The sequence below is a fragment of the Bufo gargarizans genome, chromosome 4 (assembly GCF_014858855.1).
Source record: "Bufo gargarizans isolate SCDJY-AF-19 chromosome 4, ASM1485885v1, whole genome shotgun sequence".
In the NCBI taxonomy this organism is placed as follows: Eukaryota; Metazoa; Chordata; class Amphibia; order Anura; family Bufonidae; genus Bufo; species Bufo gargarizans.
In genome coordinates, this window is record NC_058083.1 from 518,851,347 (window position 1) to 518,995,525 (window position 144,179).

The 144,179-nt window shown below is 44.0% G+C and overlaps 1 protein-coding gene and 1 non-coding gene across 2 annotated transcripts; both read right to left on the reverse strand.

The window, feature by feature from the left end:
• Positions 1-11,286: 11,286 nt before the first annotated feature.
• LOC122934382 (calpain-8-like) lies at positions 11,287-77,923 on the reverse strand. The gene is made up of 21 exons (XM_044289800.1): positions 77,678-77,923; positions 71,881-71,950; positions 48,025-48,143; positions 47,264-47,397; positions 46,572-46,740; positions 44,616-44,699; positions 44,445-44,530; positions 39,222-39,296; positions 38,161-38,321; positions 36,455-36,630; positions 35,817-35,828; positions 31,900-32,111; positions 28,228-28,264; positions 26,453-26,518; positions 26,111-26,168; positions 25,908-25,972; positions 23,350-23,418; positions 21,799-21,877; positions 21,188-21,304; positions 17,972-18,030; positions 11,287-11,590 (listed from the first exon to the last, which is right to left on the reverse strand). The coding sequence occupies exons 1-21, from the start codon at positions 77,912-77,914 to the stop codon at positions 11,567-11,569; spliced, it is 2,109 nt and encodes a 702-aa protein (XP_044145735.1). The 5' UTR covers positions 77,915-77,923; the 3' UTR covers positions 11,287-11,566.
• A 49,095-nt stretch (positions 77,924-127,018) lies between these two features.
• TRNAS-GCU lies at positions 127,019-127,100 on the reverse strand. The gene has a single exon. It is a non-coding gene; the product is annotated as a tRNA-Ser (tRNA).
• Positions 127,101-144,179: the final 17,079 nt, after the last annotated feature.

Below are 144,179 nucleotides of genomic sequence, written 5' to 3' on the forward strand. Positions count from 1 at the left end.
CCATACTAACAGAATTCTACTTAATTAAAAAGTTTCTATAACATCTTATCTCAAAGTTAGTGTTCATTAGCAGCGCATCCCGAAACTCTGAAGGAACATAAATCTCTTCTTAATTGATTAACCACTTCACATCCGCCCATAGGATATAAACGTATTATGGGTGGATGTTTTTCTCTGAATGGACGTTCTGGAACGTCCATTCAGAGATGGCAGCTGCACGCTAATCGTGTAGCTGCCGAGCAGGGGGCCCGCTGTCAGTGACAGCAGGGCAACCCAGAGAGAAGGCAGGGACAGTTGCCAGGTGTCCCTGCCTTTTTAGATCGTTGTATACACAGCACTCAACGGCGCTATGCCGCTTCCTGTCCTGACCCGGTGGTCATGTGACCGCCGGGTCGGGAGAGTACAGGAGCTGTCTGGTCTTCTACAGACCTTGATCAGCCCTGCACTAAGTCTGTACAGCATTGTATTCTGCTGTACAGCCTCTCTGGGGGCTGTATTTCCCCTGTAACTAGGGCTACTATGTCAGCCTCAGCTAAAAAAAAAAGTGATGGTAAATGTCCCGCAGAGGTCTTGTATGAGCCATTTTTTGTTACCTTACATCACAAAAATTGCAACACCAAACGATCAAATAGGCGTATGCCCCCCAAAATAGTACCAATTAAACAGTCACCTCATCCTGCAAAAAATTTGATCCTAGCTAAGACAATCGATCAAAAAATAAAAAAAACTATCACTCTCAGACAATAGAGACACTAAAATATGTTTTTTTTTTCGTAAAAACAGCTATTATTGTGTTAAAGTGAAATAAATAAAAGAACGTAGGCATATTAGGTATCACTGCATTCGTAAAAACCATTTCTATAAAAATATCACATGACCTAACCCCTCAGGTGAACACCATAAAAAAAATAAAAACAGTGCCAAAAAAACTTTTTTGGGCACCTAACATCACATAAAGTGCAACACCAAGTGATCAAAAAGGCGTATGCCCCCCAAAAAAGTATCAATCAAACCATTACCTCATCCTGCAAAAATTGAGAACCTATCTAAGACAATTGGTCAAAAAATAAAAAAGCTATGGCTCTCAGACTATGGAGACACTAAAACATCATTTTTTTGGTATTTCCACGTCCGTAACGATCTTCTCTATAAAAATTTCACATTACCTAACCCATCATGCGAACGCTGTAAAAATAAATAAATAAAAACTGTGCTAAAATAACCAATTTTATGGTCATCTTGCCCCATAAAGTGAAATAATGAATGATCAAAAAATGATATGTACCCAAAAATGATACCAATAAAAACGTCAACTCTTCCTTCAAAAAACGAGCCCCTTCACCAGACGATCGGCAGAAAATTAAAAATAATATGGCGTTCAAAAAATGGAGACACAAAAACATTTTTTTTTTCAAAAATGCTTTATTATGTAAAACTGAAACAAACAAACAAAGTAGACATATTTGACATCACTGTGTCCGCAACTACTTGATCTATTAAAATAGCACATGATCTACCCTGTCAAAAATGCTGTAAAAAATAAAAAATAAAAACAGTGCCTCACAAAAAAATTTATATATAGCAATTAAAAATGGTATGTACCCCAAAATAGTACCAATAAAACTGGCACCTTATCCCCTATTTTCCAAAATGGGGTCACTTTTTGGGAGTTTCTGCTGTAAGGGTGCATCAGGGGGCTTCAAATGGGACATGGCATCAAAAAACCAGTTCAGGTAAATCTGCCTTCCAAAAACCATACGGCACTCCTTTTCTTCTGCGCCCTGCCGTGTGCCCGTACATCAGTTTACGACCACATGTGAGGTGTTTCTGTAAACCGCAGAATCAGGGTAATAAATATTGAGTTTTATTTGGCTGTTAACCCTCGATGTGTTAAAGAAAAAAATAGATTAAAATTGAAAATCTGCCCAAAAAGTTACATTTAGAAATGTCATCTCCATTTCCCTTTAATTCTTGTGGAACACCTAAAGGGTTAACAAAGTTTGTAAAATCAGTTTTGAGTAACTTGAGGGGTGTAGTTTCTACAATGCGGTCATTTATGGGGGGTTTCACACAAAGTGACTTCAGACCTTTAACTGGTCTTTAAAAAGTGGGTTTTTGGAAATTTTCTTAAAAATTTTAAGAATTGCTTCTAAAATTCTAAGCCTTCTAACATCCTAAAAAAATAAACTGAGATTTCCAAAATGATGCCAACATAAAGTAGACCTTTAAAACTTGTCGCGGTGAGTGGGCCTATGCTTTTTGATCAAATTGTATATTAATGTACAGTATGCAGCATAGGGATAGGTATACAATAAATTGCGCTGAGAAGAGATGTTAATTATGCTGAAAAGCAGTTAGATAAAAGCATAGTATTGAGGATGTGCGATACAGTTCTTTTTCTTTTATTTTACATGTATTGTAGAATCCATGTTCTTTTCCCTCCTGGTATCAGCACTCCTCCCCATTCGGCCCAGGTGCTTTTAAATTAGCAGGAGTCTGCATAAGGCCTCTTGCACACGAACGTTTTTTTTTACGCTTATGTTCCGATTTTTGAGTTCCATATACGGACCATATAAGGAACCATTCATTTCAATGGATCCGCAAAAAAATGGAAGGTACTCTGTATGCCTTCTGTTTCCGTTTTTTAGTTCCATTCAAAGATAGAACATGACCTATTATTGTCCGCATAACGGACAAGAATAGTACTGTTCTATCAGGGGCCAGCTGTTCCGTTCCGCAAAAAACGGAATGTCATCTGTATTTTTTGCGGATACGTTTTTTGCAGACCGCAAAATACTGAAAAAGCCATACGGTTGTGTGCAAGAGGCCTAAGGGTATAAATTCCTACCTTTCAGTTGGAGTTCCTGAGAGTATGTGATAAGGTGAGTTCCACACCTGTTCACATGGTGCAGTACTGCACGGCGGCCATTGTTGCTTTGGTGCTGGGCTGGTGGGGCCCAGTGCCAGGGTGGCTTTGCCAGACAGCAGGGGTGCTGTTTGCCTGCTGGGGCGGTGCTGCGGCGCCAGTGGTCGCCGTGCAGTGCTGCGCCAAATTTAGAATAGGGTCCCATTCAAAGAGACAACTTTGTTGCGGTGAGTGGGCTTATGCTTTTTTGTCAAATTGTATACTAATGCCTCATGTACAGTATTCAGCATAGTTGTAGGTATAAGATAAATTGCGCTGAGAAGCGATGTTAAATATGCTGAGAAGCAGTTAGATAAAAGCATAGTATTGAGGATGTGCGATACAGTTCTTTTTCTTTTATTTTAGACATATGGGGAATGTTAAGTAATAAATATTTTATGAGGTATCACTTTCGGAGAAATTGAGAAAATTGCGAATTTTTCAAAATTTTTGGTAAATTTTGGATTATTTTATAAATAAAGGTGAAATACATCGATTTAAATTTACTACTGTCATGAAGTAAAATGTGTCACGAGAAAACTATCTCAGAATGGCTTGGATAAGTAAAAGGGTTCCAAAGTTATTACCACATAGCGTGACACGTGTCAGATTTGCAAAATTAGGCTCTTTCTGCGAAACTAAGAAATCAAAACATAACATTCTTGGACATCAAACTCTGATAAGGAAGCGAGGGGGCTACTACCTTGGCCTTGTAGCTAGAACACATTTTAATAATATACACAAAGACTGCCATGTCTTCACAGCTGGCTCATTAATTCTTCCACATATACACAAGATGGAGGACATGTTCATACAAAATGGATTCTCGTCCCTCACAATTCCGCCATTTTGAGATATATTGGAACTGACATCCTAACCCAGAGGTACTTCAGTCGGGATAGGTCCAGCTGCCAGCCGGAGGCCAGATTCCCTCCCAGGTATTGATGTAGTTCCCTCTCAATCATTTTGGTAGTTTCTCCTTTTGGTAAAGAACCTGTTGGTGCACATAAACATAAGCTCAATCACAGCATGTACTACTATTAGAATAAACACTACTTGCATTATTGTTTGTCTTGCCACCAGGGAGCCTCCACCCACCCTGCTATGGGGAGAGGGGCTGCAGTGGAGTCACACTTTTGATCATCAGGTTTGGCCCCTTGTCTAGCATTCTTTGAAATGTACTTACAGAAATGTCCTCAGGTCTCAGGGCTCTCACCAGGTGGCGTCAGCATTTAGTGGCTGGAGTGCAGCTTGTTTGGCTGCCTTGTCTGCTCGATCATTGCCTTTTGCTTCCACCGTGGTACATCTTGTATGAGCCTTTACCTTAATAATAGCAACCTCCTTTGGTAACAACAGACTACTGTTGGGGGTACTGCTTTACTTGAGGTTGCTGACATCCTGGCTTAAGATGCACAGTGACCGGAGACATGGGGAGTTTCCCTATGTCTGTTTTAGATGTTGCCCATAAATCCTTCAGTACCACCTCAAGAACAGCCTGGTCTACAAGGGTTAATTCTGGAGAAAAAACCTCAGCATGGTGTGTTAAGCATCTATGAGTTGATGAAGGTTGTATAGGTAACAGGTGAAAATCACGATGGAGTGACCAATGGTGGAGGCTTTTCACTTCCCTTGATTTTCGAAAGGAGGGACTAGTGCACATTTAAATTCATGCTCTTCATCGTGATACTTTGTTACGACTAAGGACGAGTTGTCTGAAACGCGTTAACAATCACTGTATGCAAAGTGGATGTGTCTGCTAAACCATTTATTATGAAATAAAGGAGAAGTTTTAAAGGACGTTTATTGAATCTGAAGCCGTCTTTCTTCATATTTCTTCATATTCAGGCTAGCACTCACCTGCACATTTATTGGCTGCTTAGCAGCCAACAAACCTGCTGGGAGGAGACTCGAGCATTGTGCCGAGCATCGAGATGCTCAAGCCGAACTAGTGTTCGGCCGAGCATGCTCGATCAAAGCTAGTTACAGCCTATTGCAGCAATTGCTGCATCTTCCATCGGCAAGGTTGTTGTTCCTTCCCATCAACTTCAATTTCGTCTATTGCTCCTGATGCTCCTCCTCCTACTCCTCGTCACTTGTTTTGATAGCAATCGATCACTGAGGTGAAAAGACATGCATGCAGAAAAGTCAGAGAGAGGAGGAGCTAGATATTCTTGATGACATTTCTCATCAATAATAGATGATGTGGAAAAGGAGGAAAGGGAGATGGCAGTAGAAGGTTGTTCCGCCGGCAGGGCAGGAGAGCACTGGGGTTGGAGAAGTGGGTTTGCAACTAGGGGAGGGCATTCTTTTTCTGTCACACCGGGAATGTCTCATGACCGGTTTTCTCTCCTAGTTGGTGGAGTAAGAGTCCAGACTTACTATAGTTCAATAGCTTTACTTGAATAAACTTGCATCAAGACAAGAAGTGATCTTTCTCTTGGCTTCAGCAGATTTTGGGGTAGACTGGCAGGCAAAAGTGAATCCCTTGCTTTATCTTTCTTTGCTGTGTTAATATCTAGCTTCGGTCTGATTATTGGACTCTGTAGCAGTTCTGGTACCTATGGAGTGGGGTGCCTTTGACTGTTGACCCCCTCTTAATACTCGATCTGTAAGGAGTAAGGGTGATTCTCATCTCCTTCCAACTCTCAATTTCACTCTCAACTCTAAACTCTACTCTAGACTAGAACTGAACTAGAACTTTCTGACTACCCCATTTCTGCCCAAAAGGGGGAGAATGGAATGGTAAGTTCCATTCTATCTAAGGATCTGTCTCTGCCAAATACACTGCCACCTGCTGGTAAACCAGGCACAGTGCATGAACATAACAAATAACAGTTACACAGAAATACTATCAATGCACAGTATAGGAATAATTACCTGGAATAAATACACAGATGACATTATTGTTAGCCAGTAGAAGGGTATAGGAATTGTAGTACCCACTCTGGGGTACTACACAAGTATACTGGTTACATATAACGTACAGTGTACAATTTGATGATGTATATAGACATCGTTATTTTAGAATGCGTTATGTTTGTACCATTTATTGCGTCTAGGGCAACTAATTGTAAAGGTATTTTTAAGTACTGATTGCTTTTGTCCACTTTAATTCTGTCCGTTTTATATTATCTTCTATATTCTGTGTATTGATATTCCTTGTAATGTAGTTACTTAAGAATAGATTACATACATAAACGGCCCCAACCCAAAGCCCATTGTGCTGAGAGGTTATCTCAAAGACATTAATGCTGCACACTGGAGGAGGGTCTGAAAGGTACCCACAGGCACTTAACTGGTACTCCATTGAGGAACTTCATCCAGGTAGGATGGCTTTTTCCATCAAAAATATACTCTTCTTTAAACCTTATGGTTACTGTGGAAAATTACCAGCTTTTCATTATTAGCTAGAAAGTCCCAAAAGTCTCTCAGTATTCATTAATCATTAACCCTTTTCACAGTGCTGTGCAAATACAGTGCAAACTAACACAACAAACATATAAAATGCAGTTACACAGTATTAAACAGTATAAATCAGTGCAAGTTAACCCTTTAAAGTGAAATATAGTGAGGAGTTGATGACTTTGCATAGGGGAAATAGGGGCAAATGTCCAGACTTAAAGTATACCTGCTTCAGGGCACTACATCTCCTCATACATTTGCATTGTCTCCAAGGAACAGAGTGTCCCAGAAACATATCCTACATGTCCTTTGTAGCGGTGCCCGAGAGATGCCGCTCAAAGGCAGAGCAGGTGTCCATTCACAGTTCTATTCAAAGTAGTTGAATCATGAGAAGTTTCGCCAAGACTGCTATGGGACCTCAATGTACTAATTTTATATGAAAATCATTTTCTATCATGGCGTACTCCATACTATTCTGTGCTTTTAGGGGAGAATGTGGAAGAACATGGTGTGGAGTGCCTATGGTTCCATTGTACAGACCTGTAGAGCTGTACAAACTCATGGATAGGTTTTTCAGTTTTTTTCTGCTTTTCAATGAGGCTATTTTAGTATTTTTCATGATTATTTCATAAACAGCCTAATGAGAATATCCGTTGATGATCTTTAACCCCTTTAGGACACAGGCTTATTTCACCTTAAGGACCAGGCCATTTTTTGCAAATCTGACCAGTGTCAGAACGCTTTGACTTATCCAGGCCATTCTGAGATTGTTTTTTCGTCACATATTGTACTTCATGACACTGGTAAAATGAAGTAAAAAAAAATAATTTTTATTTATAAAAAAATACAAAATTTACCAAAAATGTGTAAAAAATTGCAAATTTCCAAGTTTTAATTTCTCTATTTCTATAATACATAGTAATACCTACAAAAATAGTTATTACTTTACATTCCCCATATGTCTACTTCATGTTTGGATCATTTTGGGAATGGCATTTTATTTTTTGGGGATGTTACAAGGCTTAGAAGTTTAGAAGCAAATCTTGACATTTTTCTGAAATTTTCAAAAAAACACTTTTCAAGGAACAGTTCAGGTCTAAAGTCACTTTGTGAGGCTTACACAATAGAAACCACCCAAAAATGACCACATTCTAGAAACTACATCCCTCAAGGTATTCAAAACATTGATTTTACAAACTTTGTTAACCCTTTAGGTGTCCCACAAGAGTTAATGGAAAATAGAGATAGAATTAAAAAATTTCACAGTTTTGGCAGATTTTCCATTTTAATAATTTTTTTCCAATTACAAAGCAAGGGTTAACAGCCAAACCAAACTCAATATTTATGGCTCTGATTCTGTAGTTTACAGAAACACCCCATATGTAGTCGTAAACCGCTGTACGGGCACACGGCAGGGTGCAGAAGGAAAGGAATGCCGTACGGTTTTTGGAAGGCAGATTTTGCTGGGCTGTTTTTTGACACCCTGTCCCATTTGAAGCCCCCCTGATGCACCCCAAGAGTAGAAAATCCAAAAATGTGACCCTATTTTAGAAACTACGGGATAGTGTGGCAGTTTTGTTGGTACTATTTTAGGGTACCTATGATTTTTGGTTGCTCTATATTACACTTTTTGTGAGGCAAGGTAACAAAAAATAGCTTTTGGCACCATTTTTATTTTTTGTTATTTACAACATTAATCTGACAGGTTAGATCATGTGGTATTTTTATAGACAAAGTTATTACGGATGCGGAGATACCTAATATGTATACTTTTTTTATTTATGTAAGTTTTACACAATTATTTCATTTTTTAAACAAAAAAAATCATGTTTTAGTGTTTCCATTGTCTGAGAGCCATAGTTTTTTCAATTTTTGGGTGATTATCTTGGGTAGGGTATGATTTTTGCAGGATGAGATGTCGGTTTGATTGGCACTATTTTGGGGTGCATATGACTTTTTGATTGCTTGCCATTACACTTTTTGTGATGTAAGGTGACAAAAAATTGTTTATTTAGCACAGTTTTTATTTTTTACGGTGTTCATCTGAGGGGTTAGGTCATGTGATATTTTTATAGAGCCGGTCGATACGAATGTAGCGATCCCTAATATGTATACTTTTTTATTTATTTATGTAAGTTTTACACAATAATATTATTTTTGAAACAAAAAAAATCATGTTTTAGTGTCTCCATATTCTGAGAGTCATAGTTTTTTCAGTTTTTGGGCGATTATCTTAGTTAGGGTCAAATTTTTTGCAGGATGAGATGACAGTTTGGTTGGCACTATTTTGGCGTGCAAATGACTTTTTGATCGCTTGCTATTACACTTTTTGTGATGTAAGGTGACAAAAAATGGTTTATTTAGCACAGTTTTATTTTTTATTTTTTACAGTGTTCATCTGAGGGGTTAGGTCATGTGATATTTTTATAGAGCCGGTCGATACGGACGCGGCTATACCTAATATGTATACTTTTTTTTATTTATGTAAGTTTTACACAATAACAGCTTTTTAAAACTAAAAAAATGATGTTTTAGTGTCTCCATATTCTGAGCCATAGTTTTTTTTATTTTTTGGGCGATTGTCTCAGGTAGGGGCTCATTTTTTGCGGGATGAGGTGACTGTTATTTTGATGGGCATACGCCTTTTTGATCGCTTGCTGTTTTACTTTTTGTGATGTAAGGTGACAATAAAATGGTTTATTTAGCACAGTTTTTATTTTTTATTTTTTACGGTGTTCATCTGAGGGGTTAGGTCATGTGATATGTTTATAGAGCCGTTTGTTTTTTTTCCTCCTATTTTTACCTTTTTTTTTTTACTTTATTTGGGGAAAATTACGTTTTTGTTTATTTTTACTTGAAAACTGTTTTTTTTCACTTTTTTTTCACTTTATTTTTTGTCCCACTTTGGGGGTCTAATCCTTTACAATGCATTCCAATACTTCTGTATTGAGTAATGAGTTGGCTGTATGAGTAATGAGTTATGACTCATACAGCTTCCGGCCTGTGATATCCAGGGGGCTGGATCTCACAGGCTCATCACCGGAAGGCCGTCCATGCCATCGGGTCCCCCCTACAGCCCCACGGGGGACCCGATTGCACCGCCGCCCGCAACATAAAAAGCCGCAAACCGCAGGACACCCCCACGCATTTAACCATGGTGCCTGCTCAACGATTTGAACAGGCACCTTGTTCCGATCACCGCCCGCCGGTGATCGGAAATACACATACCGGTACGTCATGTGTCCTTAAGTACCGGGACAACATGCCGTACCGGTACGTCATGTGTCCTGAAGAGGTTAAGCTATTTAGTCTTTTAGTTCTGTTTATATACAGATGAAACTCGAAAAACTAGAGTATCGCGCAAAAGTCCATTATTTCAGTAATGCAAATTAAAAGGAATTGCATTAATGCAGCTTAAAATTAGAATTTTGTGAAAAGGTTCAATATTCTCGGCTCAAAGTGTCACCCTCTAGTAAGCTAATTAATCTATACCCCCTGAGAAAAGGGTACCTAAGATTGTGACTTTGGGGTTTCATAAGCTGTAAGCCATAATTGTCCAAATTATAACAAATAAAGGCTTGAAATATCTCGCTTTGCAGGTAATGAGTCTCATATACTAGTTTCACCTTTTAAGTTGCATTACTGAAATAAATGAAATTTTTTGAGTTTCACCTGTAGATGACAGAATTACATAGAAATACTTTACTATACTGATATACTGCGAAACCCAAGAAGAAAACACTGTGAAAACTGACAGCAAGTCTTCAATTTCCTTACAGATCCTCCACAGGAGAAATGAAGCCTTACACTATGTCCATTCACATCAATTTGCCTGTCCTTGTTCTCCACTCTGGCTAATAACTGAAGCGCCTGAATGGTGGACCCCCATCTACTGCTGTACAGACTAAGGAAATTCCTTTATGTGTATTTTAATAATCCATGGTAGTCCTCAATGGTCATCATGTCCTTTCCCCTCTAAAACAATACCAGACAAATTGAAGAACATTTTCTATACCTATTGCTGCCCATCTTTCCATAAGTTATGAAAAAAGTAGATGTAAGTTATGTCTTCTTCCCAGAATGAAAGTGTTTTTTTTTCTATAAGGACAACCCCTGTCCAAATGCAATATGAAGAGAATAGATGAAGACTTCCTCTTCTACCTTCGCTCTCCACTCCACCCCATTCATCTTTATTGCCCAGAGCAGCTCCAGCTCTGGAGGATTTGAACAGATGACATGTAATACCACATTACTCCTGAGGGTGTCATCACTAGGGGTTTCAACTGATGGGCATGTAGTGATGAGCTGATTGCCAACAAGACCTCATTTAGAGATCGTGGTGATCAAACAGCGGAGACGAAGGAACATGAGGAAGAAACAATCCAAAAATACACACAAGATACAAAAGGTACACAAAAATGACTTTATTCATATCAACCATTGACATAATTTTTTTCCACAGAGAACGTGTATGACTTGAGCGGAGGTAGGATCGTGGTTATTCTTATATTTGAGTGATTCTTGCTCCATGGAGCTTACAATCAAATTATACAAAATCCTATAAAAATGTTGCACCAATGTATCTACCAGGGGTGTAGTTAAAGGCTCATGGGCCCTGGTGCAAGAGTTAGGGTCTATTCACACGTCCGTTGTTTATTTCCTGATCTGTTCCGTTTTTTGCTGAACAGATCTGGACCAGATCTGGACCCATTCATTTTCAATGGGTCCTGAAAAAAAATCAGACATTGTGCTGTCCGATTTTTTTCAGGACCCATTGAAAATGAATGGGTCCAGATCTGGTCCAGATCTGGTCAGCAAAAAACGGAACAGATCAGGAAAGAAACAACGGACGTGTGAATGGACCCTTAGGCTGTGGGCCTCCACAAAAGGTATGTTTGTCTTGCTCTTCCCAGTGCCTATCCAGTGCTGTCAGCAGCTTAGCATGGTCAAAACTGCTGACAGACCCTCTATAAGTTCTGCTTAGTGACAGATACACTGCCAGATTTTTTTTATCATTTACATCTATGGCTACTATTTTTTAAAATCTTTATAAAAGCTACCCTGAAGATTCATCATTGGGTTATGCAAAGATCATTAAATCATCTGAAACCTTCCTTAGGGCTTGGCACCTAATTAGTACTTAGCAAAAGCACCCATAGAATAACGTAAACTGTCCAGAATATCCCTAGGAAGATTTTGTCATTTGTACAATAATTAACTTAATGAGAGTGAGTCTTTTTGATTGGGGGGCCTCCTCTTCTAGACGAGCGTAGCACACATCCACTAAAAAGAGAAAAACAATCCAAATTAATATATAACATGCATATTATAGGTACACAACATTTCATATAGAGGACTTCTCCTTTCAAACAGCAGAGATCCTCAGCTAATGACCGCAACCTGTAATAATGCCGATCGCAGTCATTAAAGCCTTTAGATGCCATGATCAAGTGAGATCATCTAAAGGGTGAAAAACCTGAAAGCCTGTGCTTCTGGGCTTCTCACCAGCATCCTCTGCGGTCAATAAGAAGGCCTGTAATTAATTTAAATGTGCTGGGTCTCGCTGAAGAGACCCAGGGCATTTAAGCTGCAATTCTTATTTTGACCAACAGGTCAACATAAGAAATGAGCAATTCTGAGCATTAAATGGATGTAAAAAATCCATGATTGTTCAGAATAAAAAAAATTGTAGGCTTCAATATGAGCTTCAAAATCATAACAAAAAAGTAAAAAAAATTTAAAAAATATATAAAAAATAAAAATAAATATAAGTTTAACCACTTCCCGACCAGCACCGTAATAGTACGGCGGTGCAAGAAGTGACTTCCCGACCAGCGCCGTAGTACTACGGCATGTTGATCAGGTGGATTCAGGAGCTGCGCCTGCCCGATCAGTTGCAGGGGACCGGCTATCCCCATTAGCCGTCACCCTGCTGTATGCGCTGGCATCGGTGAAAACACTGATGCTGGCGCATTAACACTCACTATGCCGCGGTAAGCGCTGACAGCGGCATGTGCAGGGTGTGTGGAGGGAGGGAGCTCCTTCCCTGTCCCCATCAGGTTTCCGCGCTGCTGTGATGGGGACCCGATGGCTGGGACGGCAGCCCGATGCCTTCCTTAGGAATTTCACCCCCCTGGATCTCATAGGCAGGAAGGCTGTAAGTGTATTAAAGTGAGTTATAAACTTGCAGCCAATGCATTACAATACAGATGGGAATCAGACCCCAAAAAGTTATGGGGGGAAAAAAAGTTAAAATAAAGTTTTGCATAATAAAAAAAATAAAAGTTTCAAGTAAAAAAAAGTGTTCTTGTTCCATAATTAAGTAATATATTTTTTTTTTAATGTGTAGGCTCAAATATGAGTTTCAAAATCATAACAAAAAAGTAAAAAAATGTTAAATATAAAAGTTTAGCCCCTTCCCGACCAGCACCATAATAATACAGGCTGCGTGAAGTGACTTCCTGACCAGCACCATAGTTCTACGGCGCGTGATCGGGCAGGTACAGGAGCTGCGCTGTTCCCGTTAGCCAGACCCTTGCTGTAGGCGCATTAACCCTCACTATGCCGCGGTCAGTGATGACCGTGGCATGTGCGGGGTGTGCGGAGGGAGCTCCCTCCCTGTGACAATCGGGTCCCCGCACTGCTATGATGGGGACCTGATGGCTGGGACGGCAGCCCCATGCCTTTTTTTAGACATCGTGGCTGCCTTCTCTGTGGGCTCATGCACATGACCGTATGTATTTTGTGGTCCGCAAAAAAATACATATGATGTCCGTGTGCATTCCGTATTTTGCAAAATGTAACAGCTGGTCCCTAATAGAACAGTACTTGCCCATAATGCAGACAATAATAGGACAAGTTCTATTTTTTTGTGGAACGGAAATATGGACATACGGTAACGGAATGCAAATGGAGCAACTTTCGGGGGTTTTTTTTGCGGACCCATTGAAATGAATGGTTTTCGCATACGGTCCGCAAAAAAAACTGAACGGACATGGAAAGAAAATACGTTTGTGTGCATGAGCCCTTAGCCTGTGAGATACAGCCCCCTGAATCTCACAGGCAGGAAGGCTGTAAGTGTATTACAGTGAGTAATGCAATTACAGCCAATGCATGACAATACAGATGTATTGTAATGCATTGTACAGGGGATCAGACCCCCAAAAGTTGTGGGGGGAAAAAGTAAAAAAATTAATACATTGAAATAAAGTTTTGCATAGAAAAAAATGAAAAGTATACATATTAGGTATTGCCGCATCCGTATTGACTGGCTCTATAAAAATATCACATGATCCACCCTGTCAGGTGAATGCAGTAAAAAATAAAATAAAATAAAAACTGTGCCAAAACCGCCATTTTGTCACCGTGCCTCACAAAAAGTGTAACACCAAGCGATCAAAAAGTCTTATTTACCCCAAAATGGTACCAATCAAACTGCCATCTCATCCCGCAAAAAATGAGACCCTACATAACACAATAGTCCAAAAATAAAATAGGACAGTCAGAAAATGGCAGCACAAAAACAAGATTTCATTCTGTTTGAAAATGAATTTACTGTATAAAACTTAACAACAATACAATAATAGTCATATTTGGTATTGTCGCATCCGTAACAACCTACTCTATAAAAAATATCACATGAATGCTGTAAAAAATATTTTTTTAAAAACTATGCAAAAACTGCAATCAAAAAGTCTTATGTACCCTAAAATGGTACCAATGAAAAGGTCACCCCATCCCGCAAAAAATGAGCCCCCACATAAGACAATCATTGAAAAAATAAAAACCAATGGCGCCCATAAACGAATCCATTAAAATCTGTGTGCCATGTGCCCCCACAGCAGTTTACCACCACATATGGGGTGTTGCCGTATTCAGGGGAAAATGGGCAACAAATTATGGGGTGCTTTTTCTTCTGTTACCTCTTGTGAAAATGAAAAATGTGGGGCTAAAGCAACATTTTATTGGAAGAAATTAAACTTTTAATTTTCACAGCCAAGTGTTTCCAAATAAAAAAGGGGGTTAAAGTGCTCAGTACTCCGCTTAATATATTCTTTGAAGGGTGTAGTTTCCAAAATGGGTCCACTTTTTCAGGGTCTCTTCAAATACAAAATGGTGCATAAAAAACATTCTAGCTCCAAAATCCATATGCCGCTCCTTTCCTTCTGACCACTGCCATGTGCCCATAGAGCAGTTTACCACCACATATGGGGTATTTCTGTAAACTGCAGAATCAGAGTAGTGCACATTGAGGTTTAGTTTGCTGTGTTGCAAGAACAAATTGATTAACATGAAAAATCTGCATAAAAAATGAAATTTTGAAATTTCGCCTCCATTTTCCTTTAATTCTTGTGGGACATCTAAAGTGTTAACAAAGTTTTTAGCATCAGTTTTAAATAATTTGAGGGGTGTAGTTTCTAAAATGGGGTCATTTATGAGTGGTTTTCATTATATAATCACTTTATATCTGAATTGATGCTTAAAAAAATGGTTTTGAAAAGGTCATTGAAAATTAAGTCTTGTTTCTGACTGACTTAAGAGCAGGAATCCATATATGTGTAAGGCTACTTTCACACTTGCGGTAGTAGGTTCCGGCAGGATGTTCCAGTGGGGGAACAGCCTGCAAGATCCGTGCTTACGCTAGCCCACCGTACCGCCGGAGGTCCGCTCCGGCCCCATTCACTATAATTGGGGTGGGCCGGAGGTCCGGCCGCAGCACGGCAAGCATGCTGAGAGGCGGCCGGACAAAAACTACAGCGGACTTCGGCGGCACGGTGGGCTAGCGTTAGCACGGATACGGCAGGCTGTTCCCCCGCTGGAACATCCTGCCGGACCCTGCTACTGCAAGTGTGAAAGTAGCCTAAATTCTGCCACATGTATGTTTGTGCATTTTGCTGTGAGTGTCGGCCATCATACTTCATCTTTAATATTTCTGTTATCACTGTAAGGGGCTCATAAACACGATGGTTGGATGTTTTGCAGTCTGCAAATTGCAGATCCGCGAAACATGGCTACCGGGTGTGTCCATTCCACATCATGCGGAACAGAACAGCCGGCCTCTGATAGAACCGTCCTATCCTTGTCTGTAATGCTGACAATAATAGGACGTGTTCTATCATTTAGAGTAACAGCCATGCAGACATACAGACACGGAATGCACATGGAGTCATTTCCGTTATTTGCGGCCCCATTCAAGTGAATGGTTTCACATACAGGCTACAAAAATAATAAATAATGGTACGGACACGAAAAAAAAAAATAAGTTTGTGGGCAGGAGCCCTAAGGCCCGACATTGCACTGTAAGATTATCATTTTTAATCAAGAGACTATCAGTATTTATAATAGGTTTTGAGCAAATATGGCCAGTTTTCTGTAGAATTTATTTATTTTACATACTTATATATTCCGCAGCACTTTACAGAAATTAGCATCACACTGTCCCCAATGGGGCTTATAACCTAAGTTCCCTATCAGTATGTCTTTGGAATGTGGGGGGAAACCGGAGAACATAATAACTCCATGTAGATGGTGTCCTTGGTCAGATTTGAACCTAAGACCCCAGCGCTGTAAGGCACCAGTGCTAACCACTGAGCCACCGTGCTGCCCAGTTTACCTGCTCAGTCTGTAGCCCTGTTCTTGACAGCTCATAAATACTCATTACAGCTCCATTCTTGTCACATTGATAAGAATATAGCTTAAATAAGTGTTTATGAGCTTCAGGAGATCACAGATAAGGGATTCACATGAGCTGTCAGATGACGGGATTTAAATACACATATTAGATCATTATACTGGGAATGTGGGTAAACATTTTCAATAAAGACCAATTGAATTTTTTTTTATTTTAGCCCAAAATAAGTAGAATGCAATAATAATAAATAACAAAAAGTCCCTGAAGGCATCCATAGCTATTTCAGCCTAGCGGCAGAGTATCTTAGTATGAGTCCCGTCACGTTGCTGTTCTGACTGCTGGATGTATATACCCCTTATCAAACTGATAAGAATATGGCTTAAATGAGTGTTTATGAGCTTTTAGAAGTCCAGAGAGAAGAGTTATACATCCAACCGTCAGAGAGGCAAAATGATGAGACTAAAAGTAAGATACTCTGCTGCTAGGCAAAACTTAAACCCTGTAAGATAGAAACTGCTGAAGAATTTTAATAAAGACCATTTGAAAAATGAGTAGAATGCAATAAGAAAAAAAAAACTGTCCCAAAGGTGTCCCTAGCCTTTAAGAGGTCCTTTCCACAGCGCTATAATCAGGGCCGTCTTTAACAAGGGGCAAAAGGGGCAGCTGCCCTCCAGGCAGCGTACTGTGAGAGCTGTGATTTTCTAGGACCTTAGATGACCATCACCATGTGACCAGTAACCTAGCAATATTACTGGTCGCATGGTTATGAGGTCATCAAGGTCCTACCAGGAGTGTTGCTGTAGAAGTTTGTCTTAACTGTGAAGCTTTTTTTGTGAAGATTACATCAGAAAAAGGTGACAGGGGCTGTTATGCTAATATACTGTAAACTACTGTATAGTGGGGTGCTGTATACTGTGGGGGCCTGTATACTGTGAGGGGCCTGTATACTGTGGGGGGGCTGTATACTGTGGAGGGGCTGTATACTGTGGGGGGCTGTATACTGTGGGGGGCCTGTATACTGTGAGGGGCCTGTATACTGTGGGGGGGCTGTATACTGTGGGGGGCTGTATACTGCATACTGTGGGTGCTGTATATTGTGGAGTGCTATACTGCTGTACTGTATAGTGGGGGGCTGTATATTGTGGAGTGCTATACTGCTGTACTGTATACTGTGGGGGGCTGTATACTGTAGGTGCTGTATATTGTGGAGTGCTATACTGCTGTACTGTATACTGTGGGGGGCTGTATACTGTGGGGGGCTGTATACTGTATACTGTGGGTGCTGTATATTGTGGAGTGCTATACTGCTGTACTGTATAGTGTGGGGGGCTGTATAGTGTGGGGTGCTGTATCGTGTATAGTTTGGGGTGCTGTATACGGTGAGGTGCTATACTGCTCTACTGTATACTGTGAGGTGTTGTATACTGTGGGCTGCTATACTGCTTTACTATATACTGTGGGGTAATGTATAGTGTGGGGTGCTATACTGCATACTGTGTGGTGCTGTATACTGTGGGCTGCTATACTGCTCTACTATATACTGTGGGGTACTGTATAGTGTAGGGTACTATACTGCATACTGTGTGGTGCTGTATACTATAGGGTGCTATACCGCATACTGTGGGTTTCTGTATACTATAGGGTGCTATACTGCATACTGTGGGTTGCTGTATACTATAGGGTGCTATACTGCATACTGTGGGGTGCTGGGGTGCACTGTAACACTAGGGTGAGCCGAGCCCCGGTCTCCTTCCTGCAGAGCGGTGCCCACTTCCAGCCTGGGCCCAGCTGCCCAGAGCACTGATCCTGAGCCGCTGGAGTCTTCAGAACTGGAAGTATTTACAGTCATTCACTGTACTCTACCAGATGTGTGGATTTTTTGTGTGTGTGTTGTGGTGGAGGACGTGGCTGCCTGCTAGGGTGTGGGAAGGCGGGATCCAGGGGGCCCAAGTAAATTTTTGCCCAGGGTCCAATCAATATTAAAGACGGCCCTGGCTATAATGGGTTTACTGAGAAATAAATCATGTCCGTACCTCTGGTAAGGAGAAGTCAATTCTTCCGCTGTTATTCTTGTCCATCGTTTTAAACATTTCTGTTAATAATAATTAAATCTGTTAGTTACAGCTGAATATTTCCAGATTATTTTCATCATCAATAGTCCATACAAGCAGATTTTTGAGCCAGTTTAAAGGGTTTGTCCCACAAAAAATATTCTACAGTTTTCAAACCAGCACCTGGATCTGAATACTTCTGTAATTGCATGTAGTTAAAAATGTATTATAGCCACTGAGTTATTCATTGAAATCATCTGTATAGCGCCACCTGCTGTTCGCTCTTTGTCTAATGTCTACATCCTGCTCACTGAGATGGAAGCACATGCTCAGTTCCATCTTTCAACTGCCTCCAGCTGCAGCAGAAAGGACACACTCCTGAGAAAGGACTTCTGTTCTCAGGATCGGTAGAGATCCACGCCCAATTAGTTAGTTATCCCCTATCCCCTATAACTTGCAAACTTGGCACAACCCCTTTAAACAGTCAGGACTAGATTAATTATTAAAATAAAGCCATACAATTTCTTGGAACTGAACCCGAGTTCAGGAAATGTTTTTTTACAGTAGAAATTAATTTATGAAGTTATTGCGCAAATTCTCGCGAGACTTCGCAAAGCAATAACTTCGGCTCATCGGAGACAATACTTTCTAATACTGTACGAAGCTCCTGCTCAGTACAGTATGGAAACAAAGTTTTATGCAAATCGACTTCGGATGTTTTATCCGAAGTCGATTCGCTCATCCCTAATTCCTATATATGTCGTGTGGCCAGAAATGTTGTGTTAACAGATGTTTGCAGGGTCTCTGCCTTCTGAAATTGCATATTCTCTCTTCTCTGCTAGGTTATAGGCTTTTTCTGGTGTGATGCTAATGATGTACTCAGCACTGAGCAAAACAGGTGTCTTCTCACTTCAGCTCCCATTCTCTTGCTCAGCATGCAGTCTCACAGACACAAAGAAAGAGAGAAACTGCAGCAGCATCCCACTCAGCCCAAGAGAATTGTTTCTGCTGAAGCGAGCAATTACCGGTACATTTATATATATGATTATACTGAAATATATAAATATATAAATAAGGTACCCATAGTGCTTAGGGAATTAAATTATTTAGATTCCCGTACATTGTATATGTGAATACATGGAGAAAATACTACCGATGTTTTTAGCCACAGAAAATCAAGCTTACTATCATGGGTTCGTATAGTCAGCAGAAACAACTCAGGCTAGTATCACACTTGCGGCAGGACGGATCCGACAGGCTGTTCACCATGTCGGATCCGTCCTGCGGCTATTTCGCCGTGCCGCCGGACCGCCGCTCCGTCCCCATTGACTATAATGGGGACGGGGGCGGAGCTCCGGCGCAGCACGGCGGTGCACGGAGAAAGCCGCCGGACTAAAAAGCCTGACATGCAGTAATTTTAGTCCGGCGGCCTTTCTCCGTGCACCGCCGTGCTGCGCCGGAGCTCCGCCCCCGTCCCCATTATAGTCAATGGGGACGGAGCGGCGGTCCGGCGGCACGGCGAAATAGCCGCAGGACGGATCCGACATGGTGAACAGCCTGTCGGATCCGTCCTGCCGCAAGTGTGAAAGTACCCTTAATAGAGACTTAATAATGCACAAGGGTTTTCCCCAATAGGGAAAAATTTAGTTTTATTTATAAAAAATATACGGTGTATATATATATATATATATATATATATACAGTATATATATATTTTTTTTTTATATCAATTAGAAATGAGCAAATCAATCCAACGAAGTGGAATTTGATCTGAATTTCAGGATAAATTCGATTAGCTGCAAAGCCGAATTTGCTCGTGCTTCGTGGTAGCGAATGCATCTAATCTAAAATAATGAAAACAAAATAATAAATCATACTTGCCTCATCCATTTGGTTGCAGCGGGCCGGGTGCCGCCATCATGATTGAAGATCTCGGCCAAAATCCTGTGTGTGGTGACGTATGATGTCACCACGGGGGCTGGCTTGATGACGCCATCTCGGGCCGAGCGAGATTTCGCGCAAGATCTTCATGCAAGATGGCCGCGGCCGGCCCGTCGCGAGCAAATGGAGGACGGAAGTATGATTTAATTTTTTTTCTGTTAATTTTATACTGTATTATTACTCTCAGATGCCGCAATCATGTATGAACGCGGCATCTGAGGGGTACAATGTTGGCGAGCGAAACACAGAGAGAGAAAATGCACCAAACAGATATAACACTGACTATGCTGGCAAGACATGAATAAAGGTATTAAAAGCTGAGACTTTTGCCAATATATTCCAGTCATGGAGATATCGGAGCCCATCATGCACCACGTCACGGTTCTCAGCATGGCAAGGGGTCCTAACCGCTGCTCTAACTGTGGTGTGAACACGGTCTGAAGGTGATGTAATTCAGCTCGCAGCCAAGCTCCCCACAAATGCCCAGCATGACTGGAATATATTGGCAAAAGTCTCAGCTTTTAATACCTTTATTCATGTCTTGCCAGCATAGTCAGTGTTATATCTGTTTGGTGCATTTTCTCTCTCTGTGTTTCATATGATTGCTACATTCTGTGTAGTTTGCTCTTGTGGTGCATGTGGACCGCGCCGACATCCTACATTGTATGCATATTTTGCTGGGGTTAGTCGATTACTGCGGTCCACATGCGGTCGGGCTGCTCCCCCAATAGAAGACGCGCCACAGTGTCAGGGGTTTGGCAGCTCCTCCAGAATTGCCACTATATATTTTTTTGTTTTTTGGTTTCTGCAATGTTGGCGAGCGGTACTATTGGAGCTCCCTGTCATTGCACCCACTACTTACAAAAAAATGCGCTCTGTGACAAAGTAATTCATCACTAAGCTCATTTTTTTGTAAAATTCAGCGAAGCAGCCGAATCAAAGTTTCCAAAAGTTCACTCATCTCTAATATCAATATAGAAATATAATCAAACCATTGGTGCCAGATAACACCCCATGTTACACCACGCCCCTTTTATCCGTGTAAACGTAGACAGTATTTTTTGTTGGGAAAGATGATACTAACGGCCTATCCTGAGCCTGATACTAGCCCCTTTAAAGCCATAGATGAATTAAGGCACGGTCTACTAGATGGTGGAGTCTAAGGTGCAACAATCTGTGCCTACAGGCTCGTGAGATGTAAATCTGATACGGAGCCTGAGGTCATGTACTGAGCATGAGCAGTAGAAGTAGACTTACTGAATAAGGTCTCCAAACGGATCATGCATGAAATGAAAGAGTCAAAGTTGATGGTCAGGTCAGCGTCGGCATAGCGCTGGGCAATGATCTGCTGGATGGTGTTGTTCACAGTGAAGCCTAGGAAGGTAAAAGTAAAAGAAGTCCCACAGATTTATACTATGTATTGATAGGAAACCAAACCTATATTTTTTAACCTACACCTATAAATATTGGTGGTCCAGGACCCTCCACGAGCACTTGGGTTTACTCTACAGGTCTCCGCACTTAAAGGCGAAACACAGTGGTCATTCTCTGATTACTGTTCCTAGAGGCCGCCTGCTGAAAATGGCATATACGTGCTAACATTGATATTAAAGGGGTTGTCTCATCAGAACCATCTGGGGCATCAGCTGTTTGCCGGGGGAAGATTCCTTTGGGTGCTCATTTTGCCTGCAGCAGCCACTACAGGAGAAAGGGAGTATTACATGTGGCCATTTACTTGACTTAGGACAAATACAATATGTTGCTGCTTGACAGCTTGCTCTGTCATGTAACCAGTCACCTTCTGGTTTCGAGGTGCCAGATAAAAATATATTTTATATTGCATAAAATGTAGAGAAAAAAAAAATCACCTGCATCCTGCAAGGCGACTCTCATTTCATTGGCGTCCATAGTTCCTGATTTATCTGTATCAGCTTTCAAGAATATTTCCTATTGAATGTAAAAAAAAATTATAATAAAAGTGGTTACAGCTCAGTAACACCCACAAAATTTCCCTTTTATGCCCCTTTTTGGAAACATATGCATAGACAACACCCCTTTGAGGCCTATTTCCCTCCCCTGCCCCATCCAGTTTGCCAGTACGTGGATCAGTCACTCCCAGGTAATGCAGAACATGAATCGCAACATTCCAGATTTCTGATGAATTTATGTTTAAATTTTTTTTTTAATCGGCCTCGACCCACTTTATTAGACCTCTGTGTCAGAAAAAGTGGAACAAGTGCTTAAAAAATATGGCATTCATTCCAAACTGCATATTTCTCAATGTATCAACACCAGACAATTGGCAAAAATGCTCTAAAAATGTATTACAAAACTGGCTTCCTGCAGCCACCACTAGGGGGAGCTCAGTGCATTGGAATATATACAGTTACTGTAATAATCTCTTTATACTGAGCTCCTCCTAGTGGCAACTGCGTAAAAATGCAGTGCTCTCATGTTGGGGAAAGATGAAGTTAGGCACTGGGCCCCTCCTCCACGTAAAAGTCACACAGTCTCCTTCCATTTAAAGGTACGCCACTGCATTAAAGGGGTTATATCTTCATGAAAACCTCTATACTAGACTGAAGCCAGCTGGGTGATAGGCTTATCTTAAGTCTTGCTTCAAAAACACCCTTTGCCAAAACACCTGGAATCAAATAAGTGGATGACCATGTAAAACGTGGATGGACAAATTCACCTTTTTTAGCCCCCTGGTGTTAGCCAGTCACTCTTCTTAGCCCCCTGTCTAGCTAATAGAGGGGGTCTTCGACATCGATATAAGTTAATAACATACTTACAAACACTGTAGTTGATAAATTAGGGACAACTAGTCCCTGCCCCCCGAAACGCCCTATACAGTGTAGGACCACCTATCGATGGGTGGGGTTTACACAAGCCATGCCCATTTTGTCCAAGGACAGCCCGTATCTTTTGGGACTGTCTAAAAATTAAGGACAGTCCCTTCAAATTCTGAACTGCTGACAACTATAAAATAGGGAATATGAATGGAGCCGTCTTCACGTGACAACCCCTTTAAATTAGTCACCTGCTACATACAAATAGCAATCAACCTGACCATAGGCCTTGGCCAACCCACAGCCTATAGATATAGGCCACGTGACATAGTCACATCTCTGCACGGTCCAGTGGCTCTAGTGCTGGTCAATTCATCAACAAGGCCTTCCTTATAGTGTCTATAGGGTTGTAGGTCTGTGACAATGGCAGACGAGACAAAATTTTCAAAAATGATCACGAGCAGGTGGATTATTTTTAAATATGCGGCGGGTCTCCTTCCATAACCCTGGACAAGCCCTTTAAGTGATGCTTGTTACAGGTCTCCATCTTGACTATCAGACAAAATGGCTGCCTCTACGTTGTGCAATCTAAGGATGAGGGAATCTGCCCTGAGGAATTGGCCGTACCAAATATTTCTGTATCTTCAGCCAGAGAGTTTTGAATTCTAGAAGATTTAGAGTCCCGGTTCCATCTGTCTGGTTAGACTTTAGTTAAGAATATAATTATTAATATATGATTATTTTCATATTATTTTTAGTCATTTCAGTGCAAAAAACAGGATTTCATCACAGAGGCTTCACTCACACATATGGATCTGAATGATTGAAACTGTCTAAAAGAAAGCCTGCTTGTTGCCCACAGCAACCAATCAGAGCTCAGTTTTCACTTCTTAAACTGTTTCAGCAAAATGAAAGCTGCTCTGTGATTGGTTACTATGGAAAGACAGTTTTTCTTTAGACATTTTTCATAAATCTGCCCCAATAGTATATTATTGTTACCCCGGTGGTCCGTACCTGCCACTATCTCCCTCTGCCGGGAAGCACCGCTCCATCCACTCTACAAAGGATGCCAGTTCTTCCCTGCCTCTGCCCCTCCCTGTCCAAAGGATGAGCACTTCCCAAGTCCATGGCTGACCACCACAGGGTATTTATGGTACCTTGCCTTGTGGGAGGATGCCTGAGCAACAGGTTCTAGTGATCTAGTTTCCTGCAAAGATGAGCTACTTGTCTTGTTTACTCTCCCGTGTACTGACTTCTGCCTGTCTCCAGATAAAGACCATTCGCTATCTGGCCTGACAGCTGCCTGATTTCTGTACTGACCCTGAGCTGCCTGCCCTGATCCTCAGACTGATTTATCCCTGACTACAGTTTTGCCTGATGCCTCAGTGTTTCACCCCAATGTCTCTTAACCTTCGTGGGTCAGCAGCCAACTCCACGAGGTAGCAGCCTGGTGGTTTCCCTGCAGCAGAGACCAGATCCCTGTATAGAGTTAAACTGTGAAAACCAGGGATGCCACTTAGATAACGCCCTGTTCGTTGGTACTTAGAAACCATATTTGCCTTGTAATAATAGCCTAGAAGCATCTACCACCTGCCAACCTACCTACCATTGGCTGCTGTGTACAATTGGGCCCCCTACTGCCTGATTTTTAATCTTTTAATGAAAAGCCATCTGGAGGGTGGTGTATGCCCTGACTGATCTCATGGTTAGGAGGGCAGGTTTTAAGGGTGTAGACCCTTTGCCCCCAGCACTGTCAACCCTCAAGAGGACAAGGTTTAGCCCCAGTTACAGACCTTCTATAGGCCGTAAATTATAATCGTTATTTCCAATAATTGTGTCATTCCTAAAACAAGTAACAACAAGGGTATGAAGACTTTTGCAACGATTATTAAATAAATGAACCAACTTTTCTAGTAGCCTTTGTTAAAAATCTACTACCGTTTTATGTATACAGGGTGGGCCATTTATATGGATACACCTTAATAAAATGGGAATGGTTGGTGACATTAACTTCCTGTTTGTGGCACATTAATATATGTAAGGGGGGAAACTTTTCAAGATGGGTGGTGACCATGGCGGCCATTTTGAAGTCGGCCATTTTGAATCCAACTTTTGTTTTTTCAATAGGAAGAGGGTCGTGTGACACATCAAACTTATTGGGAATTTCACAAGAAAATCAATGCTTGGTTTTAACGTAACTTTATTCTTTCATGAGTTATTTACAAGTTTCTGACCACTTATTAAATGTGTTCAATGTGCTGCCCATTGTGTTGGATTGTCAATGCAACCCTCTTCTCCCACTCTTCACACACTGATAGCAACACCGCAGGAGAAATGCTAGCACAGGCTTCCAGTATCCGTAGTTTCAGGTGCTGCACATCTCGTATCTTCACAGCATAGACAATTGCCTTCAGATGACCAGATGTGCAGCACCTGAAACTACGGATACTGGAAGCCTGTGCTAGCATTTCTCCTGAGGTGTTGCTATCAGTGTGTGAAGAGTGGGAGAAGAGGGTTGCATTGACAATCCAACACAATGGGCAGCACATTGAACACATTTTATAAGTGGTCAGAAACTTGTAAATAACTCATGAAAGAATAAAGTTACGTTAAAACCAAGCACACCATTGTTTTTCTTGTGAAATCCCCAATAAGTTTGATGTGTCACATGACCCTCCTCCTATTGAAAAAACAAAAGTTGGATTCAAAATGGCTGACTTCAAAATGGCCGCCATGGTCACCACCCATCTTGAAAAGTTTCCCCCCTCACATATACTAATGTGCCACAAACAGGAAGTTAATGTCACCAACCATTCCCATTTTATTAAGGTGTATCCATATAAATGGCCCACCCTGTACAGTGCCCACGCACACCTAAGTTTCTCCATAGTCTCTTCCATTTACCCTCTGTGGAGTCCTAAGTGCAGGAGGCAGAAGGAGTAGAGTTACACATGACTGCGGGATCAGACTACACAGGGTTTGTTTGTGGTCTGTAACCATGGAAACACATAGATCAGCATAGGACCCACAGTCAGAAAACGGTAGGAGATTTCATTGGCTCTAGAGTGAAGCTACGGTACAGATCTGGAGAACATTGTACATTAAGAAGTTTTTATTTTTATATAAAATACAATATAAGATAGATGCCGTAATCCCAGCATGCTCTGCTGTCATTTAAAGGATACGTCCATGAGGGAGACCATTTCTCTGCATGTGGCCAGGGTGAAGCCGTTTGATTTCAAGTCTGCTCCTAAACAAAGAGTAAGCCATATGCATTAAAAAAATATAAAAAATACCCAGGAACGGTCCGAAAACTGACCGTAACACCCTTTAATGCAAATTTCTATAAACCCCGCCCCTTCTCAACTCCGGGGAAAGCTTCACTTACTCTTTGACAGAAGTCTGTTCAGGATATTCTGCATGTCCTTCGCCGTGACTTCACCTTTCTGCAAGAGGAAATTAGAATGAGAAAATATTATGTTAAAAGAAAGGATCCTCTTAAAGGGCCAGTCAGCAGCATTTTAAGGGGAGGGACCGAAGTCAATCACACATATGTCGGAACGTGCTCTTAGAGGGTCTCAGCACTAGAGGTAAAGTAGTCATGAAGTGGACAAGGATTTTTATGGACTTCCTGTTAATCGTCCCCTCAGCAAATATATCGGGACATTGGTTCCGTTTCGCTGCTGCTCATACATTAGTGGAATTAGGGGAATTCTGGGAATTTTCTTACGTCTCCTGCCAGTTTGTGAAAGATGTTCCTGAAGTCATTGGTCACGTCCTTGTCTGACACCTGAGGCTGAGAACAGACGAGAAAAAACTTAATTAGCAACCTAACATTTTTTATTTTTTATTTTAGTTGAAAAAACTGCAATATTGTTAAAGGGCATCTGTCAGCAGTTTTGTACCTATGACACCGGCTGACCTGTTACATGTGCGCTTGGCAGCTTAAGACATCTGTGTTGGTCCCATGTTCATATGTGCCCGCACTGCTGAGAAGGATGATGTTTTAATATATGAGCCTCATAGGAGCAACGGGGGCATTGTGATTGCACCTAGAGGTTCTGCTCTCTCTGCAACTGCCACGCCCTCTCAATTTTGATTGACAGGACCAGGTGTGATGACGTTTTCACTGCCTGGCTCTGTCAATCAAAGTGCAGAGGGTCAAGCAGTTGCAGAGAGAGCTGAGCCTCTAGGTGTAATGGTAACGCACCAGTTGCTCCTAGAGGCTAATTTTTTTCTCAGCAATGAGGACACATAAGAACATGGGACCAACACAGATGCCTTCAGCTGCCAAGCCCACATGTAACAGGTCATCCAGTGTAATAGGTACAAAACTGCTGACAGATGCCCTTTAAGGGGGGTTTCCGATTGTTTTATATTGGTCCGATTCCCGGCACTCCCTCCCACTGATCATCTGCTTGAAGAGGCCATGGTCTCCTCACAGCTTACTGTAGGCCAGTGACATCTAATCGGCGGGGGTCCCAGGTGTCAGACCCCCACTGATTGGATACTGATGCTCTATCCAGAGCATAGGTCACCAGCATAAAACACTCAGAAAACTTCTTTAAAACCAAATTCAGGCCTCGTTCACACTTCAGTGTTTGGTCAGTGATTTAAATCAGTGATTGTGAGCCAAAACCATTAGTGACGCCTACACAGAGATGAGGTATAAGGGAAAGATCAGCACCTGTTCTGTGTTTTTGACCCACACCTGGTTTTGGCTCACAATAACTGATGGAAATCACTGACCAAACACTGAACTGTGAACGAGGCCCCATACAGTGCCTTATGGAGGCACACAGGATCCCCACAGCAATGTATAAGGGAGCCATAGATGTAGGGGTGCACCACCAATGAGGCCAGGTGAGGCGATCGCATCAGGCAGCAAGAGGGGGGCAGCAGAAGGGCCATGGGCTGAAGGGAAGTGGTTAGATTAAGAAATTGGCATTGGGGAGGGAGGGCACCGTTTCAGTTTTCGCCTCGGGCAACAGAAAGTCTAGGTGCACCCCTGCATAGACTCTCCCCAACCTCATACCTGGTGCTTCAATACAACATCATATTGTCCCCTAAAGGCAATGCAAATACCTACAGGGTGGAAGGCACATTTAAAGGTCTGGCTCCCATGTGCAGGGTCTGCGTAGGTTTAGAGTGGGTCCTGCCTGACTGAGACCACCTTGGCGCTTGTAGGTGGGCACAGATGTGTTTTGATTAAAATATATTGGCTGAGAGTCTCAGATTTTATCAGCGTGGGGGCTTAGTCCATATAGAATGTTTGCATTATTTTTTGCTGCTTTTTGTGATTTTTTTTCATAAATGTAGCCATGGACATCCGCATATTTATTTAGTTTTTTATCTTTTCTCTGTGATTTGTGTTTAGTTTCTGGCTCCCAACCCCGTCTTACAGCCCATAATGAGCTAATGTGGGGAAGGGGGGGTCCTAAAATTGTTATTGATGTCATTGGTTGTTTTATGCATGATAAATTTTGACTAAATTCCATATATTACCTCATAAGGAACACCTTTCGCCACGTCACCAACTTCCCTGGTAGAAAAAATATATATAAAAAAGAGTTCTGAAACTTTATCTACCCCTCACTATATAAGAACCTCCCCAGCAGCCATTTTCTGCAGTTTTTTTTTGCAGTTCTGACAGAGAGAGAGAGAGAGCAGTGACATTGCTGTGCTCTGTGCTTTCACCTGGATCCTATTCCTTATCCAATTACATTAGATAGATAGTTAGCTCATATATAAAATACAGATAGTTAGTGGGAGGTAGTCAGTGTATGTTAGATAGTGATATAGTGTAGCTGATAGGCTCCAGTGCAGGGTGTTAGGTAGTGTGATAGGGATTACTGTTTCTCTGCTGTCCATACCTACAGTCATGTGAAAAAATTAGGACACCCTTTGAAAGCATGTGGTTTTTTGTAACATTTTTAATAAAAGGTTATTTCATCTCCGTTTCAACAATACAGAGAGATTAAAGTAATCCGACTAAACAAAGAAAACTGAAGAAAAGTCTTTTCAAGATCTTCTGTAAATGTCATTCTACAAAAATGCCTATTCTAACTGAGGAAAAAGATAGGACACCCTTGCCCCTAATAGCGAGTGTTACCTCCTTTGGCTGAAATAACTGCAGTGAGACGGTTCTTGTAGCCATCTACCAGTCTTCGACATCGGTCTGAGGAAATTTTACCCCACTCCTCAATGCAGAACTTTTTCAGCTGTGAGATGTTTGAGGGGTTTCTTGCACGTACAGCCCTTTTCAAGTCACCCCACAGCATCTCAATGGGATTCAAATCTGGACTTTGACTTGGCCATTCCAGGACTCTCCATTTCTTCTTTTTCAGCCAATCTTTGGTTGATTTACTAGTATGTTTTGGGTCATTGTCATGTTGCATGGTCCAGTTCCGCTTCAGCTTTAATTTTCTAACTGATGGTCTCACATGTTCTTCAAGCACCTTCTGATACACAGTAGAATTCATCGTGGATTCTATGATGGTGAGCTGACCAGGTCCTGCTGCAGCAAAGCAGCCCCAAACCATGACACTTCCACCTCCATGCTTCACAGTTGGTATGAGGTTCTTTTCTTGGAATGCTGTGTTTGGTTTACGCCAAACATGTCCATTGCTGTTGTGTCCAAATAATTCAATTTTGGACTCATCTGTCCAAAGAACATTATTCCAGAAGTCCTGGTCTTTGTCAACTTTATCTCTGGCAAATGTCAGTCTGGCCTCGATGTTTCTCTTGGAAAGCAAAGGTTTCCTCCTTGCACACCTCCCATGCAAGTTAAACTTGTACAGTCTCTTTCTGATTGTAGAGGCATGTACTTCTACATCAACAGTAGCCAGAGCCTGCTGTAGTTCTCGAGATGACACTTTAGGGTTTTTGGAGACCTCTTTTAGCATCTTGCGGTCTGCTCTTGGGGTGAACTTGCTGGGGCGACCAGTCCTGGGCATGTTGGCAGTTGTTTTGAAAGCCCTCCACTTGTAGACTATCTTCCGGACAGTGGAATGGCTGATTTCAAAATCTTTTGAGATCTTTTTAAATCCCTTCCCAGACTCATAGGCTGCTACAATCTTTTTTCTGAAGTCCTCTGACAGCTCTTTTGCTCTCACCATGGTGCTCACTCTCACTTCAACAGTCAGGAGCACACCAAACTAAATGTCTGAGGTTTAAATAGGGCAAGCCTCATTCAACATGCAGAGTAACGATCTACTAATTATGTGCACCTGGTGTGATATACCTGTGTGAGATCTGAGCCAATTTAAGAGGGAATACATGTGAGGGTGTCCTATCTTTTTCCTCAGTTAGAATAGGCATTTTTGTAGAATGACATTTACAGAAGATCTTGAAAAGACTTTTCTTCAGTTTTCTTTGTTTAGTTGGATTACTTTAATCTCTCTGTATTGTTGAAACGGAGATGAAATAACCTTTTATTAAAAATGTTACAAAAAACCACATGCTTTCAAAGGGTGTCCTAATTTTTTCACATGACTGTACATGCTACAGACATAGTGCTGTGATGTCACAACAATACTTAGTGCACCAATCAGTAATGTCTACTCAGACTCAAAAATGTGAAGTTGCATGTATTGCACAAAAAATATGCACATCATTAGTGCCGATTTGCGCAATCACGAAAAATAATGACGAGATCACGAATTCTAGAATTCGCTAATTTATTGAGAATATTATGCGAAAAATTTGCAAAAACAAATATTGCCTATGCCGCTCATCGCTAGTCAGGTACAGGGCTGGTTTTAGCTTTCTTATAAAGCAGTGCTTCTCAAATAGTGGGGCGCGCCCCCCAGGGGGGGCGCCAGGCTCAGTAAAGGTGGGCTCGTTCAGGGCCGGCCTTTGGGGTGTGCGTTAATGGGCAGGGAGATGAGCGCTTCCATTGTGGAAGCGCTCATCTCCCTTCCTCTGATTAGAGGCCGGCGCAGGCGCTGGACGCGATGTACGGAGCGGGGACCGGGGGAGGGACTGGGAGGAGGAGCTGGGGGCCGGCAATAGCGGTGGGGCAGTGCGGTCACTGTACTATAGCCCCGCCCCACCGTCCCCTCCGGTATACTAATATAAAATGTATTATTGAATTAAAAGTTATTAAACATGCCCCCCTCACTCCTAATAGTACCATATATCCGAATTTCTTCTGTATAATGCCGGCAGGCCGGGCAGCACGTGACGTGCCTGCGCCGCCTGCTTTATGAATGAAGCAGGCGGCGCAGACAAGTGATGTCACTGAGGGACGCGCCGGCCGCCCGGCCCGCCTGCCGGCATTATACAGAAGAAATTCGGATATACGGTACTATTAGGAGGGAGGGGGGCATGTTTAATAACTTTAAACGGCGGCGGCGGGCACACGGATGGCACTGTTATGGGCTGGGGGGGCACTGTGGATGGCACTGTTATGGGGTGGGGGGTCTGTGGATGGCACATATATAACACTATTTACAGTCGTGCGGGGGGCGCGAAATGTTTTCTTCTTCCTAGGGGGGGCATGACAGAAAATAATTGAGAAGCACTGTTATAAAGAGATGTACACATGAACTATGTGAGGTCTAGTTTTAATTTTTTACATCACTCATGGCATTATCCCTTTAAGGGCTGTTTCACACGAGCGGATGCCGTGCGTGACATCCGCTGCGTGAATGACAGCCAAGACCCGCTGCGGACAGAAGAAGCACGGAGCATTAACATGACTGATACTGCTCCGTGCCTCTCTGCGACCTCTTTACTACAAAATCAGTGAGATAAAGTTGTCACCGTGATTTCGTAGTAAAAAGATCACAGAATGTTACTGCTCCGTGCTTCTTCTGTCCGCATCGGGTCTTGGCTGTCATTAACGCAGCGGATGTCACGCACGGCATCCTCTCGTGTGAAACAGCCCTAAGTATTTTGGAATCTGCCTCTCCCCGTGGGAGCTAAGCGTTCTTGTTACAAATAAATATACATGACCAGCTGATCCAAGTGTCTCATCAGCGCCACACCTGTACACAAGTGACGTATGGTATTGCAGATGAGCCCCATTTACTTCAATGGAGCCCCAGGGAAAGGTCCTGGACAACCGCTATAAGAGACTAAGTATGCAAATGTATCCAAAAAGTGTCGAGAACTAAACAGGGAACATAGAAGTCTCCTTCCTACATACAGGACAGGGGGCGTCTCCATACGTACAGAGATTCGGCAGCTTTCTCGGAGAAGATGCGCAGGCAGAAGTCCCCAGGTTTTAATGGCTCGAAGGTGGACGGGACAATGAGATAATCTCCCACCGGTAACTTTATACGTTTAGACACTTCCCGCATGTTGATGAAGGTGTCGGAGCGAGCAGCCGATGGAGCCCTCTGGAAAAAGTCTTTGTTGAGATGGACGTCGGTTTGTTTCTGCAACTACATAGGGAAAGACAAAAAGCATGAAAATCTAAAACAATATGGCAATCGATTTCTGATGCAGAAATCGTAACTACCGCTTTTTTTATTGTATCTATAATATAAACAGATCTAATAGCGCCCCCTAGCAAAATCTAGTATGGATGTCCTTGCCCACCTAGTTCTCCATTACGCATGGGTCAAACACTCCCAGGCAACGCAGATCCAAAAGAGTGACTCCCAAGACTTCATACAAATTTTACATATTTTTTTTTATTAAAGGGGTTCTCTGGGAATTAAGAAAATAAAAATGCTTAAATATTACTTTATCATAAATATATTCCCAAATACCTGTCATTAGTTATAATGGCTCATTTTGTCTAGGGAGAAATCATTCATTAGGAGAAATAAAATGGCCGCTGTCCTAATAGTTCACACAAAACCTGTTCCAATCACAAAGGAGGACAAGATACTTCACAACACTTAATTCCCGGAGAACCCCTGACAAGCAGAGCAGAGAGGAGGATGAGGCAGCTCTTTAGCTCAGTGTTGTGAAGTAACTTAACTTGGCCTCCTGTGTGATTAGGTTGGGTTCTGTGTGCACAAATAGGACGTTGGCCATTTTATTTCTCCTAATGATTGCTCCCCAGACGAAACGAGCCATTATAACGAATGAAAGGTATTTGGGAAAATATTTATAATAAAGTAATATTTAAGTATTTTCATTTTCTTAATTCCCAGAGAACACAGAGAAGTGGAAGAAATTTTTAATTTAAACATAAATTTTAATATGGAACAAGTGCTTGTTGAATATGGCGCTCATTCTGAACACCACATTTCTCAATGTAATTGCACCAGATAAAAGGCATACATATGTATACTGCACGCAATGGAAACTGTAAAATCCCCATGTACAGAGCTCCCCTAGTGGTGACTACCAGAAACAGAAGAAGCAGTTCAGTCTGGGTCCCCTGGAAACAATAGCAATGGTTTGCCTCCAAGCCATTGTTCATTACATAAAAGTATTTTGGCTACCTGAAACCACCACTAGGGGGAGCTGAGGACCTTGCTCAATTTAATTTGATGTGTGTAATGCTAGCTATATAAGTCCATATGGAATAAGCTCCCCCTAGTGGTGGATGCTGGAAGTTGGGATTTTTTTTCATTGATCTCTGACTGTTTGAAGGGAAACTGAGAATTTTGAGCTCTGTATCATAAAAACAGAGCTCCGACCCCTAAAGTGAAAGTATGTTCAAAGGTGGTGGTTCACTTTTAAGAGCTTTCCAAATATACACTGTCATGACCGCAGGATATGTTCTAAATGTCTGAGACCCCCACCAAATGGAGGAACAGGGATCTCAGCAAGATAAGATGCCTAGTAGAAGACCAGAAGCCTGTAGGAATTCCACATGAGCAACCCTTGTTCTTCTGACAGGTGTGACTCCCACCACATTTGTGCCATCTAGCCTTAGAGACAAAAATCAATGGATAAGGACTTCTGAATGTTTTTTTTCCAGAAAAGCAGTGTCCGTTATTGCAGCTTAGCCTCAATTAAGTGAATGCAATACCAGACACCGCCTATGGAAAAGAGTGGTGCTGTTTATGGGGAAAAAAGTAAGTTCTTTTTCTAATCACATAAAACTGATTTGTTTAATTCTAATCGGCCAAAATGCAGTTTGTATATTAACAGGTTCATCCATTTAAAAAAATACATTGTCTTACATCCTGTTAGGGAATATTGAGTTAATAAAAGGAGGTCCTCGGTTCAGGATCTTCACCCCCTGACCAGAATGGAGAGTAGTTACAAAGAGTGTTTCTCAATCTTGGAGACCTGTGCTGTATTCTACAAGCAACCCACTGTTTCGAGTGAGAGATGTGCAATTCCTCATTTCCCCTGTGGGAGTGCTGCAGAGAAAGTGAACACATTGCCAGGCTTCTCCACATTTTACAGTTGATCACTTTACCATCAAGGGACTATTCTAACAAGCAAGGACTGTCCAAAGTGAAGATCCCCGAAGCAAGTATACTTCGAACTTGATGTTTGTGGACTTTTGCTTTTATTGCTACTATGCAAAGCCATCAACTTCCTACTTTATTGCACCTTGAAGGGTTAACTTGCACTATAATTTATGCTGTGTGTGTGCATGCTGTTTTATATTGTTGAACTATATTTATTGTAATATATCCTGGTCATTTGCACAGTTCTTACACTGTATTTGCACTGCACTGTGGACAGGGTTTGTTTTTTTGTAGACCCATTGTAACAATGCCCAGGATAGACATGTTCTATCTCTTTTGAAGGACTGTGGAACGGTGTGTTGTCCGCATATTTTGCAGCCCTGTTGAAATGAATGGGCCTACATCCAATCCGCAAATAATGTGGATCGGATGCAGACCAAAAATACGGTTGTGTGAATGAGGCCTAAGAGAATATGCAGGGCTAATGTTTTGGAGGGGAAAAAACAGACACAGTGACCTTTTGATCGTCTGTCTAGACCAGTGTTTCCCAACCAGTGTGCCTCCAGCTGTTGCAAAACTACAACTCCCAGCATGCCCACACAACCAAAGACTGTCTGGGCATGCTGGGAGTTGTAGTTTTGCAACAGCTGGAGGCACACTGGTTGGGAAACACTGGTCTAGACCAGCGATAGGCAACCTCCGGCACTCCAGCTGTTGTGAAACTAAAACTCCCAGCATGCGTACTTGCTCTTCATAGAAATGAATAGAGCATGCTGGGAACTGTAGATTCACAACAGCTGGAGTGACGAAGCTTGCTGATCCCTGCTCTAGACTTTTGTTTACATCTGAAAACTGCTTGGGCTACTTTCACACCAGCATTTTTTTGCGGATCCATCATGGATCTGCAAAAACGCTTCCATTACAATAATACAAGCCATCTGTCATGAACAGATCCGGTTGTATTATGTCTTCTATAGCCATGATGGATCCGTCTTGAACTCCATTGAAAGTCAACGGGGGACGGATCAGTTTTCTATTGTGCCAGATTGTGTCAGAGAAAACGGATCCGTCCCCATTGACTTACATTGTGTGCCAAGATGGATCCGTTTGGCTCCGCTTCGTCAGGCAGACAGCAAAACGTTGCAAGCAGCGTTTTGGTGTCCGCATCCAGAGTGGAATGGTGACTGAACGGAGGCAAACTGATGCATTCTGAGCGGACCCTTTTCCATTCAGAATGCTTTAGGGCAAAACTGATCCGTTTTGGACCACTTTTGAGAGCCCTGAACGGAGCTCACAAACAGAAAGCCAAAACGCTTATGTGAAAGTAGCCTTAGTCAAAACAAGTCTATGGCAGACGGAAATTGTAGCATTGTTTCTATTTAGGCTGTGATTCTCCACTCCACCCCTCCCATTAGAAGGTTCCAGTTCAGTCAGAAACTGTATAAAAGAAGAGCAGTCAGAGCCTTTAGTTGTCTGCAGATAGGGACCAGTGTTCAGTAGAAGACACTCTGCCAGACTGCACGAGTGACCAGAAGAAGATGCTGAGACATGGACACTCAGCCATTTCCTCTGGAGAGCAGGAACACGTGGTGACAGGTCAACCCAGTTGCGTTGGGACCACCCCAAACCCAGCCACTTCACATACTGAATCTGACAATGCTCATCCATGAAAACATAGTAAAGTATAAAGTAAAACAATAAGTTTGTCACCACTGAGTTATCAGAAATGACCCATGTTCAAGACTAAAGGAATGGAAATCACCGCACCTCTTTAGGAACCTGCAAAACAGAAATGCAATTTTTAGAATATCCATATCACATTTGTTAATGTTGTTTATGTATCCAGAAAAACAGGCACTAAGATACCCATAAAAGAATACACTAGTAGATGCTAATTGCTATACAGTTCCAATGTCCAGTCACTGGAATCCAGCTGAAAAAGACACTTGAGTTGCTGTTACTAAGTTAGACGCTTCTATCCAATGAGCAATTGCTAAGACAACCCCGGTGATGCTGATTGGCTGAAGGCTAGGGCAACAGACAGGAGCTCACAATGCTCCTCCCAAATGTCCTTTTCAGTTGAATGATAAGAACAATATGTAACCTTTAGTAGTAGATCTTAGCAGCTATTAGTTTAAACATTTATCAACATCTTATAAAACACTGTGGGGGAGATTTATGAAACTGGTGTAAAGTAGAACTGGCTTAGTTACCCATACCAACCAATCAGATTCCACCTTTCATTTTCAAAAGGAGATGTGAGTGATGAAAGGTGGAATCTGATTGGTTGCTATGGGCGACTAGGCCAGTTCTACTTTACGCCAGTTTGATAAATCTCCCCCGTGTATGTTAAATGAGATTGTTAATGAACATAATTGGACATAAATAATATAACATCTTCTTACCTTGTACAAGGCAAAGCCAATACTCAGCAGGTCCTCCCCTAATTTTTTCTGTCGCCTCCGATTCTTCTGCATTAGTCCCACAATGACCGTACAGCAAGGATCATGTGAGTGTCCATCATGATCATCATCTGGTTCTTCCAGCTTAACCTGGAACTGGGGGTTTGTCCAAAATGTTGCTGTATGTAAAAAAAATGGGTTCATTTTATAATAATTTTATACATACACATGAATAGATTAGTCACTGTGTACATACATTACATGACTTATCCTGTACTGATCCTGAGTTACATCCTGTATTATACTCCAGAGCTGCACTCACTATTCTGCTGGTGGAGTCACTGTGTACATACATTACTTATCCTGTACTAATCCTGAGTTACATCCTGTATTATACTCCAGAGCTGCACTCACTATTCTGCTGGTGCAGTCACTGTGTACATACATGACTTATCCTGTACTGATCCTGAGTTACATCCTGTATTATACTCCAGAGCTGCACTCACTATTCTGCTGGTGGAGTCACTGTGTACATACATTACATTACTTATCCTGTACTGATCCTGAGTTACATCCTGTATCATACTCCAGAGCTGCACTCACTATTCTGCTGGTGGAGTCACTGTGTACATACATGACTTATCCTGTACTGATCCTGAGTTACATCCTGTATTATACTCCAGAGCTGCACTCACTATTCTGCTGGTGGAGTTACATCCTGTATTATACTCCAGAGCTGCACTCACTATTCTGCAGGTGCAGTCACTGTGTACATAAATTACTTATCCTGTACTGATCCTGAGTTACATCCTGTATTATATTCCAGATCTGCACTCACTATTCTGCTGGTGGAGACACTCTGTATATACATTACTTATCCTGTACTGATACTGGGTTACATCCTGTATTATACTTCAGCGCTGCACTTACTATTCTGCTGGTGGAGTCACTGTGTACATACATTACATTACTTATCCTGTACTGATCCTGAGTTACATCCTGTATTATACTCCAGAGCTGCACTCACTATTCTGCTGGTGCAGTCACTGTGTACATACATTACATTACTTATCCTGTACTGATCCTGAGTTACATCCTGTATTATACTCTAGAGCTGCACTCACTATTCTGCTGGTGCAGTCACTGTGTACATACATTACTTATCCTGTACTGATCCTGAGTTACATCCTGTATTATACTCCAGAGCTGCACTCACTATTCTGCTGGTGCAGTCACTGTGTACATACATTACATTACTTATCCTGTACTGATCCTGAGTTACATCCTGTATTATACTCTAGAGCTGCACTCACTATTCTGCTGGTGCAGTCACTGTGTACATACATTACTTATCCTGTACTGGTTCTGAGTTACATCCTGTATTATACTCCAGAGCTGAATTCAAAATTCTGCTTGCTGTCACTGAAAACTGTCATCAAGCTTGTCCTGAAAGATCCCCACAACAACTTATCTGAACTTCCATAATACATGGGCGGCAGTTAGTTTTACCCATGTTTACTGTACAGAGCACAGTGTAAAGACAACACTTTCTAGAACGCAAATTGCAAACAGAGGATGCTGGAAGAATTCAGCTCTGAAGCCTAAAGAATTGTGAATGCAGCTGTGAATGCATTTTTACATTGACAAAGGCTAAGAGCGCGGACACCACAGTGGACCATATAATCTATAGTATATACAGTATATGTTACCTGGGTAATTCTGACATCCTCCTGCCGTCGACCCCCGGATCCAGCTGCCGTCAAACAGAGTTATATTCCACTTATGCACCTCGTTACTTGTCAGGGTGTCAGGTGCCAGGTTGCAGATCTCCAGCTTAGAGTATTCCCTTACCCAGTCTGAATATGCCATCCTGCAACCAAGACATTACAGAGTCACACACAGACATACAGGATAATACATACAGCAAGATGTATTCTTCCAATCTGTCATCTCCGCTTGCTGTCAGTGAATGGAACTGGTCTTGTTTAACTCCAGAATTGAATAGCTTGTACAGACCTAATCGTTCTCATCGCTGAGGCTTCGGTACAATTACATCCAGTCTAAACAATACTCTATGGGTGAAATTCGGTAGCAGCATAAATCTCTCTGCTCTGTCCTGACTGTTGTTACAATGTATCAGTACAGGTAAAATGTATACGTGTGGAGTCATAGAGGATTGTCTAGACTAGATACAACTGTTGCAGATGCTCAGCTGTGAAAAGCATTAGGTTAGATATACAGGATTTCAGCCTCTGGGTGTAATTAGAATGTCTATATTCAATTAAAGCAAGCACAGATCTTGAAAACGTTGAGGAATTTTTCAGAATACAATATACATTTTCTGGAGATAAAACTGGAAATTCTGGATTGCCTCGTTATGCCGGACTGTCAGATACTGAATTAAAGGGGTATTCCAGCCAAATAAAAAAAGTGGTGGGGTGGGATACCATTGATTTTCCGATATTGTCTGGGTCCCTGTGGGGCTCCACTTCCTGCTTCTGACCCGACATGGCAGGAAATGGTTGAGAATGCCGCTCAGCCTATCAATGGCTGCAGGGAGGACCCGCCTCCTCCAGTGATTGGCTGAACCACATCCTCAGCCGTTCCCTGCTGCATCAGGACCTCAGCAGTGGAGACCGAGGCACAGTCGCAGCAGATTTCTTACACCATTTATATCCCACTGAAACCCCTTTATCTACTGTGAATATTGGTCCAATGTTCTGGTTTCTTTGCCTCCAGTACCCAGCACTACTTAGTGCAATGTTCTCACCAGAATTCTCCATCTTCCGCCTTCTTGTCCAGAGCCGCCCTCGCTTTTGGATCAATGTAATTCCACTCTGGGGCACTAGAATAGGGAAAAGATGGGGCATCATAACGTTCTCACAGCTTCACCTTCCTCTAGACAGCCTACATCAGTGGCAGCGAACCTACGGCACGGGTGCCAGAGGGGGCACTCAGAGCCCTCTCTGTGGGCACGCGGCTATGTGTGTCCTGCTGCTTCCAGTCAATGCTGCAAAATGTCATCACGCTGGAGCGCAGGTCCTGCCCGGCACATCCAGTGAGCAGCGAGTGTTCCCCACGGCGCCATCAAATGGGGGAGGTGAGGATTTATTTGTTGCACAAGAAGAGTGAGGAAGGGTTTATTAATTATACTGTGGCCTCTATTGGGGGCATTATTAAAACTAGGAGCCACTACTGGGGGTCTTATTAATACTATGGGCCACTAATGGGGCATTATTAATACTAGGGCTACTAATGGGGGCATTATTAATACTAGGAGCCACTATTGGGGGTCTTATTAATACTATGGGCCACTAATGGGGCATTATTAATACTAGGGCTACTAATGGGGGCATTATTAATACTAGGAGCCACTATTGGGGGTCTTATTAATACTATGGGCCACTAATGGGGCATTATTAATACTAGGGCTACTAATGGGGGCATTATTAAAACTAGGAGCCACTACTGGGGGTCTTATTAATACTATGGGCCACTAATGGGGCATTATTAATACTAGGGCTACTAATGGGGCATTATTAATACTAGGGCTACTAATAGGGGCATTATTAATACTAGGAGCCACTATTGGGGGTCTTATTAATACTATGGGCCACTAATGGGGCATTATTAATACTAGGGCTACTAATGGGTGCATTATTAATACTAGGGCCACTACTGGGGGTCTTATTAATACTATGGGCCACTAATGGGGCATTATTAATACTAGGGCCACTAATGTGGTATTATTGATACTAGGGCCACTAATGGGGGAATTATTAATACTGGGAGCCACTAATAGGGCATTATTAATGCTGGGGGCCACTAATGGGGGCCTTATTAATACTAGGGCCACTAATAAGGCCATTATTAATACTGGGGGCCACTAATGAGGGCATTATTAATACTGAGGGCCACTAATGGTCGCCTTATTTATACTGGGGCCACTAATGGGGGCATTATTAATACTAGGGGCTACTAATAGGGGCCTTATTAATAATGGGGACATTATTAGTACTGGGGCCACTAATGGGGGCCTTATTAATACTAGTGCCACTAATTGGGGCATTATTAATACTGGGGGCTACTAATGGGGCCTTATTTATACTGGGGGCTACTAATGGGGGACTTATTAATACTGGGGCCTTATTAATACTAGGGGCCACTAATGGGACATGTTTAATACTAGGGTGCGCCATTTTACTGGGGCCTGTGTTAAGTCACGCCCCCACAGCTTAACGTGGCTGGTATTTTTCAGTGTTCAGGGTAAATTGCCGTGTTGGCACTTTGCGATGAATAAGTGGGTTTTCGGTTGCAGTTTGGGCACTCGGTCTCTAAAATGTCCACCATCACTGTCCTACATGATATACATAATGCCATATGGTGCATCTCCATTTAAAGGAATTTCAGGGCCCCATACAGGCAAACTGTGCCCCCCCCCCCCAGCCCTACCTCACAATCATGGCAATAACAGTTTTTTTTTACATTAGGTGATTTTGCCGTACACATAAGTAAGAATTTATTTTCTAGCAACTTTTATTATGGGTTGAATGAAGGAGAAAAACAATTACAGATCGCCATACATAATGGGATCACTCTATTGTAGGGGTTATTATGACTACAGGTATACGAAATGCTGTTTTGTGATATTTAATAGTAAGTATGTTACAAAAACGCATTTATTGTAATGGTTTTTGTTCCGTTTGTTAGCCCAGCGGTCCGTGCCGGCGCTGCTGCCCCTAACCACGGGCAAGGGAGCTGGGCTCCCTCTTTCTGTCCTGTGCGCGGTGCTGATCTTGCTTATTGAACTCCTGGACTTTGCCTAATTGCCACCTGCCTCTGACCTCAGACTTTGTTTAGGAACTTTGCTTGTTTGCCGCCTGCCCCTGACCTCGGACTTCACTTACTGATTTCGATTGATTGCCGCCAGCCTACACCCGCAACCTCTTGGCCACGCAAGTCCCCTCGGTGCTCACACCAAGTACTCTGACCCCTGGTCAGCTGCCACTGACTCGGGGACTGCTCTGGAGTAGCCCCTGGCAACCACCCAAGCCTATCCTCACCATCAGAGGCTCTAGTGAAGACCAGGTAGTGTCTTAGTTACGCCACTCCAGAGTGTACCCAGTCAGTGGCGCAGTGGGTCCACACCTGCTTGCATAACACCGTTATTTTTTTAGTCACATTAAAGGGGTTGTGTAATCTGAGACACCGACGGCATATCACTCGAATAGGTGCGTGTCCCAGCTGAGACACTCACCTATCTCTACAATGAGCCCCCTTTATCCTTGCAGTAAAATGCAGAAAAAAAACTTTTAGCATAAAAGAAAAGCAGAAAAGTAAAAGTGCCTAAGAGTTACTGAATGGTAACACCATTTATTCAAAATGATGTCTGTGAATTCTATTTAGTAGTTTTTTAGGCACAGAAAATACTGTTTTTATAACAGTGCAGTTCTATAGTGTAGTGGTAAACCTGCTGCCTGCCGTGAAGAAGCTCAGGGGTTCAAGACCAGGGGTTCCAGACCAGCAGAAATAATTGATTTAGTAAATGTTTATGTTACAAATGTCTCAATAGTGGCTATATGTGTGGCCCTGGGATTCACCTCTATAGTTAGGGTGAGCTAAATTGCTAGTGGCCATACACATTACATGGCTTGTTAAGCTCATATTTATCTCAATGGGGGAGAAAGAAGTTAGCTCATCTGCATCATACAGTAGGGAATGTCGACCTGTTGCAGACTTGCCGCCTAGGGATGGCACTGCAAGTAGGCAGGGAGAGCGGGCAGAGTTCGAGTTAGGGCTCACTATCTGTGTATTCCTGCCTACTGTGGTTACAGCAACAGACTTTTGTGCCAAAATGTTGGCCTCAAATGTCACATGTTCGACCACACCCATTTCAGCTAAGCCACGCCCCTCGGTGAGGTCAGTGCAATGGATTTTTCTCAAACTTTTCAAAAATGCAACTAATTTCACCAAATTTCTGGTGCAATTTACAACAAGGCCTAGGCATTATCACATTAGCAAATGTGGGCCAATGTGTATGATCCTGGACATAAAAATGAGATTATAGTGGGTTAATGGGGCTGTTGATATTTTGATATTGATGGTCTATCCTCAGGAGAGGTCATTCCTGGCACCCCCACCAGGATAGGTTATCAACAGTAAACTCCCATAAAACCCCTTTAGGGACATTTTTATATTGCATTCTAATCAGTTTGAGCTAAAAATCTTTTTTTTCAATTGGTCTTAGGCTACTTTCACATTAGCGTTTTTGCTGGATCCATCATAGATCGGCAAAAACACTTCCGTCACGATAATACATGAACGGATCTGGTTGTATTATGTCTTCTATAGCCATGATGGATCATGAACACCAAAGTCAATCATTATTCTGTCAGCGATTGGAGAGAAACCAAATTGCTTTCAATATTGCATATGGAATAGAGTTGTATTTTATTGTATAATTGATGCACTTTATTAATCAACTTTTCTGCATGCACTCGTTCACTTTTTTGCACTAATCAAAGCAAAAGGTGGCTACTTTGAAGAACCTAGAATATGACATATTTTCAGTTGTTTCACACTTTTTTGTTATGTATATAATTCCACATGTGTTAATTCATAGTTTTGATGCCTTCAGTGTGAATCTACAATTTTCATAGTCATAGTGAAAACTCTTTGAATGAGAAGGTGTCCAAACTTTTGGTCTGTACTGTATGTGAGTTCTTTTATCTGCTGGTCATGTGGTTGCTGTCGTGATGCTGCGGCCGGCAGCTGGATCATGTGACCGCTGAGGACGCGTCATCTCTATTTCCGGCTCTGACATCACATCCGGTCTGAGGTTTGAAAGGTGATCGGGTGTCGCTTCCGAGCGGGGGCGTGGGTCGGACGCCGAGTCATGACGTGATCCAGCTGCGGGCGCATTTGTAATGCGTCATGACGCATGACGGCCGCTCTGCATCTGAAATGAGATATATGGCAGCGCTTTCCAGGGGTAGGGTCTGGGGGGATCTGATTGTTTTACCCTCTGATTGGTTTATGTGAGACAGGCTGGGTATATATGGCGGGTCTTGTGGCAGTTTCACTGTGCCCTTTGAAAAAGCTTGTGAGCGAAACGGACGTCGGGCCGTTCCTCCAGCCAGGTTGGTCATTTGTTATTTATTGATGCCTGTCATCGCTGCTTATGTGTTAGTACCAGGTACTAGTGGTACCTCATACATTTTTTCATGCTAATTGGTCTCTTGACTTTGCACAGGTTCAATCTGTATATGCCTGTGGCGTATGTACGTATCTATAAATGAGACTTACGTTTAGCATAGTAATTGTTCAATCCCCTTTGGGTATTCCTCGGTGTATCATATATGCAGCGGGGACTATATGCAATTATCATTCATTGACACATGTACTGGCTTGGGGGTATTTTATCCACACTCCTCTGCTTCCCCCTACTGGGTTTTATTCATTATGTATGTTTGCATATTTGTTCAATAAAGATTTATATGGTCATTATCCGCGGGTTTGTTTTTGCTTTTGTAGGAGGTTTATGATGTGAACGCTGCCTGGTCCTGTCAATCAGCATGAGGAGGGAGAACGGAGCCTCTAGGTGTAGGGGCAACACCCCCATTGCTCCTAGAGGCTCATTTACATAAAATAAAAAGTAATTTTTTCACAAAAACGGAGGCACCTAGAAAGAAGGGACGAAGTCTGTTAGCTGCATTTCCCTTCCTGTGTATTGAAATATATCTGGATGATTGGCAGAGCCAATCGCGTACATTTCTGCAGAGTGGAGAGATGAAGCAAACACTCAGCCGACACCTGTACCATCTACGTGACTATTACCAGGGATGTTAGAATTTTCTCAAACTAACCAAACTGTTGTACCTACAATGTACCACCAGGTGGCAGTCACAGGTCACTTTTTTTGTTTTGTTTTAATTTTCCCACCAAGCTCCTATAAATAATGTGAGATATAAATAGATATGAATTCAGTCGTTACTCATCACTCCAGGCTCCGGTCCATTCCACTTCTCCCCAGGGATTCCTCACTCTAATCAGCTGCACTGTTACTCCTCGGTATAGCACCTACAGTGGAGAGAGCGATAAACGTGATATAAAATGATCCCCTAGATTCTGCTAGCTTATTCTATATGTTTCACGTTTGCTTTACCTCTTCGGCTCCGGTGACTGAATATGCATGTCCTTTCACCAGCTTCCTGCTTGTGATGTCTTCCGTTTCATAAGCATTTGTAATCTAGTAGAAGATAATTTATGAATTAAAATCATTTATTGGCTGTTAATGATTTAATTTTATTTTTTTCCATTTCATTTCATAACTGCAGTTCATAGTTTGCCCCTGAGGGGAGCCAATGACTTCATGCCTGTAATTATGACATTGGGGCTGCATTTTATACTTTGACCACATGAGGGAGACAATGAACCATCCAAATGCCTTGATGGATCTATATGATGGGTGCAGTTTAAAGTTTGTCCTGTGGAGGGAGCCAATGAACCAACATTGCAATGACTACATCAGGACTGTAGCAATTATCTCATAGGTGTATTGGCTATTACGCTTGTCATTTTTTATTATGCAAATTAGTTATCAATTTTTTTTTTTCATGAAGCGTTGTCTCCATACACCAGCTGGTGACAAAACGCATCCCGCACCAAGAAGGAGTTGTTGGAGTTGAATGAAGCTTTCTCTGTGTGACTGTAATGATGATAAATGGAAGTGATTATACTGGATGCAAGAGGAGATACAGCCTCTAGCCTGGATTCAAGATGAGATACAGCCTTTAGCCTGGATACAAGAGGAGATACGGCCTTTAGCCTGGATACAAGAGGAGATACAGCCTTCAGCCTGGAGACAAGATGAGATACTGTCTCTAGTCTGGATACAAGATGAGATACGGCCTCAAACATGCATACAAGATGAGATACAGCCTCTAGCCTGGATACAGGATGAGATATGGCCTCCAGCCTGAATACAAGATCATATGGCCTCTAGTCTGGATACAAGATGAGATATGGCCTTGAGCCTGGAGGCAAGATAAGATACAACCTGTAGCCTGGATACAAGATTTGATACGGCCTCTAGCCTGGATACAAGATGACATACAGCCTCTAGCCTGGATACAAGATGACATCAGGCCTCTAGCCTGTCATATGCGATGGCTCCCCGGATCATGAATCCAGCAGAGGGGGCAGTGTGTTGCTCCACAGCAAAGGCAGGACTGAAGCGCTCACCACGAGGCCTCCATACTCCAACCCAACCATGGCGGGATCGCAAAAAGAACCTGGATTTATTGCTGAAGACCATACAGTTCCAGTCTGTATCAGTCTGGGTTTATCGTTCACGTCACCGCTGCAAATGAAGGCAACAAAGGTGGGACACGTAATGGTTACCATGACACCAAATTTACTTCTAAGTGCCTGGAAATAGTCGAGGCAGAGACAGGGGTGTGTAATGAAGGGGCTGCCTGTGTCTGGATGATGGACAATGAAACTGTGGGAGCTGCTGATGCTTGTTGCTGGATCAAACGATCCTCTCTACTGGTAGTCTGTATGCGCCATCTGGAGAATGTTCACGTGAGATTTCCCTCACGTAACCACTGCTCCCAACACCTCCTAACAGCCAGAACGGCCTAGATGGATGGTGGGCAATTCGTTGAAATGACCATCCTGCTTCTCTCAGTCCAATCATGTGCCCCCTCTCAAAGTCTATTAACTCGGCAAAATGTCTTCGAGTGCGTCGTCGAGGCATGTCTAGCAGTCAACGACCTCTCACCAAGAGGTTCACTGCCCAAAAGTAGCCTCTGAAAACCTTTTTACAGGGCAGTAGCAGAATCAGTTGTACATCCTCTTGTGGCAAGACCCACTGTTCAATCAGACCACATCTGTAGTCATTCACATGTCTGCCTGAAACAACCACAGTACATGCAGAGTTCTGCAACAATTCAACATTGCTACCTGAGTATAGTATTTATTTTTTGTCACCAGAGCGCTAGATTCTTGAATTTTAGGTTGCCATTCGTATCTGATACTGATAGCGCCTCCTGCTGGAGAAGAGTGAAGTGTAGAAGGTGAGCCTATAGCTTGCTACTGTTATCAGGAGTTTTCTTACATCAATCGAGCACCCGAGCAGTGATTCCGCCTTCAGAGCTTTCTGTATAATCTGATAGAGATTGGCCGGCGCCTTCCTCAGGTCATATTGCTCAGAGATTCCTCCAGTGAAGTCCTCCATGGCCTCAATGGTGCTTCCTCCTGTCAGAGCTTCATAGGATCCACTTATCCTGCCAGCACAAGATGTGGGTAGAATTAATGGAGGATCAATATTTTTTTGACAATTTTTCCTAATCTGTCATTTAGTCTTCAGAATGTGACATATCCATAGTCTGCAGTACCATCAATTCTTCATTAGGTGTACCCATTAAGTTACATTATGAAATCCTGGCTACCTGAGGCCACCACTAGGGGGAGCTAACTGAATATGGAAATATACAGCTGCTATTGATCTCCCCTGTTCTTCAAAGCTCTTACTCTCCCATTAGTGGTGGCAGTCACAATTACATCATATAACTCTACTGAAAAAATGTAGAGGATTCGGAGTTGTGTTTAAAAAAAACGAAGCTCAGACCTTTACAAAGACACATTATGAAATTAATCAGTACAGAATTTTGAAACTGAATAACATGGTGTTCACATTTTACCAGTGTGATAATAGCTATTCTTTATTGTAAATCTAGAGGGTACGTCTGAAGGCCCAACAAGATGTACAGCACTGGCTGTGGGCGGTGGCATTGTCACAGAACTTACTTGGCGTAGGCCTTCTCCAGCAGCGCACTCCAGAACTCGTCACCCTCTGCTGAATGGACAAACACCAAGTTTCCATTTTTTGTGGGCAGCCGATCATCCACGACAACATCCATCCACTCACCAAACTGCCACAACTGGAAATAGGGAAGGACATCACAGAAAAAAAAAATTAACAAAATCATAAATCTTTATATACATTAAGTAACGTTGCTCATACTTTGCTTTATCACAACTTATACTCCATTGACATCCAGAGCTGCATTCAAAATTCTGCTAGTTGCAGGTCACATTTCTGGTTGTAGGATACTACAACTCTCTACTGCCGCCCAGCTGGTTCAGCTTAGCTTTTAATGAATGACACTTGAAATTTTTCCTTCCACCCCTTTAGCTAGGTGGGACCCACACCTATCTGACACGTGTGGCATATCCTAGTGATATGCCATAAATATTGAGGTGGGGGTAACCACATGATGTGGGGATGTCACATGATGTCCTCAATCTAGTGGAAGATATAGTTATGTAGATATTCCACATTCTGTAAGGGAGGCTGGAGTGACAGAGAGATGTGGGTTCAAGGCACAAGAGAGGCAACAGGCTGTGCTCTGCCCAGCAGCATGCATGTCACAGGCAGTGTGCAAACTCTAGCTCATAGCAGGGAGGGGCGAAGGTGATTGGCAATATCCAATCATCTACAGGGAACAGTGTGATTGACCAGTAGTTTTTGCTGCTATATTAATTAGGACTGAATTTGATCCTGTTACCTGGAAGTGGAAGATTCCGGTGTAGCCTTTTTGAAAACTCTGGTTCTCTGGAACAACTCGAGCCAAGATGTTCTGGTCCAACGTGAGCGATGCAATGGCCGCCAGGAGCCAGCAGTCCCCTGTATAGTGTGGATATAGAAGTTACTGTATTAGGACCTGCAGCCAGATCCACACTACCAGACAGGACCACAAAACAGGACATCCTAACTTTTTCTCTTAGGGTCATGTACTAGGCCCCCTGAAACCATATAGTCGGTGATCGAAAGCAGGGTGCGACATTACTGTGTGCATAGATATTGTGGTGGATTTTAGTCTTATTCATCAAAGAATAACTGTACCCAAACAGTGACATGAAGCCAAGAGCAAGTAGACATTTCTTAAAAACCTTAAAGGGGTCGAACAGAATTAGAAAAGTTTGGATGTATTTATCACAAGGCACATAAGGGCTCATGCCTAGGGTGTCTGGAAGGGGAGCCTTTACAGAGACATTAAGGCCTTTTTCAGACGGGCGTTGCGGGAAAAGGTGCGGGTGCGTTGCGGGAACATGCGCAATTTTTCCGCACGAGTGCAAAACATTGTAATGCGTTTTGCACACGCGTGAGAAAAATCGGCATGTTTGGTACCCAAACTTCTTCACAGAAGTTCGGGCTTGGGATCGATGTTCTGTAGATTGTATTATTTTCCCTTATAACTTGGTTATAAGGGCAAAATAATAGCATTCTGAATACAGAATGCATAGTAAAATAGCGCTGGAGGGGTTAAAAAAAAAAAAAAAAATTTAACTCACCTTAATCCACTTGCTCGCGCAGCCGGCATCTCTTCTGTCTGTCTTCTGTGCTGTGTGCAGGAACAGGACCTGTGATGACGTCACTCCGGTCATCACATGGTCCATCACATGATCTTTTTACCATGGTGATGGATCATGTAATGACCGAAAAGATGCCACCACAGGTCCTTTTCCTGCACACAGCACAGAAGACAGACAGAAGAGATGCCGGCTGCATGAGCAAGTGGATTAAGGTGAGTTAAATTATTTTTTATTTTTTTTAACCCCTCCAGCCCTATTGTACTATGTATTCTGTATTCAGAATGCTATTATTTTCCCTTATAACCATGTTATAAGGGAAAATAATAATGATCGGGTCTCCATCCCGATTGTCTCCTAAAAACCGTGCGTGAAAATGGCACCGCATCCGCACTTGCTTGCGATTTTCACGCAGCCCCATTCACTTCTATGGGGCCTGCATTGCGTGGAAAACGCACATTATAGAGCATGCTGCGATTTTCACGTAACGCACAAGTGATGCATCAAAATCACTGCTCATGTGCACAGCCCCATAGAAATGAATGGGTCCGGATTCAGTGCGGGTGCAATGCGTTCACTTCACGCAGAAATCTCGCCCGTGTGAAAGGGGCCTAAGTGTTGCTGCAGGAGTGAATGGCCGCAGAAAGGAGTGGAGAAGTTGCCTTTGCAGACAACTGTTATCCACACAGTAGGATATCTGAGCAGGATTGCTGCATGGCTGCTAGGGTCAATAGCTCTGTAATGCAGTGAGGTGCTCCTGAATTTTATACCAGCATTCAGAGGTCTCCGCCCTGCAAGCTGTTCAGCAGCAGTACCATTAATCAGCAAACCACTGTCTGCATGCTGTTAAAATCCATGGCTGCTACAAAGAGGTCCCGTAGCACTGTAGAACGCTGCTCACTCTATGTGTACCACCACACAGCGCGGTCGTGTCACGGTTGCAATGTCAGTGTAGTACTGACAATATAATATATTATATTGCATAAGCAGTACAGTGTATTATGGAAGTGATCAGAAGACCGCCTGTCAAAGTCACCTGTGGGACTAATAAGTGTAAAATAAAGAAAGTTTTATTTAAAAAAAATCTCCAACTTAATATATATATATATATATATATATATATACACCTTTTTAAATTGAAAAAAAAATGCTTTTCAATGGAACAAATTGCAACAATAAAATCCCATTTTCTTTAAAAAAGAACTATACATATTTGTTATTTCTGTAATTGTACTAAACCAGAGAATAAAGAAATTGTTATTAATGTCGCAAAGTGAATGTCACAAAATTTACAATGCAATAAGTAATGATATTGATGTTTTTTCCATCCACCCCAAAAAAGGTTAATAATAAAAGTTAACTAGTAAGTTATGTGTACTCCAAAATAGTGTCATTAAAAACTACAACTACAAGCCCTCATATGGCTAGATTAACCAAAAAAATGAATTCAGTTGATTGGACATGACTTGGAAAAACACAGCCCTGTCTGTATAAGATCTCGCAGCCGACTGTATATCAAAGCAAATACCAAGCCAAGAGGAGGAAAGAACTGTCTGTAGAGCCCAGAGACAGGATTGTGTGGAGGCACAGATCTGGATCAGTCTTTTGGTCAGTGATTGTGAGCCAAAACCAGTCATGAAGCCTACACATAGATCAGGTATAAGGTAAAGATCTGCACCTGTTCTGTGTTTAGAGCCGCAACTGGTTTTGGCTCAAAATCACTGATGGAAATCGTTGACCAAAACACTAACATGTGAATGAGGATTAACAAGGGAAAAAGGGGCCTTAGTAAGACAGGTGACCAAGAACTCAATGGTCAATCTGACTGAGCTCCAAAGATCCTGTGTGAAGGGACAAACTTCTAGAAGGTCAACCATCGTGCAGAACTCCACTAATCTGGGCTTTATGGCAGGGTGGCCAGAAAGAAACCCCTCCTAGTAAAAGACACATGACAATTTGCAACAAAAAAAAACACCTAAAAGACTGCCAGAATGTGAGAAACAAGATGCTCTGGTCTGATAAAACCAAGATTGAACTTTTTGGACTCAAAAGCGTAATGTTTGGGGGAAACCAGGCCCTGCTCATCACCTGCCCAATACCATCTCTACAGTAAAGCATGGTGGTGGTAGCATCATGTGAGGAGACTGGTCAGGGTTGAGGGAAACCTAAATGGAGCAAGATACAGAGATATTCTTAATTAAAACCTGATCCAGAGTGTTCTGGACCTCAGACTGTCTTGTTAGAAGGTGAGCCTTCAGCCCAAGGACCCTAAGCACATAGCCAAGACAACACAGGAGAGCCTTAGGGACATCTGTGAATGTCCTTGAGTGGCCCAGCCAGAGCCCTGACTTGAACCCAATGGAACATCTCTGGAGAGACCTGAATAGGGCTGTCCACCGACGGGCCCCCATCTAACCTGACAGAGCTTCACATCTTTAGAGAAGAATGGCAGAAAGTCCCCAAATCTAAGTGAGCAAACCTCATGGCATCATCCTCAAGAAGACTGGAGGCTGGAATCACTGCCAAAGGGGCTTCAAGTCCTGAGTAAAGGGGCTGAATACGTATGTCAATGTGAGATTTTAGTTTTCCTTTTCAACAAATTAGCAAAAATTTCTAACATTCTGTTCTCACTTTCTCATTATGGGGTATTGAATGCAGAATGATGGGAAAACTTCAACTTTTTTTATTTTAGCAGAAGGCTACAACTTAATAAAATGTAAAAAAAAGTTAAAAGGTCTGTTTTTCTAAACACACTGTATATGGCAGGGTTAGTCAACCTCCGACGCTCCAGCTGTTGTGGAACTACAACGCCTAGCATGCATACTTCCTCTACTCTTCTCAAAACTCTCATAGAAATTAATGGAGCATGCTCGGAATTGTAGTTTTACAACAGCTCGTAGGTTGCTGACCCCTGGTATATAGTGTGTAAATGCAGGGGTAGGGGTTGGAGTGTGATATTTTTCCAGTATGTAAATGTTTGGGTGCGTGATCTCTGTGTGTATATACATATGTCTAAGTAACTCTGCATCTACATACATATGTGTGTGTAAGTAAATGTATGTGTATGTATATGGGAGGAAGGAGAAGGCCTTGAAGGCAGCGACATTATGCGAGACGGAACAGTTCTCCAGGGAAAGGACAGAGACAAATTGGAGGGATATGCAAAAAGCTAATCAGGAGTACTCTGATTTTCTCCTGGACAAAGCTCAGCAAAGACTCTTTTTCAGGGGGCAAAAACAATTCTGTGAATCGGGCCGACCAGGAAAACTCCTGGCTAAGGTGATATCTAACTAATTTTTTACTAATACCCATCTACTAATCCCAGACGTAGAGGGTGGTAGCGGGTGGGCTCTGCTGTTCCAGCGCTGGTGTCCTACGTCACCTTCGGGTGACATAACCACTTACCTTATCTTGGATCTGAAGGAGGACAACAGCTCCTTTTGACACAGAGCAGCGGAGTCAGTCTAGTCAGGCTGATTGTTTGCAGACCCTCCAGTTGAGAGCGCAAGGTGGATTATCTTTCTACTACTGATATCTAACTAAGACTCTTACGTGGCATCCGGACATCAGAGGGTACCATTTTTGTAAATCAGGAAAAAATAAAGGGAGCTTTCATAAAAACACTTTTCGGAAATATATAAAACTAGTAATAATAGTATGGATGATGAGATGGAGGCCTATTTGAACTCCATCAAACTTCCGGCTCTTACTGAAGTACATAAGAACTTCCTTGATAAAGAATTTTCCCTTCAGGAGCTAGAGGCTGCATTGAAGGCTTGTTCTGGAAACTCTTCTCTCGGCTCAGATGGCCTCCCCTAGGAGCTTACTGCATACAGATACAGTACAGACCAAAAGTTTGGACACACCTTCTCATTCAACGAGTTTTCTTTATTTTCATGACTATAAAAATTGTAGATTCACACTGAAGGCATCAAAACTATGAATTAACACATGTGGAATTATATACATAACCAAAAAGTGTGAAACAACTGAAAATATGTCACATTCTAGGTTCTTCCAAGTAGCCACCTTTTGCTTTGATTACTGCTTTGCACACTCTTGGCATTCTCTTGATGAGCTTCAAGAGGTAGTCACCTGAAATGGTTTTCACTTCACAGGTGTGCCCTGTCAGGTTTAATACGTGGGATTTCTTGCCTTATAAATGGGGTTGGGACTATCAGTTGCGTTGTGGAGAAGTCAGGTGGATACACAGCTGATAGTCCTACTGAATAGACTGTTAGAATTTGTATTATGACAAGAAAAAAGCAGCTAAGTAAAGAAAAACGAGTGGCCATCATTACTTTAAGAAATGAAGGTCAGTCAGTCCGAAAAATTGGGAAAACTTTGAAAGTGTCCCCAAGTGCAGTCACAAAAACCATCAAGCGCTACAAAGAAACTGGCTCACATGCGGACCGCCCCAGGAAGGGAAGACCAAGAGTCACCTCTGCTGCGGAGGATAAGTTCATCCGAGTCACCAGCCTCAGAAATCGCAGGTTAACAGCAGCTCAGATTAGAGACCAGGTCAATGCCACACAGAGTTCTAGCAGCAGACACATCTCTAGAACAACTGTTAAGAGGAGACTGTGTGAATCAGGTCTTCATGGTAGAATATCTGCTAGGAAACCACTGCTAATGACAGGCAACAAGCAGAAGAGACTTGTTTGGGCTAAAGGACACAAGGAATGGACATTAGACCAGTGGAAATCTGTGCTTTGGTCTGATGAGTCCAAATTTGAGATCTTTGGTTCCAACCACCGTGTCTTTGTGCGACGCAGAAAAGGTGAACGGATGGACTCTACATGCCTGGTTCCCACCGTGAAGCATGGAGGAGGAGGTGTGATGGTGTGGGGGTGCTTTGCTGGTGACACTGTTGGGGATTTATTCAAAATTGAAGGCATACTGAACCAGCATGGCTACCACAGCATCTTGCAGCGGCATGCTATTCCATCCGGTTTGCGTTTAGTTGGACCATCATTTATTTTTCAACAGGACAATGACCCCAAACACACCTCCAGGCTGTGTAAGGGCTATTTGACCATGAAGGAGAGTGATGGGGTGCTGCGCCAGATGACCTGGCCTCCACAGTCACCGGACCTGAACCCAATCAAGATGGTTTGGGGTGAGCTGGACCGCAGCGTGAAGGCAAAAGGGCCAACAAGTGCTAAGCATCTCTGGGAACTCCTTCAAGACTGTTGGAAGACCATTTCCGGTGACTACCTCTTGAAGCTCATCAAGAGAATGCCAAGAGTGTGCAAAGCAGTAATCAAAGCAAAAGGTGGCTACTTTGAAGAACCTAGAATATGACATATTTTCTGTTGTTTCACACTTTTTTGTTATGTATATAATTCCACATGTGTTAATTCATAGTTTTGATGCCTTCAGTTTGAATCTACAATTTTCATAGTCATGAAAATAAAGAAAACTCTTTGAATGAGAAGGTGTGTCCAAACTTTTGGTCTGTACTGTATATATAGCGACCACTAGAGGGAGCTCAGGAGATTACTGCATACAGATATATACAGCCACCACTAGAGGGAGCTCAGGAGATTACTGTATACATATATATACAGCCACCACAAGGAGGAGCTCAGGAGATTACTGCATACAGATATATACAGCCACCACTAGAGGGAGCTCAGGAGATTACTACATACTAATATATACAGCCATCACTAGGGGGAGCTCAGGAGATTACTGCATAGATATATACAGCCACCACTAGAGGGAGCTCAGGAGATTACTGCATACATATATATACAGCCACCACAAGGAGGAGCTCAGGAGATTACTGCATACAGATATATACAGCCACCACTAGAGGGAGCTCAGGAGATTACTGCATACAGATATATACAGCCACCACTAGAGGGAGCTCAGGAGCTTACTACATACTAATATATACAGCCATCACTAGGGGGAGCTCAGGAGATTACTGCATACAGATATATACATGTCATGGTCTTACCTTCTTACTGTTCTCCTTCGTTTGACATGTGCTGGCGGCCATCTTGGTTTCTGGGTTTCTTGTAGCCTCCCACCCTGCGGCTTCTCCTTCCCACTGGGAGGAGCTGGATGCCTAGCTCATATATATAGGAGGTCTGTGGCTTCAGTTCCTTGCTTGGTCCTCCTGTGTTCACATGCTTCTAAGACTGCTGCTGCTTCTGGTTCCTGATCCTGGCCTCGTCTGACTACCCCGTTGGTTCCTGATCCTGGCTTCGTCTGACTACCCTGCTGGTTCCTGATCCAGGCTTCGTCTGACTACCCTTCTGGTTCCTGACCTCTGTCTACGCAAGACCCTGCTTCGGTTTAGCCATCCGTTTGGACTTTTGCTTACAGCTTGATTTTCAATAAAGCCTTCTTATTTCCACTTATCTCTTGTTGTACGTCTGGTTCATGGTTCCATGACATTAGGACCAAGCCATGAATTTTGACGGTACAGGGCCATCCTCGCTACCTACGCTGGTTGCCAGACTTGATCAGCAGGATCACCTGTTGGGTCGGTTCGCTGTGGCGTTGCAAACCCTGCTTGAACGCACGGCTCATTTCGCTTCCGTTGCCGATGGGTCGGTTGTCGCTCCTGGGCCCGCTCCTACTGCCGCTCCGGTTGTTGCGCCAGAGTCTACCCCGACACCTGTTGCTGCGCCTGCGGTGTCTCGGGGTATGACCGGTTCTGCCCCCCTTCCACAGCGCTTTGGGGGAGAGCCAACTCAGTGCCGAGGTTTCCTTAACCAGGTGGGCATTTATTTCGAGTTGCTGCCACATGCCTTTCCTACTGAGAGATCAAAGGTGGGCTTCTTGATCTCGCTGCTCTCGGACAAGGCCTTGGCCTGGGCCAGCCCTTTATGGGAGAACAACAATCCGGTGGTTGCCGAGTTTTCCGGTTTTGTTGCTTCTCTTCGGAAGGTATTCGATGTGCCGGCTCGTGCTGCCTCTGCTGCGAAGCTCCTTATGTCCATCAGACAGGGTTCACGATCCGTAGCTGAATACGCCATTGAGTTTCGTACCCTGGCAGCAGAGGTGGGCTGGAATAATGAGGCTCTGGTCGCTGCTTTCTCTCATGGTCTCTCGGATGCCTTGAAGGATGAGGTTGCAGCTAAGGACCTACCAGTGGAGCTCGAGTCTCTTATTTCTTTCCTGATTTTGATTGACACCAGACTCAGGGAGAGACCTTCCTTTAAGGAGAGCCTGCGGAGGTCTTCTAACAGATTGGCGCCTACGTTTGCTGTCCCACCCGTGCCTCCCTCTCCTCCCACGCCTCCTGGGGATGACTTGTCTGGGGGTGAACCCATGCAGCTGGGGTTTGCTCGCCTGTCCGAGGGGGAGAGGGTACTCCGGAGACGCGAGGGCCGATGCATGTACTGTGGTCTCGGTGGGCATTTTCGGTTGGCATGTCCGAACCGTCCGGGAAACGCTCGCACCTGAGATCCTGTCGGGGGCAGATCTTGGGTGGAGTCTCCTCGTCCCCGGTTTCCCGTGTTGACAAACCACTGATCACTGTTGTCCTCTCCTGGGTCGGGGGCTCGGTGACGACCCAGGCGTTGGTGGACTCTGGTGCTGGTGGTTTGTTCATTGATAGTGTGTTCGCTGCCGCCAATTCCATTCCTCTGCAGCCTCGAGGTTCCCCACTGGCTCTTGAGGCGATAGACGGCAGACCCCTTCTGCCGCCACACGTGACTCATGAGACCCTTCCAGTGGGGATAGCCATTGGTGCCGTTCACAGAGAGTCGGTCTGTCTCCAGGTGATTTCGTCTCCACACTACTCGGTGGTCTTGGGGTACCCCTGGCTCCAGAAGCATAATCCGACTTTCGATTGGAGATCGGCCGAGATCCTCTCGTGGTCACCGCAGTGTGGGGCTAGTTGCATCCATGGGCCTGTCAAGTTGCTGTGTACTTCCTCGGACTCTCTGTTGCCTCCTGAATACGAAGAGTACCGGGATGTATTCGATAAGGTGCGCGCGGTTGCCCTACCTCCGCACCGCCCATACGATTGTGCCATAGAGTTACAATCTGGTGCCGTTCCTCCTCGTGGCAAAGTCTATCCACTGTCGGTAGCGGAGAATGAGGCCATGGAGGAGTACGTGAGGGAGGCGCTTTCACGCGGACACATTCGCAAATCCTCGTCCCCGGCAGGGGCTGGATTTTTCTTTGTGAAAAAGAAGGGCGGTGAGTTGAGGCCTTGCATCGATTACAGGGGTCTCAATCGCATCACGATCAAGAACGCTTACCCGATACCCTTGATTTCCGAGCTGTTCGATCGCCTCAAAGGGGCCACGGTCTTTACCAAACTCGACCTGAGGGCGGCATATAACCTGGTAAGGATCAAGGCGGGCGATGAGTGGAAGACCGCGTTTAACACCAGGACCGGTCATTATGAATCCTTGGTTATGCCCTTTGGGTTGTGCAATGCGCCCGCAGTCTTCCAGGAATTCATCAACGATGTTTTCCGTGACCTGTTGCAGCAGTGTGTGGTGGTCTATTTGGATGACATCTTGGTATATTCTGAATCCATGGAGGCCCACATTATGGATGTCAGACGAGTGTTGCAACGGTTACGAGAGAACAGGCTGTTCGGTAAGCTTGAGAAATGCGAATTTCACCGATCCCAGGTAACCTTCTTAGGTTACATCATTTCCGCTGAGGGGTTCTCCATGGATCCTGAGAAGGTTTCGGCTGTCTTACAGTGGCCCCAGCCCAGTGGTCTCCGTGCCCTGCAGCGCTTTTTGGGCTTCGCCAATTATTATCGGAAGTTCATCAGGGACTTTTCTATGCTAGCCAAGCCTCTCACGGATCTGACCAGGAAGGGCAGTAATTTCCAGGTCTGGCCGCTCGAGGCCATCCGAGCTTTTGAGGCTCTAAAGTCCGCCTTTGTGTCGGCTCCGATTCTGTCGCATCCCAACCCTGGGTTGCCCTTTGTCCTCGAGGTGGACGCGTCTGAGACGGGAGTAGGCGCCCTTCTGTCTCAGCGTAGAACACCAGAGGGTCCTCTGCTTCCTTGTGGGTTTTACTCCCGGAAACTGTCTTCCGCGGAGTGCAACTATCAGATTGGTGACAGGGAGTTATTGGCCATCGTGCAGGCCCTTAAAGAATGGAGGCACTTGCTCGAGGGTTCGGTGGTTCCGGTTCTCATCCTGACGGACCACAAGAATCTGACCTACCTTTCTGAGGCCAAGAGATTGACACCACGTCAGGCCAGATGGGCTCTGTTCTTGTCACGTTTTAATTACGTGGTCTCCTACCTACCCGGTTCCAAGAACATCAGAGCGGATGCCTTATCACGGCAGTACTCCGAGCTGTCCGGGGAGGAGTCGATTCCGACTTCGGTCATACCTCCGAATCAGATCCTGGCCGCCATTCGCACCAGCCTGACCTCTCCCCTGGGTGAGCAGATTTTGGCGGCTCAATCTGGTGCTCCCTCTGGGAGACCCAACGGCAGGTGTTTTGTGCCTGAGGAGTTGCGCACTCGGTTGTTGCGAACCTACCATAACTCCAAGGCCGCGGGGCATCCTGGAAAGAATCAGCTGTCCTGGGCTGTTTCACGTCTGTTCTGGTGGCCTTCTCTACGTTCCGACATCGCCGCATATGTAGCGGCATGCTCCGTTTGTGCCCAGAGTAAGTCCCCTCGGCACCTTCCGTTGGGCCTTTTGCAACCCATAGCCACCGGGGAGCGCCCATGGTCACACCTGGGGATGGATTTCATTGTGGACCTCCCTGCATCCCGAGGCCATACGGTCATTCTCATGATTGTGGATCGGTTTTCCAAAATGTGCCACTGTGTTCCTCTCAAGAAGTTACCCTCTGCACAAGAGTTGGCCACGATTTTCGCCAGGGAGGTCTTCCGGTTGCACGGTTTGCCCAAGGAGATTGTGTCGGATCGGGGGAGTCAGTTTGTGTCCAGGTTCTGGCGCGCCTTTTGCTCCCAGTTGGGGATTCATCTCTCTTTCTCCTCGGCCTACCACCCTCAGTCCAATGGGGCCGCAGAACGATCCAATCAGGCCTTGGAGCAATTCCTTCGTTGCTATGTCTCCGATCACCAAGACAATTGGGTTGACCTCCTGCCTTGGGCTGAGTTTGCCAGGAACACGGCGGTGAACTCTTCCTCTGGGACGTCTCCCTTCATGGCCAATTATGGGTTCCAACCTGCCGTGTTACCGGAGGTATTCTCTCCCCAGGATATTCCGGCTGTGGAGGATCACCTTTCCGTCCTACGTGCTTCTTGGGTACAGATCCAGAGGTCCCTTGAGGTCTCTGCGCAGCGCCAGAGACTCCAGGCTGATCGCAGACGAGCGCCCGCTCCTTCCTACCAGGTCGGAGACCGTGTATGGTTGTCCACCCGCAACCTCAACCTTCGAGTGCCCACTCCCAAGCTGGCGCCTCGCTTTGTTGGTCCCTTCCGAGTGCTTCGCAGGGTAAACCCGGTAGCCTATGCCCTTGCGCTTCCTCCTGGCATGCGGATCTCCAACGTGTTTCATGTCTCCCTGTTGAAGCCATTGGTGTGTAATCGTTTCACTTCCTCGGTTCCTCGGCCCCGTCCGGTCCAAGTGGGCAATCGTGAGGAATATGAGGTGAGCAATATCCTGGACTCACGCCTGGTCCGCGGTCGGTTGCAGTTTTTGGTCCATTGGCGTGGTTATGGTCCAGAGGAGCGTTCCTGGGTTCCCTCCGCAGATGTCCATGCTCCTGCTTTGCTCCGAGCCTTCCACGCACGCTTCCCTCAGAAACCGTTCCTTACTCCGCGGAGGAGGGGCCCTTGAGGGGGAGGTACTGTCATGGTCTTACCTTCTTACTGTTCTCCTTCGTTTGACATGTGCTGGCGGCCATCTTGGTTTCTGGGTTTCTTGTAGCCTCCCACCCTGCGGCTTCTCCTTCCCACTGGGAGGAGCTGGATGCCTAGCTCATATATATAGGAGGTCTGTGGCTTCAGTTCCTTGCTTGGTCCTCCTGTGTTCACATGCTTCTAAGACTGCTGCTGCTTCTGGTTCCTGATCCTGGCCTCGTCTGACTACCCCGTTGGTTCCTGATCCTGGCTTCGTCTGACTACCCTGCTGGTTCCTGATCCAGGCTTCGTCTGACTACCCTTCTGGTTCCTGACCTCTGTCTACGCAAGACCCTGCTTCGGTTTAGCCATCCGTTTGGACTTTTGCTTACAGCTTGATTTTCAATAAAGCCTTCTTATTTCCACTTATCTCTTGTTGTACGTCTGGTTCATGGTTCCATGACAATACAGCCACCACTAGAGGGGGCTCAGGAGCTTACTGCATACACATATATACAGCCACCACTAGAGGGAGCTCAGGAGATTACTGCATACAGATATATACAGCCACCACTAGAGGAAGCTCAGGAGATTACTGCATACAGATATATACAGCCACCATTAGAGGGAGCTCAGGAGATTACTGCATACAGATATATACAGCCACCACTAGAGGAAGCTCAGGAGATTACTGCATACAGATATATACAGCCACCACTAGAGGGAGCTCAGGAGATTACTGCATACAGATATATACAGCCACCACTAGAGGGAGCTCAGGAGATTACTGCATACATATATATACAGCCACCACTAGAGGAAGCTCAGGAGATTACTACATACCAATATATACAGCCATCACTAGGGGGAGCTCATGAGCTTACTGCATACTGTGTTATTATGGTGTTCCGTGTTTAGAGGGGTTGTCCAAGATATGGATATTGATGGCTTATCTTTAGGACAGATCACCAATATCAGATCACAAATCCACTGTTTGAAGAGACCACGGCCTCTTTCTAGGTCAGTGACATCATGTTCATTGGTCACATGGCCTAGGTGCAGCTCAGCCCCATTCAAGTAAATGCCAAGAACAGCCACTATACAACGTACGGCGCTGTGCTTGTAACACTGTGAGGAGGCCGCGATGCTCACCAGAGCGACGCAGTCTCTTCAAACAGCTTATCAGCAGGGGGTGCCGAGAGACGGACCTCCACCAATCACAAATTGATTACCCACCCTAAGGATAGGCCATCAATGTACAAATCTCAGACCACCCCTTTTAATAGCGTGTAGTCAGCTCCTTAGCTCCCCCTAGTGACTGCAGGCAGACTGAACTTTACCATTTATGTAGGGATTTGGAACTCTGGCAAAAAAGATATATAGAAAATCATCAGTAGAGAATGTTGTACTTATTTGAATTTATTGATTCACTGAAAAGGGTCACAAACGGCTACATACAGACGTGGACAAAATTGTTGGTACCCTTTGGTCAATGAAAGAAAAAGTCACAATGGTCACAGAAATAACTTTAATCTGACAAAAGTAATAATAAATTAAAATTCTATAAATGTTAACCAATGAAAGTCAGACATTGTTTTTCAACCATGCTTCAACAGAATTATGTAAAAAAATAAACTCATGAAACAGGCATGGACAAAAATGATGGTACCCCTAGAAAACACAGAACATAATGTGACCAAAGGGACATGTTAATTCAAGGTGTGTCCACTAATTAGCATCACAGGTGTCTACAACCTTGTAATCAGCCATTGGGCCTATATATATGGCTCCAGGTAATCACTGTGTTGTTTGGTGATATGGTGTGTACCACACTCGACATGGACCAGAGGAAGCAAAGGAAAGAGCTGTCTCAAGAGATCAGAAAGAAAATTATAGACAAGCATGTTAAAGGTAAAGGCTATAAGACCATCTCCAAGCAACTAGATGTTCCTGTGAGTACAGTTGCACATATTATTCATAAGTTTAAGATCCATGGGACTGTAGCCAACCTCCCTGGACGTGGCCGCAGGAGGAAAATTGATGACAAATCTAAGAGACGGATAATCCGAATGGTAACAAAAGAGCCTAGAAAGACTTCTAAAGAGATTCAAGGTGAACTTCATGCTCAAGGAACATCAGTGTCAGATCGCACCATCCGTCGTTGTTTGAGCCAAAGTGGACTACATGGGAGACGACCAAGGAGGACACCATTGTTGAAAACGAATCATAAAAAAGCAAGACTGGAATATGCCAAACTACATGTTGACAAGCCACAAAGCTTCTGGGAGAATGTCCTGTGGACAGATGAGACAAAAATCGAAGTTTTTGCCAAGGCACATCAGCTGTATGTTCACAGACGAAAAAATGAAGCATATCAAGAAAAGAACACTGTCCCTACTGTGAAACATGGAGGAGGCTCTGTTATGTTCTGGGGCTGCTTTGCTGCGTCTGGCACAGGGTGTCTTGAATCTGTGCAGGGTACAATGAAATCTCAAGACTATCAAGGAATTCTAGAGAGAAATGTACTAGCCAGTGTCAGAAAGCTTGGTCTCAGTCGCAGGTCATGGGTCTTGCAACAGGACAATGACCCAAAACACACCGCTAAAAACACCCAAGAATGGCTAAGAGGAAAAAATTGGACTATTCTAAAGTGGCCTTCTATGAGCCCTGACCTCAATCCTATTGAGCATCTTTGGAAGGAGCTGAAACATGCAGTCTGGAAAAGGCACCCTTCAAACCGGACACAACTGGAGCAGTTTGCTCATGAGGAGTGGGCCAAAATACCTGCTGAGAGGTGCAGATGTCTCATTGACAGTTACAGGAAGCGTTTGATTGCAGTGATTGCCTCAAAAGGTTGCGCAACAAAATATTAAGTTAGGGGTACCATCATTTTTGTCCATGCCTGTTTCATGAGTTTATTTTTTTACATAATTCTGTTGAAGCATGGTTGAAAAACAATGTCTGACTTTCATTGGTTAACATTTATAGAATTTTAATTTATTATTACTTTTGTCAGATTAAAGTTATTTCTGTGACCATTGTGACTTTTTCTTTCATTGACCAAAGGGTACCAACAATTTTGTCCACGTCTGTATATCAGGATTCTAAACCATTCACTATATGTAGGATAGAGCTCAAATTAAGATAAAATTACAAAACGTTATTTCTATTCACGTTAAAATCTGAATAAATGGCTGTCTGCCTGTAATCATGTATAATAATGAGCCACACTCCGTGCTTCGACTCTTCAGCACACCTTTTTCTCATTAAGGCCTCTTGCACACAAACAAAAGTATTTTCATTCCGTTTTCTTTCTGGGTTTTTTTTGGCGGAACTTATACAGAACCATTCATAAAAAAAAAAATGGAAGGAACTCCGTGTGCATTCCGTTTCCATATTTCTGTTCCGCAAAAATAGAACATGTCCTATTATTGTCCGCATTACGGACAAGGATAGAATGCACACGGATGTCATCTGTATTTTTTGCGGATCCGTTTTTTGCGGAACGCAAAATACATACAGTCGTCTGCAAGAGGCCTAAGCGTGGGTTGATACTAGCAGTGCCTGTGGTTCAGACTGATGTGAGGGTAGGGATATTATGGCGCACTTCTGCAGCGTGTACCACTATGATCCGCTGAGCTGACTTAGTGCTCACTTAGATCAATATAGAATTGCAAGACTCAGTGTTCGCCTACGTGTCTGGCACACTGATAAGGTGTCCTGCAATTAGGATCCACTGAGCTAAAGTAATGCTCATCTAGATCAATAGTAACATGGTGTTGCCCTATATCATCTCTCTGTAAGTAGCCCTCACTAAAATTGGCTACATACGGATGTAGCATGGTTAGCACTCCTTTTTTCTGAGATTTCTGAGTTTGGTTATCTAATCTAAGCAAACAGCTTCAATTGCTTTTCAATGGCTTTTGTCTCAAGATAATGAAATGAGTTAAGAAATTTGAGTTAACAGCGGGAGTGCTAACCCTGCTACATCTGTATGTAACTGGCTTCCTGACCAGCGTTTTCCTCGAGGCGTTTCCCTGCTGGATGCTCCCAGCTGTTCATCAGGAGTAACGGTGCAGGTGGTTAAGTCAGTTTAAACAAAGTAACAAACAAACAAACATTGGTCGCTGCCACGGCTGTTGTGCTGCACTAATGCCGAGGGCTACTTGCTGCCGCAGGCACAACATCCGTGGCAGCGACCAATGTTTGTTTGTTTGTTACTTTGTTTAAACCGACTTAACCACCTGCACCGTTACTCCTGATGAACAGCTGGGAGCATCCAGCAGGAAAACGCCTCGAGGAAGACGCTGGCTAGGAAGTCAGTTACATACAGCTGCAAGAAAAAGTATGTGAACCCTTTGGAATGATATCGATTTCTGGTCAAATTGGTCATAAAATGTGACCTGATCTTCATCTAAGTCACAACAATAGACAATCACAGTCTGCTTAAACTAATAACACACAAAGAATTAAATGTTACCATGTTTTTATTGAACACACCATGTAACCATTCACAGTGCAGGTGGAAAAAGTATGTGAACCCTTGGATTTAATAACTGGTTGAACCTCCTTTGGCAGCAATAACTTCCACCAAACGTTTCCTGTAGTTGCAGATCAGACGTGCACAGCGGTCAGGAGTAATTCTTGACCATTCCTCTTTACAGAACTGTTTCAGTTCAGCAATATTCTTGGGATGTCTGGTGTGAATCGCTTTCTTGAGGTCATGCCACAGCATCTCAATCAGGTTGAGGTCAGGACTCTGGACCACTCCAGAAGGCGTATTTTCTTCTGTTTAAGTCATTCTGTTGTTGATTTACTTCTATGCTTTGAGTCGTTGTTCTGTTGCAACACCCATCTTCTGTTGAGCTTCAGCTGGTGGACAGATGGCCTTAAGTTCTCCTGAAAAATGTCTCGATAAACTTGGGAATTCATTTTTACTTCGATGATAGCAATCCGTCCAGGCCCTGATGCAGCAAAGCAGCCCCAAACCATGATGCCCCCACCACCATACTTCACAGTTGGGATGAGGTTTTGATGTTGGTGTGCTGTGCCTCTTTTTCTCGACACATAGTGTTGTGTATTTCTTCCAAACAACTCAACTTTAGTTTCATCTGTCCACAGAATATTTTGCCAGTACTGCTGTGGAACATCCAGGTGCTCTTGTGCAAACTGTAAACGTGCAGCAATGTTTTTTTGGGACAGCAGTGGCTTCCTCTGTGGTATCCTCCCATGAAATCCATTCTTGTTTAGTGTTTTACGTATAGTAGATTTGCTAACAGAGATGTTGGCATATGCCAGAGACTTTTGTAAGTCTTTAGCTGACACTCTAGGATTCTTCTTCACCTCATTGAGCAGTCTGCGCTGTGCTCTTGCAGTCATCTTTACAGGACGGCCACTCCTAGGGAGAGTAGCAGCAGTGCTGAACTTTCTCCATTTATAGACAATTTGTCTTACCGTGGACTGATGAACAGCAAGGCTTTTGGAGATACTTTTATAACCCTTTCCAGCTTCATGCAAGTCAACAATTCTTAATCGTAGGTCTTCTGAGAGCTCTTTTGTGCGAGGCATCATTCACATCAGGCAATGCTTCTTGTGAAAAGCAAACCCAGAACTGGTGTGTGTTTTTTATAATAGAAAAAGTAAGGCAGCTCTCACCTGCAACAGTAGAATCACCAGAGGTGCACGGATGCCGCTCCTGGGTGCGGTATATACAATAAGAAAGAGAAGAAAATCCAGCTCTCTCCGGTGAAAAAATGAGAAACTTTAATCCAGCAAGTTTGAAATCCATACAGATGTACAAACAGTCAACGTGTTTCAGACCTCAGAGAAATATGGGTCCTTCCTCATGACAAACGTCGTTTGTCATGAGGAAGGACCCATATTTCTCTGAGGTCTGAAACGCGTTGACTGTTTGTACATCTGTATGGATTTTAAACTTGCTGGATTAAAGTTTCTAATTTTTTCACCGGAGAGAGCTGGATTTTCTTCTCTTTCTTATTGTGTTTTTTATAGGCAGGGCAGCTGTAACCAACACCTCCAATCTCATCTCATTGATTGGACTCCAGTTGGCTGACACCTCACTCCAATTAGCTCTTTGAGAGGTCATTAGTCTAAGGGTTCACATACTTTTTCCACCTGCACTGTGAATGTTTACATGGTGTGTTCAATAAAAACATGGTAACATTTAATTCTTTGTGTGTTATTAGTTTAAGCAGACTGTGATTGTCTATTGTCTTAGATGAAGATCAGATCACATTTTATGCCCAATTTGTGCCAAAATCCATATCATTCCAAAGGGTTTACTTACCTTTTCTTGCAACTGTATGTAGCCAGGGGCGTACATAGAAATCATTGGGCCCCATAGCAAGAATCTGAATTGGGCCCCCTAACTCCGCCCACTACTCACCCTTGGCATATCCCACCACCTGCTATGGCTCCTCCCCTGCCATACCCCCAATTATGGCTCAAGGAAGATAGTGAAGAAGAATGAAAACGTAAAAAACCAAAAATAAACTCCGGTATCCTAATTAAAGCAGGAATGTCCAACCAGCGGCCCTTCATCTATGGCAACTACAAGACAGGGCATGCAAGTGTTTTGCAAGTTAGTTTTGCCCTAGCTGGAGGGCCGAAGTTTGGACATCCCTGACTTAAAGAAGTTCAAGTATACCCAGACTTTTTTTTTTTGTTTGGGGGGGGGCAGCCAATAGCAGGCGGTGATGGGAACAAGCCTCCCTAGCGTTACCTGTGATGCTAGGGAGGCTTATTCTCAATGCAGCCTGCTATTGGCTGTCCTCCACGACTATCCTCTATATGAGCAATTCAACAGCAAGCAAAGTTCATTGGGGGGGGGGGCTGGAACAAACTGTTCTAAGTCCTCTATGAGCCATATACACAATAATGTCCCCCCACCTTGCAGGAACTCTGCTTGCTGCTGCCTACTGTCCCAGAGTCACTCACTGTTCACTGCTCTGAGTGGCTGTGGACAGGTGGCAGTGGCACACAACAAGGGAAAGTCAGTGTTGCTGGGCCAGCAGCGGTGAAGCTGGGGGCCTGGGCTGTGTTCAGTCCGCTTTCCGGTCCGGTGGGTGTCTGAATGAGCAGGCAGCACGTGACCGCGGTATACAACTGTCGCGCCCGTCTGCAAAACTGCTGAGTCTGCTGTGCTGCTCCTGCTGCGAGGGATACACTGGCCAATCCCCAGCAGGAGCTTTGCACTGCTAAATGCTGAATGGCCAGTGTGCAGCACAGCCCAGCAGACAGAAGAGAGAGCGGCAGCAGCAGGGAGGGAGGGATATCGGAGTGCGCTGTGCACACAATGGGGGCCCTGAGCAGAGGTGAAGGGCCCGGGACGGAAGAGAAGTAAGCCTCATATTAACTAGTAGCCGGATATTAGCTAGTAGCGTACTAGTGATCATAAGTTTGCAGGAGGCGGGCCTTCCATGCGCTATGGGCACCCCCCCTACCACGGGCACCATAGCTGCTGCGTAGTCTGCCTATATTGGCGGTACGCTACCGTATACGGAACCATTCATTTCAATGGGATATTATGGTGTGCTTCTGCAGTGTTTACCACCATGATCCGCTGAGCTGACTTAGATCAGTTGAGCTTCCAAGCCAGCGTCTTCCTCGAGGCGTTTTCCTGCTGGATGCTCCCAGCTGTTCATCAGGAGTAAAGGCGCAGGTGGTTAAGCCGGTTTAAACAAAGTAACAAACAAACAAACATTGGTCGCTGCCACGGATGTTGTGCCTGCGGCAGCAAGTAGCCCTCGGCATTAGTGCAGCACAACATCATTGGCGTAGTGCAGCGACTAATGTTTGTTACTTTGTTTGAACCGGCTTAACCACATGCGCCGTTACTCCTGATGAACAGCTGGGAGCATCCAGCAGGGAAACGCCTCGAGGAAGACGCTGGTCAGGAAGCCAGTTACATATGTAGCCAATTTTAGTGAGGGTTACTTACAGAGAGATGATATATAGGGCAACACCATGTTACTATTGATCTAGATGAGCATTACGTTAGCTCAGTGGATCCTAATTGCAGGACACTTTATCAGTGTGCCAGACACGTAGGCGAACACTGAGTCTTGCAATTCTATATTGATCTAAGTGAGCACTAAGTCAGCTCAGCGGATCATAGTGGTACACACTGCAGAAGTGCGCCATAATATCCCTACCCGCACATCAGTCTGAACCACAGGCAACGCTAGTATCAACCCACGCTTAGGCCTCTCGCAGATGACCGTATGTATTTTGCGGTCCGCAAAAAACGGATCCGCAAAAAATACGGATGACATCCGTGTGCATTCCGTATTTTGCGGAACAGAACATCTGGCACCTGATAGAACAGTTCTATCCTTGCCCGTAATGCGGACAATAATAGGACATGTTCTATTTTTTGGCGCAACAGAAATACGGAAACAGAATGCACACGGAGTTCCTTACGTTTTTTTTTAATTAATGGTTCTGTATACGGTCTGCAAAAAAAAACGGAATGGAAACGGAATGAAAATGCGTTTGTGTGCAAGAGGCCCTAATGAGAAAAAGGTGTGCTGAAGAGTCGAAGCACGGAGTGTGGCTCATTATTATACATGATTACAGGCAGACAGCCATTTATTCCAATTTTAACGTGAATAGAAATAAAGTTTTGTTAATTTATCTTAGTTTGAGCTCTATCCTACATATAGTGAATTGTTTAGAATCCTGATAGACGTAACTGATCTTTTCAGTGAATCAATAAATTTAAATAAGTACAAAATTCTCTACTGATGATTTTCTATATATCTTTTTTGCCAGAGTTCCAAATCCCTACATAAATGGTAAAGTTCAGTCTGCCTGCAGTCACTAGGGGGAGCTAAGGAGCTGACTACACGCTATTAAAAGGGGTGGTCTGAGATTTGTACATTGATGGCCTATCCTTAGGATGGGTAATTAATTTGTGATTGGTGGAGGTCCGTCTCTTGGCACCCCCGCTGATAAGCTGTTCGAAGAGACTGCGTCGCTTGGGTGAGCATCGCGGCCTCCTCACAGTCTTACAAACACAGCGCCGTACGTTGCATAGTGGCTGTTCTTGGCATTGCAGCACAGGCCCATTTACTTGAATGGGACTGAGCTGCACCTAGGTCATGTGACCAATGAACGTGACGTCACTGACCTAGAAAGAGGCCGTGGTCTCTTCAAACAGCGGATTTGTGGGGGGTGTTGAGAGTCAGACCCCGACCAATCTGATATTGGTGACCTGTCCTAAAGATATTTTATCTTAGCCTGAGCTCTATTCTACATATAGTGAATAACTTATTTAAATTTATTGGGGTGAGGTCACAAGACTTTTTCCCTGTGTATTAACTGACCACTGAAACGGTGATCCCCCATTACCCGGCAGGTTTAATAATTTCGTGGTCTGGTCTGGTGCCTCATTCATGTAGAGGTTTGGCCTGGGGGTCTGAATTAATTTAAAGGGGTTATCCAGTAATTATTAATGATGACCTATCCTCAGGATAGGCTATCAATGTCAGATTGGCGGGGGTCCGACAGCACCGTGGCCTCTTCCTAGGCCATGTGACGTGACCGTACCTCGGCCACATGGCCTAGTCGCAGCTCCACTGAAGTGAATCGGGGTGTGCTGCAATACCAAGCACAGCCACTATACAGGGGGCTCCCTGTAACAGATGATAGGTGGGGGTGGCGGGACCTTCCCTCCGATGTGATAATGATGACCTATCCTGAGCATCAAAACTTTGGTATAAAGTCCAGCACTTTATACTCCTGTGTCCCCCTCGTACGCTGTGTGGTGGAGATTTATCAAATTGGTGTAAAGTAGAACTGGCTTAGTTGCCCATAGCAACCAATCAGATTACATCTTTCGTTTTCCAAGGGGGCTGTGAAAAAAGGTGAAATCTGATTGGTTGCTATGGGCGACTAAACCAGTTCTACTTTACACCAATTTGATAAATCTTCCCCTGTGTGTTCTAATGGCCATCTCTGTGTCATCAGGTAAAAATTACACGGCAGCTAATCTCCTAAATGGAATTTTTCGATATACACCTTTATTAAACAAGACGAGATCCTCCACCTTCCTTCTCCACTGTTTGACTTGTGATTAACTTGGCCCTTGTTCCTACAATATTGGGCAGGAAAGTGGAAACAGAGATAATATGCATTGTAGATATCCAGAACTGAAAAAGAAACCACCAGGCAGAGGTAGCAGTCGTCACCAAACCCCTTTACCACATAAGATGACTGTGGTATTACAAATGGCACATGGCAGATGAGGGACCTGCTACAGGTTCAGTTTTGGGTTCCAGAAGCTTCTGAATCCATACATACACATGCTGCTCAGTAAAGAAGGCCACAGGACGGGTCAGTCAGCTGTCAGACTACCGAGAAAGCTGCATAATTATGTTTTGTGCAAGGTCACGACAGGGCCAGCACTGCAGCTTGGAGAGTAAAGGTCCTCCTACACGGGTCGATTGGCCCCTAAGCTTATTTTACATGCAGCAATTCTCATCAGACTGAAGACAAACAACTGGTAACTCTACAGTTTTTATGTGTCAGCAGTTTATGTGTCAGCAGCAGATCTCCTGCGTGCACACTGCTGCAGACAGATGCCACCAAATTAGGATATTCCCTGAGGAACAAAAACCAGGTGCTTGTCGGCCAGATGATCGGGGGCAACAATCATTGGTTTCTGATGATAGAAATAGGGTCTAGCTCCTTCCTGCCGAGGCTGGTTTCAGGCCTTTATGATACAGCAACTGTGTTCTTTTTTTCCTCCCCATAACTTTTTTCTTATTTTTGAGGGTTGGTTTTCTGTGAGACACCGGTCTGCAATCCCACGACGAGGCCGGGCTCCGGGCGGTCACATCATCCCCAGGCTGCCCCAGATCTTGGTCTTGCAATGTCAGCGCTGGGTCGCGTGGATTCCAGTTCTGTGACCCGGGCGTGATGGCCTCGATGCCAGGTCACGTGACACGTTGGTCCAATTGGATTCGGCACCAACCCTGCTCATCCTGCCCATTAGCAGTTGCCTGTGTTTGGTGTTCTCTTCCTGATCTTCACTAACGATATCTGAAATATATTTCTGACCCCGACCTGGCTTGTATTTCTGACTACGTTTGTGGGTTCTGATTTGGCTTCTGACGTGCTCTCCTGGTTTTGGACTTCAGCATGGTATTGACTCCCCTCCTCTGATCCGGTATTTCTGACCTCAGCTTCTGACTTGACCCTGTCTTGCTTAATGATTTGTACCCTGAGATGAAATCCATTGTTTTGACCCGGCTAGCCTGACTACTAATTCTGGTATTCTGAGTGGCATCTGCCCCTTGTCTGTCCCTTGTGCCTGTCACTATGTTTAATGTTTTTTCCTCGTCCTTTTCCCTTTAAGCCCCAGCGGGTAGTTAAGCAGAAACGGCCATCCAGTTTTGGTCTGCCATGTAGGGCGGTCGTTCAAGTATGTAGAGACAGTGGTGCGGGATGATCTAGGGCTCACTGTTCCCTACCCGTGACATAACGACTATCAACGTAACGCTGTCAGGCATCCTGATAGGGCCTGATGGGTGTACTAAGATGGCTGACCTATGAGCCATTGTTAGACCGCCAGCTTCCATAGCATCCCATCGCCACCACACAATCTCATTGATGAGGGAGGAAGAAGAGAGGGAAGGTTGAGGTGACAGAGGTAGCCCCCTCCACTTAGATGCTATGATCACTATTGACTGCAGTGTCTGAAGCCAGGATCGGAATTAACTTAAATCCTGACCATTGAAGCTGTAATGTAACCCATCGAATCATAGTGCTGTATATGTACCGAGGATGGCGGAAGGTACTTCCTGACAGCACCAGAGATGTATTGTGGATGTTAGGAAGGGGTTAATGCTGGTGTAAGTTTTCTCCCGTTTCTCTGGTTTCTCCAGCATCCTAAAAACATACCGCTAGGAGAAAACAACATTCATAATGGAGACACTGACCTGGATGTAATATTGAATCTGTACCTCGATCTTGTCTGAAATTTTGGAGCATTTCTGGCACAAAATGACGCATTTCTTGTTTTCTCGGCATTCTTGACAAGGGGGTGTGGTTTACTGACAAAGGGGTGGAGTCTAAGCCGCCACCTCAGGCCCCATGGTTTTACCCGGGGGGTTCTTATAATTGGCTTTCCATGCAATTGTCCTCAATATCTTTATGAGTTGGAGAAATTATATCACAACCCCCATGGATGTGAGTGATCTTCGCTAAAGGACGCATTGAGCACTGCAGCCATTTTGATTAGAAAACTAAAATGCAAAAGAATCTTCTTACTTACCGAGAGCCCCTTGACGGATGTCTCCACGTGTCGCTCCGTCTACAATGAACTGGGGGTTGCCACATATTTCCTATAAAATGATGAGGTAAATGATCTGTTAGTATAAAGACGTGGTCACCGCTGTACATTATAAAGCTGGACAGCATTGTTTGACCCGGAAACCCCTTCCCTTCACAATCGGGGGGCAAACATCTATGGGCAGTATAATCTGAAGTAGTAAAGGTTACCCCTCTCTGACAGCAAGACACCATTAAAAGGTGTACGAGTATCTTCCCTGGCAGGTCTATAGGCCGGCTATATGTAGTGACCCAGTGGATCACTGCTAAAAGGGTTAATTCTGTGATTCACAGTGAAAGATTTATACTCCGGTTCACCTCTTTAAAATGTTTACGGTGATGTGATCTGTGCACTGCAAATTCCAAAAAAGTTACGCAGTTAAGTTGCCAGGGTGATGGGCTGGTCCCATCCCCCTGGTTAGGGAGTCTTTGCAGATCAGGCCAATAGTAAGGACATAGACAAGTAGTCCTAGCCCAGGGGACTTTTATTCCTGAGACTGAAAGCTGCCAGAAGAGCAACTGAACTGAGAGACTACCCCTGAGAGAAGAGGGCAGACATTTTACTGATGGTTGGGAACCAAGACTGTGCTGGACCGAGACAGTAAGGTAACGCTTGTTTATGGCAAAAGGCCTTACTGGAGGTGAAATTGTTAAATTGCCTCCAGTGCCCTGAGACGCACTGGTCATACCATCTAAGCTCTGAACCCCGCAGACCGGGAATTGCAGAAAGTGTTAATGGGAATGGAATTGCATAGTGTTTCTAGAGAGAGACTCTGGGAGGATTACCCCCATCATTGCCATCTCCTATAACCAACCTTTGGGAAACGTCTGGTGTAATATACTTCAGAACTGTGCCTAGTATTGCTTTATCTGCTGCAACTCCCATCATCTATTCAGTAAAGAGAGACTCTATTTATTGTAACCAAACGAGCCCTCACAAGTCTAGGGTGTGCCCCTGAGGGGAAGAAAGGTTGTGCCCCTCTATACATTGCACATCTAGCCCGTGAAGAGCTGGAGAATGGTTGCCACTTTGAGGGCTACAACCACCCTCAGAGCCTCCACCACCAGCACTCCCATCGTCTCCATTCCCTTACCTCCCCCGCCGGCCAGCACACTATTTATATACAGTCAGCTTCCAGCTCTATTATCAATAAGTCATTCTCTACTATCAGCCCGCCATTGGATGGATGGCATTTAGATGGTGGACATTGGTGGTTTAGTCACCCTCGCAATGATGGAAATCATCTTTCCATGTACCGACTTCCTGGTGAGTTTGTGGTTATAAGGAACAGCCAAGGTAAAGAAGCAGAAATGTAGTGTAAAGCAGTGTTTCCCAACCAGTGTGCCTCCAGCTGTTGCAAAACTACAACTCCCAGCATGCCCGGACAGCCTTTGTCTGTGCGGGCATGCTGGGAGTTTTAGTTTTGCAACAGCTGGAGGCACACTGGTTGGGAAACACTGGTGTAAAGCATGGAGGATATACAAGGTCTACAAGCTGTAGCCACAGATCACACTTGCAGGCCAGCAGCCATCATGTCTTTACCAATTTTTTTCCTGCCTCCTCTGGTGCCTCCTTTCCCATTTTGAGCAGGACAAGTGACTTCAGGCCTCGTTTGCTCACATTGACTTAAAGGGGAGCTGTCATCTCACCTGACGTGTCTGCTTTAGTTTTCTTATCATTCTATCTTGTCCCATTCCTCATGGGTGTTACCAGTTGGGGATGTCTTTCTGCACAGTTTGAGATTATCCAATCAGTGCTGCCAGTGTCAGACTGTGCAGGGACACACCCCCAGCTGGTAACACCCAGCTGGACCTTCCTTGCAAACTGCTAGTAATTAATCCATAACTTCTAGCAGGAATAATTTTAAATTCTAAATCTGATTAACTCATTCTTTTCCCGGAGAGGAGTGTCACTGGACTTAACTGGGAGCAGCTGCCGCCTGTCCCTGTATCTGGATGCTGTTTTCTCAATGATAAATCACAGCCAGTTTCTGGTGAAATAATTGCAACCTTTGGACTTTCTGAGTTTCCGGTAAAGCGATGTGTTAGTCCCGTCTGTTTTACACTATATTACAATATATTAACCCTTAGGCTCACCATACGCATTAGAATGCACTCATTCGGCTGACAGCTACCATTCCTAACCCCCCTCCCCCCGACACTGGGCTCAGCCGAGCATGCATGTGTTTTCAGTGGGGATTGTAGCTGCTCCAATGCATCTATAATAATAATAATAAAAAATAGGCAACTTTGCAAATAATCTTGATTCATCTGCGTTCATTTTGATAAATTTGGTGCAATCAGTGAAGTTTTCACCGTCTTTTAAAAATATTACATTATTGAAAAATCGGCCCCAAAAAGGGTAAAATCCACGATAAACTTGGTACCATTTTTGGTACAGTTTCCGGCAGAATTCTGCTACATTTCTGCCAATTCCGATTCCAGTTTTCCAATGCCCCACCATTTTATAGGAGGCATCAGCATAGCAATAAAATTGCATGCACATTTTGGAGATCAAATTTTTCATTTCAAATTTTTGGGTGCAAATGATCGATTTATAGTCAGTGCTGACATGTCATCGCCAATCATTGGTAGTTTACATGAGAAAACTATGAGAAACTGGCCCTTAAGATGAGAGGAGAAAAGATGTTTTAATTAAGGGATATACGGCTTAAAGGGACAGTACGGCCAAGATAAGACAGCATTAGAGATAATGAGGAGGAGAGATAAGGCACTGGATAATTATCCTTTACAGAGCAGGGGGGAGACTATCGGATTACATTTTATAATTAGTGGGATTTTTTACTGAGCGCATAATGTCACAGCCCTCGCTGACACGTCATCCTATGTGAAGTCACATCCAGCAGTCATGCTTGAGCCGTTAGATGCTGCGCCACATCACCACTACTCATCGGGCCTTTATGGGAATGAATGATCGTTAGTACGATCATTCGTCCACATAGAGTCTCATTGTTTCTTGTCAGCAGGTTCCTGGATTACACAGGGCGATGTACTGCGACAAAACGATAGTTTTTTTGTGCTGCATAAATAACGTGAGAACCCGGCGAATGAGCGGAGGAAAGGCGGCAAATTTACACCCGCCGATTATTGGGACTGAGCATTTCATGCAGAGGGAGTACCAGCCTTCTAATGACTTGGATACTACAGTCACTACTGACCGTGGCATCTGAGGGGTTATGTGTGGTTCCCCCTTCACCTTCGACTTCATTAGAGTAGTTGGCACACCTCTAGGGTTGGTGCTGTTGGCTACAAGGTCATGATTCCTCAAAATAAATGTAAACATTAAAGGGGTGTGCGCAAATCAATAGAAGACGCCATAAATGTCCCGTAAGTGCGGGTCCCACCTCTGGAACCCGCTCCTATGTGAAAAGGGGGCTGAATAGAAAGCTCTATTCTTTCCTATGGGACTTATGATCGCCCTGGCTTATTTTCGGAAATCTCGTAGCAGTGAATAGAGAGCAAGCCCCCAGGACGGTACATTATGTCGCAGCACATCCCTGGTCCCCTCTGCAGAAGGACCTCACAGAATATCTCCGTTGTTCTGTTTGCTGTCAAGAAGCCTTCCTGATCAAGTCACTGGATGCAGAAATCTACCAACCGCACCCCAAAAACACCCAGAATGAGAGCTGAATGACCGCCATACTGTCACATTATTCCCCGTAGACGCCACCTGAGCGCGCTATAAATGCCAATCACGGATCTGCAGAATACACTGGCCATGGGCGTTCTGCATTTTCCCGTTGTGCACGTCCCGCGCTTTGTTACAAGTACCTATTCTTGTCTGCAAAATGGATCAGTATAAGACATGTTCTATGTTTTTGCAGGACGGTGAAACGGACATATGGATGAGGTGGATGCACGTGGTGTGCTCTCCGCATTTTTTTCAGCCCCATTTAAATGAATGGGTCAGAATCTGATCCTCAAAACATGCGGATCAGATGCAGAGTGCAGACCAAAAATACGGTCGTGTGCATGGGACCCTAAAGAGGAGCTGTCTCCTCTCCAGACATATCTGTTTTAGTAACTACTAGCATTTCCCATGTAATAACAATCCTGGAGCATCTATTCTTATCACTCTATGTTGTGGCATTCCTCAGTTATTTATATTAGAAGGCTATAAATGAGTTGCCAGCAGCTTGTAGTAAAGGTACATCTAGGTGTTATAAGTTAGGGGGGTGTCCCTGAACAGTCTGACACTGGCAGCATTGATTGGACAAAGTCAGACGCACCCGCTACTTGTAACACCCAGGGGTACCTTTACTGCAGACTGCTGGCAAACTATTTGTAATCTTCTAGCAGGAGTAATGGCACAACAGAGTCATAAAAATAGATGCTCCAGAATTGTTGTTACATGGGAAAGGCGAGTAGTTACTAAAACTGACATATCAGGAGAGGTGACAGGTCCTCTTTAGTCCTCCTGCACACGAACGTGTACGCCCCGTGGCCGTGCTGCGGGCCGCAATGCGCGAACACCGACCATGGGGCAACCGCAGCAGAACACGGACCCATTCACTTTAAATGGGTCCGCAATCCGGCCGTTCCGCAAAAAGATAGGACATGTTTTATCTTTTTGTAGAACGGGAGTACGGGACGAAACCCCATGGAAGCACTCCGCAGTGCTTCCGTAGGGTCCCGTTCTGTGCTTCCGTTCCGGACCATTCCGCATCTCCAGATTTTCAGACCCATTGAAGTGATGCGGAATGCACACGGAACGGTGCCCGTGTATTGCGGATCCGCAAATGTGGTCCGCAATACGACAACGGGACACCTACAGTTGTGTGCAGGAGGCCTTAAGGAAAAAAATTTTTTTTTAAATTGTAATGGGCCAAAAGGCTTTATATTTACCAAAGAAATTATTGTCTAGAAAAAGAAAAAGAACTGTAAAATGGGGAAATTCGTCCTGCCCCACACACCACAATTTTGTCTTAAAAAAGTTGCATACTTTCATCTGGGACCCGCGATATGAAGGAGAGCAGACCGCCCTCCATTCATTTTTATAGAGGTGCTGAAAATGGCCCATCGGCGCGCTCGGCTATTTTCGGAAGTCCCATACATATGGATCGGAAGTGCACCACGCAAATGCGGCCAGCGCTCCGTTTACTTCTATGGGGCTGACAGACATAGCCAAGCCAGCATTTGACTAGTTTCAGTTCTCCCATAGAGAAACATTTTCTTTAAAGAGGACTTGTCCCCTCTCCTGACATCCCTTCTCTCCTAGCGATATGCCACCAATGTATGAGTTGGACCAACCCCTTTAAAGATGCTCCAAATTAAACACTTGGAGAAAATATGGCGGTCCACCACTTCATGCACAAGTCTATCATCTCTGACCAAAACGCTCTTTAATACATTAGCAGGATCTGATATTAAGACGATGTCTATCCTGGACGCATATTTTGCATATTTATTAATAAAATCATTCTTTGGTCATTACATTACCGAGCGCCGTGGATTTTACAGATCTAAATCTCCCTTATGTATTAAAGACATGCATCACGCGCCTAGCACGTAGTTTGCACCATTTAGTTACATTTGATGCGTTTTTATGCCTTTTCTGACCATATTGATCTCTCTCCCCCATTGTTCCTATGTACATTGTCCAAAACATCAAATACAATTTTGAAGCACCCTCAATCACATCCTACAGGATAGGTCTCCCATCTTTAGATTGCCTCCCAAATCACCAAGGTGCTAATATACATGAGTGCAGGTTTTCTCACCGAGGGTCTCTTCCACACGATTCCGTTGGTTTTTGCAGAGTTTGGTCCTAAATCTTTGTAGCCCAGGGCTGATGGACATGCAGGAAACTGGTCGTCTTTGAAGAGGGTCTGGGATGCCAGACACTGTGCCCTCAGTTCTTCATAGTCCTGGTTTAAATACTTCATCGGGTTCTTGTTGGTACCGAGACCATCAGCTACGGCCCTGTCTTTGGCAACCTTAGCTGCAGCCCCTGACATGATGCCTGCACTCTTGGGTGTCACTCTACAGAATGTTCCTTGCTGGTTATCAGGTATATATAATGGGCCGGGTGCCTGTCAGCCCAGCTCCTGCAGTGCTGGGAGGAGACAGCAAATCTCTCAGCTTATTCACAGGACGGTAAATATGTGCACAAGACAACAGGTCAGACAAGAAAAGTGAATACATTAGAGCTGAAGGTATGAAGACAGTGGCTTCTTCAAAGTTCCAAGATGATGTTATATGTGACTGGGCCAGGACCACCAGACCATGCTGATTATACACCGTATAGTCCTGCCTGACCACTATGACCCCAAAATACCAGCTCATGAGAGCAGCAATGAAGACTTGTCAGACCATTCACAGAGGCTGCAAACTTTCGGGAATCCATTATGTAATTTTGGGATAACAGGGTGGGGGTCCTCTGTTTAGGGTCATCATTTCTTAGCCAGAGGGCCATAGCACTTATAAAGAGCGTCTCTCTCCCTCTGGAGGACCTGTCCTGTCCTGCATTACAGACAATCCCCATTGATGTGACTGGACACAGTGTAATGTTCCATTTCCCCTGTGGTGGCGCTGCAGGAAAACTAAGCACTTACTGCCAGGTTTCCCCACAGAAGTGTACAGAAGGTGACAAACCTTCATTATTCCCCTCAGCATCTGGGAGCGGTGTTGCCACCGGCCCAACTCCTGTTTTATTGTAGAAATGATAGGAAGGAAAGGAGATTTAGCCTATAAATCAAATCTGGAGCATGACTTATATTAAAAGGGGTTGGCCACTTTCTGGTTATTGTTGACCAATGTGTTTGTGAGATGATTCTATAGCACTTACTAATATAGTCCTTGTTAAAATTCTGCACCAAGCCTTTTGAGCTGTCCAAGCAGAGGTTGTGTCCATAAGATGGCCGCTGATGGAGGGTCATGTGATCAGGGAAATCACCTTCATTTGATGGTTCCTTTATTCAAACACACAGCACCTGCACTGAACTCCTAACAGAACAAGTGTAGATGGCAGGTGCAGTGGCTTTGACTGGAGGAGACATCACATGGAGATGATTTCCCTGGTCACATGACCCTCCATTAGCGGCCATCTTATGGACAGGACCTCTGTGTGGACAGCTCAAAAGACTTTGCAAACAAGGGAGTATACGTGATAAAATATAGAAAATGGTGCAGAACTTCAACAAGGACGATATCAGTAAGTGCCGTATAATCATCTCACAAACACATTGGTCGACAATTACCAGAAAGTGGCCCACTCCTTTAATACCCAAGTATTTTATTCTAGTTTCAGCTACGAGGATCTTTCAATTCTCCTCATTTTCCATTTCCCTTAGGAAACACCTCTCCCCCCGCGCCATAATGTTTTACACACTGACCAAAATCAGATTGAATTAATTTCAGTTATGCCCTCGAAATCTGTTTGAACATTCGCCATAAACTAAACAATCTGCAAATAAAGCAGGATATAAACACTTGTTGATCTAAATACCTCAAAAAACACAATGATACGCCAAATAATAGCAATGAGAATATGGGGCAACAGGAACATGAGGCTCCAGGAACATAGAGCAGGGGGAACATGGGACAACCCTGTCTGGTTCCTTTTTGGAGAGGAAAAGTAGCTAATAAGCTAAAGTAGATAAGAAGTAGATAAAAAAAAGGGTGTGCACACCTTCACCCGAGGGCTCTTATACGTCCCCCTCAAAAATACCTCTGTTACGAGTGGCCTGTAGGCTAGTTTTAGCATGGCAGAGATATGATCCAAGTAGCCTAGGTGAGGACGAGGCTTCTCCCTGTATGCTCCAGGGATATGTGTGTACACAAGGTCTACCCTCATGTTGCAAAGTTTATATGTTAATAGTGTCGGGAGTACTTGCATGTTTTTCTGTGTACTACAGCTCAGGTAGTTTAGCACTTATTAGTATGTACGGTATTCACATGGTGCAGCACAACTCAGGTCCTCTGTTTCAGTATTGTCTACCAGTATCCGCAGCACTTCACACTATGTGGTCAGGCAGTTCACCACCTACTCTGACACCTGATGCACTGTGCGTCATTCTATTCCCTTTTTTACTCTTATTGGTGCCTGGAGGACCATCTATGTGACTCCATGAGGCTTTAGTTGCCATGATTTTACATAGTTAGGCTCCTTACTTTAAAACAGAGAGGAGCAAACTTTTTGAGGTTCAGTTTCGACGAAATTTTGACCTGAGTCAATTCTACCTGAACCAAGGTTGATCTAATTGCCAAGGATTCAGATCTTTTTAGGAAGATCTTTTTTCAAATTTTCATGAATTTTTGCTTTTTGCCTCCTCCCTCCCTTCTTTCTAAGCTTCCAATGACAGCAATAGCAAATAATTGAAAAGCAGCACCAACATCCCTCAAAAATGCCCATCAGGAATGCAACAGTCCATTGCACTGATGGATCCACATCCAGTGTTCAGCAAGCTAAAAAAAAAAACATCACTTGAAAAAGACTATTGGAGTCATTTATCAAACTGGTGTAAAGTAGAACACCACAGCAACCAATCCAATTCCACCTTTCATCTTCCAAAGGAGTTCTCAAAAATGAAAGGTGAGATTCAGTCCCCGCCTATCCCTTGGTTGAACTTGATGGACCTATGTCTTTTTTTTAACCATATTAACTATGTAACTATGAATCTGATTAGTTGCTGTGGGCAACTCAGCCAGTTCTACTTTACACCAGTTTAATAAATGACCCCATATGTATTAGTCAAAATGTTGCACTTTTTGTACATTATTTTTGGATCTATTTAATTAAAGAAACCTTTGAAGGATATGCTGACGTCAATGTCTTTTTTGGAACCAATGTCAGAATGACACTAACGTACATAGCTATGGGTAAACACATGTTTGAGGGTGTTAATGAACAGCGTGTTTAAAAACTCATTGCGCAGGCTTTTTCATATTCCAAAGCTTCCAAAAAATTTTCCTTATTGGGGGCAGAGGGTATTAAAAATAAATGGTGTTGGAATAAAACAATGACTTGTTGGAACCAACCATCCAAAAATTATCCCTTAATGTGGTCAGAACACCTGCACATATCACACACATGCCAAGAGTCCACCACACAGCCCGGGCCAGAGCCCAACAAAATAAAATTTAGGCGAAAGAGCTGAACGTACCATATTTACAACCAGCGAGATTGAAATCTTCCATATCGCAGTGAACCCTTGCGTGCTTGGCAAGAAAACAAAATTTAGGCAAAGGCGCAAATGTGTACTACATTCGCGGCCCAACAAGATTTAAATTGTCCATATAGCAGCGGAACCATTACGTGCCTGGCCAAGAGTACCAACTCATTATCTGGCCCAGAAAAATCTAATTTAGGCAAAGGTGTGGAAGTGTGCTACATTTGCAGACCGATGGGAGTTACATTTTCCATATATTAATGGGATCCTTGCACGCCTGGCAAGAAGTCCCAACACCAACACCACCCAGGCCAGAGCCCATAAAAATTTAAGTTAGAGCTTATGCACACTACTGTATGTATCTTTTGGTCCGCCAAAAATGGATCCGCAAAAAATACGGATGACGTCCGTGTGCATTCCAGCTGGCCCCTAATAGATCAGTTCTATCCTTGTCCGTAATGCGGACAATATTAGGACATGTTCTATTTTTTTTGCAGAACGGATATATGGAAACGGAATGCACATGGAGTAACTTCCATTGAAATAAATGGTGAGAATATTCATACCCACAACAGCAATATAAGCATTCAGTAAAGAGTTGTCTTATGTGCTTTCAGTGGTATAAAATGGCGCTATTGCTGTAATTTGCTTCTGCTATATGAAACGCATTTAGTAACACCTAACAGATATAATGCACTGGGAAAAAATTAATGTGCAATTGCACAGCATTTGCAGCAGAATGCTATTGGGGTGCTGTACTAGCTGTCTCTCAGTTTAAATGAATTTATTTTTCTTGCAGGTACTGGGTTTTTGAGGTTCTGCAGAAGATGTATGCCAGCCCCTGTATGCAGCACTGCATCCCAGTCCTCACCTCCTGAAACTTTCCCTGTTAAAAGTTCTCTCTATTCTGCACAAATATTTATTTTCTATTCCGTACCTACACTGTCCCTGTTACACTAGAAAAGATGCTTTCTTGTGACTGTCTATACCAGGCATCCTCAAACTGCGGCCCTCCAGCTGTTGCAAAACTCCCAGCCTGCCCGAACAGCTTACAGGTGTCAGCCTACAGCAGGGCATTGTGGGAGTTGTAGTTTTACAACAGCTGGAGGGCCGCAGTTTGAGGATGCCTCCTCTACACTATATAAGATCATTTTTTGTAAGACACTGAATATATCCATCCACGCTTATCAGCAGCTCAAGACAAAATTATGTTCTACTTGTTCTGCAAGAGCACCTCCCTGCCTGCTGCAACACTGATTGGATAAAGAGACTGTTTTTCAGCCTTTGAGCCAATCAGGATAAACCCTCCCCCCCAACACACACGCACTTCCTCCCAGGGGTCATATGAGCTTCCTTCTTCCTCCTTCTTCCACTGTGCACCATTTTACTCATTTTATCCGACGCAAACTTGAAAAGCTTCGGGTTCGTTTGGAGGACTGATTTTTGGGAAATTAGTTACAAACCCTGTTTGATACAAATTGATTCACTCATCCCTAATATGGACCCTTCAAATGTTGACATCTTCACTGTCACTCCATAAACTCACCTGTCGGTCTAATACCAACTTTTCCTATACATCAAATCGACAAACAAACCACCAGCACAAAAACCACCTCAGACTGGCCTCTTCAGCCTGAAAAGCTTTGGGTTCTTTTTGCAAACAAATTTTTGTGAAGTTTTTCATTATGAACTGGTTCACCCATCCTTAATTGGGGGCATAAGAATTCAGTCATCAGTACCTGAGATATTTATGTAGGTCATTAGATACATCTCAAAAACAGTAAAAAAAAAAAAAATGGGCCTCCAACATAAGATTCTAGTACAAAGAGCAGGTTTCACATTCCAAGCTCGTGGACTGTGGAATAATTCTATAGGGCAGACCGAGGGATGTGAATACCTACAACTTCCCAAAAGCCCCAAGAAACCCTTCTGAGGATGAACTCTGCCTTCAGTAGACAATTAGACAATTATCTAGAAGGAGACTTCACTGTACACAAAAATTATTTGTTCCTCCTGAAACGCCCTAGACGAAGCAGGAGCGAAACCCGGGTCGGGCTTTATCATACACTGCCTGTCCAAGAAAAAAGTTGCCACCAAAAAAAAGCCTTTAGCATTAATTATGGCACCCATTCGCTGTGGCATTGCTTTGATAAGCTTCTGCAATGTCACAAGATTTATTTCAATCCAGTGTTATCCAGTGCATACATTTTTCACCAAGATCTTGCATTGATGACGGTAGAGTCTGACCACTGTGCAAAGCCTTCTTCAGCACATCCCAAAGATTCTCAATGGGGTTAAGGTCTGGACTCTGTGGTGGCCAATCCATGTGTGAAAATAATGTCTTATGCTCCCTGAACCACTCTTTCACAATTTGAGCCCGATGAATCCTGGCATTGTCATCTTGGAAAATGCCCGTGCCATCAGGGAAGAAAAACTCCATTGATGGAATAACCTGGTCATTCAGTATGTTCAGGTAGTCAGCTGACCTCATTCTTGGAGCACATACTGTTGCTGAACCTAGACCTAACTAACTGCAGCAACCCCAGATCATAGCACTGCCCCCACAGGCTTGTACAGTAGGCACCAGGCATGATGGGTGCATCACTTCATCTGCCTCTCATCTTACCCTGATGCGTCCATCACTCTGGAACAAGGTAATTCTGGACTCATCAGACCACATGACCTTCTTCCATTGCTCCAGAGTCCAATCTTTATGCTCCCTAGCAAATTGAAGCCTTTTTTCTGGTTTGCCTCACTGATTAGTGGTTTTCTTATGGCTACACAGCTGTTCAGTTCCAATCCCTTGAGTTCCCTTCGCATTGTGCATGTACAAAAATATAAAAAAAACATATTTTCAAGGTATATTCCGATGCTATTTGAGGACCAGACCCTGTACTCTTTACTCAGGAATGGCAACAGGGTGGTCTTGAGACGACCATCGTCTCTTGCGACCTCCTTGTCACCATCCCTGTATCTGTCTGCCACCAAACAAAGACCAACCAGGCTTAAATACGCTGGTTTTTCGAAATGTGGCAGTCATCCCTGCAAAGCATGCAGCTATGTCATTACACGCAAGGTTTTTCACAATTCCACGGATACAGAATTTTTTCTGATCAAAACATACATAAACTGCAATACCATTGGTGTAGTATATGTAATAGAATGTACGGAATGTAAACTCTTATACGTGGGGTACACATCTCGGAGACTATTAGAACACCTGAATTATATCACTAATAGCGCATATGTTAATATATCCAATGCAGCTAAACATTTTATTTCTTTCCACAATAGAAGTCTAACAACTTTTTCAGCCTATGCTATCGAACGTGTTGTCCTCCCACACAGAGGTGGCGATTTAAAGAGACTAATCACACAAAGAGAAGCATACTGGATTCTGAAATTAAATACCAGATTTCCTGCTGGACTAAACCTTAAAAAAGAACTTATGTATTTTTACTGAGCTGAGCTTATATTGCTTGAAACTATGTACCATATGTATATTTTTGTCTGTTCTCATTACTATTTTAAAAAATGATTTTTTTTTCTATACTGGGTTTATTGGAACCATGTTCACACCTTGCAGTTTTTGTTTTCATGGCCAAGATCACTATAATTTTATGTACTCTTTAAATCGATATGGAGCTGCTTGTTGCAGGTTTCTTTGACCATGATAAAAATCCATTTCTTGTACTGAAGCCCCTATATGCTACACCAATCAACCAGTATTTTTTATTAATGTGTAACATGAATTGAACAGACGCCTGTCTTGCCTTTCAGTGTGATTGCGGCCTTGCATACACCTGGATTTTTTTCCCCTCCCTGAAATTGGGGGATGGGCTCTCAAGACAGGGATATATACAGCCGCTCTCACACAGGCAAGACATGCTAGTCATGAATAAGAACCCTCCTGTTCGAAACGCATAGCTTGCCAACAGGACCTGTGAATACGTTTTATTGCTGTCTCCTTGTCACTGAAAATAATGAAAATTTTCGCTCAAGAAATTAGTGGGTCTGGAAAATTCTTCCCTATTGCTACTACCAAGGCCTTACCTTCACTTCCGTGCAACCAAGTGGAACATCTACATCATCACAAAATAAGGGTGAGCTGGATATTAACATTATCTATGCGCGTGGAAATACTCTTACTTTCACTATTAAACATAGCCCTGAGTTCTACTGTTGTTTTTCTTCGATTTGATTTCACCAAACGTTTAAGTGATCGCCGATCACGATCATTCAGGATTTTTTCCCCGCCACATTTCTTCCTCGAATACGATGGGTCCCCACTATACTTCCAGTCTTTAATAATGCGTTGGACAGTTCTTAACCCAATTTTAGTAGTTTCTGCAATCTCCTTAGATGTTTTCTCTGCTTGATGCATGCCAATGATTTGACCCTTCTCAAACAGACTAACATCTTTTCCACGACCACGAGATGTGTCTTTCGACATGGTTGTTTAAGAAAGGAGAAGCAACTCATTGCACCAGTTGGGGTTAAATAACTTATTACCAGCTGAAAGATAATCGCCCATGCAGTAATTATCCAACAGGAGGCTCAGAACTATTTGCTTAGGTAAATCCAGGTGGCAACTTTTTTTTTGGACAGGCAGTGTATGTTCTATGTGATGTTCAAGATTACGATTTTGTAAGTATAATAAAGAAGTGTGAACTATTTTACATGCGGGTTTGTGCTATGTTAATACTCTCTTTGAAGGAGTGAGAAGCATACCCACTACTGCACGTTGGTTCAGAGACTAAGAAGCTGTGAAGGAGGAAGGGTAAGGAGGAGATTTGAAGAAGCAGCATAAAAAGAACCAGTGATTTTTGTGTTACCCCTAAGCTTTCCTTTATTGCAGCGCAGACCCTAACCCCTTTTTATACATTTTGAACTGAAAGAAGTGGGGACCTACTTCTACAAAGGGACTGCAGCTAATATCAGCGCGTCATCTAATACACAAAACTTTTGTATATTTGTTCCTCCTGTTAAAAGCTTTTGGAGAGTGATCGCGTTATTATGGGCAATCTACTGGAATTACATGAGTGCAAATTGCTTTTAGCTTGAGATATGAAATATGAGGAACAAAGTCAAAAATTACAATCTTTGGGCCCTAGTCTTATGCTATCCACATGCAAATTTCAATAAAAAGAGAAGCAATCAATTGGGAAAATGTGTGTACACTTAAAGGGTTTTTCCACACCTATAATATTGATGATTTATTCTCAGGTCACCAGTATAAGATTGGTGGGAGTCCAACTCCCTGCACCCTCGACGGTCAGCAGTTTGAGAGGCCGCAGTGCTTGTTCGCCTTATTCACAGCTTACTAAGCATAGCGCCGTACATTGTATAGTGGCCATGCTTGGTATTGCAGCCCGAGCCCATTCACTTGAATGTGGTGTCACAAGCCTATCAAGAGGTCGCACTGAACGAATCAGCCTCTTCTAACAACTGATCTGAAATTGATGGCCTATCATGAGGATGGGTAATCAATATTTTGTACCCAGAAAACCCCTTTAATGTATACACAAATAATAAATAGAGAATAATTACTCTCTCAACGTAGGAAGAGCCAGAGCACCAAAAAAAAATCATAATTAGTAAATTTTAAAGCCATAGGTTCAAGTCAAAATTATAAGAAAAAAAGTTAAAAAAAAACCTCTAAAAATGTAACATGCCATAAAAGTACAAAACAAATTATGATGAATAATGAAATATTTAGAAAAAAAATGGAGGATAATAGTTTAAAGTAAATATTTTGGAAAAAATTATGAATAATTATGTATATATTTTGGAAAAAAGAATCCCAAACTGCAAGTAAAGAACAAAAAAAAATTATACTAAGAAAATGTTGACATAACCTGATAAATGCAAAAGTCATTAGTTATGAGGAAAAAGACAATATTTTGAAGACACAATTGTTATTAGGGAAAAGAGGCAAAATTTTGTAAAAAAAATATAACAATACAATTCTAACAGTAACTACTATATCAATTAGTATACTGGGCACTCACACTATAGGTAGAACCATAAATAGAACCATAAGTAGAATGGCAAATTGTCTTATTGATCAAATTGATAGTTTTATTAGTAACTTGCTATTTATAATAATAAAATACAATAATAAAATACAATACTATTACAGTACACTGGACTAATTAAAGGTCAATAGGATACATTGTAATAAAATACACTAGACATTAGACTGCAAATATCTAAAAGTGAATAGATTATATAAATACACAGTAATAAGAGTGGATATTCAAAAATCAGGAATTTGATGATGTGCGGCTACAATGGCAATTGCTGATATGTCCCAAAAAGGTAAGTACTGGCCAAGGAAATGATGAATGAATACTGGGACAAAGTTTCCGAAAAATCCAAAGTCCAATGGTGCAATGTGAAAAAATGTACAGGTACAGTGAGGGTTTTAGTGCGGCGTCCCGCTTCTACTCACTGTTCTGTGATTGCTGGTGTAGATTTCACAGTTGCAGTTCCGGTTCTCTGTGTCACCTAATGTTCCTTCTCCGGTTATCTCCGCTGCCGGTTTAGGTGGCTCTGGGCATCGCTCCGTATGTTTAAAGAGCCGATGTCTTCCAAGCCTATGGTAGCCTGCTTCCACGCTGAATCGGATATGCGGTCACAGAGTGAAGATGTGCTCGCTCTTCAACTCCGAGAGGTTCGAGCTTCCAATAGATCAGCGTGGCAGGTTCTCCCAGAAGATGTTCCGGCTTCTCAGCGTCAACCTAGAGGAATTTTTTTCTCAATGCTAGGTGCAACAGGAGTTCATGTAGAAATAAGCTGGGGGTCTTGAATCAAACGCGTTTCGGGGCTTCACGTTGCCCCTTCCTCAGTGATAAACAATCCCCCTTACAAAAGACCTTTTTATTTAAAATGTTATGCTGATTCCAATTGTCCAATTTGCGATTACTCCTCCTATTTTTCACATTCTGATACCAATCAGTGTGAAGCAAACTGGGGAGTCTTTGTTACGTTTATCAAGATATATCTCTTTTCTCTTATTCACATTTCTCATTTTACCTTCCAATTTTATGTATATGCCGCTATTTTATTCATACATCAAGGAGTATCGGTGCGAAACAAAGAGCATATCTAGACACAAATACCCAGGAAATAATGTTCACTTTCTTTATAAACATATATATATATACAGGTCCTTCTAAAAAAATTAGCATATTGTGATAAAGTTAATTATTTTCTGTAATGTACTGATAAACATTAGACTTTCATATATTTTAGAGTCATTACACACAACTGAAGTAGTTCAAGCCTTTTATTGTTTTAATATTGATGATTTTGGCATACAGCTCATGAAAACCAAAATTTCCTATCTCAAAAAATTAGCATATTTCATCCGACCAATAAAAGAAAAGTGTTTTTAATACAAAAAAAGTCAACCTTCAAATAATTATGTTCAGTTATGCACTCAATACTTGGTCGGGAATCCTTTTGCAAAAATCACTGCTTCAATGCGGCGTGGCATGGAGGCAATCAGCCTGTGGCACTGCTGAGGTGTTATGGAGGCCCAGGATGCTTCAATGCGGCGTGGCATGGAGGCAATCAGCCTGTGGCACTGCTGAGGTGTTATGGAGGCCCAGGATGATTCGATAGCGGCCTTAAGCTCATCCAGAGTGTTGGGTCTTGCGTCTCTCAACTTTCTCTTCCCAATATCCCACAGATTCTCTATGGGGTTCAGGTCAGGAGAGTTGGCAGGCCAATTGAGCCCAGTAATACCATGGTCAGGAAACCATTTACCAGTGGTTTTGGCACTGTGAGCAGGTGCCAGGTCGTGCTGAAAAAAGAAATCTTCATCTCCATAAAGCTTTTCAGCAGATGGAAGCATGAAGTGCTCCAAAATCTCCTGATAGCGGCTGCATTGACCCTGCCCTTGATAAAACACAGTGGACCAACACCAGCAGCTGACATGGCACCCCAGACCATCACTGACTGTGGGTACTTGACACTGGACTTCAGGCATTTTGGCATTTCCCTCTCCCCAGTCTTCCTCCAGATTCTGGCACCTTGATTTCCGAATGACATGCAACAGTCCAGTGCTGCTTCTCTGTAGCCCAGGTCAGGCACTTCTGCCACTGTTTCTGGTTCAAAAGTGGCTTGACCTGGGGAATGCGGCACCTGTAGCCCATTTCCTGCACACGCCTGTACACGGTGGCTCTAGATGTTTCTACTCCAGACTCAGTCCACTGCTTCCGCAGGTCCCCCAAGGTCTGGAATCGGTCCTTCTCCACAATCTTCCTCAGGGTCCGGTCACCTCTTCTCGTTGTGCAGCGTTTTCTGCCACACTTTTTCCTTCCCACAGACTTCCCACTGAGGTGCCTTGATACAGCACTCTGGGAACAGCCTATTCGTTCAGAAATTTCTTTCTGTGTCTTACCCTCTTGCTTGAGGGTGTCAATGATGGCCTTCTGGACAGCAGTCAGGTCGGCAGTCTTACCCATGATTGCGGTTTTGAGTAATGAACCAGGCTGGGAGTTTTTAAAAGCCTCAGGAATATTTTGCAGGTGTTTAGAGTTAATTAGTTGATTCAGATGATTAGGTTAATAGCTCGTTTAGAGAACCTTTTCGTGATATGCTAATTTTTTGAGATAGGAATTTTGGGTTTTCATGAGCTGTATGCCAAAATAATCAATATTAAAACAATAAAAGGCTTGAACTACTTCAGTTGGTGTGTAAAGAATCTGAAATATATGAAAGTCTACTGTTTATCAGTACATTACAGAAAATAATTAATTTTATCACAATATGCTAATTTTTTGAGAAGGACCTGTATATGTGTATAGATGTAACAACCATATGGATAAATAAATAAATAAAAAGACATATTTCATTAATATCCTCATTATCCATATAGTTAGTTTCTGTTCTATTGTATTAAATGATATAAAAATATATATAGACGAGGATTTGTTTTATAAAAAATATATAAAAAACATAAAAAATATAAAATTACATATAAATACAAATAACAAGCATCATGTTCCAAAAATCTTTTATAGTCTTTCACTGTTTTGAATAAAAATGCCATAAAAGTATTTTATAAAATTATTTAAGATCCTTATTTCATCTTTCTAGCTATTTATCATTGATTATTTCTAGCAGTTTTTAATTCTAGCAGTTTTTAATTTTTAATTTTGACAGTTCACTCATATTCCTTCTTGTCAAGAGTGGTGATTGGGAATTCAATAATCTTGGCTTTGACGGTGTGGTATAGAGGAGGATGTGCCTCGTGAACGGCCGAACCCCCCAGAATATATAAACTGGGAAGGGTTCTGCCGTCCGCGGGGGACATCCACCTCAATTTACAGAAATCCGAAAAGCTCGAATTCTGCATTCAATCCACCCGGCATTAATGTATTCAGTTCATAAATTCTTTGCGTTTCTAGCCTTGACATCTTACTTATATGGTCCCCTCCCCTCCATCCTTTCTCCACTTTATCTATAGCTGCGAATATTAATCCTTTTAGGTTCTTATCATGTTTTAATTTAAAATGTTTAGACAAAGCATGTGTGTCCAAACCTTTCTTAATGTTCGCAACATGTTCAGAAATACGTTTTTTTAAAGTTCTTTTTGTTCTTCCCACATATTGACGACCGCATGGGCACTCAATAATATAAATGACATTTTCTGAGTTACAAGTAAGAAATTCTTTTATTATGTGTTTGTGATTATTTGTTCTAGATGTAACTTCTTTAATTTTGCGGGGAAATGTGGTTTCCTTACAATTTCCACACTTACCGCATCTATGGAAACCCTCCATATTAAGCCATTTTTGTATACTTGTATTGTTTGTATCCTTTCTTTTTATCGTTGGTGCTACCAAAGTACTTAAGCTAGGGGCTTTAGTAAAGGAGATTTGTGGTTTCTTTGGAATTAGAGAGCCTATTGCTTTATCCTTTTGGAGTAAATACCAATGTTTGCCTATAATTTTTTGTATCTTTTTATATTCCTCATTAAAGGGCAAAATGATTCTCAATTCTTCTTTTTCTCCTTCTTTATGCTTTTTATTTTCTAAGAAAAATTCCTCTCTTTTCATACTCCTAACTTTATTCAAGGATCTGTTAACTATTTCCTCAGGATAATCCTTCTCCAAAAATGCCTTTTTCATTTCTTTAGCTTCTTCCTCAAAATTAATCTCTGTTGTACAATTGCGCTTTATTCTGCGGAATTGGCCCTGCGGAATATTTATTAGCCAGTTTGGTAAATGACAGCTACTATATAAAATGTAGCTGTTCCTAGTTGTGGGTTTTATATAAGTACAACTTTCTAAAGCTCTGTCTTTTACAAAAAAATTTAAATCTAAAAATTCCACTAGTTCATTATTAATATTTTGAGTAAAATTTAAGTTAAAATCATTAACATTAATCTCTAATAAAAATTTATCCAATGATTCCCTACCTGATTTCCAAATAAAAAACACGTCATCAATGTACCTTTGCCATAGGACCAGGTCCACCCCTAGTCGGGGGGCAATGTTGCGTTCCTCCCACTCTGCCATAAACAAATTAGCATAACTAGGGGCGAACCTGGTACCCATGGCCGTACCCCGTGTCTGTAGATAAAAATCTGATTCAAAATTAAAATAATTATGGGTTAATATAAAATCTACACTCTGTATTAAAAACTCTATTTGTCCTTCTTGCATTCTTCCTTCCTTCCTCAATTGTGTATCCACTGCCTGTTTTCCTTGTTCATGTCTTATAATTGTATATAACGATTGTACATCCAGGGTACCCATCCACCATTCCTCCTCAAATTTCTAATTTTCTATAATGTTAATTATTTGTGTGGAGTCTTTGGTATATGATGGGATTTTTTTAACCGTAGGTTGTAATAGGACGTCAATATATTTCGACAGATTGCATGTTAATGACTGGATACCAGAAACTACTATATGTTCTATAGAATGTATTCACAATGGCCTATACAGGGTGATGCTGTAAGGATGGTGCCCGTAGTAAAGAACTGTAGTGAAGGCCACCTTCACACCACGGCCGTGCCCATTTTGCAGACCACAAACCGCAGGTCCACAAAACCGTCTGTGTGCACTCTGCATTGCTGTGTGGACCCATTGACTTCAATGGATGCTCAATCCGCAAGATGCGGCTGAATATATGAAATGTCCTACCTTTTACGAAGTGGAGGCACAGACACGGAAGCACAGAATTCCGTGTGCTCCAAGTTAGCGATGAGCGAGCATGCTCGGCCGAATACCTGTTCGGCTCGAGCATCGCTATGCTCGGAACATGGCGGTACTCGGCCGAGTAACACATAAAAACATAGAATGTGTCGGCAGATAAGAACCATTTGGCCCATCTAGTCTGCCCAATATACTAAATACTATGAATAGCCCCTGGCCCTATCTTATATGAAGGATAGACTTATGCCTATCCCATGCATGCTTAAACTCCTTCACTGTATTTGCAGCTAACACTTCTGCAGGAAGGCTATTCCATGCATCCACTACTCTCTCAGTAAAGTAATACTTCCTGATATTACTTTTAAACCTTTGCCCTCTAATTTAAAACTATGTCCTCTTGTAGCAGTTTTTCTTCTTTTAAATATTCTCTCCTCTTTTACAGTGTTGATTCCCTTTATGTATTTAAAAGTTTCTCGAGCGCCATGCTTGAGTCTCCTCCCAGCACGTTTCACGGGTGCAATGAAACTGTGCTTGCTGCCAGTGCACCAGAAAAAAAAAGAAAATCCACCGTACCCAGCTTCAAGCCCAACTGTGCAAACAGTTGGTTGGTTGGATTTCTGAAGATAATGCTTCCAGTCGGTTAAGCACCACCCTCTCTTCCACCAAGTCCAGTCTCTGTAGCCAAGAGTCTGGTCAACCGAATCCTCACTCTGATCATCCTTCCTCCCACCATGGAGAGGCTTGCCAAATGAGTGATCCCACACTCGGATATTCCCAGGAGCTCTTTCCAGTGCCACAATTACATTTGGCCCTCGCGCCCAACACGCTTTAAGAGGGACCTGAGATATTGTGCCCTGATTCCCAACCTCTTGAGCCTTCACAGTCTCAAGAAGATGACGGTGTTGAAAGGCAATCATTAATTCACGAGGTGGATGATGATGAGCTACAGTTGTTAATCACTGAGGTTGTGGTTAGGTCAAGTCAGGAGGATGAGCAGAGTGAGGAAGTGGAAGAAGAGGTGGTTGACCATGAGGTCACTGACCCAACATGGGAAGGTGAAAAGCCGAGCGAGCACAGCAGTACAGAGGGGGAGGGATCCGCAGCAGCACCGCAACAGGCTGGAAGAGGCAGTGGGGTTGCAAAAGGGAAAAGTCGGCCCACACCAAACAGGCTCGCAACTGTTACACCGAGCAACCCCATGCGTAAATCTACCGTACTAAGGGATAGGTGTTCCACAGTATGGAGCTTTCTTGATGAAAGTGCAGATGACAAAAGAGTGGTAGTTTGCAACCTGTGCCGTACCAAAATGAGACAGGGTGTGAACACTAGCATTCTCACCACCACCAGCATGATCCGCCACATGGCATCCAAGCACCCTAATAAGTGGGCCGAACGCCTAGGTCCACAATCTGGGTCTGCAGATCACACCTGTGACAAAACGAACCTCGCAACTGGGTGGTGGAGAGGCCTGGCTACCAGCCTCTTGCCCCAGGATTATGGGCCCTCTCATCAGCCAGGCTTCCTTTGTTCACAAAAGACTTGTACTAACTTGAACCCCTGGTCTAACTCGTGCCATTTTGGGATGTTAAATGTCTATGTGTATTGTAAAGGGTGGGACATTGTATACGTTGAGTAGTGAGGTCTCTTCCATTGTCTCTCTGTGTGTAATGGCAATATCCCTTTGCCCTGAGAGATAATTGAATTACGTCTCGGTTGTCTCCAGGACAGAAGACATTGTGTATTCTCCTGCCTGTGATGATTACATCAACCCAGTGTGAGGTAATTGTATCACAGGCAGAAGAGAGGATTTTGTGTGGGAGTGTCTGAGTGTATTGTACGTGGTTATTGGCTGTTCTTACAAAACCCTGTGGGTGGTAACCTTGTTGGAAGATGTGTATAAATCAATGCTTGTGTGTTCAAATAAAGAGTTTCTGTTTTTACCCTTTACCATGTTGAGGCTGGTGTTTGGGTAACTGATCGACACTGGGGGATTGCTATGCGCTGAAGATTTGCTATACTCCCCTGGCATAACTACTAGCTCTCACTGCCTCCTCTTCCCCTGTGTTACGCACTGCTGGCCAATCCCCTGTCGAAGTCGCAGGCCCGGATGCCCCTTGCCCTGCACCTGGACCTTCGCATGAACCATCAGCAACATCATCCACTTCCCTGTCTTAGCGCAGCATCCAAATGTCCATAACACAGTCATTTGAACGCAAGCGCAAATATCCACCCACCCACAGGCCATAGCACTAAATGCGCAACTTTCGAAATTACTGGCCCTTGAAATGTTGCCATTTAGGCTTGTGGACACTGAGGCCTTCCGCACCCTGATGTCATCGGCCGTACCTCGGTACGCAGTTCCCAGCCGCCACTATTTTTGATGGTGTGCGGTGCCCGCCTTACACCAGCATGTGTTCCCAGAACATCACCTGTGCCCTGACCAACGCAGTTACTGGGAAGGTCCACTTAACCACGGACATATGGACAAGTGCTGGTGGCCAGGGACGCTACATTTCCTTGACCGCACACTGGGTGAATATTGTGGAGGCTGGGAGTGAGTCGTACCCTGGGATGGCACAGGTGCTACCCACGCCCAGGATTGCGGGCCCTACGTCCATCAGGGTCTTCGCCAGCAGCTATGTTACAGGCTCCAACCCCCACTTCTCCTCCTCCGCCGCCTCCTCCTCCACTTCCACCTCCAGCAGCAGTCAGCCATCAGTCGCTAGCTGGAAGCAGTGCAGCACTACTGTGGGTGCAGCACAGGCCGTGCTGAAGCTGATCTGCTTAGGGGACAAACAGCACACTGCCGCAAAGCTGTGGCAGGGTATAAGGGACCAGACCGACCTGTGGCTCTCGCCACGCAACCTACAACCAGGCATGGTTGTTTCTGACAATGGCCGTAACTTGGTGGCGGCTTTGGAGCTCAGCAACCTGACACACATCCCATGCCTAGCCCACGTATTAAACTTAGTGGTTCAGCGGTTTATCAAAACCTACCCCAATTTGCCAGAGCTACTAGTGAAGGCGCAACGCGTGTGTGCCCATTTCCGAAAGTTGTCCACAGCTTCAGCTGCTGTCTGTAAACGCTACAGGAGCGCTTGCGGCTTCCAGCTCACTGACTGTTGTGCGACGTGAGCACGCACTGGAACTCTACGTTTCACATGTTGGCCAGGCTTTGTGAGCAGCAGAGGGCAGTTGTGGAAAACCAGGTGCAACATGGTCATTGGCTTTCGAGTCAACTGCCACTATTCACAAGCGAGGAGTGGGCATTGATGTCAGACCTTTGTGAGGTTTTAAAAAAACTTTGATGAATTCACACAGATTGTTAGTGGCGATAACGCTATTATCAGCGTAACCATCCCACTGCTGTGTCTACTCAAACGATCGCTGCTCACAATTAAGGACGACGCTCTGAATGTGGCAGATGAGGAAATGGGGGAGGACATTACACAGGGTGAGAGCCAGCCAACCCTCGTCTTCTCAGTGCGAATTTGGACCATGAAGAGGAGGAGGAGGAGCTGGAGACAGTTGCCTCTTCTACAGAGGGTAGTACACATGGAACTTTAATTCCATCTGTTCAGTGTGGATGGGCAGAAAAGAACATCGAAAGTTGATAGGGAAGATATCCAAATGGATCGTGGACCTCATGGGGACGTGCGATCAGGAAGAAGTTATCTAGAGTCAACAAAGCAGCAGCAGGGCCTCATCCATCCAAAATACCGCAGTGACATTCCCTGTAATTTTTTATTACTCATTCCAACAGGGCATCTTAAGAGTCCTGTATTGTTATTTATCGTCACTACCTCCACGAGTCGGGAGTGTGTGATTTGAGCGACACCAACTTGCCTTCCTTGGATGTGTTAGCCGTTTCTCAGACTCCCTTTCCGTCATCGAACCCTGATTCCCCGTTACCCGTGATCACCGTGGTAGGCGCAGAAAAGAACATCGAAAGTTGATAGGGCAGACATCCAAATGGATCGTCGCCATCACGGGGACGTGCAATCGCCCAGAGGTTATCTAGAGTCACCAATGCGGGAGCAGGCCCTCGCCCCTAAGGTTTTAGATGGTCAGATCAGCAGGCCCTTGCTCCAAATGTTTTTGAGGGTCACCAGCAGGCCATGAATCATAATTTTTCAAGGGTGTGTGTGATGCCCTCCTTTATGTGTAACAAAGGGTGTTTTGGAGTGCCGGTTCCTTGTCATTTTTGGCAGCCCTTCCACTTAGTGCATAGGCTTTATGAGTGTAGAAGTCCCACTACCTGAACAATTGTACCACAATGTGAATGAGGCCCTCCTTTATGTGATATATAGGCTGTTTCGGAGTGCCTCTTGCTTGTAATTTTTTGCAGCACTTGCACTTTATATACAATTGAATATTTTCTAACAATTTTTCCTGTAAAATTGATTTTTTATGGGGGGGGGGGGGGGTTTTGTGCATATTTTAGTCAGTCTGTAAAAGTGGCGTACAACTCGGACAACATGGTTCCCAGCAGCAACCTGGGAGTCTGAGATGCATCCAGACATCGTCCCCATGCTGTTCCTGATCCATTTCGGTGGGGTTTCTGTCACTTTCTGACCTTTTCCAAAGGATCAGAGCAGGGGTGCCTGGTTGTCTCAAATTGACTTCCATTATACACGAATATAGCAATGTGTTCGGGCCAAACACCCGAATACTTTGGTGCTCGATCATCACTACTCCACAACTCCAAGTCCTATCGTCAGCCACATCTTGCGGATCACTGACTCATTGAGTTGAACAAATGAAAGCTGTGCTGTGATTGGTTGATAAGAAAGCTGTGCTGTGATTGGTTGCTATGAGCAACAAAGTTAGTTTTCTTTTAGACAGTTTCATGAATCTACAACTTTTGGTTAGTTTAACCCTGTACATAAATGGTCAGGTTCAAAATGGATAATCACAGCAAGAAAAAAACTTTGTGGTCTTTGAATTTGCAAGAACAATGTCTGTTGTTACAGTGCAGGAAAATTTCTGAATTAATTTGATGAATTTGCTCCACATAAAGGGTATACAGGTCCTTCTAAAAAAATTAGCATATTGTGATAAAGTTCATTATTTTTTGTAATGTACTGATAAACATTAGACTTTCATATATTTTAGATTCATTACACACAACTGAAGTAGTTCAAGCCTTTTATTGTTTTAATATTGATGATTTTGGCATACAGCTCATGAAAACCCCAAATTCCTATCTAAAAAAATTAGCATATCATGAAAAGGTTCTCTAAACGAGCTATTAACCTAATCATCTGAATCAACTAATTAACTCTAAACACCTGCAAAAGATTCCTGAGGCTTAAAAACTCCCAGCCTGGTTCATTACTCAAAACCGCAGTCATGGGTAAGACTGCCGACCTGACTGCTGTCCAGAAGGCCATCATTGACCCCCTCAAGCAAGAGGGTAAGACACAGAAAGAAATTTCTGAACGAATAGGCTGTTCCCAGAGTGCTGTATCAAGGCACCTCAGTGGGAAGTCTGTGGGAAGAAAAAAGTGTGGCAGAAAACGCTGCACAACGAGAAGAGGTGACCGGACCCTGAGGAAGATTGTGGAGAAGGATCGATTCCAGACCTTGGGGGACCTGCGGAAGCAGTGGACTGAGTCTGGAGTAGAAACATCCAGAGCCACCGTGTACAGGCGTGTGCAGGAAATGGGCTACAGGTGCCGCATTCCCCAGGTCAAGCCACTTTTGAACCAGAAACAGCGGCAGAAGCGCCTGACCTGGGCTACAGATATAAACTGGAAAACCAAAATAGCAAGTTCTACCAGGAGTACAGATATTCTAAATTCCCTACTGGGGTTATCCCTACAACAAATGGTTGAGGAGCCAACCCGGAGGGAGGCCATTTTGGATTTGATATTCACAAATGGGGATTCGGTATATGATGTCATTGTAGGCGAAACCTTGGGATCTAGTGATCACCAGTCAGTGTGGTTTAATATAAGAACTGTGAAAGAGTCCCACCACACAAAAACAAAAGTTTTAGATTTTAGAAGAACAGACTTTTCAAAAATGAAATTAGTCATAAATGAGTCCTTATCAGACTGGAACGGATTACATGGAGTCCAGGAGAAATGGGACTACTTAAAAGGTGCATTATTGAAGGCAACAGAAAATTGCATTAGACTTGTCAGTAAAAGCAAAAAAAGGAAGAGACCACTGTGGTACTCAGCAGAAGTGGCCCAAATCATTAAAAATAAAAAGCTAGCATTTTGTAATTATAAAAAAACCCAGAGCAATGAAGATAAGGAAATCTACAAGATTAGGCAGAAAGAGGCCAAGCAAGTTATAAGAACTTCTAAAGCGCAGGCAGAAGAAAAACTAGCTCAGTCTATGAAAAAAGGGGATAAGACATTCTTCAGATATATAAATGAAAAAAGGAAATTAAAACAAGGAATAACTAAATTAAAAACAAAGGACGGAAGGTATGTAGAAGAGAATAAAGGGCTAGCCGACTGCCTTAATCAATACTTCTGTTCAGTTTTTACAGAAGAAAAAGAAGGAGAAGGACCTCCACTAGAAAGGATGACTAATAAATCGTTTGATGCATGTGTCTTTACAGAGGAAGATGTTCTAAGTTTGCTGTCTAAAGTGAAGACAAATAAATCACAGGGGCCTGATGAGATACACCCAAAATTATTAAAAGAGCTTAGTGGTGAGCTGGCAAAACCGTTAACAGATTTATTTAACCAATCATTAGTAACAGGAGTCGTCCCGGAAGATTGGAAATTGGCAAATGTCGTGCCCATTCACAAGAAAGGTAGTAGGGAGGAATCGAGCAACTATAGACCAGTGAGTCTGACATCAATAGTAGGCAAATTAATGGAAACCCTATTAAAGGATAGGATTGTGGAACATCTAAAATCCCATGGATTGCAAGATGAAAAACAGCATGGGTTTACTTCAGGGAGATCATGTCAAACAAATCTTATAGATTTTTTTGACTGGGTGACTAAAATAATAGACGGTGGAGGTGCAGTAGACATCGCTTATCTGGATTTTAGTAAGGCTTTTGACACTGTCCCACACAGAAGACTTATCAATAAACTGCAGTCATTGAGCATGAACTCCAATATTGTTGAGTGGATTAGGCAATGGCTGAGGGACAGACAACAGAGGGTTGTAGTCAATGGAGAACATTCAAAACAAGGTCATGTTACCAGTGGGATTCCACAGGGATCTGTACTGGGACCAATTTTGTTTAATATCTTCATAAGTGATATTGCAAAAGGCCTCGATGGTAAGGTTTGTCTTTTTGCTGATGACACAAAGATATGTAACAGGGTTGATGTTCCTGGAGGGAAACGCCAAATGGAAAAGGACTTAGGAAAACTAGAAGAATGGTCAGAACTCTGGCAACTGAAATTTAATGTGGATAAGTGCAAGATAATGCACCTGGGGCGTAAAAACCCAAGGGCAGAATATAGAATATTCGACACAGTCCTGACCTCAGTATCTGAGGAAAGGGATTTAGGAGTAATTATTTCAGAAGACTTAAAGGTGGGAAGACAATGTAATAAAGCAGCACGAAATGCAAGCAGAATGCTTGGATGTATAGGGAGAGGTATAAGCAGTAGAAAGAGTGAAGTGCTTATGCCGCTGTACAGAACACTGGTGAGACCTCACTTGGAGTATTGTGCGCAGTACTGGAGGCCATATCTCCAGAAGGATATAGATACTCTAGAGAGAGTTCAGAGAAGAGCTACTAAACTGGTCCATGGATTGCAGGATAAAACTTACCAGGAAAGGTTAAAAGACCTTAATATGTATAGCTTGGAAGAAAGAAGAGACCGAGGGGATATGATAGAAACTTTTAAATACATAAAGGGAATCAACTCGGTAAAGGAGGAGAGCATATTTAAAAGAAGAAAAACTACCACAAGAGGACACAGTTTTAAATTAGAGGGGCAAAGGTTTAAAAGTAATATAAGGAAGTATTACTTTACTGAGAGGGTAGTGGATGCATGGAATAGCCTTCCTGCAGAAGTGGTAGCTGCAAATACAGTGAAGGAGTTTAAGCATGCATGGGATAGGCATAAGGCCATCCTTCATATAAGATAGGGCCGGGGCTATTCATAGGATTCAGATATATTGGGCAGACTAGATGGGCCAAATGGTTCTTATCTGCCGACACATTCTATGTTTCTATGTTTCTATGTTACAGAGAAGCAGCACTGGACTGTTGCTCAGTGGTCCAAAGTACTTTTTTGGGATAAAAGCAAATTTTGCATGTCATTCGGAAATCAAGGTGCCAGAGTCCGGAGGAAGACTGGGGAGAGGGAAATGCCAAAATGCCTGAAGTCCAGTGTCAAGTACCCACAGTCAGTGATGGTCTGGGGTGCCATGTCAGCTGCTGGTGTTGGTCCACTGTGTTTTATCAAGGGCAGGGTCAATGCAGCTAGCTATCAGGAGATTTTGGAGCACTTCATGCTTCCATCTGCTGAAAAGCTTTATGGAGATGAAGATTTCATTTTTCAGCACGACCTGGCACCTGCTCACAGTGCCAAAACCACTGGTAAATGGTTTACTGACCATGGTATGACTGTGCTCAATTGGCCTGCCAACTCTCCTGACCTGAACCCCATAGAGAATCTGTGGGATATTGGGAAGAGAAAGTTGAGAGACGCAAGACCCAACACTCTGGATGAGCTTAAGGCCGCTATCGAAGCATCCTGGGCCTCCATAACACCTCAGCAGTGCCACAGGCTGATGGCCTCCATGCCACGCCGCATTGAAGCAGTCATTTCAGCAAAAGGATTCCCGACCAAGTATTGAGTGCATAACTGAACATAATTATTTGAAGGTTGACTTTTTTTGTATTAAAAACACTTTTCTTTTATTGGTCGGATGAAATATGCTAATTTTTTTTAGATAGGAATTTGGGGTTTTCATGAGCTGTATGCCAAAATCATCAATATTAAAACAATAAAAGGCTTGAACTACTTCAGTTGGTGTGTAATGAATCAAAAATATATGAAAGTCTAATGTTTATCAGTACATTACAGAAAATAATGAACTTTATCACAATATGCTAATTTTTTTAGAAGGACCTGTATTTTCCATTGGGTGAAGCAATTCGAAACTACTGACTGTTTATGTCATGGGAAAAGTCCTGAACGGAAGAGACAATGAACAGGATTCGAGTCGTGTACGAGCATAGCCCTTGAATGTCGCCCAGGCTGACTTCTATGGAGCTACAAGTGCCACAAACCCCGCTATGGCAGATCTTACGAAAACGTCAGCATTGTAAGATGTACAGATTACAAATTCTTCAGGAGCTGAAACTGGACAACAAACAGAAGTGCCATTTTGCATTGACTTGCAGGGGCGATTGGAGGAGGATGCATTCGCTGACAAGCTGGGGTTCAGAGACAAAGCTCCTGTCACCTTGGTGGGAATGTCAATCACCACAACATTAGAATCTGGAGCACAGAAAACCCACCTGCCCTGATCGAGCACATGAGGGACTCTCCTAAGTAAACGTCACCTTTATAATGAGCAGATGCAAAGTCTACAGTCCCTTCTTCCGCTTCTACCTGGAAATGTTAAAGGGGTTTTCCAAAACTTAAATACTGATGACCTATCCTCTGAATAGGTTATCAGTATCTGATCGGTGGGGGTCTGATCAGCTTTTTGAGAAGGCACCAGTGCTCACAGTAGCACCACGACCTTCGCACGCCTTTCCCTAGGCCAGTGACGACACGTACATCAGTCACATGGCCTCAAGAGAATAGGGCTGGTGCAATATCAAGCACAACCACTGTACAATGTACGGCGCTGTGCTTGGTCAGCAGGAAGAAGGCCATGGCACTTACAGAAGCAGCGATACCTTCTCAAACAGCTGATCAGCATGGGTCCCTGTTGTCGGACTCCCATCAATTAGATACTGATAACCTATACAGAGGATAGATCATCATTATTAAAAGTGATATTCCCATTTCAGACAATGGTGGCAAATTGATAGGATATTGTCACAACCAGACAGCTGAGAAGCTCTGACAGAGGCCTTTCAGAACCTCCTCTTTGAGTTTCTGTGTTGTGGTATTCAGCTCCTCCTCTCCTTAGCCTCTCTCAGCTGTCATGTGTTGGACTAATTGCTTCCCTTTAAATTCTCCCCCAGAAGGCTTTTCTGGGCGGCTTATATTTCTTCCTGGAGTGTGTGTGCATGCCCATCTGGTTCTCCTCTCCTCTACAAAGTTAAGTGTTAAACTGTTATCTGTTATTTTCTGTTTGCTGGATCCCAGGTGACCCTGACTCCCTCCGTGTCTGGTGTAGGGAGCCGGTGGTCAGTGTCCCCTCACTATTGTAGGGTGCTCAGGGGTTATATAGTCAAGGTACGTGGATATGCATACCTCCACCATTCGGATCTATGCATAGGCTAAGCAGCCAGGGAAAGTGCCAGGTCTTCTACAGGGGTCTCCCTTTTGTTCCTTAGCTGTTGGATCCAGCGAGTCATTTATGCATGTTGTTTTGCCTTGTTACCTGTACACATTCCGTGACATTATAAGCCGCCAAAACCGTCTTAAGCATGGATCCGGTTTCACTTTTGGCTGAACGCCTCCAGGGTCTTTCATTGGAGGTAGCTGACCTCCGTAAGACTTTTTCTCAGCTTCAAGTGACCGGTTCAGCTTGCGTTCATGGAGCTTGTTCTGAGCCTAAGATCTCGCTCCCGGATACGTTCTCCGGGGGTAGTGAGAATTTTGTGCGTTTTAGAGAGGCTTGCAAACTCCATTTTCGCCTTCTTCCCCTTTCCTCTGGAGATGAGGAACGGAGGGTGGGGATCATTATATCGCTGCTCAGAGGTAACGCTCAGTCCTGGGCCTTTTCGCTGCCGGAGGGGGCACGGCCTCTCCGTTCAGTGGATGAATTCTTTTTAGCCCTGGGTCAGATATATGATGATCCGGATCGTATTGCTCTGGCGGAGTCTAGACTACGTCTCTTATGCCAGGGTAAACAATCCGCAGAAATATACTGCTCAGAATTTCGGAGATGGGCAGCTGATACTGGTTGGAATGATGCTGCACTCCGAAGTCAATTTTGCCATGGTCTTTCAGAGGGATTGAAAGATGCATTTGCCTTTCATGAAAGGCCTATTTCTTTGGACTCTGCTATGTCTCAGGCCGTTCGTATTGACAGGCGTCTTAGAGAGAGAGGAGAGATCTCTCCTTCCTGTCATACTCGGTCCCAGGACTGTGCAGCGGTCCCATTCTGTGCGCAGGGGTCTCAGTCGCTGTCAGCCCCTTCTGAGCAGGAGCCCATGCAGCTGGGGTTGATTGCTTCTGACAATAGAAGATTCAGCCCGCATGGGACGGTTTGTTTTTGTTGTGGAGGTATTAATCATTTGGCAAATATTTGTCCCTCTAGGAGATTCAGGCAGTTCTCTGGGTATAATAAAGAAACAAAGAGGAAAAAATCTTTGAAAAATGTTCCGTCTGTTACTATTGGCAGGGTTGAGGCGGAAATTGAAGGTTTTCCGTTTGCTTGTAGTTCCCGTTTTGTCCTGCCGGCTAGGGTGGCGCTAGAGAGCAAGAACATTTTTTGTGAGATTTTTGTGGATAGTGGAGCAGCGGTCAATCTCATTGATAATCAATTTGCGATAACTCATGGTTTCCAGGTGTGCGCTTTGAGAAAGGATATTCCTGTTTTTGCTATCGATTCCGCTCCACTTTCTCAGAAATCATTAAAGGGCATAGTTCACAATATCCGTTTGATTGTGAGTGATGCTCATGTTGAGGATGTGTCATGTTTCGTCCTTAGCGGTTTGCCCACCCCTCTGGTGTTGGGGCTGCCCTGGCTCACTAAGCATAACCCCACCATTGATTGGCAAGCGAAGCAAATAAATGGTTGGAGTGACTTTTGCAGAGAGAATTGCCTCATGACATCTGTTTCTGAGGTTGCTACTAAGACTATACCATCTTTTCTCTCTGAATTTTCGGATGTCTTCTCTGAGAGTGGAGTTCAGGATTTGCCCCCGCACAGGGAGTACGATTGCCCTATTAATCTCATCCCAGATGCCAAGCTGCCTAAATCTCGTTTATACAATCTTTCCCAACCTGAGAGGATCGCTATGCGTGCTTATATCTCTGAGAGTCTGAGAAAGGGACACATACGACCCTCGAAGTCACCTGTTGCCGCTGGTTTTTTCTTTGTTAAGAAAAAAGATGGTTCTTTAAGACCTTGTCTGGATTTCAGGGAGCTGAACAATATCACAATTCGTGACCCTTATCCGCTTCCTCTGATCCCGGACCTATTTAACCAGGTTGTTGGGGCTAAAGTCTTTTCCAAATTAGATTTAAGAGGGGCATACAACCTGGTCAGGGTCAGAGAAGGGGACGAATGGAAGACGGCCTTCAATACCCCTGAGGGCCATTTTGAAAACTTGGTTATGCCTTTTGGTTTGATGAATGCCCCAGCCGTTTTTCAGCATTTCGTGAACAGCATTTTTTATCATTTGATGGGAAAATTTGTATTGGTGTATTTGGATGACATTTTGATTTTTTCTCCCGATTTCAAAACTCATAAGGAACATTTACGTCAGGTCTTGCTCATTCTGCGGGAGAATAAATTATATGCGAAACTGGAAAAATGTGTGTTTGCGGTTCCAGAAATTCAATTTCTGGGGTTTCTTCTCTCCGCTTCTGGTTTTCGCATGGACCCCGAGAAGGTCCGCGCTGTGCTTGAGTGGGAGCTTCCTGAGAATCAAAAGGCGCTGATGCGTTTTTTGGGCTTTGCCAATTATTACAGGAAGTTCATTTTGAATTATTCTTCTATTGTTAAACCACTCACTGATATGACCAGAAAGGGGGTAGATTTTTCTTCTTGGTCAGTAGAGGCGCGTAAGGCTTTTTCTGATATCAAGGAGAGTTTTGCTTCCGCTCCCATCTTGGTGCAACCTGATGTTTCGTTACCCTTCATAGTTGAGGTTGATGCTTCTGAGGTGGGTGTGGGGGCGGTCTTGTCTCAGGGTTCCTCTCCTGCCAATTGGCGACCGTGTGCCTTTTTCTCAAGAAAACTCTCCTCCGCAGAGAGAAATTACGATGTGGGAGATAGGGAATTGTTGGCCATCAAGTTGGCTTTTGAGGAATGGCGCCATTGGCTAGAGGGAGCCAGACACCCTATTACCGTATTTACTGACCATAAAAATCTGGCCTACTTGGAGTCAGCCAAGCGTCTGAACCCGAGACAGGCCAGATGGTCGTTGTTCTTTTCTAGGTTTAATTTTGTTGTCACGTTCCGCCCTGGAGTTAAGAATGTGAAGGCAGATGCCCTGTCACGTTGTTTTCCGGGAGGCGGGAATTTTGAAGACCCGGGTCCCATTTTGGCTGAAGGTGTGGTGGTCTCTGCTCTTTTTCCTGAATTGGAGGCAGAGGTGCAGGCAGCCCAGTCAGAGGCTCCTGATCTTTGTCCTCCTGGGAGGTTGTTTGTGCCTCTCGCTTTAAGACACAAGATTTTTAAAGAACACCACGATACGGTCCTTGCTGGGCACCCGGGGGTAAGAGCCACACTGGATCTCATCGCTCGGAGATTCTGGTGGCCTGCGCTTCGTAAGTCGGTTGAGGGTTTTGTGGCAGCCTGCGAGACTTGCGCTCGTGCCAAAGTCCCTCATTCACGGCCATCAGGTCCTCTCCTTCCCTTACCCATTCCTTCCCGTCCTTGGACACATCTGTCCATGGACTTCATAACGGACCTGCCTCGTTCCTCGGGGAAGACTGTGATTCTGGTGGTGGTGGACCGTTTTAGCAAAATGGTGCATTTCATCCCTTTTCCTGGTTTGCCCAATGCTAAGACGCTGGCGCAGGCATTTGTTGATCACATTGTCAAATTGCACGGTATTCCTTCAGACATAGTCTCTGATAGGGGCACGCAGTTTGTTTCCAGATTCTGGAAGGCTTTCTGTTCTCGCTTGGGGGTTCGGTTGTCATTCTCTTCTGCTTTCCACCCGCAGTCGAATGGTCAGACAGAGCGCGTCAATCAGAATCTGGAGACATATCTGCGTTGTTTTGTGGCGGAGAATCAAGAGGATTGGTGTTCTTTTTTGTCCCTTGCTGAGTTTGCTTTAAATAACCGTCGTCAGGAGTCCTCTGATAAGTCACCATTTTTTGGTGCATATGGGTTTCATCCACAGTTTGGGACTTTCTCGGGAGAGGGGTCTTCTGGTTTACCTGATGAGGACAGATTCTCCTCGTCTTTGTCATCTATTTGGCAAAAGATTCAGATAATCTAAAGAGCATGAGTGAGAGATATAAGCGTGTGGCTGATAAGAGACGTGTGCTTGGTCCGGACCTGAATGTTGGTGATCTGGTGTGGTTGTCTACCAAGAATATCAAATTGAAGGTTCCCTCCTGGAAGTTGGGTCCTAGGTTTATTGGGCCTTACAAAATCCTGTCTGTCATCAATCCTGTTGCATACCGTCTTGATCTTCCTCAGACTTGGAAGATCCATAATGTTTTTCATAAGTCCTTATTGAAACCTTATGTTCAACCCATTGTACCCTCGCCTTTGCCTCCTCCTCCGATTATGGTTGATGGGAATCTTGAATTTCAGGTCTCTGGGATTGTGGATTCTCGTCTTGTCCGCGGTTCTCTTCAGTACCTTGTTCACTGGGAGGGGTATGGTCCTGAGGAGAGGATGTGGGTCCCAGTGACGGACATTAAAGCCTCTCGTCTCATCAGGGCTTTCCATAGGTCCCATCCTGAGAAGGTGGGTTCTGAGTGTCCGGAGTCCACTCGTAGAGGGAGGGGTACTGTCACAACCAGACAGCTGAGAAGCTCTGACAGAGGCCTTTCAGAACCTCCTCTTTGAGTTTCTGTGTTGTGGTATTCAGCTCCTCCTCTCCTTAGCCTCTCTCAGCTGTCATGTGTTGGACTAATTGCTTCCCTTTAAATTCTTCCCCAGAAGGCTTTTCTGGGCGGCTTATATTTCTTCCTGGAGTGTGTGTGCATGCCCATCTGGTTCTCCTCTCCTCTACAAAGTTAAGTGTTAAACTGTTATCTGTTATTTTCTGTTTGCTGGATCCCAGGTGACCCTGACTCCCTCCGTGTCTGGTGTAGGGAGCCGGTGGTCGTATCCCCTCACTATTGTAGGGTGCTCAGGGGTTATATAGTCAAGGTACGTGGATATGCATACCTCCACCATTCGGATCTATGCATAGGCTAAGCAGCCAGGGAAAGTGCCAGGTCTTCTACAGGGGTCTCCCTTTTGTTCCTTAGCTGTTGGATCCAGCGAGTCATTTATGCATGTTGTTTTGCCTTGTTACCTGTACACATTCCGTGACAGATATGCCCCCATTGCCCCCATTGTCTGATAGGTGTGGGTCCTACACCTATCTCTAAAATAAAGACGGCAAAGTGGTGGCTGGCAGTGTCGGGTCCAGCCACCACCAATCGACTATCTTGGGAATCCTCAGAGATATTAATGGGAGAGCACAGCACTTGCTCGGCCACGGCTTCCACTCACTTTTTTGGGGCCGACGGAAATAACCGAGCCAGCGCTCAACTATTTTCAGCGGGCTCATAGAAATAAATGGAGGGCAGCTGCGCATGCGCCTTCCTTCACTTTGCCGACTGGGTTTACGAGATAGATGCAGGTACTAGCAATATGCCCCCATTGTATGAGAGTCTGCGCCAAGCGATCATTCCTGGCTTTCTTTTGAGTATACTGAGCTCTAGAACCAAAGAAAGTGCGGGGGTGTCTTCACTCTGTAATCCCACCACTATGCAATGAAAGCCCACAAATAGAAGGGTGACTTCATCCTGTAATCCCTTCCAGCACCACGATCTACTCATGCTTTATGCTTTGTCACCTTGATGTCTGAACTGGCAGTTTCACATTCCCCTTAGGGCAGTGCACAGAACTTTAGGGCACTTAGGAGCATTTTTTTTTTAGCAGCAGGGTTACCCTTTAAAGATGTTGAGACTGCTTGTGACTTTACCACTTGTGACTTTTTCCCTGTGTAGCAACAGCACTTGATCCCAAAGACACAGGACATACTGATTCCTTCCCCTCCCAAGTCTGTGGAGAGAACAAGGTTAAGGGCATATACAAATCATACAATATAACACCTAAGCTTTCTGAATTAATACAAGGCAAAGTGGGACTATTAGTAGTCAGCCTCCTCAGAGGCAGTCCATATGAGCGAGGAAGCAAGGATGCTAACTATCTGGCTAACAATATAAAGTCCAAAGTCCATTCAAAAAGTGCATAAGATGTCACATTGTTGTACCCATGAAAAAATCCAGACAATGGGCTGAAGTTGCTTAAACATTGCAGAACCTGTAAAACATTAATGCAAATATAGTGCAAAAATCTAATAGTAGAAATCATAAAAAGCTCTGGTGCATGTTTGAGTCTATTCTTTGGGTTCTGTCTTATAACGTAAAACTGGAACATACAGTATAGTGAAAAAGGTTTTTTGCAATTCACATAAGGTAGTAGGTAATTCCCACAGTGGGTAGTTTTCCTCACAGCACGAGGTCACTTTAAGGAGGAGCTGAAAGTCTTCCTCCTGGGTCCCAAACTTGATCCTCATTGCTGTGACTGCTTGCTCTGGTGCTCTCTGAAGCTGTAACTCCAGCAGAAGCTTTATCTCTGATCTGCGAAGTTAAACCCCCTTTAAGTCTAAGAAAAACATTTTAAGGGAATGGCTGATCCCACAGATAGGGGAAGATCTGCCCTGCAGCTCTAATACACTGAGTCTCTTCAGAGAGACTCAGCATATTAAATCGAAGTACAGGCTTCCCTGATCGCCACACGGGGGAGCCAGTCTTAACTCAGGCATGCGTGCTTCTGGGTTTTTCGCTCTATAGATGCCGTGAATGCGCTTGACCACGGCATCTAATGGGTTGGATTCCTGCAGCTGTCATTATTGCCAGTCACAGACATGAGCCGTGGGCCTCTGTTGTGTGCAACAGCAGAGACCCGCTGGCTATGGTGCCCGCTGCACTCGTGAGCAGGTTCCATGGTTAAAGACCCTCTCTGGGAGTATAAGGGTTAATAAAGCATTTGTTTATGCATATCCTGTGTCTGTGTGTCTTGTTTGCAAATGCTTGGGATATGTTCAGTGGTCCTCCTAACCCCTAAGCATGACACCTGATCACTACCTGCAGACAACTGGTGGCTCTGACTGCTCTAATGAACAGTTTCTAGCTGCACTAGAATCCTCTAGTTGGAGGGATAAAGTGGAGAAACACAGCCCAAACAGATACAATGTTACAATTTTCTTCTGTTATAGTCAATAGGAATGACAAAGCCAGACACCAGACTGTGGCAGCCGCAGCACTATGAAGTGCCTTTTGTGCTGTTGCATTAGAAGAATTTTGGTATCTCTGACTTTTAGTCTAACCAGTCTATTACTCGGTAATTCCTCTAGCGCCGTTCTATGGAAACAGTAGGTTTAAAGAGTACACCAAATGCTTCAAATAACTTCTTTATTAACCTTTTTTTCATATAGAACACTACAGCTTCCGCAGCAGATAGTCCATGTACAAAACGTGTTGAAAATATATCACAAAATGGCGGTATGCATAAGAAGGTGGTTCAACTGTTCAATCTTGTCATTCAACATAAAATGGTGGATATATTTCTCTGTTGAGTATCTGTACTCTCACTTTAAGTTATTTAAGTACTTTATGATTTCTCTGAGAGGTATATTAGAGGTCTAACTAATAGTTCTACTGCAGATTGCAGTTTGCTTTTGCAATTTGTATGGATTGTATGATTGTATGGCTCAGTATGGTTGCAATTGGTGGAACTGTAAGTAAACACATATATATCTAGTTCAGTATACAGTTCTAAACACAATACTAACAATATGAACATTATATAACTGTTTTAAATACCTATATTGGCCTCTTATTCCCATAAAACTCAGCTCTCAGTGGAGTCAATGTCTCTTCAGCTCCTGTCTCTGGTGAGTAATAATTCTAGCAGCTCCTGCTAGGGAAATTCCCAGACAGGCTGTGTGTGAGGCTGGCTGTGATTAGTGAAAACTCTTGCTGTGTGAGAAACTGGCTGTGATTGGTCTAGACTTCTGCCCAGCAATAACAGATTAACACTATTCTGTTGTTTCTGTTGTGTCACTGAGCTTACCTTACATTACAAAATGAATTTTAAAGGCATATTATCTGTTTCTGCGAACACAAAATATAACAGTTATATGACATCTAAAACATGATGTCACAGTAAATAACTCTGCTTTTGTCTTTAACACATAAACATAGGAACTGTATTAAGGCTATTGGCAGGTCTAGCTGTATACACATATAAGCTATATTTGCAACCTAGGACAGGTCATAGCTGGCCAGCTACATGCCCACCAAACTTACCTATAATTCTATGTTCTTAGTGGTAGAACTTGAAAAAGAATTTGAGGAATTTTCCATCAGGTTCTTACTTCTAAAGTGTCTTTTATCACTCTCAAGTAGATCAACTAACTTCTGTATAGGACGTTCCAACTTGAGTGGAGTAGTGAGACGTTTTCCTTTTTTGTCAAGTTTTGAGTCTCCTATTTGTCTGTCTTTATTCTTTTGAACTTCTAGAACTTTGGCCAATTTCCTTTGACTTCTAGGTAAATCTTTTTCTTTTACTAACACTATGTCACCAACTTGGACATTTCTTCTGGGTGTTTGCCATTTACTTTTTAGCATAAGATTGGCTAAATACTCTTTCCTCCATCTTTTCCAAAACTGTTCGGATAGATATTGAACTCTTCACCATCTCCTTTTAGCATATAAATCCTCTTTGGTGAACTTGCCAGGTGGTGGCTGTATGTAATCTGACTTAAGGTGAAGTAGATGGTTGGGAGTTAAAGGGTCCAAACTTTTTGGGTCGTTGATGTTTTCAACTGTAAGTGAACGACTATTAACAATAGACATTACTTCATAGAATAGGGTCCTAAGTGAAGCATGATCTATTCTTTCGGCGTTCTTTTTCAACACTGAACTTAACACATTTCTCAGAGTTCTGATTTGTCTTTCCCAAACTCCTCATGTATGGCTTGCATGTAGAGCATTCATGTGAAAATCACACTGTTTCTATAACAAATACTCTGTTACTTTTTCTTTATCAATCTATTGTAGAGCTTTCTTCAATTCATTCTTTGCTCCAACAAAATTAGATCCTTGGTCAGAGCTAAGCTCTCTGACAGTATCTCTAATGGCTATGAAACATCTTAAGGCGTTGATGAATGCGTCAGTCGACATATCCTCTAACATTTCCAGGTGAATTGCTCTGGAGCTCAGGCATGTAAATATTAGTCCATATCTCTTGTACTCCTTGCGGTTATGTTTGGTGATGAATGGGCCAAAACAATCCATTCCGCTATAAAGAAATGGTGGTGATGGGTTTACAAAATCTGCCAGTAAATCTGCCATTCTTTGTTCTTTTGTAGGTCTACGCGCCTTTTTGCAGACTACACATTTACTTATATACTTTGCTATAACTTTGCTTCCTTTCAAAATCCAGTGACCACCTTCTCTCAAACAGCTTTGGGTAAAGCTTCTTACTTGATGCAAGGATATGTTGTGATAGTGATCAATAATCAATCTTGTGAAGGTAGAGTTTTTGGGTAGAATAGCTGGATGCTTCACTCTGCTAGGTAACAATGCATTTTCCAGTCTCCCTCCCACCTTCAGTATACCATCCTGCAGAACAAGATTAAACATGTACAATGGGTGGTTTGGAAGCCTTTTAGGTTCTTGACTAAGTCTCTTCACTCTTCACTGTAGAATCTCTGTTGAATGAGTCTTATGATTGTTTCTTCAGCTTTCATTCTTCCTTCTACATTCAACAATTCCTTCTTTCTGATTCCCTTTGCAAAACGTTGAATTCGAGCTACTACGTTTATGACTGTATTCCATTTTTAACATCTGGCTAGTCTTTCAAGTATGTCATCTTGACACTTGGCAGCAGTGCTCAATGTTTGTACAACTTTTACTTCTGGATCACACATAGACAATTCTGTGTAACCTTTACTGGGCGTGATTTCCTTTTCCTAAATGAACTCTGGACCGGTGAACCAGTTTGAATTTTTCAATTCTGTTACATTCAGGCCTCTTGAAGCATGATCTGCTGGGTTATGCTTCGTGTCAATGTGATGCCAATGTTCCGGATTTGTTATTTCCCCAATTTTCTCAACTCGACAAAGATATGGAATCTTCAAGCTTCGTTGTTTATGTATCCTAGGACAACTTGTTAGTTTGTCCAAAAATATTCTTCATCTATTTTCAATTACAATTCTTCTCTCAGAAACTTGCTTACTGATGCTGAAACAACAGCTTCTGTCAGTTCAAGTCTTGGCATTGTCTGAATACTGATAGGTGCAACTCTGGCCTTCCCAATAACCAGGGCACAGTGTATCTTTTTTTCTCCCATTACTCTGACGTAGAACACTAACCATAACCATAACTACTGGCATCTGAAAAATGATGAAGTTCTATTTTCTTGTACTTTCCGAAATCATGAGGTACAAAACATCTGGGTATTCGAACTTCTCTGAAGTTTTGCAAGTCTCTTACCCAACTCTCCCACCTTGGCCTCAAATTTTCAGGTATAGGCTCATCCCATCCCAACTTCTGTCTGCATAATTCTTGCAGTATTTATTTTGCTCTGAGGATTACTGGGGCCAAGAATCCCAATGGATCAATTATAGAAGCCACTGCAGAAAGAATGGTTCGTCTAGTTGCAACTTTCTCTTCAATAGACACTTCAAAGAAGAACTTGTCGTTCTCTACATTCAATCCCAATCCAAGTACGTTCTGAACTGGAAGATGATCATAATTGAGATCTACATTCTTCATTGTTGCTGCACCTTCAGAGTCACTGATGGATTCCAGTACCTCTCTGTTGTTTGAGATGAATTTGTGAAGGCGCAGGTTTTGTCATGGCCTTTGGTGTGCGCTGTGACACTTATGCCACTCTTGCTGTTGCCTGTGGCAACGTTTTTCTGTTTCAGCATGTGGGGGCAGTGTCACGGCCTTTGTGGTGTGTGCCGTGACATGGTTGCCTTGCATGTTGTTGCCTGCGGCAACGTGTAGCTTTTTATGCTGGTGTGTGCACTTCCCCTTTCAGTTGTTTCCTCCTCTGTCCGGTGCTTGAGGGGTTAACCACCTTGTTGGGTGTGGTCACTAGGTACTTCATCTTACCTGTGGCTAGAGGCCAGGAGTCACTGGTACTCCAGCCATGGTGTGTGTTGGAGTTATGCTCCTGGTCTTCATGTTCCATCTCCCAGAGTGGGAGCCTCCTGGTGGGACATCGAGGTCTCCAGCGATGTCTTCCCTCCCTTACATGTGTTGTATGTTTGGTGCGGGGTTATGATTTGGTATGTTGTTATTTTACCACAAGCCTGTATGCAGTGCTTCCTGGGGCAGCCATGCACCTTTGCGGCATGGGGGTCCTAGCGGAGTCTGGTGTGCTGGATACCTGTGAGAGTTGCTGGTATGGTGACCTGTTTGGTGTTAGGGCTCCGGTTACGTATTTTCTTACCTGCCGTTTCTCTTGCTGCATACGGTCTTTTCCTTTCCCAGCTTCTAGGCCTTTTGAGACTCCTGTTCTTCCGTGTCCTGGAAGTACAGGGTGCCTCTCCTCAGCTCCTTTGTGAGGGATTCTCAGGGCGACTCAGGGCCTTAGGTATCCAGGGTATGAGCCGTCCTACCATCCAGGTCCGCTCATACGGTGAGGAGTTAGGGCGAGGATTAGGGACTCTTTAGGAGGTGCCCTACTCCCTGATTCTGGTATCTTGGCCTAGCTGCTTCCCCATTTTTCCTGACATTGTACGGTGGGGGGTTTCCCCTACTCCCCACCATGACAGAATGTCCCACTACGGCTCCACTGTCGGAGCCTTCGGAAGAGGGCACAGCATGTGTCGCCTGCCGTTTTGGCGCACATGCTTATCCTTCAGCGGGAGGGTGAAAGGGGAACCCTGTTAACAGTGCGGTTCTCTGTAACAGATGTTGCAGTAGGTGTGAACCGTCACTTGTGTTTGGTCTCCCCTCATCCATGTCTCAGTGGTTCTGTCCCTTGTGTTGTGGTGGCTGGCTGCATTTCTTGTTGAACTGGCTTTGGTGTATGCTGGTGGGGGATGCATGCTGGCAGCGAATTGGTGTGAACCGTGTCTGAGTGTGCATGCAGTAATCAGTGCAGTCTCTCCTGGCTGTTTGGTGGCTGGCTCCCTGGTTCTTGTGTGTTGCTCCAGGGGCTGGCAGCAGCTTTGGGGAGACTCGCTTACGCTGACACTGATTCTGCTAACTTTTTTTTCCCTTCCCCCATCCCTGTTTGTGGGTTCCTCACTAGTTTCCCCCTTTTCTGTTGGGGGGCTTTGAGGGGTGGGAGTGTCACGGCCTTTGGTGTGCGCTGTGACACTTATGCCACGCTTGCTGTTGCCTGTGGCAACATTTTGCTGTTTCAGAATGCGGGGCAGTGTCACCGCCTTTGTGGTGTGTGCCGTGACATGGTTGCCTTGTATGTTGTTGCCTGCGGCAACGTGTAGCTTTTTATGCTGGTGTGTGCACTTCCCCTTTCAGTTGTTTCCTCCTCTGTCCGGTGCTTGAGGGGTTAACCACCTTGTTGGGCGTGGTCACTAGGTGCTTCATCTTACATGTGGCTAGAGGCCAGGAGTCAGTGGTACTCCAGCCATGGTGTGTGTTGGAGTTATGCTCCTGGTCTTCATGTTCCATCTCCCAGAGTGAGGGCCTCCTAGTGGGACATCGAGGTCTCCAGCGATGTCTTCCCTCCCTTACATGTGTTGTGTGTTTGGTGTGGGGTTATGATTTTGTGTGTTGTTATTGTACCACAAGCCTGTATGCAGTGCTTCCTGGGGCTGCCATGCACCTTGCGGCATGGGGGTCCTAGCGGAGTCTGGTGTGCTGAATACCTGTGAGAGTTGCTGGTATAGTGTCCTGCTTGGTGTTAAGGCTCCGGTACGTATTCACGGGTTCCAGTTGTTGTGGCAGCGGCAGGTAGGTGTGTTGTCTTGTTTTCTTACCTGCCGTTTCTCTTGCTGCAAATGGTCTTTTCCTTTCCCAGCTTCTAGGCCTTTTGAGACTCCTGTTCTTCCGTGTCCTGGAAGAACAGGACGCCTCTCCTCAGCTCCTTTGTGAGGGATTCTCAGGGCGACTCAAGGCCTTAGGTATCCAGGGTATGAGCCGTCCTACTATCCAGGTCTGCTCATACAGTGAGGAGTTACGGTGTGGGGTTTCCCCCACTCCCCACCGTGACAGGTTTCCTCTTGCGCATAACTCTTGGCTTTCTTACACTAGCTTGATTGCAGATTCTGTAGACTCTAGACTTATGAGACCATTATCTACATAAAAGTTTTTCTTTAGAAAATTTGCTGATGATGGGCAATCCTTTTTATTCTGATTGGCCAGGTGCTTCATACCATAATTGGCGCAACCTGTAAACGATGCTGCTCCAAACAAGTGTACTTTCATTGTGTATTCTGCTGGCTCTGTATCTGTATCTCCATCCTCCCACCATAGAAACCTCAGGCAGTCTCTATCTTCATTCTTCACATGACACTGGTGGAACATCTTTTCAACGTCACACATGACTGCTATGGGATACTTTCTGAATCTACAGAGTACTCCAGGCAGAGTGTTTGTAAGATCTGGTCTTTTTAGTAGATGATCATTCAATGCAACACCATTGTACTTTGCTAAGCAATCAAATACTATTCTAATCTTATCTGGTTTCTTTGAGTGGTAAACACCTTGATGTGGGATGTACTACACTTCTTCTTTAGGTTTGTTATTAACTTTCTTTGCATGTCCTTCTTCAAGGATGCCTTCCATGAATTTCAAATAATCCTGCTTGAATTTGGGATCTCTTCCCATCTTTTTCTTCAAACATTTAAATCTTGCTAGGGCAAGATTTTTGTTATTTGGCAGACAAGGTCATTATCTAAAAGGTAAGGGCATTTCAAGATGACCTTGTTGATTCTGCTGAATACTTTCTTCTAGAGTGTGTGGGAACTTTATGTCTTCTTGAGATACACTCTTTTCTTTCGAATTTATGTCTGCAAAGTTGAATTCAAGGATCTTGATTACTTTTGCTGGACTTACAGTTGGTAACTCTTAGACAGATATTCGATGACACAATCCTGTCACCTGTCTTGAGTTTGCGATCTGCTGTTTTCCTTCAACAACACCCTATCCTAGATCAGTTTGAAAACCGTAGGGTTCACCCTTCCCTCCTGTGATTACCTTTCGTGGTACCAATGCTTCGGGACAATCGTAGCCTATCAACAGTCCAACACCAAACTCCTTCAGCGGGGACATTTCATGAGATATGACAGATAGGTGCTGCCATTTATTGACTGTTTCACAGGTAGGTATGCGATCTTGATCTAGAGGTATATCGTCTTTTGTATAAGCTGGAGGAAGATCTAATGTGCAGTTTGAATGAAGTCCTCTAACTCTCAGTCCTTTGACCCTTTGACTTTTCACTAATGTGTCTCTCCCCGTCATTGTGGTGAGTTTGAGCGTCACTGGTTCTGTAGCCACTTGTAATTTCTTGTTCCTCCTTTTAGGATTTAATATGCACATTGGTACCACCATTGATGTGCCGTTGCTTACTCCTTCCCTCACTCTGCAAGAGAATACTGATACTTTCTTTTCTTCCTCAGTATCTTTAGGTATTGAGGTTTTATCTTTCTTTGGACGTTCTTCTTGTAGTGGTGTAGGATGGCGTCCTTTGCAAACGCTGCATGTGGCCTTTTTCTTACACTCCTTAGTAACATGGCCTTTTCTTAGACATCCAAAACACAGTTGGTTATCCAGTACACATTTTTTATTTTCTTCTGGGGACTTCGCATTCAACTGTTGGCACTTATGTATGGAGTGGTTCTCTCCACAGAACATACACTTGAAGGTAGTCTGAAGATTTGTCGGTTCTGTCTCTCTACTGATCCCAGTAGTGACTTTGAACTTGCTCTCGTAGTTATCTGGACCTTTAGCTGCTGTGTTGGTTGCAAAGCTAGTTCCTCGGGCGCGTCTTATATCTCTCACAGGCCTTTCTTCTAAGGATTTTAAGACGTAAGATGCTGTTACTGGATTACATGCTATCCGTGCTTCCTTATTGATGAACTCAGAGAACTCTTTAAAACTTGGGAAGTCCTTAACTAGATCTAACTGTTCAGTCACATAGCGATTCTATCTAGAAGCCACTTCTTCAGGTAGCTTAGTTAGCATCCTGTGGTTTTCTAGATAGTCATTCAGTACTTCCAGTCCTTGAACGTGAGGGATGGCATTGCTGCATGCTTGCAGGAAGTCATCGTACTCTTGGAGTCTGAAGTGTTATTTAGGACCTATTTTAGGCCAGTTATTCAATTTCTCTCTAAAAGCTCTATAACGGGGCGCCAAAGGCGAACTTGGTCTCCAATTAGCCGCAGACCTGCTGCTTAGCTTCGGGAGCGAGGATCTGTGTTCGGCCTCGTTCCCAGGGCAGCTTTGCTAGCTGGGAGGCTCCCTGCTCCTAGGTCTGCCTTGAGCGCCAAGCTGATTACTCGATGCTCGACTCATCTGTCTGACGGTCATCAGACGCTGGCCACTGACGTGACCTCCTGGATTTTGACCTCGGCCCGCTCTCGGATCTGTCTCTGTCTCCTCCCTAGTACTGACGTGACCTCCTGGACTGACCCTGGCTAGTTGACCCGCCTCGCCCTTCCGTTTATGGTAGTACCTTGCTTGTTCCACCTCTCTGTCCGCTCGAGTGCTACCTCTCATTGGCTGTCCGCTTCCCTGCTGTCTCTATCTCTCTGCTTGCACTTACTCAGGTCAGGGACTGTCGCCCAGTTGCGCCCCATCACCTAGGGCGGGTGGTGCAAGTAGGCAGGGACCGGCCACCCGGTGGCAGCTCAGGGGGTGCACCTCCGCTCTATCTTTATACCCGTGACGCTACCCCGTGACAAGCTCTTTCTACTAAGAAAGGATGACCATATCTTGCATTTAATTTTTCCCAAGCTTGCTTGTAGGCTTCTTCGTCTTTTCTATAGAAGTTACCTTCAAGAAATGTCTTTGCTTCCCCACCAACATATCTATGAAGGTAGAATAGCTTGTCGATTGGACTGAAGCAATAATGCGCAAAAATTATTTCAAAACTTGCCTTCCACTCTATGAACTTCAGTACGTCTCCTGAAAATACAGTGGGTTCCGGCACGGGAAGTCTAGCGCGAACTGTTCTCTGTTGTCCTGTTGGGACAATAGTTGTAACACTCTCCTGAGCATTACTGTGACAGCAATACAATCACCCGGTTCTATTTTCTCACTTAGTTCTGAATTAGGCGAGTCCTTTTCTTTTTTTTTTCTGGTAGAGATAGAGGGTAAATTCACACACCTTTTTCCTAACACTGGACTAGGCCTCTCTTTGTTTTTCTGATCAGGGATGGAAGGATAATAACTTATTCTCTCACTAAATGCAGGAGATTCCCTTCCATTCTTATGAGCGTAAGTAGGAAAGTAGGTGTCACGATAGGTAGGTAAGCGGGGAAATAACCAAACACGGGAAAACAAACAGAACAAACGAATAGGCCCAAAAGCTAGGGAGAAAAGGGTCACCTTCTAGTGATCCCTAAAAGCTTTCCCTAAAATGCTGTGCCCATGTGCATACCCTTAGGGTGGATATGCACATGCCCTCGTGCCTAAAACTAAAACACCCTTGGCAAACCCTAAGCAGCAGGGAAAAGGGAAGAGGCTACCTGCTTCTTCAAACCAGGAAGAAGCAAGCGTCTCCCTAGAAGCCTAGATAAACACACAAAGGGAAATGAAGGAAAGGACTTATCTTGAGCAGAGCTGGAGCAGACGATCCACCACAAATCAAGAGCACCCAGGAAAGAACTATAACCCCCACAGGCCACTGGGGGAAGGAGGGATAAATAGCCTCACTAACAATGAAACCCAGTATACATGAGGGAAGGTGGATCCAGCTCAAACCCAAATTAAAACAAACAAAGAAGTCAGACATGTGCAGCCAGTCTGACAGATATCTGCACATTCACAGGGCAAGTGTGACAGTACCCCCCCTTCTAAGGGTGACCTCCGGACACCCCGGACCAACTTTATCCGGGTGTGCACCAGGTACTGGAGAGAACCCGAAGAACACGTAAGTCGAGAATCTTTGAGATTTCAAACTCCAAATTGCCATCCACCAGGACAGGGGGAGGTGGCAATGGAGATTGTTCCACAGGTTCCACATATTTCTTTAATAAAGACCTGTGGAACACATTATGGACGAAACGCAATTGCAGAGATTTTGTAAGGGCCAATAAATCTTGGACCCAATTTCCAAGATGGTACCCTCAGCTTAAGGTTGCTAGTGGACAACCACACCGAATCACCCACACACACGTCCGGACCAGTCATACGTCTCCTGTCAGCCATCCGTTTATATCTTTTACCCATCTTTTCCAAATTAACTTGGATCTTCTGCCAGATAGATGACAATGTGGAAGAAAATCTCTCCTCTTCTGGCATCCCAGAAGAACCAGTCCCAGAAAAAGTACAAAAGTGTGGGTGAAAACCATATGCGCCAAAAAATGGTGACTTATCAGTGGACTCCTGTCTATGGTTATTCAAGGCAAATTCGGCTAGAGACAAGAACGAGAACCAGTAATCCCGGTTCTCGGCAACAAAACACCTTAAATAGGTCTCCAGGTTTTGGTTAGTGCACTCTGTCTGACCATTCGACTGGGGATGAAAAGCCAAAGAAAAAGACAGTTGAATTCCCAGACGAGAGCGGAACACCCTCCAAAACCTGGAAACAAATTGCGTCCCCCTATCAGACACCACATCAGAGGGAATGCCATGTAGTTTCACAATGTTATCGATAAAAACCTGAGCGAAAGTTTTGGCATTGGGCAAGCTAGGCAATGGTACAAAGTGGGCCATCTTACTGAAGCGGTCCACTACGACCAAAATCACAGTTTTCCCAGAGGAACTCAGTAAATCGGTAATAATGTCCATGGACAAATGCGTCCAAGTACGAGATGGGATGGATAAAGGAAGAAGGGATCCTGAAGGCCGAGTGTGAGCCACCTTCGCGCGTGCACAGGTCTCACAAGCTGTCACATAACCCTCCACACACCCTCGCGCAACCCTGGCCACCAGAATCTCTGGGAAATAAGATCTGTGGTGGATTTGCTTCCAGGATGTCCCGCAAGGACCGAAACCTGGTGTTCCTTGAACACCTTGTATCGCAGTTCAGCAGGAACAAACAACTTGTCTGGAGGACAAGACCCAGGAGCCTCCTCCTGGGCCCCCAACACCTTCATCTCTAACTCAGGGTACAGAGCGGAAACCACCACCCCATCAGCCAAAATCGGAGCGGGACCCTCCAAATCACCCCCCTCAGGAAAACTATGTGACAACGCATCTGCCTTGACGTTTTTAACCCCAGGGCGAAAGGTGACCACAAAATTGAACCTAGCAAAAAACAGTGACCATCTAGCCTGTCTAGTATTCAGGCGCTTAGCAGACTCCAAGTAAGCCAAATTCTTATGGTCAGTATATACCGTAATAGGATGAGTAGCCCCCGCCAACCAATGACGCCATTCTTCAAAGGCCAATTTAATGGCCAGCAACTCTCTATCTCCTACATCATAATTTCTTTCAGTGGCCGAGAGTTTCTTGGAGAAAAAAGCACATAGACGCCATTTGCTAGGGGATGGACCCTGCGACGAAACTGCTCTGACCCCCACTTATGATGCATCAACCTCCACGATGAACGGTTGAGACACATCAGGTTGCATCAGAATGGGAGCAGATGCAAAACATTTCTTAATAGCAGAAAAGGCCTGTAATGCCTCATCCGACCAGACAGAAAAGTCGGCGCCTTTTTTAGTCATATCTGTCAAAGGTTTCACAATGGTGGAATAATTTGAGATGAATTTTCTGTAGTAATTGGTAAAACCCAAAAACCGCATCAGAGCTTTCCGATTCTCAGGTCGGTCCCATTCCAGTGCCGCCCAGACCTTTTCGGGGTCCATTCGAAAACCAGAGTCAGAAAGCAGGTATCCTAAAAACAGTAGCTCCTGGACAGCAAATACAAATTTTTCCAATTTTGCATGCAATTTATTCTCCCGAAGGATCGACGACACTTGTCTCACGTGATCCTGATGGGTTTCCAAATGGGGTGAGTAAATTAGTATATCATCAAGGTAAATAACAATGAACCTTCCCACTAAATGATGGAAAATATCATTGACAAATCGCTAAAAGACCGCTGGCGCATTAGTTAAACCAAAGGGCATGACAAGATTCTCGAAATGACCTTTGAGTGTATTGAAGGCCGTTTTACACTCATCTACTTCCTTAATTCTGATCAGATTATAAGCTCCTCTTAAATCCAACTTGGAGAACACCTTGGCTCCGACATATTGATCAAATAGATCAGAAATCAAAGGAAGGGGATACGGATAACGGACCATAATGAGATTCAATTCCTAAACACGGTCTAAGTCATCCCTCTTTCTTTTTTACAAAAATGAAGCCAGCGGCCACAGGGGACTTAGATGGCCTAATATGTCCCTTTGCCAAACTCTCTGCAATATACTTCCGCATAGCTTCTCTTTCGGGTTGGGAAAGGTTGTATATCCGAGATTTGGGCAGTTTAGCTCCAGGGATGAGATTGACCGGACAATCATATTCTCGATGGGGAGGCAGCTCCTGAGCTCCACCCTCCGAGAATACGTCCGCAAAATCAGAGAGAAACTGAGGTAGGACCGTAGTTGATACTCCTGAACCCAGAACCATCGGAGCAGGCAAGCCCTTCATAACAAAAGAAGAAATGAACTCAACATGTGAATCACCCACCCTTAACTGAATGTCATGAGCGATATGAGTAAGACTCTTTTGTGAGAGAGGGGAGGAATCAATAGCAAACACTGGTATCTCTTTATCTAAAGTGCTAGTTCTAAAACCAAGATTTTGGAGGAACTGAAAATCAATAAGGTTTACCCCTGCACCACTGTCAACAAATACCTCAAAATCAAAATTTTCTGAGTCTAGCGCCACCATGCTAGGCAGGAGGAAACGGGTATTGCAGGGAGAATGCATATTTTCTTGCTCAGACTCCCCATTCACACTACCAAGAGTCAGAAAAGTTTTTTTTTTCTCTTTATGTGCATACCTCCGTAGTTTTTCATTACCACTTTGAGGTTTAACAAAAGGACATGCACAAACAAAATGACCTTCTTTTCCACAGAAGTAACACAGCTTATTCTGCTTCCTAAAATCCCTATCACCTGAGTGAAAGGAAACCTGGCCCAACTGTATAGGCTTCTTTCCTGCCCCAGATTCAAAAGTCATATTACCCCGGGGACTAGGTGGGACGGATCCACTTACAGACGGGACCCCCTGCTCGAGAGGAATCTTATACCTTACTCTAAGACATCTATCAAGGCGCACACTGCCAAAGACATGGCCGTCTCTAATGAATTGGGATACTCATGAAAAGCAAGGGCATCTTTCAACCTCTCAGATAGCCCCTGACAAAACTGATTCTAGAGTGCAGGATCATTCCACCCCGAGTCAGTTGCCCATCCTCTAAATTCTGCACAATACAACTCTCCCTGTAACAAACTGCGCAGCTTAGATTCAGCCATAGAGACCCGGTCTGGGTCATCATAAATCAAGCCCAAGGCTCTAAAAAATTCACCCACCGACCGGAGGGATAGTGAACCGGTCGGCAGAGAAAAAGACCAGGACTGCGCGTCCCCTTTGAGCAGAGACATAACGATCCCCACTCTTTGATTCTCATCACCAGATGACATCGGCCGCAGACAAAAATACAACCTGCAGGACTCCCTGAACCGAATAAAGTCATCACCACCTCCTGAGAACCTATCAGGGAGAGCAACTTTAGACTCTAAGCAGACCTGATTTCCTCCAACAGCGCTAGACGCCAGAGCATTCTGACACCGTGCAACAGAACTGCGGAGATCAGCAACCTCCAACGATAATCCCTGCATGCGATCAACCAAGGCATCCATAGCCTCTATTTCGCAAACAGCAGGGATATGACAGTTTTTTAGGCAGGTTATAATGTCACGATAGGTAAGTAAGTGGGGAAATTAACAAACACGCAAAAACAAACAGAACAAACGACTAGGCCCAAAAGCTAGGGAGAAAAGTGTCACCTCCTAGCAATCCCTAAAAGCTTTCCCTAAACTGCTGTGCCCATGTGCATACCCTTAGGGTGAATATGCACATGCCCTCATGCCTAAAACTAAAACACCCTGGGCAAATCCTGCTTCTTCAAACCAGGAAGAAGCAAGCGTCTCCCTAGAGGCCTAGATAAACACACAAAGGGAAATGAAGGAAAGGACTTATCTTGAGCAGAGCTGGAGCAGACAATCCACCACAAATCAAGAGCTCCCAGGAAATAACTATAACCCGCACAGGCCACTGGGGGAAGGAGGGATAAATAGCCTCACTAACAATGAAACCCAGTACACCTGAGGGAAGGTGGTTCCAGCTCAAACCCAAATCAAAACAAACAAAGAAGTCAGACATGTGCAGCCAGTCTGACAGATCTCCGCACATTCACAGGGCAAGGGGTGACAGTAGGAGTCTGCTTCTTCACTTAGAACAGATTTGAACCTATGACTACTCTGATTTATATCCTCTTCGTGTACTCGGAGTCTGGCTTCTATGATCTTAACTTCTTTTCATCTGTCGGCGCTGTGCATCTATTTCAGCTTCCATCTGATGGCATTGTGCATTCATTTCAGCTTCCATCTGATGGCATTGTGCATCCTTTTCAGCTTCCATCTGATGGCATTGTGCATCCTTTTCAGCTTCCTTTCCAGCGATTAGTTGGCTCTGCGCCTTGATGGCAGCTTCCATTTCAATTTCTGCTCTCTTGACAGCAAGTTTTTTTAGCTAATTCCTTCCTTTTGGCTGAAGTATTTGAAGACTCTGATATGTGGGTGGCACTTATACTAGCGAAGGAAGTCACACATGAGATTGTGCTTCCCCCTAAGGACCTAGCTTAGTCTCTCATAAAAAGCTTGTTCATTCTACTTCTTGCTTTAACTTCATCATAGTTAGCTGCAGATGAAAGTTTTCTCATGAGCTTTACTAAATCTTTAGTGACTGCAGTACATGTGTCCATGTTCCTTACAATGTCCTGGGAAGGTGTCGTAAGCGACCACAGGTTGACATATGCTGCCATAAGCTATGATTCAGATTCTTCCACCATCTCTACCATATCACTCAAGTTCCCTTTTATACTTTTTTGTTTTAACTTTCCACGAATTCCTTTAATGTATAATTTCCACTTCTCATACATTCTGGTGAACTTTTTTCCTTTTAATGCTGCTTCTTGCTCCAAATTTTCCAGTATCTTTGGGGTCGGTTTTCTGGCACGTGATGGAAGTCTTAGGTCATCTGTTTGGGCTATATTTGTTTGAGGCAAGACTAATGCTGCATCAGACTCTTCTACCTCAGACAGGTTCCCTTGCTCTTCCCCCTCTACTCTATCTTTGTATCCTCTAACAGTGACATGGTAATAATAAGCTCAGACATTTAGCTTTAAATGCTATAACAATCAATACAAATATTAAGAGTCCTTTCACTTTAAATGCAATATTGACAAATGCAGAAATAAATTACTTTCACTTCAAACGTAACAGCGATAAATGCAGGCAATAAATGACTTTCACTTTAAATGCAATAGAGTCCGTGTAATACAAACTGTCCTTTGTTTTACTTTAAAGTCTTTATCTGAACACAAAAATGTCTCTTTATACCAAAGACTATATGCAATGATAAGTAATAAAAGGAAAGCTCTGACCTTATACTGAAGAGCAGGATACTGTGATCTAAAGGTTGCTGGAACAAATGTCTGTCTTAAAGGAGACCTGTCTTTTCTTGATGTGATGCGATGCTCTGCGCTGTCTTGCGATGCTCTGCGCTGAGTTCCGATGCTTTGTGATGATGTCAGGAATCATCCTGCTACGTCTGTTTAGTTCAGATTGTCTTGCCCTCAAGTTCTCCCTCAGTTAAGATGGTGGATGGTGTCTCAGCTGGGTGCCATCTTACTTCCTGTTTCACATTTAAACCTCTCAAGCCTGTTACTAATTGCTTGAGTATTGTGTTTAGCTTCTGCTCGTGCAGTCCTCTTGCTTGGAACTAGCTCTCTGGTTTGTTCCTCCTACTTACAGTTTACCCTGCTACTTTGTGAAGATCCTGCTACCTCTTGTTGCCGACCCGGATTGTTTGACTACGTTCCTGTGCTACCTGCCCTGACCCATTGCTCGTCTGAGTTTCGCTCTGCTGCATTCTTCAGTCCTGCACCGTTGCTACCGGTAATGGCTCGGCCTGCCTGGCTCTGCTGCATCCTTCAGTCCTGCACCGTTGCTACCGGTAACGCCTCCGCCTGTCTGGCTCTGCTGCATCCTTCAGTCCTGCACCGTTGCTACCAGTTACAGCTTCGCTTGCTTGGCTCTGCTACATCCTTCAGTCCTGCAACCTCCTATTCAAGACTCCAGTGTTTCCTGTGTACAGGCCTTGTCCCTGCCATTGGATTCCAGCAGTATTCCTAGTATCGTAACAGATGACTTGCGATGCGCTGGCTTGGATACACTGCTGCAGGTTTTGGGCCTAGTGGCAGGAAACTAGCTGACTGCAGTACGTGGTCTCCCCGTGGATAGTGGTGCAGGCACTCTAGCTCTGGACTTTGGCCTCCCACCATGCGTCTCTTTCTCTCTCTAGGGATTGCTGGAGGGTTGGCGCTCTTTTTCTGACTATTTTGCCTTTGCCTTCCACTTTGAGTCGACTGCGGTTTTACTAATGCACACGTTCTATGGGCTTTATGGTAGTGTCACAACAGGGAGTGAGGGAAACCCCCCACCGTGCGGTATTAAAGGATAAAAGGGGATCAGCCTGGCCAAAAGGAGTAATAAGGGAGCAGGTCACCTCCTACAACATCCCTAATCCTCTCCCTGACTCCTCACCGTATGAGCAGAACCCGATGGTAGGACGACTCATACTCAGGATTCCTAGAGACCCTAAGTCACCCTGGTAATCCCTCACCAAGGAGCAGGAAAGAGACTACCTGTTCATCCTTTATTACTCCTTTTGGCCAGGCTGATCCCCTTTTACCCTTTGATACTGCAGATGGGGGGTTTCCCTCACTCTCCTCGTGACAGTATGACCATAAGGGTGGCCCTAACTGGATAGATGGTAAAAGCCAGGAACAGTGAATCACCAGCATACACCAAGGCTGGAGAAACACTGTTCCTGGCTTTTACCATCTGTCCAGTGGGGGCCACCCTTGTGGTCATACTGTCACGACGGGGAATGAGGGAAACAACACACCGTGCAGTATCAAAGGGTAAAAGGAGATCAGCCTGGCCAAAAGGAGTAATAAGGGAGCAGGTCACCTCCTACAGCTTCCCTAATCCTCTCCCTGACTCCTCACCGTATGAGCGGACCCCGATGGTAGGACGACTCATACTCAGGATTCCTAGAAACCCTAAGTCGCCCTGGTAATCCCTCACCAAGGAGCAGGGAAGAGACGACCTGTTCATCCCAGTAATGGAGGAACAGGAGTCTCTATCTGAGGCCAGGCTGCAAGGAGAGGGGAACACATACAGCATATGGAGATGGCAGGTAAGCGAAACCCATAACACACTTACCTGCCACAGACACACTGACTGGAACCTGTGCACAAGTGGACTTGCCACAGTCTTTTTTGAATCACTATGTATAACTTCCCGTTTAATTAATTTACTAGAAAATAAACCTTTTACAAGTGAAAAAAGAAGTTGCGACGAGGATGGGATTTGAACCCATGCGTGCAGAGCACAATGGATTAGCAGTCCATCGCCTTAACCACTCGGCCACCTCGTCACCTGTTCCCCTCCCCGTCGCAGCATGCTCACAGACATACGACCCGGATTAATATTGCCGTGCACTTACTTCCTGACATTGTGTACACAGGAGCAGGTGTTCTCTACTGTCTAAAATGCAAAAAGACAGGTTAGTCAGCCCCTCCTGAGTGAGATGAACGGACGGGTGCAAATCTGTAAAACTGCAATGCAAATATAGACAAACACTAAAGAGCAGCCGCACGACACAGGAGCTAACGTATATAAGCATGGAGTATCTGCATTACTGGACATTGCATTATTACTATGCTCCCTAGGATTATACATTTCAGAATGTTAGCGTATACTGTGATCGGGCGCAGTCAGACACCACAACGAGGAGACATTACACCAAAAAGGGTACAGCACACAGAGGCTACATGCACACGAAAAAAAAATGGCTGTTGAAAATGGATGAATTTCATTGGCTTTTTCTTCTTTACATCCCAACCTCTGCACTGCCCCTCAGTATATAACATGCCCTGCACATTGCCGCCTGGACATCATATGGCCCCCATAGTGTCCCCCAATATAAATAATGCATTATATCACAGGAATTTCTTGAATATGGGTAAGCGATCAGCTCACTTAAGTGCACCTCTCCTCCAGGTAACCTTATGAGAAATCAAGGTGCCGCCAATAGTGAAGTACATTCACACGAGGTTCCAACTGCAAGGTTTTTATTATACTTACAAGATGGATAAAATCACATGCGGTGTATACAAATCAATTCACCCGACCCGGGTTTCGCTTTGTGAAGCTTCGTCAGGGGTATCTATTACGCCGACCAAGAGGCGGTCTTTATATATCTGCCACTGATAGGCTACACCTTTTTAAAATCATGATAGCCCAAAGGGCTCTATACAAACATTAATACATCCAAAAAATACATCAAAAACATTAATTATACAAATATCACATATAGACCTCCTTTGGGTCACCAAATAATTGGTTACAATGAGAATTATAAATTACAAACATATCTGAACTGCTTCAGACTGATCACATGACATTAAACACAATACCAGTTAAAATAACTGTATTAAAATCAAATACCAGTTAAAATCAAAACACCATACATAATCGCATGTTTAGCACAGAGACAAATACATCTAAACCAGTTTAAAACCAGCAATCCTATGAATAGCAAAGAAATACATAGGCTCACACAAAGTAGCTGGGTAACATGATTTGCTATTCATAGGATTGCTGGTTTTAAACTGGTTTAGATGTATTTGTCTCTGTGCTAAACATGCGATTATGTATGGTGTTTTGATTTTAACTGGTATTTGATTTTAATACAGTTATTTTAACTGGTATTGTGTTTAATGTCATGTGATCAGTCTGAAGCAGTTCAGATATGTTTGTAATTTATAATTCACATTGCAACCAATTATTTGGTGACCCAAAGGAGGTCTATATGTGATATTTGTATAATGAATGTTTTTGATGTATTTTTTGGATGTATTAATGTTTGTGTAGAGCTCTTTGGGCTATGATGATTTTAAAAAGGTGTAGCCTATCAGTGGCAGATATATAAAGACCGCCTCTTGGTAGGCGTAGTAGATACCCCTGACGAAGCTACACAAAGCGAAACCCGGGTCGGGTGAATTGATTTGTATACACCGCATGTGATTTTATCCATCTTGTAAGTATAATAAAAACCTTGCAGTTGGAACCTCGTGTGAATGTACTTCACTATTGGCGGCACCTTGATTTCTCATAAGGTTACCTGGAGGAGAGGTGTACTTAAGTGAGCTGATCGCTTACCCATATTCAAGAAATTCCTGTGAGATCTGGAAAGGAGGATTTTTCAGCTCTGTCCGGGTGCAGCGCGGTCCTTTTAAAGAAAACGTGTCGATAGATGTGAACATTGCCCACTTCACTACTGGAATTCGCGACGCACCGAAAGAAAGGCAACGTACCTAAGGCTGTTTGATATGTTTTATATATATTTTATACTGTGTTATATCAATCTATCCATCTATTTGATATCTAGTATCTTTCTATCTATCTGATATCTATCTCTTAAGTATCCATTTCATATCTATCTATTTATCTCTCTATCTATATCCTATCTATCTACAGTATCTGACAAAAGTGAGTCCACCCCTCACATTTTTGTAAATATTTTATTCCATCTTTTCGTGGGACAACACTGAAGATCTGACACTTTGATACAATGTACAGTAGTACAGCTTGTATAACAGTGTAAATTTGGTGTGCCCTCAAAATAACTCAACACACAGCCATTAATGTCTACTCTGCTGGCAACAAAAGTGAATACACCCCTAAGTGAAAATGGCCAAATTGTGCCCTCAATGTTTTGTGTGGCCACCATTATTTTCCAGTACTGCCTTAACTCTCTTGGGCATGGAGTTCACTAGAGCTTCACAGGTTGCCACTGGAATCCTCTTCCACTCCTCTATAATGGAGCTAGTGGATGTTAGAGACCTTGTGCTCCGCCACCTTCCATTTGAGGATGCCCCACAGATGCTCAATAGGGTTTAGGTCTGGAGACATACTTGGCCAGTCCAGCACCTTTACCCTCAGTTTCTTTGACAAGGCAGTGGTCGTCTTAGAGGTGTGTTTGGGGTCGTTATCATGTTAGGATATTGCCCTGCAGCCCGGTTTCCGAAGGGAGGAGATCATGCTCTGCTTCAGTATGCAACAGTACATGTTGGCATTCATGGTTTCTTCAATGAAGTGTAGCTCCCCACAGTCAGTAGTAAGCAGCCCCAACCCATGATACTCCCACCACCATGCTTGACTGAAAGCAAGACACACTTGTTTTTGTGCTCCTCATCTGGTTGCCACCACACACACGTGACGCCATATGAACCAAATAAGTTTATCTTGGTCTCATCAGAACAGAGGACATGGTTCCAGTAATCCATGTCCTTAGTTTGCTTGTCTTCAGCAAACTGTTTGCAGGCTTTCTAGTGCATCATCTTTAGAAGAGGCCTCCTTCTAGAACGACAGCCATGCAGATGAATGTGATGCAGTGTGCGGCAAATGGTCTGAGCACTGACAGGCTGTCGTCCCCCCTTACCTTTAACCTCTGCAGCAATGCCGGCAGCACTCATATGTCTATTTTGAAAAGACAACCTCTGGATATGACACTGAGCTCGTGCACTCAACTTCTTTGGTCGACCATGGTGAGGCCTGTTCTGAGTGGAACCTGTCTAGTTAAACTGCTGGATGGTTTTGGCTACTATGCTGCAACTCAGTTACAGGGTATTGGCAATCTTCTTATAGCCTAGGCCAGCGGTCCCCAACCGCTGGGCCGCGGCCCAGGACCGGGCCCTGGAAGATGGTTTGCCGGGCCGCGGCGATCAGGGCAGTCTTTAACGCTGTACTATTATGGAAGCGCTTCATTAGTACAGAAGGACTAGGAAGCGGTGAAGGATCTGTACTCACCGCTTCCTTGTCCACGGCTCGTCTATCTGCTGTGCAGAGCTGCGCACAGCGTGAGGTCTCTCTGTGACCTCACACTGTGCGCCACTATACACAGCCAGCCGACAGCAGAATGAAGAGGATCGGGATGGTGACCAGGAGCAGGAGAGGTAAGTTTTTTTTCTTTATTTTATTTGCACTGGGGGCTGTTGGCTGACCTGGGGGACATGGGGCAGACATGAGGGGCTTATGGCTAACATGAGGGGCTAATGGGGGGCTTATGGCTGACATGAGGGGCTAATGGGGGGCTCATGGCTGACATGAGGGGCTAATGGGGGGCTTATGGCTGACATGAGGGGCTAATGGGGGGCTTATGGCTGACATTGGAGGGGCTAATGGTTGACATTGGGGGGTTTATGGCTGACGTTGGGGGGGTTTATGGCTGAAATTGGAGGGGCTAATGGTTGACATTGGGGGGCTTATGGCTGACATTGGGGGGTTTATGGCTGACATTGGGGGGTTTATGGCTGACATTGGGGGCTTATGGTTGACATCGGGGAGGTTTATGGCTGACATTGGGGAGGTTTATGGCTGACATTGGGGGGTTTATGGAAGACAATGGGGGCGGTTTATGGCTGACATTGGGGGGGTTTATGGCTGACATTGGGGGATTTATGGCTGACATTGATGGGTTTATGGCTGACATTGGGGGGGTTTATGGCTGACATTGGGGGGGTTTATGGCTGACATTGGGGAGGTTTATGGCTGACATTGGGGAGGTTTATGGCTGACATTGGGGAGGTTTATGGCTGACATTGGGGAGGTTTATGGCTGACATTGGGGGCTGATAGATGGCTAAAGGTTTGGGGGTTGATCTGAGCCATTGGGGGTCTGATGTGAGGTCTGATTGCTGGTCTGACCTGAGATGTAATGAAAAATATTTTTTTCTTATTGTTCTCCTCTAAAACTAGGTGCATCTTATAGGGCGAAAAATATGGTACAGTGCAGCAGAGACCAGTGCAGCAGAGACCAGTGCAGCAGAGACCAGTGCAGCAGAGACCAGTGCAGCAGAGACCAGTGCAGCAGAGACCATAGTCAGTTTATATAGTCGTTATATAGTGTTATATATTTTAATATGCACCTTGTGTTTTGTTATGCGCTTGAATCAGTCAACCCCCCCACCCCAGAACCAACGCCCCCCCCCCCCCCCCCACCCACACCCGGTCCCTGGGAAATTTGTCTTGCATGAAACTGGTCCTTGGTGTAAAAAAGGTTGGGGACCACTGGCCTAGGCCATCTTTATGTAGAGCAACAATTCTTTTTTTTTTTTAGATCCTCAGATAGTTCTTTGCCATGAGGTGCCATGTTGAACTTCCAGTGACCAGTATGAGAGAGTGTGAGAGCGATAACACCAAATGTAACACACCTGATCCCCATTCACACCTGAGACCTTGTCACACTAACAAGTCACATGACACCGGGGAGGGAAAATGGCTAATTGGGCACTATTAGCCATTTGTTGCCATGGGTTTAGACATTAATGGCTGTGTATTGAGTTATTTTGAGGGCACACCAAATTTACAGTTATACAAGCCGTACACTGACTACTGTACAATGTATCAAAGTGTCAGATCTGCAGTGTTGTCGCATGAAAAGATGGAATAGAATATTGACAAAAATGTGAGGGGTGGACTCACTTTTGTGAGATACTGTAACTATCTATCTATCTAGCTCAGAGTTTTCCTGCCGAGTGGGAGAACTGCCCTGTGGTTGTGTGTTGTATTGGTTGACAAGAGAATTTGTACACCTGGTAAAGAGGTTATCTAGTGAAGTGCAGAGTCAGGAGAACTGCTTTAACCCCTTCAGTAACCCAGACATTTTCTGTTTTTTTCATTTTCGATTTTTACTCTCTGCCATAGTTTTTTTATTTTTCCATTCACATAGCAGCATGGGGCATGTTTTTTTGTGGGACAAGTTGTGTTTTCTAATGGCACCATTTACACTTTCATACAATTTAATATTGGAAAAAAAAATGTTGGAAAAAAAATGTTGGAAAAAAATGTATTCTTTGCATCATCAGAATCCTATTACTTTTTTTATTTTCATGTGTATAAAGCTGTATGAGGGCTGATATTTTTTGTGGGATGATCTGTAGGGTTTTGTTTTTACCATTTTAGAGTATCTTAGATTACTTTTTATTCCACTTTTTGTGAGAGGTGAAGGGACAAAAAAAACTGTGAATCGGCCATTCGCTGTAGTCGCAGATTCCAATTTCTCCTTTATCTTTATGTCGTTCTCTTTTCTTAGAGCTTGCAGAGCTATGTTAGTCTCTGAAACTTGAGGCCCAAGAAGAAGTAACACGTGGACTTTGCTTCCTTCCCCTTTGAAACTCCAGTCTAGACTCTCCCCAAAGGTTAGGGGTGGGACCAGCCCACATCTAACCACCTTTGAGGGCTGAACCAGAGTGATTAACCCTGGGTTTGCCATCCACACAGACTATATTGGTGCAATATATAACATAGTATACAATGCATCACATAACATTAAAGAACAAATATATATGCAGATATCCCCTGCACTCCCATACTACACCTGTAACATCTGTGTATCAACTGTCAGTCCATAGCAAGGGGATCAAAACATCATGCAGCTGTGGCCGTGCAGGGATCCGGAGGGACGTGGGTGCTGGAGACAGGGTAAGTATTATTTAATCTCGCAGCCATATCTGTGCCTGTAACAAAGAGATAATTGTTAATAACTTTGGCAGGAATAAATGCAACATGCCGAATCCCCCTAGGGCCCTCTATATTGCATCCCAGATTTAGTAGGAATGCCAAGTGGTGTAGTGCGGCCTAAATGTCTCTTTAAGTGTGTCACGGTGCTCCTACCTGGATACCGCTGGACCCCAGGCTTTGGCTCCGAAGCAAAAAATAGGGGAAATAATTGAGGGATTTGAAAGAATAACAAGTCCAGACCTTGAGATGAAGTTCAATGGCAGTTTTACTTGAATACACTTTTCTTCAAACAGTTTTCAGGCTTTGTCTTGGTTCCAGCAGGTTTTAGCATGAACTGGAAGGTAAACTCAACTCTGATTTATCTCTTTCTCTCTGCTGTACTGACAAGCTAGCTTAGTAACTTTGATTCCTCCTTTATGCTGCACTCCACTCTTCAGTCTGACTTAGTTTCAGCCAAGGAACAGGTTAGTGTCCTATCAGCTCCAACATGGAGTCTCAACCGGAATCATCTAGAACTGCCACCCCTCTCTTTCTGGTAGCAAGCAGGACTGGCCTACCTCTGCCAAAAAGAAGGGAGAATAGAATGGTGAGTTCTAGGAATGAGCGAATCGACTTAGGATGAAACATCCGAAGTCGATTCACATAAAACTTTGTTCTAATACTGTACGAAGCAGGAGCCATGGCGGTCCCAGCGCACTGTAAATATATCTTCTTGTCAAAAGAGAAATAGTTATGGGTGAGGATGAATTTGGTCAGTTGTAGTACAGACTCTGAGATGATCCCATTCACCTCCAGGGATACTCGGCAAGCAGTTAATCCATCATCGTGTGGGATATTCGAATACAAGGATACCACATCCATGGTGGCCAAGATTGTGCCTTTATGGTGGGGACCTATGGTTGACAGTTTGTTCAATAAATCAGTGGTGTCCTGTAGATAACTTGTTGTGTTCCTCACTAAAGGTTTGAGGATGCCCTCTATCCAACCTGAGATTTTTTCAGTGAGGGTTCCCACACCTGAAATGATTGGCCTCCCTGGATTCCCTGATCTGTGTATTTTGGGACGCATGTAGAATACTCCAATCCTGGGATTCTCACGTACCAAGTCGAAAAGTTGCATGGATCCTGCAGGAAGACCCCGATGACCTTTTTTGCAGTAACTCTCAAATATTTCTGAGATGGGTCTCCCTCCATTTTGATATAGTATTATGTGTCTGTGAGTTGTCGGTGTGCTTCTTCTACATAGTCCAAAGTGTTCAAAATAACTATATAGGACTATATAGATTATCAATGCACAATATGGAGAGAACCTGGAACAAAATACATAAGATGACATACAGGTTAGACCATTAGAGATAGTAGCAGGGTACAGGAGTGGTCACATCACTCTGGGGTGTTACATAAAGGTATGTCAAGATATGGATTCCTCATCAAATTCTCTATCAGATGGATATGTCACATGCCCCCCCTAAAAATATTGTCTTGGATGGCATCTTTTAACATGACCGCCGTGTTGGACATCGCCCCTCACAGATTTTCCACTTCCCGGTAGAACCATGCCACACCCAGGATCGCGTTCTCAACTACCATTTTTGATTTATTCATAAGTCTCCATACTTTTACACAACTGCAAATATAATACCAATGGATGACTCCTTATCTATAAGTTGCAATTTTTGCAAAACTGTGACGAGAACACCACAGTGCTGAAAAACTGGGTGTTATACGTGTACTCCAGCATACATGCCAATATGCTCATAGACTTTATTAGTCTAACACTTTATGGAATAGGTTTGGCTGGACGGTCTAAAAGCTGCAGTTGTCATTAGTGCACTTTGTACCACCAGATGGCAGTACAGGTAAACAATAAGAGTACGTTAGAAGGTAAACAATATGAGTATACAGTTAGAAGGTATGCAAAGGAGCTCTTAGCTCTGATGCCACCAGTAAACCGCTCCAATGCCACCACCTGTGCAGCCCTTTCAGCCACACAGGGGCCCAGTGCAGGAGGGGGCCCCTTCTTACCGGCGGCAGGGGGAGATGAGCGATTCCATTGTGGAAGCGCTCATCTCTCTAAATTCATCTGTATCACTGTCCTTAGGACGGCGATACAGATGGATGCTGTGGCGGGGCAGGGGAGAGGTGTCTCCCTTCCCCAGTCCTCTTATAGGCTGCAGCCTATCAGAGGCTGGCGCAGGCGGCGCGATGATGTCATCACGCCGCCTGAGCCGTACAGCGCGGGACACAGGCTAGAAGAGGCCTGCATCGCATCGCTGAAAGCGGCAAGGAGGTAAGTATATGTGTTTATTTATTTATTTATTTACACTTTACTAGAGGCCCTATCTGGCACTCATGGGGGCCCTATCTTATGTACTGGTACACATAGGAGGCACTATGGAGGAGAAGCACTATGGGGGCCCTATTTTTAATACTGACACACATGGGGGATACTATGGAGGGGGGAGTACTATTGGGGCCCTATTTTATATACTGGCACACATGGGGGCACTATGGAGGGGGGGAGCACTATGGGGGCCCTATCTAATTTACTGGCACACATGGGGGGCACTATGGAGAGGAGGAGTACTATGGGGGGCCTATCTTATATACTGGCACACATGGCGGGGCACTATGGAGGGGGAGGAGCAATATGGGGGCTCTATCTTATATACTGGCACACATGCGGGGCACTATGGAGGGGGAGGAGCAATACGGGGGCTCTATCTTATATACTGGCACACATGGAGGTACTATGGAGGGGGAGGAGCAATGCGGGGGCTCTATCTTATATACTGGCACACATGGGGGGCACTATGGAGATACTGTTATCTGGGCGCAGTAATTATTTAGGACACTATGTGCCAATAATTATTAAAGGGGAACTATCTGTGTGTAACTTGTATAGGGGGCACAGCAGGCACAATATTAGAGGTGGCAGGATAGGGTGTTCAGAAGGTGGGAGGATGATGGAAAACTAGGAAACTAAGATGTCTGTCTGTCAGACTCGGCAGAGAGAAGAGATGGCTGAAAAAATCATCATGGCGGTCTGGTCTGAAAGGAGAAGATGAGGACAGAGAACATCTACATCAAAGGAGACGTCACTGGATGTACGAGGTATGTGGACCTGTATTAGGCTACCTTCACATCTGTGTTAGTGATTCTGGCAGGCTCTTCCAGCAGAGAGCAGCCTGACGGAATGCTCCAGCACTGCTGGATGCAGACAGAATGCCTGTCGGCCCCATTCACTATAATGGGGTCTGGCAGAGATTCGGCCACAATCTGGCAAAAATGCAGAGAATCAGCGGGACAGAAACCACTGCATGCCTGAGTTTGTGTCCAGCCAATTCGTTGCATTTTCTGGCCGGAGCGTAGTGCCGCAGGTGTGAAAGTTGCCTTACCCTATACGTTTTGTATTGCTACAAGTAATGTTAGGTTATGTTGAGAATTGGGGGGGGGGGGGAGTCGGGGGATTAGGCACATTCTTTGCACATGGGGCCTTGAGACATGACTCAGATAGAAAATAGTCCAGCACTTCATCTGCAGACAGCTGTTTCGGGGTGATCAGGGGTCAGGGGGGCACCTAGCCTTTCTGCTGCCTGAGGTGAAAACTGAAATGGCACCCCTCCCTCCCCAATGCCAATTTTTTTTACCTAACCCCTTCCCTTCAGCCCATGGTGGCCCTTCAGCTGGCCCTCTCTTGCCCCTACCTGATGCTTCCTGAGGCGATTGCCTCATTGGTGGTGCACCCCTTGGGGTGATTGCCCCTTTGTCAGTGCAGGGCAGAGAGTACTGGCTTAAAGGGGTTATCCCATGACTAATGTAAAAAAAAAAAAAAATCATATGTCATATAGTACATGACAATCTCTTTCTAACAAAGCCAGAACCAGCCCTGTACCTCACATGGATCCAGAGATCTCCACATTCATTGCTCTGCTAGATTTATATCAAGCTGAAAGCTCAAGGGGAGTGTCTTCTCTGCTGCAGCTAAGGGGGCATGTCCATGCTCTCCCTATCACAGCTCAGGGGGCGTGTCTCAGCTCTCCCTATCACAGCTCAGGAGGCATGTCATCTCTCTCCCTATCACAGCTCAGGAGGCAGTTGAAGGATCAAACTGAGCATGTACGGCCTTCTCAGTGAGAAGGACAACAGCAGGTGGCGTTATACAGATACATTTTATTGAATAACTCTGTGACTATGCTAAATGTTTAATTAAATGCAATTACAAAAGTATTCAGAAAAGAATACTTTTCGTGGGACAACCCCTTTAACTGGGTGGAAGGCCTAGGTAAGCATTTGGCGGGTTCTATATCTCCTTATAAGTTTGTGTAACATCCCAGAGTATGTTACTAAACTCTGTTTCCCTGCTACAACATGTCAGGTGTATATGTATTGTCATCTTGTTTAATCTAACATTGCATTTCCCTGTATATATATATTTTCAGGCCTGTTTTATGTATTTTGCTTTAATTTCCATGTGCACCAGCAGGTGGCAGCAATATGTTCAGCAGACCATAGTTAGTTTAATATATCTAGGCTGGAATAGTTCATTCCAGTCTGGTCTCCCCTGTGTGAGCAGAAGTGAGCTGTTCCCATGTCCTGTCTCATGAGGAGGAGAAGGAAGTTAAGTTAGTGTACCAGCCACCCCTGCCAGGGGCAGGCTGTGTTAGTAGGAGCTCCCAGTTACAGGGATCCCAACCTAGGATCCAGCCTCGGCTGAGGCCACGGATCCATCCTTCCAGTCTGAGCCCTTCAGCTTCGACTGTGGAAAACCAAGCAACACCTCCAGAACTACAGATCTCCAGGAAGAATCATTCCCTGCGAGCAGTCCTGTGAGCCCCTTCAGCCAGAGGTCCTATCCCCCTCTGTACCGGCTGGAGATCCCGGGCTCCGGCGTGTAACTGCCACATTCTCCAGGATGTCAGCACAGCCAGTACCAGCAGCCACCAGCAGAGGGCAGTGGCGTACCACAACGGCAGCTACAATAAGCTACCATCAAAGGCAGGAACAACCTCTCATGAGGTTCAGCAGCTCCAGCAGTGATGAGGAGCTGGACACCTACCTCTAAAAAGTATCCTAAAAGAAAAAACAGTGACATTTGGGAGCCACTCCATGGACTGATACCTGACGGGTGAGGACCTGTTGGCCTTTTGTGTGTTTTAACATTTTGTTTCAGGTTGCCTGTTTAGTCCTCATCCTGATAGTCATGCTCAGTTAGGACTCCCCCCATCAGCACTTAACCCCTCATGTCCAAGTTCAGTGTTTTATCCCCTTTCTCAGGTTACTTGATAGCCTGCTGCTCTTAAACATTTTAACCCTTTGGATTACAATTAACTTTTACCCTGTGGATTACAAATTGACTTTTATCCGTTTCCAGAGGATTCTACAACTTCAAGCACTTCAAGGAAAAAGGACTCAAGTTATTGTTGAGCCGCATTTTGCACTAATAAAATTTGCACTATTTTATAAAAAAAATGTTTTATTGCAACATAAAAGCTTGCAACCCAAGGAAAAGACTCAAACGTGATACCTGAGCTCTTTGTGATTTTCTATGTCATAATTTTTCCACTATTGTACCAGTTTACAAATTTTGTAATGTTTAAGATAACATGCCCATTGTGTGTATTCTCCTTACAGGTGCTGCAATGTGAATTTATGCACTGTTTCTAATGATTGCACTTAACCATTGCACTTAACAAAAATGTAGCAACTTACTTAAAGTGTGCCTTTTTTACAGCTCTTGTTCTCTCCCCCCTTATACGGATTGTCTACATAGGGATGTTGTATACTAATGGCATACACCCGGTGATATATACCCATAGGTACCCAGGGTAGGACCAAGTGGCAAGTCCAGGCAGATTCAGTTACTACACAGGTACCCCGCTGCTTCGGGAATCGTTAGAAGCCCTAGGCTGCTCCTTCCCATTTGTTAAATGTTCAGGATTGTTCCCATCCTGAGGTGTCTCATTTCCGGGAGCGCACGGGATTAAAAGCCCTCCTCCAGTGACAGTGCCAGAAGATACGGAGACGATAAATACCTCCCCTTCTGAGCCTTTTGCCTAAGGTAAGGCGCCTAAAGCCTTAGAGCCATACTTAGCTTCCCCTCAGTCATCATAGTGATCGTGCTACAAGCCAAATTTCTTCAGGCTATGGTGCAGGAAAGAGAATACAGGATAAAGCCACCCTTTCATTTGTGGGCATTCCATTACGTAATGGTGGGATTATGGAGTAAAGACACCCCATGCTTTCTTTGGTATTGGTGGACGATACTAAAAAGTCAGTCAGTAAAGGTTTTGCTTTGTGCAGTATTTAGGTTACCTGGTTATACCAAGAGAAGGAAACTGTGTGTTGGACACCTTACTCTAGCGGGCAGGAACCTCGGGAAAGCCGTTAAATGTTTTGTCTATGTATGTCATTATATGTATTTCATGCAGCACTTTGTATTTATTGGGTACCCAGAGCTGATTCCTTCACCCTCCTAGCGTAAGCCGAGGACGGCTTAACTTAAAGTAAGGGGGTATGTAACATCCCAGAGTATGTTAATAAACTATGTTTCCCTGCTACAACATGTCAGGTGTATATGTATTGTCATCTTGTGTAATCTAACATTGCATTTCCCTGTATATATATATTTTCAGGCCTGTTTTATGTATTTTGCTGTAATTTCCATGTGCACCAGCAGGTGGCAGCAATATGTTCAGCAGACCATAGTTAGTTTAATATATCTAGGCTGGAATAGTTAATTCCAGTCTGGTCTCCCCTCTGTGAGCAGAAGTGGGCTGTTCCCATGTCCTGTCTCATGAGGAGAAGGAAGTTAAGTTAGTGTACCAGCCACCCCTGCCAGGGGCAGGCTGTGTTAGTAGGAGCTCCCAGTTACAGGGATCCCAACCTAGGATCCAGCCTCGGCTGAGGCCAAGGATCCATCCTCCCAGTCTGAGCCCTTCAGCCTCGACTGTGGACAACCAAGCAACACCTCCAGAACTACAGATCTCCAGGAAGAATCATTCCCTGCGAGCAGTCGTGTGAGTACTTATTCAGAGTCCAGGAGAAGCCAAATTCCTCCTCAGCTAGTCAGGCCCATACCAAGCAGAAGACAGACAGATTCTCCAGGCACATAGTATAGAAGCAGAAGATATATTAATCCCTGCCATACATTGCCAATACCTGCTGGGACCTAAAGACTAGTGCTGTAACTCGTATGGATTTCTGTTGCCATCCAGTAAAGACAAGTTGCATTATACTCCAAGTCTGGATCTCATTTACTGCTACCAAAGTTTCTCAATTACTCCTATTAACAACACTCAATTTATTGTAAGTGAGCCAGGATCCAGAAGTCCAGCCGTACCAAGGTAGGAGACACCGTTGACACTACATAGAGACATTATCCCCCTCTGGCATTCCTCACTTGGTGAGCTATAACATCTTAAAGGGCCTGGAGACTATAACCTGCACACATTGCAATTGGCGTCACAAACTAAAAACCATTAATTTTGCGCCAGTGTGCATTAGTCACCAATCCGGCTTACTGCAATTGCTAAGAGCTCATTTGCATACTTTCTTCCCAAAATTCCAGAGGAGCAAGTATAGCTTATAAGCCTCCTCTTGCCGATTACGGCGCTCTCCATAAGGAGAGATAGTACCCCCCAAATCTTCATCCAGGGATGGACGCTCACAGGAGATGATGATGCATTTACAAGTATTCGCTCCATTGTAGTAAATGGAGTGAGTACTTGTCTTTACACTGCACTTCTGAGATGACAGGCAGTATAATGAAGAGGAAGCCGTGCTCTTGTGGAGCGCCGCCTCCTCTTCAAAACAGCTGATGGTTGGGGGTGCAGGATCCACCCCCCCATCAGATACTGATGACCTATTCTAAGGATAGGTCATCAATATTAATGGCTGCACAACCCTATTAAGAAGATCCCCCAGAGAGAGGAAGATGAGTGGTGCTGCAGCCTCTTGGTTACCAAGGAAGTGGTGACATTGGCCAGCACATCACCTCTCTGAAGAGAAGAAGAAGAAGGGTGCTGGTAAAAAAAGTCTATAAAAAGCAGTCATCCACTCTGCACAGGTAAAGAATGCCTGCTCCAGCTCCATGCATCCCCCTGAAAGTAGACCAAGCCTGAAGCAAGGTCCCAGACACATAGAGGGGGTCACTGTGGCGGTGGTAACCATATGAGAAGAAGAAAGTTGGCCCACAGGGTGCTAGAGCATGGACCAGTGGAGCCGGTGAGGAGCAGGGCTGGTAAGACACCACCAATCTGCCCACAGGAGGCCACAGTGAAACTGCAAGAGGACAGGTGCCACAGAGCAGAGCTGGTGGGAGTGCTACTACAAGTGAAACCAAAAACGGATCCGGATGTATTATCTTTAACATAACCAAAACGGATCCGTCCTGAACTCCATTGAAAGTAAATGGGGGACGGATCCGTTGTCTATTGTGTCAGATTGTGTCAAAGAAAACGGATCCGTCCCCATTCACTTGCATTGTGGGTCGTCATGATTCGTCTTGCTCCGCATCCCAGGACGGAAAGCAAACCGCAGCATGCTCTCCTGTATGAGAACGGAACGGAATGCATTTTGGAGCATTCCGTTCAGTTACGTTTTGTCCCCATTGACAATGAATAGGGACAAAACTGAAGCGTTTTTTTCCGGTATTGAGACCCTATGACGGATCTCAATACTGGAAAATATTAACGCTAGTGTGAAAGTAGCCTTAGGTTATTTCAAAGTGTACGTGGCTCCACCTGTCTTTATTCCATCCCCCAATCATTACGCATATTTGGCACACGCATTTACGGTACGTCCTCATCATATGTTGAGTTATGCTTATTTTTTTCATCGTATTTGCTGCTGTGAGGGAACTTCAACAGGGGCCCCACCTACCATGTGCCATTTATACTCCTATGGGGTCATTTATCAAACTGGTGTAAAGTAGAACTGGCTAAGTCGCCCATGGCAACCAATCAGATTCCATCTTTCATTTTTGACAGCTCCTTTGGAAAATGAAAGAAGGAATCTGATTGGTTGCTATGGGCACCTAAGCCAGATCTACTTTACACTAGTTTGATAAATGACCCCACTAGTGTCTTTTTACATGACATAGGGCCCCTTTAGACACCAGGGCCCAGATGTGACTGCTGCCTCTACGACCCCTAGAGCTTCTCCCTTTCGTCTACACTAACAGATTATTTTTTTATGAATTCCTACAAGAAAACAAAGAAAGCTAGTAAAGAGACAGACTGGGTGCCCTTTAATCCCAGAGGCCTCAGGTCCTACGCTCGGCCCCCGCACTTTGTCTGAGCTACCTTTCTGATCCAGACAGTTCTTTAGATGAACGTGAGGCTCATATTAGAAGATGTGTCATCTGCTTTATGTCTCTAGAATAGGCCGTCTCCTCCTGATCCCTCGGGAAGATGTCCATGAGTCTCAACAAAGAATATCAATTAGGAGACGAAAACAGAGCATTGACTCTAACGACATCCAGAGACGGATCTCCATGTACTTCCTCCCCACATGGAACTGAACTTGTGTCTCAAAACGGGAAGGTTTTGTCTGCACATGGAAAGTCGTTCACTTACAGCAGCATTCGTTTCCCTCTTAAATTCCATTCTTATAGTTTTAAAGGAACAGAAAACTTAGATTTTTTTTTATAAACTTAACCCCTTCCCACCCCATGGTAACCGATCACAGTGATGGCGCGGGCACAGAAGCATTGTCTGCACCATCACTTGAGGATGCCAGCTGTATTATATGCCGATCCAACAGCCATAACTTCAATCTCAGCCATATCAATGACATATCCTCAGCATAAGTTATCAATATCTGATCCATGGGGGCCGACTCATGACATTACCTTCGATCAGCTGTTTGAAGAGACCGCTGCGGCCTGTGACATCATGTTCGTCAGTCATATGGCCAAGAAGCAACTTAGTCTCAAGTTAATGGACCTGGGCACAGCCACTATCAAATGGATGGTGCTGTGCTTGGTATGCTGGGTCCGTTCCAGAAATCAGACCCCCACCAATCAGATGTTGATGACTTATCCTCAGGGCAGATCATCGATATCAAATATCCATAAAACCCCCTTTAACTCTGTAGATGTCATGCTGAATGCTGTCATCTAAGAGGTTAAACAGAGGGAAGGGCACCCAGCACCCTTCTAAGCAATCATGTGGTACAGACAGGTTCCCAATTTGCCATGCTTCAGGCAGGTCCTATAAGTTGTCCAATAAAGCACTGACTGGAAATAGTTTACTGAAATACATATGCAGTAACCCAGAGATGAGGATGGGAGTAATGGTAGTGACTATGATAGTGGTTGTTGCACTCACAGTTCATGGTGGTGGGTTCCAGCCTCACGTTCCCTGGGCTGGCCCATGCAGTGAATGTTAGAAGTAGAGGAGTCAATTATCAGGTCCGTCAGTTGCTGAATTGATAATAGGAGTAGTAGTTCATACAGCAGCAAAAGGCACAGTTCAGGGGTATATCTCAGAATGGTAGGCTCCCGATGGCTGTGTATGGGCGGAAACGATGATGGTGGGGGTAGGGCTACCTCTGTCTTTTTCTCTAAGATGGCTGAGGGGGTGCAGATTTAAGATCCAGATGGCCAGTCACTCTGTCTTAATATGTGGGAAATGTTGGAGCAATATTCCCTTTCCACAGCAGTAAAGTCTATTTTGTCATAAACAAGCTGTAACTTACTGTTGTTGTCTAGCATGGCATGGGTGGTCTTAGACCTTCTAAGATGGCTGGTATCTTTCTCTCAGAGGTACTCTGGTGACAAAGTGGCTTCTTTGGCAGCTTTAGTCTCAAAGAGGATGGATCTTTGGACTTGGGCCTAGTCTGCAGGAGCTGACACACACACACACGTCCTTCCTGTATTTCTGCTCAACTCAGACTCCTCTAACCAGGGGACAGACAAGGTCCATCACC

Excerpts from the sequence above, each read along its gene's own strand:
- LOC122934382 (XM_044289800.1), bottom strand. The coding sequence starts at position 77,914 with ATGTCAGGGGCTGCAGCTAAGGTTGCCAAAGACAGGGCCGTAGCTGAT. Across the intron at positions 44,531-44,615 it reads CAGTCACCGGAGCCGAAGAG|GTGCTATACCGAGGAGTAAC; the intron begins GTAAAGCAAACG and ends TCTCCACTGTAG. Across the intron at positions 36,631-38,160 it reads AGGATGTCAGAATTACCCAG|CAACATTTTGGACAAACCCC; the intron begins GTAACATATACT and ends TTTTACATACAG.